Source organism: Perca flavescens, chromosome 3, assembly GCF_004354835.1.
Source record: "Perca flavescens isolate YP-PL-M2 chromosome 3, PFLA_1.0, whole genome shotgun sequence".
Classification (NCBI taxonomy): domain Eukaryota; kingdom Metazoa; phylum Chordata; class Actinopteri; order Perciformes; family Percidae; genus Perca; species Perca flavescens.
In genome coordinates this window covers 12,373,156-12,474,972 of record NC_041333.1, presented here as the reverse complement: position 1 = coordinate 12,474,972, position 101,817 = coordinate 12,373,156, and the positions used below count along the sequence as shown (strand labels likewise).

General features: G+C 40.4%; 2 protein-coding genes across 3 annotated transcripts in view; one reads left to right on the top strand and one right to left on the bottom strand.

Annotated features, from left to right (window-relative positions):
• Positions 1-11,244, bottom strand: part of jam3a (junctional adhesion molecule 3a) — a 12,497-nt gene extending 1,253 nt beyond the window's left edge. Inside the window, exons 1-5 of the mRNA XM_028573842.1 lie at positions 11,077-11,244; positions 3,726-3,797; positions 3,529-3,642; positions 3,192-3,344; positions 1,276-1,478 (exon numbers count right to left, since the gene is read on the bottom strand). Of these exons, the coding sequence (XP_028429643.1) occupies positions 1,276-1,478; positions 3,192-3,344; positions 3,529-3,642; positions 3,726-3,797; positions 11,077-11,140 (606 nt within the window). The 5' untranslated portion in view covers positions 11,141-11,244. The remainder of the gene's footprint in view (positions 1-1,275; positions 1,479-3,191; positions 3,345-3,528; positions 3,643-3,725; positions 3,798-11,076) is intronic.
• A 13,201-nt stretch (positions 11,245-24,445) lies between these two features.
• igsf9ba (immunoglobulin superfamily, member 9Ba) lies at positions 24,446-96,894 on the top strand. Of its 2 annotated transcripts, none has more exons than XM_028573558.1 (20): positions 24,446-24,756; positions 47,630-47,827; positions 57,253-57,399; positions 65,658-65,809; positions 71,423-71,540; positions 74,311-74,452; positions 77,156-77,301; positions 79,329-79,471; positions 80,546-80,686; positions 80,791-80,910; positions 81,036-81,186; positions 82,946-83,069; positions 83,769-83,944; positions 87,000-87,226; positions 87,642-87,726; positions 87,858-88,019; positions 88,539-88,584; positions 90,241-91,863; positions 95,367-95,497; positions 95,600-96,894. In XM_028573558.1, the coding sequence occupies exons 1-20, from the start codon at positions 24,693-24,695 to the stop codon at positions 95,800-95,802; spliced, it is 4,299 nt and encodes a 1,432-aa protein (XP_028429359.1). In that variant the 5' UTR covers positions 24,446-24,692; the 3' UTR covers positions 95,803-96,894. The 2 variants fall into 2 exon arrangements, with proteins under 2 accessions (XP_028429359.1, XP_028429360.1); XM_028573559.1 differs by lacking the exon at positions 95,600-96,894 and adding an exon at positions 92,709-92,751 and having other exon boundaries at positions 95,367-95,428.
• Positions 96,895-101,817: the final 4,923 nt, after the last annotated feature.

Sequence of the window (101,817 nt, the reverse complement as noted above, 5' to 3'; positions counted from 1 at the left end):
AATGCAACATCATCCCTCTTTCGTATGCCAGTTTTAGGTTAATCTTCCTCGCTGGCTATCTTTACACGCATAGATTAATCCTGCTATTAGTCATACGATGGTTATGGTTTTATTAAGATTAAGCTGTTCACATTTACATTACATAAGCTGTAATTGAGTATCATTGATGCTAAAGCAGCCTGGTCTCACAGAATTCCGTGAAATGATCACAAACTGTTAACAGCGCATTACGTGGTGGTGGCACGGAATGTGTGAAAATTCTGCGTGGCCACCACGGAAAGCAGTGCCAATGTAAAGTCAATGAGAAGATGACATAGCATTAGGAGCCGTGTTCATTTTCACGGAATTCTTTGAGATCAGGTTGTGCTAAAGAGTCCCATGCACAAACGGAACAGCCAACATTTGACTAAAGCAGTTTCTAATACAGGAATAAGTTGGTTTCTAATAATATATGGTAGTAATAGTAACTAGTGGTGGGTGGATCGACACAAATATCCATAATATCGATACCACCGTTGGTATTGATATGATCAATACCAGTGTAATGAGATTGATACTTTAGTTTTAGTTTCTCTCCAGTGTGCACCGCTGCGGTTCCATCAAAGAGACGACCTGGCTGTCTGTGTCTTGGTAAGAGCCGCGGCTTTTAAGTGCTGCTCCTGTCACAGCGCTGAGCAGGCACACTTTGCTCCTCCTCCCCCCTCTTGTGATTTGATGGTGTACCGTCACGTGACTCAGCGGCGCCAGGCAAACAATCAAGCAAGCAAGCAAGCAACCAGCCAGGCCCGGCAGAGGCCAGCAGCACACACACACAAGCAGGACAGAGACGGAGCGGAAGAATGGCAGAGAGGAAGAGGAGCGCTGTGTGGCTATATTTTCAGGCCAAAAATGAAACAACAACAAGCTGTATAATTTGTAAAAAGGCTGTAAGGTACAGTGTTAACACAACAAATTTATACAAGCATATGATAATTCTGTCCTGGGTTTTAACTTATTTATAATCCAAAGGAAAAATCACAAAACCACTTAAAGGTCATGAGAATTCATTCAGATTTAGCAGTTTGGTGATGCATACACCTTAATTATTAAAAAGTATCGGTATCTGCAATACTGGCCCTGTATTTACTTGGTATCGGATCAATACCAAATTTTGCAGTATCGCACACTACTAATAGTAACTATTGTTTTTGTTGTTGCCATGCTTTTAGTGAAAGTTTGTGCAGATGCTGAAATGTAAAATAAACAAGTACTAAATAGCTATCCCATCTTTCTTACCAGGCCTCCAGTGTCAGGGTTGATGATGTAGGAAGAGTTGGCGGACTTCGGGCTGTTTTTGGGCTCCTGAGGAAGCTCCTCGTTGTTGTGGTACCAGCGGTACTGAGAAGCAGGGAAGCCTTCGTTCTCCAGACATCGCAGCTCGGTTGATGTTCCAACGGTGACCGCATCTGGCACACGGCAGCGTGGTACAACAGGTTTCACTGCACACAGACACAGACACACATCAATCTACTGCAACTACCGCCTGTTCTTGTTATGATTGATTTTTTAAAAATTGATTTATTTGATTGATCACTTAATAATCATTACAGGTTAGCAGAACTTGATGTAATGACTGAGGGATGAGGAATAGCCTGACTTTTTTGGAAATACACGTATTTGTGTTTGCTTAGCTTTAGCAAAGCACTTTTCAAAACAAAGGGTGTCACAATAAAAGCATTAAACATCACACAAATGATAAAGCAACAAAATGGAATTTACAAAACAGAAAGAACCTTAATTAACAAAAAGGCAACATATGCATTAAAGAAACAAGGAAATATAAGTAGGTCTTGTGAAGTAAAAATTCTAATTGAATGATCTAATAGTGAGAGGTAAACTATTAAAACTTTTAGGAGCTATGGCAGCAAATACTCGGATTCCCTTCATGTTATGTAGAGCTCTGGGAAAATCCAATAGACACTGGTTAGCCGACTTTAAGTTACTGACTATGGACACAACAATACAGAAATACAATCAAGTTATACTCAGGACCTTCATCACGCAGAGTCTGATAAAGGGGGGGGGGGGGTTGAATTTAGTCTGGTCAACATCACAGTGACAACATGACTCGAGGAAGTCACTGCACCAGGCCCAGAAATATGGCCGATTTTTGACCCTTTTCATCTCAGTCCCCCTAAAATTATATTACTAAAAAAACTTAAACTTTTGTGCTTCAAGTTACAGTTTGCGAAGTTGTCTGTTAGTGACAATTACAGGTTCAAAGGGCTTGAAACAGGTTTGATATCCTGTGTTTGTCACCGATGCTATGCTCCTGTAACCCAGTCAAGGAAAGGGTTAACAGAAACGTAACTTTGGCCAATCGGAGGTGGTTGTGCCAGACTCCCACCTTTTGAGTCTCTATCTGATCTGTCAGAGGGAGAGCAGGAGTGCGGTTGTGAAGTTTAACGTTGGTAGTCCCCAGAGAAGAAGTTGGTCATTTCATGGCCCAGATTAGGATCCACATTGAAACTTAAGCAACTACAATTGATAATGTTAGAACTTTGTGTCAAATTGGTCATTATTACTGTGACTTATAAAGTGTCAGGTTTAGTTCCATGATAGTGTTAATAGTGTCAAAAAGACATTAGCTGATGTTATTGTTCAGTAGCTAACACTGGATTAACACTTTTGCAAGGCACTGTATCCGTGTCACATTCTCATTAGGGGCTGAGCCCCCCTAAAGGTCTGATCCTAGAATCGCCCCTGCCCAGAAATAGTCTGGCCCATAACTCCTTGTAAAATAGCAAATTTATGGCACGTATAAAACAAACAAAATATATAAGTTAATTAGTGAGCTTTACAGGTGCTGGTAGGCAGATGTTGCCGTTGGACAGAGTCAGGCTAGCTGTTATCACCTGCTTTCATCCTTTATGCTAAACTATGCTAATCCGCTGCTGGCTATAGCTTCAAATTGAAGCGACAGGAATAATGTTGGTGTTGATTTTGTTACTCTAAGTCTTGGCAAGAAAGCAAATAATCTGTCAAAGTATTTGTTTAATATAAATATACAATTAATTTATAATCCTTAATATAAAAACCGAATTGCACTATGATTTTCTCTTTATCTGTTAACCCAAAAGAATGTAAAATGTAGCTGTGCTATGAGTCTTCAATCATAGGCCAGTCACTGATGTGGTATGTGCTCACCGTACCTCTTACTGCGAGGCTAATAAGTATCTCATCAAAGTCCCTTTGATCGTCGATGGCGGCCACCTCGCAGCGGTACTCTGCCGTGTCGGCCCGAGTGGTGTTAAGGATCAGGATGTTGGCTGGCTCTCTGAGCTGAGCTCTCTGCTCCAGGTCCCCTTTTATGAGAGGTGGGGAAAAAAACACTTTACAATTGCTCATTCACATACTGGCACAGAAAAACAGAATTCAATGCCAAGTTCTTTCAAGGTACCATTCATTCAGCTAAGCTTTCAGTCCTGAGACATTACTTTGAAATGCTGCGGTCTGCGGGTTAATGGAGTTTTAAAAAAAACGGTTTACCTGCTATCCTGTTTTGAAAGTACACATAACTGGGGACACCGTTCTTAATCTTTTTCCACTCAATCCTCGGGTTGTTTGTTGAGATGGACTCTATTAAACAGGTCAGCTCGATGGCTGTGGGGGTGGAAACAGAGTGCATCATGAAAAGAAAAGCTACTTTAGCTAAATAGGGTTAGAGTGATTTTTCAGCAACTCACGCTCAAATTCATTTGCCCACACAACTTTGTCCGTGGTTCGGAGGATTACCCCAAGTGATGATGGGATGTGACCTGCGTGAGGAAAAAAAAAAGAAGGAAGACACTAAAAGCTGAGTAACCCTGATGGCACACAGAAGCATTTTCATTAGCAGACTTTATTAACTGGGCATGTTGCCTAACAAACAGTGGATTAGAGTGATAAATATAGAACCTCTCAGAGAGCCCTGGGATAAACATGTCTTATTAATCACTTCATATTTCTGTTTAAGAAGATTAATACCTGGGTCTAAAAATTCATTTCACATGCATTTTTAATGAGCACAGCATAGACCTTGGGCATAAACTGACTTGTGAGAATAAATATACTGACAGTAATTGATTTGGGTCCTTTATAGTGGTTAATTGGATAATCATTTGGCTGGTGATGAAACATCGAATGAGAGAGAGATGTTTTAAAAGCTAAATTGCTGGAAAAAAATAAATAAAAAAATGTTTTTATTGTTTGGGCTTTACTCCTGTGCCCTGCATTTGAAATGAAACCCCGACAGAAGTTAAAGCGCTGACTTCCAGCTTTTCGGCTTTTTGTTTGACACACCCTGGGGAGCAAGTGTGGGAAGACTTTTAAACAAAGTCCCACCAGTTTTAGGACAATGCAGCAGGACAAAAAAAATCATAAGCATACAGACAGCCAGTTTAACTGAGTATTGTTTCAATGACCAAAGACTAATAAGACCAAAGGCAAAAAAAGCTCCAGAAACGAGTCCCATCTCAAGATGATTAAACCAGGGATTTCCTAATTATCTAGAACAAATGTATGTGGGTTTATGTGGGTTTTTGTATTTTAGTTCAGCATAACTCGATAGGCTGCACGTACACAACACCACATACTCTTGTACTGACGACAAGTAGAAAGGAAAACAGCCAAAGAAAGTAAAAATAAATAATGCTTTTAGACACAGAGTGGATGGGCTTGTCTGATTTCCATCAAAAACAAATCTGACGTCAGAATATTAGCATCTGCACCGCTAGTTCACTAGATCTCACAAGTGTCTGGGTGACAATGTGCCTCTGAGGTATAGCTGGAATTGGACAGTGACATGTTGATCATTAGAGCAGAACATTGTAAAACATTAAAAGATTTTTTTTTTCAGGTTAAGTGAAAGAGCTTCTTCGCCAAATTGTGACACTAATTTACACTGAGGTTTCCATGATAAATAATTTATCCAAATCCCAAAACAAAACAAATCGGAAGCGCAAAAATAACTTGACAGTGGAAATGTGCTTAAATTGTAAGCATATTTAATCAACCGTATCTTGTTTCCCCCCGGCACAAACAACACATGATGAGATGTACTTATTTTAAGTTCACTGCATGAGTTCACTCCTTTGAGCAATCAGTGTTATTTTGTAAATGTCAGATTTTAATGGCAAGGGGCATACATCACAAGTGCCAGCAGAATGTCAATTTAAGCCGAGTAACAGAGTACAGAGCGAGGGGTGTGAACCAAAAAATTAAGAAAATTTGAATTACAATTTCAAATGTACACATAATTGTTCACGTGTCTGATTTAAAACGCTGAGGATAAATAAGCATGTTTCACCTTCCACTGGTACCCTACACTCAAACTACTGTGTCTGTGCCACTTCCAAATGCAATAATTGCTGGGTACCCATATGACTAACGGCACCCATGCTGAGTAATGAAGGCATTATCGGGGCCAAATGAAGGCTGAAATTAGATAACAATATAATTATCTGAGCAGGCCTTGAATACTGCAAGACATCCCCCCACCCCCCTTGTTTGCCCGAGGCACTGTGCACTCTGACTAACTATCTATTCATTTAAAGCAGCCTCGTTTCCACACAAGTGACCCTGAGATGTACGGTTAGCTATAGCTAGCATATAGCCGACGCTCAGCCTGAAAGTGATGAAAACGTGGGTCCTGCCAAAGCATCCGGTCATGTAAACACAGCTGCCGACTCTGATGAGATGTGACTCCCAGGTCTCATCTTGCGTCTAAGTTGCTGACTTTCCCACCCTGTACATCAACAAGCTATTTTTAGCCCAGCTGTGACTGGACATCCCGGGAGACACAAGGCGAGCTCGTCCAACAAACGCTCCCTCGGCATATAGTGAGACAGAGCGAGGAGTTGTGGGCTGAATCTACAACAGAGGCAGAAGCTTTTCCTCACGCTGCAAGTTTACATGAACAAAAAAACGAGGGATAAAACAAAAACTACAGCGCTTTCAAATACTAGACATTTGATAGAAGATGCTACGAGGGGTCCACACTGCACAAGTAATCACATTACAAAAAAAAATAAACATCATTTCATGGATTGCAACATAGACGCGTGTAATGTGTTATTCTAAGTTTACAGGAAATTCGTTAATAATTAAGTTTATCTAAAGTCCATTTGCTTTCATAAAGCTGTAACACTGATAAAAGCTCCTTGGGGGCGAACATTTTTGCATGTCACCCTCCCCCTTCTCTCTTTGGCCAGAAATGTCCCAAAAAAACAAACTAGAAAAATGTTCCATACGGTTTTCTGTCCTCATTAGTCACACTTAATCATAACTGATACTGAGAAGTCGGATGGTGCATGCAAACTAGAGTAACCCCAAAAAAATTGCAATTGCACAAAAAGGCACAGTGTTGACATATCTTTAAAAAAAAAAAAAAAAAAAAAAAAGTAGGCCGTGGGAAAGTATAACCAGAGTCAATTAACATGACAATATGTAGCTGATTACTAATACGAGTTTAGAATAAAAGCATTCAAACAACAATGGCCGGTCCCCTGGTGACACAATGTAGGCTGAAGAGAATGATTTTGAATTACAAAAATAATCTCTGCGCTTGCTGGAAAGCAAACACAGGCTCATTTTTAATCCCTGTGTATTTGTAATGCATAGACAGAGCAGGTCTATAGTCTGTTCTGAGAGAAATGTGTTCCTAAATGGCTGCATTCTGCAATCCTCTTATGCACTAAATATGAAAACAACTACCCATCCCCATTCCTGAAACAAAACAAAAAATAGCTCAACCAGTGCATCTATAAAAAGCCTTTTTCTCAGACATTCCAGTGCAGTCGCTGCAAATATGCTGAAGGCAGAGTTAGCTGCAAGCAACATGGAGAGGTGTATATGGACCAAGGACCACTGGGATTCACAGCATACTGGAGTGACATAACAACTAATCACTCCAGAAGATTATTCTAAGAGAGTCATGTTGTCATACGTACTTGAGGGAAATGTAAAAAAGGTACACAGGAATTGTGTTCTAAAGCCATTGGCGACACAAATGACACTGGTGAAGAACAAGTCCCTCCCAGAGTGAATTAACCATAGGAATTAACTTTGAGATATCTAGATTTTGTAAGATACCAAATATGTCTGACTTTCGGGGAAATGTGCCATACAGGACGTGGAGTCTAAATGGACTGTTCTTATATAGCGCTTTTCTAGTCTCGACGACTACTCAAAGCGCTTTAACATTGTACAGGAACCATTCACCATTCACACACATTCATACACTGTGGCCGAGGCTGCCGTACAAGGTGCCACCTGCTCATCAGATAATCAGTCACACACATTTACACTCCGATGCGCAGCATCGGGGGCAACTCGGGGTTCAGTGTCTTGCCCAAGGACACTTCGACAAACCACCAACCTTCCGATTGGCAGGCAACCGCTCTACCACTGAGCGACAGCCGCCCCCAGAGTCTAGGGTTTGATCCTTTCACTAAGGGCTCCTGCACACTGCCTGCGTGGCGTTAGCGTGTCAGCTGCGTGGCGTGTCCGTTTTTATTTCGGCTCCCATGTTAACAGGTTAGAGCTTGCACACTGCCTGCGTGACACGCACGTCTCACATGCACGCTAGAAATAGGACCAACGCCTATTTTTCACGCGACACGCAAGCGTGTTGGAAGTGTTTCCAGGCAAAATAGAATAGGAAAAGATGTTTATATGTCATTTAGACACAAATACATTTAATAAATGACATTTTGATGTTTGAAAGTCTCTAGGTTTTGACATAAACTGCCGACATTGTCTTTGCTGTAATCAAATCAGTATATATTTATGTTTAACATGGTATTTCATTTTATCAATGGGAAACATACATGTCTACAGACAAGGCTAGCAGCGTTTCTGGTGTGCAAAGACATAGAAAACACCCCGCAGCCGCCACGCAGCTGACACGCAACAGAAACGCCACGCTCACGCCACGCTCACGCCACGCTCACGCCACGCTCACGCCACGCTCACGCCACGCAGCCAGTGTGCAGGAGGTCTAAGTGTAAGCAAGAGCTGCAACAATTAGTCGACTCAGCTAGGATTTTGATAACCGATTAATTATTTCAGTCATTTTAAAATCAAAAATAACAACAATTCTCTGATTCTAGCTTCTCAAATTTAAGATTTTTTTTTCTGTTTTTCTCATATGATTGTAACTGAATATTATTGGATTTGGACTGTTGCTCTGTGGGGAATTGTAATGTTTGTTTGTTTTTTCTCCCTATTTTCTGACATTTTATAGAAGGGACGATTCATCTATCAATTAAAAAAAAAAGTTAGTTGCAGCGTAATGTAAACATTATATATAACTTAAATTAGAAGCAGGAACAAGCTAATGAAGTATACTGTCAGTGTGGAATAACATGCTTTATTCAACCTTAAACGTACAATATGTAACTTTCTGCCGCTAGGGGTCTCTCAACCAAAACAATGGACGGTAAAACTGGACTTTTGATGACGTTGGGAAGTTGCGTGGAATTATGGGAGTTTTTAGTGTTAAACACCTTCGCTGCCGGTTAGAATCGTTAGAATGCTTCAGTTCACGGACGAGTTTACACGTTCAAGTTTATTCACGTTACGTTTAGTAACGTTTATTCATGTTATTGTAATAAAATAGCTGCAGTTTCCCCAACATAATTACGTTTTTCTTGATTAGATTTTTATTTGTAGCTGACCAGTTAGCTAGTGAGCCAGCAAGCTAACAGTAGCCAGCAGCTAAAACACAAAATATTTCACATATCAATGTCACCTTTTGGATGGTTTCAACACCGGGGCGGACGGTTTGTTGTAACGCTAGCTAGCTACTAAACGAGGCTGAGAGACTGGTGTGGGTGGGGATTCTCGGGGAAATCTCCGCTATAGCGAGCCAGGACGTTCGATGCCTGTTGTGCAGCAGCAGAACATCTCCCGGAATTATCTCCCCTTCACTTTTCAGTAATCTTAACTTTTCGTTCTGGTGCTTAACCCACCTTTTGTCGGGTTAATTTAGCTAACCGTAAAGACAGCTAAACACGAAGGGGGGCGAAATTCGGCAGGGAGGAGATTTTCGGCATATACACCGGTAGCGCCACGGAGATGTAGCTACCGCTATGGATGTTGCCGCTGTTGTGACTCGGTGCTGGGTCTGATATAGTCTGTTTCCCGACGTTTAATTAAACTGCCGTTAGCGTCGTAAGCGCCAGGCACTGGAGATAAGTTCTGGCCGGGGGGTTGCTGTAATGAAAGTAGCTGGCTGATAGCTGATTGGGGGCTAACGGTAACTAGCTAGCTATATGTCCCGGGGCTGTTGTCAGCTGTCATCCCGAATGAGTCTCTGCGCCGGGGGAGTGAGGCAGACAGACCGAGGTGTGCTACTTTGGCTAAATTAGCATTAGATTAATCGTCTATCTACAGCTAACGTTAACATTACTAGAAAAGTATCACAAAATGATGCTGAATGGCAAAAAAAGCAGTATTACGGTTACAAGCATTTTTTTTCTGCGACATTGTATGATTTATAATTACTCCTGAACGTATCATCTTGGTGCCAGTGTTCTGACGGAAGTTAGAGCAACTAGAGGGTATATGACGCCACTGACGGGCGACTAAAGGAAATGTGCCGTGTCTGAAAATAAAATAACCGATTTCTCTGGGTTTTGACATTTGGTGGAAACATTTGGGATCGTGTAAGAACACAACTCATAAAAATATATAACATAGGTATGGTCATTTTTAGACATTTTAAAGCAGAAATGTTACATATTGTACCTTTAAACCTACCTACAGTAAAGGGACAGTCTGAGGAACTGCGTGTTAAGGGATTAAGATCCTATTCAGACAAAAACATTCATTTTGTCTTACTTTAAAGTTGTATAATGCATGCATTAAACAGCATTACAACTGAATAATATGCATAATTTAAACCTAAAGGCAGTCTAAAACATCAGGGCAGAATTCCAGACTTTTAACATGGATCTAAAAACTCAAATCATTTCTGCTTCTCAAGCTTTGCGTTGTCAGTCGCTTAGTCATTTGATTCACACTTGCAGAGGAGCTGGGTCAAAAGTTCAACACTTAGGCTACTAATGCAATCTGCCATTTTGGTAATCACCCACTCCGCTGCCACTGTCAATTGTCACCCAGCAGCAGGATGACCTCACACCAAGTGCACACACCAGGGGTGGATGGATACAACATATATCACCCAGCATCAGATACATACATTGATCAGCTCCAACGCTCCAGCTGTTGTTGTTGTTGGGCAGGGATGATGATGAGGCACATCATCTCCAACACCCCCATGTCTGACTCTTTTCATTTTCAGCACACTAATAACACCACACTCATCCATCATCAATCAGCAGCACATGATCACTAAAGGTCGATACACACACCATTGGATGGGATTCAAGCTGATTCACACTGGATTTAGCTACGGCAACTAGTATGAACTCACATAGCTAAATGTACGCGTCTGTTGATATGCTGCATGCACAATAAACACAGGACAATAGAATAGATGCATTTTATGCATGAAATACTCTTTCTTGCGGGCCCTTTAATTCCGGGTAATTTTACCCTTTAATATCACAGGACTGACACCTTATGGTATGTGGTTGCCTTTTTCTTCTACCCAAAGTAACGTTTAGCGTTTTTTTTGTTTGTTTTTTATTCTGGAAATTTCCTTAAGAATAAACACACGAACTAGCTAATTTCGAGGCTTGGTTAGGTGTTTCTACAATAAAAACAACACTATGCTTGTTGTTGTGAACGGCTCTGGTTAAGCAAACGGTAACATTAACATAAACGTAAAGGTTGCTACGTCTTTTTTTTCCAGGTTTGACTCAACAGCAACGTAACGGGAAAATATCTCAACGAAAAATAAAACCGTAAAAAAAAAATACGATAATGCTTCCTCGACAATACACAACCTGTTTATGTCAAGCTAACGTATGTGTTCTAACGTTAGCATTGACAGCTCCGTTGTAGCTGTGATTTAACGGTAATGTTAGCAGCACCTCGTTAAGCGCAGCGACGTTTTTCTAATAGCGTTGTGGGGAAGGAAGAATAACTTACCTAAGCTGGTGTACAGAACAAAACAAACGATGAGTTGTGGAATCGCCATCTTGCAGCGTCTCATATATCGGTTACAGGAGCACACGCACTCAGCACCTCTGAGAGGTTAGGTATGAGGATGGAGCAGGACAGACTGGTGGATGTTGCCAGCGACGAGTTTCCATAGCTACAAGCTCTATGGGGGGATGGAACCCTAAACGCTGTCTGACAGGCGACAGGCGGCGCCAGATATGTTACTCCTCCTCCAAAACCAGTGGTGGAGGAAGTATTCAGATCGTACTGACCATAGACATAATGGTACTGACACCCTGTGGTGGCGAGTAGTAGGGGATAGTGAGAAATGCTGTCACAGTTACCAAATCCTGAAGAGACATCTTCTCAATGCCTTGTTTTGTCAAACCAGCCGTTCAGACCTCAAAAGCATTGAACATAAAATGATTATCAAAATAGTTGCCAATTAACGTCCTGTCAGTCAATTAATTGACTTGTAATTTTATATCAGTTTTGTGTGCAAAAAGGTAAACTAACTAGTAGCCTAACTAAAACTGACAAATAAATCTAGTGCAATAAAAAGTACAATATGATATCTCTGAAATGTGGTGAGTAGTTCATGAAGTGGCATGAGTGTTATAGCCTATTGTCTATGGTTATAGCCTACTATATCAGTAGCAAAATGCTGCCTATAAGACAATATTGAGGGCTTAATCAGCATTTGGAATCACTACAAGGGCATCAGGGCAGATGATGGACGGTTCACAGACAGGAAATGCCTGGACATCACAGAGCCAGCGGGCATTGCTCTCTAAACACCAGTTTATCCTTTCGGACATTATTCCTAGAATACATTCACTGAAACAAATATTAGCAAAAACACTGATTAAATGAAATGAAAAGATAAGCAGAATATTTCACAGCACCTGAAATTTGCATTACAATAGCAGAATCCTCTGTTAGTACTGTATGGCTATACTACTGACCCTTCTTAGATTTAACGAATTTATTTTATCCTCAAGTTGTATCTATTTTTATTATTAGATATAGCAATTGCTTGGAGTCTTGCAAATAAACAGCAGGTGGCAGTGTAAAACCAGACATTAATGCAACTGTCTATACTGTACAGCAGACACATCCGAATAACTGCACCATCTTATTTTAATGTTTAGGCAATAATAATAATAATATATGTAGTTGATGTTGTGATTCTTCAGATAACCTTTTATGGTATGAGGATAGTTTATGTGCAAGTTCTATTCTTAGTCACATAAACCACATGCTGAATTTAAAACCTGTCTTGCAGTAAACTAAAGTGTGTGCCCTTTAAATACAACCCTGATCCACCCACTAAAAAAGACAAAGAGGGCAAAATAAAATAAATGAATTTACTGCCTTATTTAAATCCTCCTGTACCACCAAACCATCCTGCTCTTCCCCCACTGTTGCAGTGTTGGTAAGATATGTTGCTAAGCAATTATTCCTCCGTTGCAAGGCCCCATCTGGCTGCTCTTTGTTGCATCTTATAGAAAACTGTACATTTTCCATGATGCAGCAACACAAGTAATAATCTGGTGTTTTTTTTCCCCCCTCTGAGAAAAAGATTCAAGGGCCTTGTTTTTACTGTAATTTGAATGTAAGGGCATTTACATCACACCTGGGGAAAATCTGTAGATGAAATAATGATGCTCAACTCGTTTTGTACTTCAGTCAATTGAGGTGAATCCAACTCTGAGCCAAAGAAATGACACCATCACTGTAACACAGCAAGTCATATTACAGGTGTTGCTCATAGACGCCTTCATTTCCTGCTGTGTGTTGTTGCTTGTGCACTGTGAATGTATATCTTTCACAATATAAAGAATGCAGCAATGTTGGTTTTCGGATTTAATTTCCACTCGTCTATCCGGTCTCCAACCCATGAGCCCTGTTCCTGTAAGCTTGACAGACAGGCCTGACACCAGTCATGCTATTTAAATGTGCACTGTGTTGAAATAAGCACAGGATATGAAAGCGTATCAGCCTGCATTATTATGCTAAATCTGCAGCGAAATGAAACAGCACATTTTCTTTTAGGCCCACATAAAAGAAGATTATAACACTGCAGGTGCTGCAGTGTTATAATAAATGAAAGAAGTTTGTGTTCCATATTCTTTCCAATGAGCGGTGTTGACATGTACAGTATATTAAACATAATACAGAGATTGCCACTGTGTTACAGTAACAGTAAAACAACTGTTGTTGGAGTTTTCTTTGAGTGCAGAATGTGGACAAAGGCTTTGTTATTTTTGTATAAAATTTGATATTCAGCATTTTAATTTTCATGTATATACATCTGCATGCAGTTCAGTTTTACATACCAATGCATTGTCACTCAATTCTATTTTCGTTAAAGACTTTTATGTAAATGTCATGACGGCTCCCTCAGCTGTGTTTATTTTTGCCTGTTCTGCCTCTGTGTCCCTCTTTCCATGCATCTCGATAAAGCTTTATTGCCATTCTCCGTGGAGCCGTCCGCCAGATGCTGTCTGACTTTCCTCATTCTGGTCACCTGACTCCCACATCCTTCTGCTCACCTGTGTCTCATTTCCCAAATCACCCCGCAGTACATACACCAGCCCCTTTTCCCCAGACAACTGCCAAATTGTCATTATTGCTTTGTGCCTTTGCTTTCCAGCCTCTGATACCTGGAACTGGAACCTGTCTAGTCTGCACCTGCCTGCAGGTTTCCCTGACTAATTCCTGCTATCCTCTGGACTCTACAACCTCTGTTTGGACTTGCCAGTAAGCTTATCTATGTTGACCTTTACTATAAATCCCTGAACTGTTCCTGACTGCCTGATTGTCTGCATTTGGGTCTTGTATTCCTTGCTGCCTCGCACCCACCCGCCTGGCAGTAAAAGCTTCCATATCTATGTCCTTCAAATTTTGTTAAAGTTCAAAGTTCAAATGGCAGGCCTCTCACGCTTTAGTCCACACTTCAGTTGTATTTTCCATCTGCAGCGTCTTACGCTATAGCAGAATACAGAGCAAGCGGTCTACTGTAGATAACTTTGGTAAATTAGTTTTTATTATTGGGAAGTTCTGCAATGCACCCACAATAACTAGTTGTTGTTTATCTCAATTCAAACATTAGGGGAGATGGTAAAGAACATGCAGGGTAAACTGGCATTGCAGATTTAGCCTATAATGATACAGTGGCACACTGAACTCAGCTGCATCATCATAAACCAATTCAGGCACCAAACATACAGCCAAATGCTAACTCTTATTGATTTTCTTTCAGATATTTTGATTGATAATATGTGATCCAGGGCAAAACAATAAATTTGGCTCATATTGGTGCATTAAGATAAATGATACATGGGTGGCATTGATAGTGGCTCTCCAGGTCTGAAGTGATTCAAAGAAATGCTAACGTGTTCTATATATGGCTGTATATTGGTCATAACTGTCACACTTTTCTTGATGGATATTCTTTTCTCTAAGTAACCTTCTGTGAGTGTCAGAAACCTGCTCTTTGAAGGTTCCCACATAGCTCCCAACCCCCTTCCTGCAGCTATTATTACTGTGCATGTAAAGCGAGACATTTCCTGTCCTGCCAATATTTCTGCTACTTATTGTTCTTTTCCTCACTAATTCTGTAATGCAATTCACTTTTTAAGCTGGACTCTGCATTTCAACCTAAAACTGTGGAGATTCCTCGGGATGTGTGCATGCTATTTTTGGTCTCTGCCCTTTTAGAGTTTTATTTTACATATTAAGGGTTGCAGCTCACACACATTCGGCTATAGCTCGCATGAAAAATCTGCAGCCACAAAGTGTCTCCTCAGAGCAAGAGTGGGAGGCAGCTTGAGGTTCAGGTAGGGAGGCGGCTCAAATTTTCAGATGGGAAAGGCTAACGAACAAAGCAGGAGAGGACAAAATTTCACCTCATGCAGGCTGAGTGAGGGAGGAAAGACTAACTTATAAAAGTTTTTCAGCAGGGCTCACAACGTCTTTTGAATTTACAGCACGACTCATTTTGCTTTGACAATTATCACAGAGAGAGAGGTATTCCGCCAAAAGAAATTAAATATGGTTCATAGTATTCCATGTAACTTGAATTTTACCTTTTGTCTAAGGTACAGTTTGCAAATACATCACGTTTGTCATCTTATTAGGTCAGAAGTCATCAAACATATAAACCTAATGAGATTTTACTCGCCTAATGTAGTTTATAATACATACATACTGACATTTATTTCTGCCTGTCATCATTTTCCAAAGCTTGCGTATTTGATATTTTCATAAATTTATACCAAAGTATGTACAAATATATTGTAACAGGGCTAATAACTATTAACCGTATTTATTAAACACTAATCTTTGACATTTTGAAACAACTTTTCACTCCACTACATTTATTTCACAGCTATAGTTACTTTGCAGGGTTATATTCTACATAAAGAAAACCTATTATCACTTTATGAAATATGATTGATTAGTACAGGTTAAACTGCCCAACAGTGTATATTATCTAAAACAAAGACTACCTAGACCAACATAAAAAATGCTTCTTACAGGTTTATCCATGACCGGGGCGGCTTTGCACCATAATAAATATTTTTACTTAAGTGCATTTTGCTGATAATACTTTTGCATTTTTATTATTGGAATGCAGGACTTTTAATTTCAGCTGAGTATTTTTACATTATGGTATTGTTAATTTAAGTATAGGACCATATATACTTCTTCCACCACTTTTAAATGAATTATTCTACAGAGATTATTGCCTTTTGGTTGGCACATTCCTTGCAGGGGTTTCAAAGAAAAAACAGATCCTGCAGTAACCTCCATTTTAAATGCTGTTATATCCCTTTTTAAATGAATAGATCGAGCTTTAGCAAGAGCCAAGCTCTCAGACTCTTATGCCTGATAATTATTTGCTGAAACGGTTTCTTCCACTCTTTATTTACTTGTAATTGGCCGTCAGTATGCAACTTTACTCTGTTTTGCTTCATGCTCAGTATGAAGCAGTGCTGGTGTCAATATCTCAGAACACAAGAGCTAAATTATGTAACATGTCGTGACCAGCACTCAGTGGTGGAAGAAGTATTCCAATTACTTCCCAGATAGCAGGGGAACATTGATTCAGTGTTGGTCTGCTATCTAGGTTTCTAATACCACAGTATAAAAATACTCCATTACAAGTACGCCTACAAGTCCTGCATTCAAAATGTCACTTCAGTAAAAGAAGAGAAGTATTAGCAACAGCATGACGCTACTGCAAGGATCAAAACAAAATAACTCCTGTCACTGTTATATTACTGGATCATAAGCAGTGCTCTAATGTTGTAACCTAATTTATTCTAAAACGTACTATAGCTGTAAAAGAAATGTAGTGGAGCAGAAGTAAAGTAGCGTAAACTGAAAACAGCCTACTCGAGAGAAGTACCTCTTAAGTACAGTACTTAAGTAAATAACTCTATGTCTGCCTTCCAAAGTAATCCTGATGAATACAAAAGTTTGAAAACTTTAGCATTTTGAGCTGCTGTGTCTGTTTTCAGCTCATGTACTGTAGATGGACCTGACAGCGATCAATCAATCACGTGGGGTTATATGAACTTAATAGACTCCAAGGGCGTAACTTTGGGTCCAACATTGGGGGGGTTGAGATCTCCACCTTTGAGCAAAATTGAAATATTGAGCATATCTAACACTTCTACACAATTTCCTGCAATCTGGGGAATTTTTCTGCATCAATTTATAGTGCAAATGTCTTTATTTATGTAATGGAAATTATAATAGGTTTCTAAGGGAGGGGGGCGGGGGGAGGGGGTAAATTACACATATGATAGACTCACCCTGAAATCCACCAAAGAGTGACCAATCGCATGTGGTAGAGCCATCACATTTGCCCACTACCCCGCGTGTTCTCCATGTACGCTGTACCTTGATTGAATTATGAGTGAGCTGTTGCCTTCCCTTTGGTAAGATAGGGACAGATATTAAGCGTAAGCATACTGTAGGTATGATAATGTGCAGTGAATCTGTATTGTCATATGTTTGTGGATTCGGTAAGGACGCTAATACAGCTCCTCACCTTTTCTCTTCATCAATGTAATCACTGAGTACAAAGGAGAAGCAGTCTAACCGCCATAACTACAGTAATATGAATCATTTGGGAAGAGAACGTACTGATCAGCTGGCTGGCAGGCTAAATCAGTTTGTGTTGCCAAGCACTGCAGAAAGTTTCTCTATTGGTTGTAATGGGGTTAACTCTGAAAGTTTTCACAAGTCGAAAAACAATAACTGACTATATATATATATATGCCCTCTCTGTCTTTCTTTCACTCACACACTCACACACTCACACACACACACACACACACACACACACACACACACACACACACACACACACACAGATTCTCCCCTTGGCCACAGTAATTGAACTTTTGTTCTTGCTAAAGAGATGCTGCGAACAGAGTTTCACCCACAGTGAATTTCATTACATTCAGAGAGGCTAAATGGAGCTGTGATGCTATACAGCACATATCAAGAGTCAGAAAGTAGCATGCACTGCATCTACAGCTCAATTAGCACTGTGGTATTAATAGCGTTCACAAGTGAGCTGAAAGACGGCATGATGCACAGGAGAGAACAATGTTTAGAGACTTGATGATTTCAGTGTGAGTTTAAGGGTGAGCAGGCGGCTTTAAATTAAGATTTTTTGCTTCGTTTTAACACTGTAACTGCAATACTGCTTGGAATATCAAATATCTTGGTGTGTTATAATTAGAATAACCAATAAGGAGCTCTTTTGTAAGTAATGTACACCTGTGGAGAGTGATGTAAAACCATGGCAACCATACATGTAACCTCTTGCTAAATTGGGTTCAACAACATGATTTAATGTGTTGTACGGGGACACTTAAAGCTAAGTGTCGTGGCACAGACATTAAATAACTTAACATTTAATTATTTCACTTTCTGAGGTGAAACGGCGTCCAGATTTTGCTGCAGTTCAGTACACTAAAGAAGACAAAGGGTGGCGCTTCACGATTCCCATATTTTCCCCACAGTTCCACCATTTAGGTGGGCTGTTCACAGACTCCGCTGATGACCACTGAACATGACAAGTGATTCTCATTGGAGGGTCAGGGCAGAGAATGAAAGTGACTTTGAGGCCCCGAGTGCTCTTGCCAACGCAACATATGTGTCATTCAAATCTGCTGCTTCATAGACTAATAGAGCTAAAAAGAAACAGTGAAAGCAGCAAAGTTGACGCGTTTTAGTCCTGGTATTTGAATTCAAATCATCACCATTTTCATAATAACATGACACTGTCTCTATCAGCAAATTCACAAATACAATATGCTGCCAAAATGTGACTAAAACAGTAAATTAGGTTTAACAAAAAATAGTAATTCACTGCAGAACTTTATCTTGAATCTGTGTAAAGTGTAATACTGTAATTCTAATAAAAGATTAATTAAATGAAACTTGATTATGCATTAGATATTGCATATACTTACTATCTACATCATCTTGCTTGGATCAAGTTAGGCCGTCGATTGCTTTGTAAATGTGATGTGTCAGAGCTGGTTAACGTCAGTGCCAACAAGATAGGGGGGGGGGGAATAAATCAACATTTGTTTTTGTTATCAGAGGCACCCATATACAGTATAAGAACAGTGGACCAGTGTGACAACAGGGCAGCATGGTGGCCCAATGGTTAGCACTATGGCCTCACAGCAAGAAGGTTCTGGGTTTGAATCCAGGTCGTTCTGGGCCTTTCTGTGTGGTTCAGTGGAGTTTGCGTGTTCTCCCCATGTTTGCGTGGGTTTCCTCTAGGTGCTCCGGTTTCCCCCACCATCAAAAACATGTACTAGGTTCTCCAGTCAGTGCCCATGATCAAGGCTCAGATCTGGAGTTGGTCCCTGGGTACTGCTCCCTTGAGGGATGGGTTAAATGCAGAGAATGAATGTGACAATAAAGTACCTTTAATATATGGGTGGATATCAGAGTTCAAGGATTCTTAAAACATTTAATGATTACGAAGAAACAGAACCACAAACCCACTTGTTGTTGCCGTCCTAAACTACAGTATAACATGAGGGTTTGTGGTTCAGCAGGACACCAGGGAAACCTCTCAAGGTCTGCTGAATCTCTGCACTCCACTTCAAAAGCAGCTGATATCATGAGACTGTGGTTACATTATTACAAAACGCTACAAGAGATTAAGCTACTTCCAAAATTAGTCTTTTAGCCTTAGTCCTTCCTCAAAGCCGAGAGATTGTAATCAGCCAAATTTAGATACTGATATATCTATAATTATTGTCCATTTTTATTATGTACTATAGACCTTCCATTTGTGTCCTGAATAAAGTCGTCATTATTATTATCAATTTCTGCTGACAGCAGAGCCTCACACATAATGTATTTTCAACTGTATCAAAAACCTCCAGATATTTACTATCAAACTGGGATTTTAGCTTACGTAATGAGGGCTACAATTAACCATAAGATTTATTATCATTGACTTATTTTCTTTAATCATTGTTTTGTCTATAAAATGTCAGAAAACCATGAAAAATGTCCTTACTGCATCTTACAAATTCAGTCCAAAACTTCAAGATATTCAGTGTACTATTAAATATGATAAAGACAAGCAGCAAATCTTTTCATCTGAGATGCTGAGACCAGCAAATGTTTGTCATTTTTGCTTGAAAAATTACTGAAACTGTTTCTTGATTATCAAAAAAAGTTGCCAATTGACTTCCTGTCAAATGAAAATGAAATCAATGCATCATTACAGCTCTAACAATGACTAAAAAATAAATATATCCAAAACTACAGCAGCGTATCTGCAAATATAATAAAAGTATTTCCAGTTGATTACAATTAAAGACTCATTTGATTCATTATACTTTATTGCTGAAATGTTTATGTGCACACTGAAGGTGATTGTTCTAATATTGATTTTTGACATTATTTTACATACATAAAAAAGAAAATCTTTTTATCATAATTAATAGACTAGACTAGAGTTTTTTTTAAGGTGAAAAAGAATGTTCTTACATTACTCTTAAACACAAATAAATTAAACAAATGAAAAGTGAGGCTGGTCTTTTGTGCTGCTGACCACTACTGGACAAAAGCATGAATAATACTTGGAGAGTGAGAGTGAGAGTTTATAAAACCCCATAAACAGACATGCAGCAGAACATCTGTTCTGGTTAGTCAGCTGCAGGCTGACTGACTGCTGCTGCATGGGGCCCTCAATGTACACATCCATATATCTCTGTCACTAAAGCATCTGTGGAAGCTTTTGGGTCTATGCTTAGTCACACCACCAGTGTACAGGTTTACAGAACATGGCAATAAAGTTTTTGGTTAAACATTATGGATTGTGAATGCCATAATAATTGTATAATTGTAAAATATTTTCTTCTTCTTCTTCTTTAGTGGATGTAAAGTAAGGCCTTCACCAATGTGGACACGAAAAGGTTGCCTGCTCGCAGTAGTGACAGACTGAGAAGATCCCACCGATAGTGGAGATAGTGAGAGGGTAGGAACGCCAGATGTCAGGCAAATTCCACTGAGCCTGACTAATCAAAGGTAAGCCAATAAAGTGAATCTCTTATTTCTTCAGTTTCAGATCCATGGAGATTCTTACAGCGCATCCCTGTAGTAAATACCCCTTTTCTGATCATTGAAAGGATGCAATCATGCACAAACATCACCATGAAACCCATTAAAAGAGGAATCCGATGACTCAAGCATGTAACAAGGGTTATGACAATGAAAATAATCCTGAAGTTGTTTTTCTGGGCAGTGCCACTGGTCCCTAAAGCATTCAAAATTTAAAAAACATTCATGTTCCCCTGCTGCCCTTTGGTAACACAAGTCTCACTTAACAGAGCTGAAAAAACAATAGTTGCGTAAGAGATTATCTTAACTGCTCTTATCTTTTCTCTGCTCTGGCTCGTAGGAAATCAAATTCTATCGTGGAGAAAATGAAGAAAAACAATCTCTCCTCCGGCTTTATGAAGCAAATGCCATTATGTCATGTGTGTTGTGTCACTGTGGAAAGTTTAATACTTATCAAGGCTCATGCTGAAGAAGGTATAGGCCAGGGGTCAGTACCTTCACTATCAAAAGAGCCATTTTTGGGCAAAAAAATATATAAAATATGTCTGGAGCCACAAAACATATTTGAGCCTTTTTATTGAAGGTAAAACAGCCTATAAAGTCTTAATTAGCCTATTAACAATACTATTAGGTGTAAATGAGCATTCATTAAAATGTTTTTTTGTCAGAATGTAGTGAGGACCCAAGTGCAAATGAGAGGCAGGACACTAAAAAAAAAAAACATCTCAGGAGATTTGGCTGGAACAATTATTTTATGTATTCACTATTCACTCTCCATAAAGGGTTTTCCACGCCTTACTATGTTCTGAGCTGCCACAAAACTAGCACTGGAGTTTGGAGATTTGATCCAATTCTTAAAAGTACATTTGTACACTCTGTTTTTCGCAGACGTTCCGAAATTGCTCTCTTTCTATCATCCCAGCCGTATACTTTTCAGCAAATGCAGTGTGCTTGTTTTGAAAATGTCTTTTTAATAGGCTATTACTTATTTTTTTCTGTGCTAATTTCTAGCCGCAGATCAAGCATACCTGTAAGCCAGCAGCGTTGGCGGTGAAACAACCAAATCTGCCCACGCACTATTTAATTTTCTTTTTTACTTTTAGACTAAGAATTCCTAGCTAGCCTAGCTAGGAAAACTCAAGACTAGCCACCGCTATTAAGGTTCAGCAAAATTGAGAGGATAAGGCCATACGTTGGCTATGACGCAGATTTTGGTAGATTGAAATGTTAACATTTTATTCAGTGAAGACTACACATTTTTACATAGGGAGAGAATGTATGAACCACTTAAGGCCTACAACAATGATTATTCATTTCCATATACATGTACGTTTTTGTCAATGCCACAGGGATCCACTGGAGAGCCGCAGGTCGCAGACCCCTGGTGTAGGCCTAGTATGTTCTGGTGTTGTGTCAGCACTTCTGTAACTTTAGGTGAGGGTTGGAGGGGGCTGTATAATGTGACCTTGTTTTGCCATGCAGGAGTCACAGCACACTCTTGCACACCTCTCCTGACAGTAATTGTGAGAATCAGACGGATGCTCCACCTTTAAATCCTCTCTGTGGAGTTTTAAATGCGAAACCCTCCATTTCTCCTGATTAGTCACACAGCTGTATGAATAAACAAGGACCGCCCTACCACACAGCTATTTAGGATCCATAACTTATGACTTATAGCTTCAGTTGAAGATGCCATTGAGTAAAGTTTCCCCTCCAGCAGTAGTCAAGCTGGTTTCTGGTGTTAGAGGAGGTTATTTCTCTTCAACTTCCAACATTGGATCTTCCACCTAAACCTGCTTTCAGTGAAACATGTGCAGTACTGTGTCTGTGGCATGGTGTGCCCCCCAGCTGTGAGGGAGGAGCTCAGAGAGCATCACTCAGACGCTACCTCATCCAAATCTGATCATTACTCCATTCTGTATAAAGCTGGTGTTGTTTTGTCCTTCCAAACCTTTATGGCATGGAACCCTATATAGAGAAGCAATGTTTACATGCGACCCCTTTTCACAGGTTCAATACAACTATAAGTTGCGAAAGACAAATGTTCCCTTCTCAGACTCATTCATTTGAACAGAAACTATCCAGAATTTCACAATAAAAGCCAGAAAGAAACATATACTGTATGCGTAACAGAAATATTTTTATTTTGTTGTTGCTTTTCTTATTTCCTAGCTTGGTAATCATCTGGCAACCCCTCAGGTTGATCCTGACGTCTCCTCTGGGGATTCTGACCTGGTTAGGAACCACAGAAATAGTAACACAAAATAATGTGAAAATCTGAATAAATACGTAAAGAAAAATAACAAATGCTTTCATGCAGCGCACAAGAGAGTAGTCTGATGACTAAGAAAATGATGTGACTCACATGATACAGCTTTCACAGCCACCAGATCACAACCCAACACCTTAGAGAGCAACAAAAACCAATGAGCGAATATCTTTTGGAAGACTAGCGTTACCCCCGTTAGAGTTTTAGAGACTTAGGGAGGACACTGTTCTGGCAGCTCCAACACCTTACTAAGACAACTAATGATGTTTATTTATTTCATATGTCACTGTATTTAACATGCCTATGCCTGATGGGATGCTTTCATATGAGAACACAAGTTTCAATTTAAGGTCTTACTACATATTGTAGTGTAAGACTAAAGGCATTAAGATCAGAGTCAAAACGGGTTATAAAATAGTGATAAAAATGTTCCAATGTGTTGTGAAAATATTACTCGGCAGGATTTTACTGCAGGACCAAAGAGGTCTGCAGACAAAATGGAGAATGTCTTTTTAGTCACCTTTTTTTTTTTTTTTTTTTGGATTTTCTTTCATTTCAGACAGGAATATGACAGTCTCACAAAAAGGGAGGGGGGGAGAGACAGACAGAGATGCAGAGACAAAACTGTGACAAATTCTGCTGAAAGACCACGATTTGCATGACTAGTCTTCACCGAATTCTTCTCAAACGACAGATCACATATCTTCCAGTAACACACAGCAGCCGGTGTCAGTGTTATTTAGGTGAGATCAGAGCGGATGTCGGGCAGCCAGATGCGCACAGGCGTTATGATCCCTCTAGTGCTCATGCATGTAGAAAACAGAGGGAGTGAAAAGGAGGCAGCCTTATCAGTGGTAACCATGTGTGCGCAGTGGGCAGCGTGGTGGAGCTGCATCCTCGCGCTCGCGGCCATCGAGGAAAAACCAGGCGAACGGTAATCTGTCGCCACACCCATCACATAAAGCCAGACACGGCGCGGTAGCTGGAAAAAAAAAAAAAAAAAGAGAGCGTTTTAATATCGTTGACAGGGACATGACAACAGCCGAGGGCTATGGGTGAGCGACAGATGAGTCACACACCTCCACTAGCTTCCCCTCCGTTTCATTGCACATACAGTGAACCCGCACCATAAATAGCGGGAGGGTGCCATTATTGATGTGGCAAATAAAAAATAAATTAAAAAAAAAAGAAGGAAAATGCTGCTCGGGTAAATGGATGATGGGCAGTGATGGTGCACGTGGGGCCAGTTTAGGAGAGGTATTTAAAGATGTGGACGCGTCTCTCTGTCAATGCGCATGATACTGCGGTTCCACTACTATGGCACGCTCCAACTCACCTTGAATCGGCGCACGGCCGCTCTCCTGTCATTCGGGTGCGGGGCGTACGGAGAACCAATACACGCCCCAAAGCCTCAATCAGCAGCCAATCCAATGACAGAAGAGGCGGACCTGTGGCTGCGTTCTCACACTTGGTTTCACTATGCGCTCGTAAAACGGCTCCGTCTACTACGAACGCGGCGGTGCAGGTGCTCTGTCTCTTCGGGAGAGGATGCGGATGGAAGGACGGGGGAGGGAAGGGATGAAGGGAAACGCCACGAGGAAAGAAAATAGGATATGAAAAGGGGCTTTTGCTAAGAGACCGTGAGGTGCAAGGTCGAATATGAGAGTTCGGTTGAACGGGGCACTTTGCGTGGTAAAAGCTGGTCGGCAATAGTACTATGATTTGGTATGTGGCCACTCTGATAGCAAGTGTATTCAGCACCAGAGGAACGGCCGCTCAAGGTGAGTTGAAGTGCAATATATCTTGTGCCGCACATATGATTTCTGCTGTCTCCGTGCACGCTTCATTGGTGCTGCTTTTTTGAAATCGCATGGGATTTTTTTTTTGTACGTTAGGTCATATGAACTGTGGAGCTAATTCATCCTAACAAATGGCTGCATATCACATATGTCACGTGAAAGTTCAGCCCTGGTTAAATCGTATCAGGGCAAACAATAATTGTCTTGAAATGGCCTGGCTCATATATGCATGATATGTGATCCACATTGCCAGTGATATAGGCTACAAAAGGTCCAGAATGATTGGCCATGACAAAGATGGGTAGATTGATATGGATGTGTGGGTTTAAAGGCCTGTATTGTGATATGCACGAGGCTCATTTGTGTGATAAAACAAAGATGAGCACATTGGAAATAACGTCCCCGCTGCTAAGGACTGAAATGTGTGCATTGTAACCTATCATAGCAAGCAGTCCCATTTGAGTTCTCCAGAGAGGGGTGTGACCGTCTAAGCCCTCAAGATGGAAAAGTAACTAAATAATGCATTACGTGTCAGATAGAATGCACTCTTGGATTGATAGAGCCCATTGGTGCATGCATGTGATTCACATGCTGAATTTCCCACTGCACATGGATACGGTCACACAGTGCTGTGTGTGATGCACCAAGCACATACAAGGCCCGTCTAGTGATGATTCAAGTGGCTCATTATACTAATCATTCCTAGAGCAACACACTGCACAATATCCCTTGTGTTCTTATTTTTCTGAGCACTCTGTATTGACCCATGTACTTACTTAACCTTGCTTTTCCACTGGTGTCCAGATGAGGGAGACATGTGCCAAGCTGTCGCCTGGTAACTGATCCCAATGACCCCCACATACCCAGTCAAAACTGGTCTGCTCTCAGGTCTGGCTCCTCCTGTGATGACAGCCAGGTTCAAGTCGAGCACAATGTGAAAACGTCCTCTCATTAAACATTTGTTTAAGGAGCAGAGAACATCTCATGGGGTGTGATTGTTTCGAGCAGAAATTCTCCATTTTATGAAGACGTACTGTAGATGTAGCTTAATAATATCGACTCAAAGGTGTTGTCTGGTATCGGCACTGCACTCAAGGTGATTTACTTTTGAAAAGGCTTACAGTACAGGCTGCACCAGAGAGTCACAATTCACAACATAGTCTAACAGTAATTATAAATGAGAGCTGGTCTACTTCTTTTATTACTGCGTCCCAGAATTTAGTGTCTGAACCCAGACTGGTGCGACACTGAAATTCATGTTAACACCAACTGTGACTTATTTTTCATCCCCATTTCATCAACACACCAACCTGTCATCAGAGTTGAAGGCTTTTTGACAATAATTATGCAGCTTTAATGTCATAAATGCTAAGTTACATACTTTTTGCAGCATAATCTAATGACAGGCTGCTGTTCGAAGAACGTGTAAAGTACGCTTGAAAAGAAGGCAGAGTTTGTTTAAACGGTAAAATAAAACTTTCACCGCAGTGCCTTTGCATCATTGAGCTTTTTTTTTTTAAAAGGAGTAGCTCGATATTTTGGAGAATAGCTTATTCGTGTTCTGCTGGGAGTTAGATGAGGAGATCGATACCACTCTCATGTCAACAAGCTGCTTAGCTTAGCATGAAGACTGGAAACACTGGGAAAGAGCTAGCCTGGCTCTCTCTGAATGTACAAAAATCCACCTCACAGCACATCTCTGCTCACTAATAACATGTTTGTTTAATTCATACAAAATCAGGTGTGAAAACAAAAAATTTTGGTTTACATGCTGGACTATTTCTTAGCTGGCAGCAGTGACTTCCTGGAGTCATGTTGTCACTGTGCAACATATCCTCATAAAACTGTTTGTATGATATCTTACAAAAAGTTGCACATATGCACAATTGTTTTTTTGTGCGCTATTCTACGAATGTCCAGCAACACAAGCGATCAGTGCGCCTGCACGAGCCCCCGCAGTGCAGAACCTGGCAACAAAACTACTTAGGTTTAGGAAGAGATGGTGGTTTTGATTAAACTGGCTAATCTTCTTATACATGGGCCTTGAACAGCGGCCTCCTGAGTGAAAGTCCTGGGTGTTTAGTCTGTCCACCCACCCCCACCTCCTCCCTCAGCGGACTTTGTTGTTCTTTATACTACGTCACCTGACCTCCTTCTGGCTCACCATTACGCGGGTTATGTAGTACAAATTAAATAGTGTATTTATTTTCATATAAGTATGAATAGCAACTGAGAACAGGCAATCAGCAGGACTCCGGGAAGTCACTCTTCTCGGCCAATAAATTGTAGTTTTTTTAACGTTCACGTGTACGGATTAAACAAGCAAAATATAACGCGTTTCTTACTTTTGGACAGAGCCAGGCTAGCTGTTTCCCCCTGTTTCCACTCTTTGTGCTAAGCTAAGCTCACCAGCTGCTGTCTGTAACCTTTCTGTACAAATGTGAGAGTGGTATCAATTTTGTCATCTAACTTTCAGCAAGAAAGTGAACGAGCATACTATGCAAGTACTAATACTAATATGCTAGTGATATGCATGTGTGCTATGTTGGCACCTACCAGTATGATCCCATGCTGTTGGACTGGATGCTATACTACAAAATGGTGGTCTAAACCTGACCCTAATACTACCAATTAAAAAACGATATTAAAGGAAGTTTGATGGGTTTTTACATTGTCAGACTTGGAGGTAAGAGCAGTGCTAGCATGTTTTAATTAGTTTTCACAGCATTATGCATGAGAGATGGTAGTGGTCAGATTTCAAGGTACCAATGAACATAAATCAAAACAGATGGCCAACAGATAACTTGCTCCAAAACAGTTGAGCTGAGGCCTGGCTCCTTTCTCTGGACTGGTATTGGTGTTAGGAATGAACAAAGGGCCAGTGAGTCTGCAGCAAGACATGTTTTATTTTCCCTGGAGAGAATTACATTTAAAAAATGCTGACATTTCCTGAAACAACGGATAGCAATTTTGTTGGTGTGTTTAATTTGAATGGACTTAGAAACTGTTGAAAAATATCATGATGTGATATTTCTCTTATGTATATATCACACAGCCCTGCTTAAACAGTAAAACTACATACTGACACACAGGATACAAGACCAGCAGGATGTTGCGGGATGCAGTGAAACATTGGAAGAAGGAGGCTCTGAATGGTTAGACTAGAAGGGATTATCTTGCAGACTTTACTGGAAGTCAGTTTTCATTTCAACGTGTGAGATTTGTTGGTGGCACAACATGATATGATGCAGGTTGTGTTTTTTTTCATACAACGGCATGGTGGCCATAAAGGTGCCGTCATCTAGCAGGCACACTATTATCATTGTAGAGATTGAAATCCATCAGAGAAGTAACATTTTTCTCTGTTTCATGTCATTGTATTAAATAGATTTGTATCCGACAAAAAAAAGCTAATTTTAAACGTCAGTTTTGGCTTTGGTTCTCTAATCTGTGATGTGCATTTTACTGCATTAGCCATGAAGGAAATTGCTAGTGAATATCATAGTTGCATACCTACAGCCCTATACTGAGTTGTGTTTGTAGAGAGGCTGTCTGACAAGAAGAGTCCCAGATGCATGAAATGTTTTCATCTTTAAGGAAACTGGAAGCCTAAATGGGTCAAGTTTAGCTGGGATTATTCGTGGCTGACAGGATGGTGTTGAAAGTGGAAGGTGAAGTCAGCAAACAGAATCCTGACACAAAAAAGTGTCAAGATTTTTAGAGACAGAGGGCCAGATGTACTAACGCTTTTGCGCCCACTAAAGGCATATTTGTTTCGCAACGTGAGCGTAAAAGCATGGCGAGGTATGCACAAACAGACCGCCTGTCGCGAGGAACTGAAAATGGCAAATTGCTCTTTTCCGTGTCATGCATATGCATTCATGGGAGGGTCAAGGGGAAAGTGGGAGTTTCCCATAAAGAGATGGGAGGGGGAAGGGGAAAGTGCGCCTAATTATGTATTCCGCGGTATGTTCAAAAAACATCCGTGAAAGCGCACCTCTATTTTCCCTATCAGGTTGTCTCATTGGCCCTCATTAATGAAACGTGCGTACGACCTATAACAGGTGTAGGACGGGCGTACGCCGATTCCTACGCAAAGCTCGGCATTTATCAATTTGAACGTGAGCGTAGGCTGCGATAAAATCTCACGTCTGGTCTGAACTCGTGTACGCAAGTGTTCGAGTCAGTGTGGACTTGGGGTGCAGCATATAATCAGTTAAACAGGAGAAGGAGAAGTCATCAGTTGATCACTTATCAGCAATGGCAGATCTGGCTCTTTTAGAAGACCTCTATGCGCCAGTACAATGCGCACGTGCCACGGATTGTTTAAGGGCAGATGGCTCGCATCAGTGGGGGGGGGGACCCTATACACGGCAGAAAAAGTCTGCAACATTGTTTTAGCCTGTGGGGTTCTGCACAACATCTCGTAGGAAAACTGGGTGCCATAAATGTAGCGATGGAGCCAGATGACCTGATGCCCAGAGAGCAGTGTCCAGAACAGCCCCAACTATGGGCTATACCAAAGAGACAGGATATTATTCCTCGCTTTTAAAAGGTAGCCTTTAGTGTTATGTTTGGCAATGATATTCAATACAGGAAACATGACGATGCACAACATTTTTATTTATTCTTCAGTTTTCATTTCTCTGTCGTGAACGATTTATTTCTGCCATTGACCGAGTTATTTCGGCTTGTTTTCACAGCCCCTCTGCTGTCAGGAGACAGGGTCGTGGTGGTGGTCCAGCACGGGGGGGGTGGAGGACACGCACTCTCCATCAGCTGTTGTCTCGTTCTGACTCATGAAAAAAAACACGAGTAAAATAAAAGACACTGCATAAACTCCGCTACCGTGTGTTTATTTAAATATAGGTACACCATGTAGGCCTAAGAGATTGCAATAAGCCTGTATATTACTATTAGGACTATAGAAAATGCGTCAAGGATGTATAAATTAAATAGGCTAAACTTCAGCTGGAGTCCGATTTACTACGGCAACACTGTTGACCGCTTCAGTGATCTCTTTCCATTCCGCATTCTTTCTACAGCCTTTATAACAGTTTTCAGGCTGCCAAAAAGTACACACGTTAGTGCAAATGAACCAGAGATATCAGGGTTTCAATCGCCACCTCTGAAAAGTGCCGCTTCTCAGCCGGATTACGTCTCGCCATGTCGTAAATTGTAGGGGCGCGGCCTCAAAACCGAGAATATATTGGGGCGTGATATTTAAATGCCGATCGTTTCCAGCTGCTGCATTTATCAATGTACGACCATTTTTACGCTCTGATTGGTGTGATACGAACGTTTCATGAATCCCACGTGAAGCCTGTCGTAAGAGGATTTCTGCGCTCATATCTGCGCTGGTTTCGACGTTAGGTTGATAAATGAGGGCCATTGGAACTACAACTTGCGTTGGGTAGCGTGAGTTGTAGTTCCAATGAGACAAGCTGTAGGGCTAAAAGTTACATAGTGTTGCTTTTAAAAGCAGGTGCAAACCAGGATGCGGGTTTCCTCGCATATGCCTCCTGGTGAAATGGCAGCAGTAAGCTGAAAAGATTTTTGCCACAAGGATCACACTTTTTCAGTTGAGTGAACATGAAATCATTAAGCGTTACAGATTAAGCAGCCATGCAATATTACAGTTACTGGAAGAAATCAAAGATGACATTGACATCCGACTCAGTGTTCACGTTGCTAAACTCCTCGTTACGTTACAAATCTTGGCATCGGGAACATTTCAAACAGACATAGCATCAGCATTGGGAATATCGCAGTCTGCACTCAGCTGTATCATAGCACAAGTACTTAACGCTTTGCTACAGCGCAATTTACGGTATAGTGGGCAGAGAAAGGCGCTGATTACCCGATGAACTGCAGGTTTGGTAAATACGACGTAAGCTGAAGTATCACAGCGTGCTGTTTCTGCGGGTTGGCCATGGTGCTGATAACGCTGCGTTCGCAAATGTACGTACATCTGGCCCAGAATGTCATCTGTGTTGACTGTATCCCTCATCCACAAATTTGCCTGAAGCAAGGGTCAAGCAGGGGGTTTTCATGTGAAAAGTAAGTAATACTCAGAGGTTTACACGATGATTGGCCTGAATTTGAATTTGTGCTACACCATGTCTACACACTTGCGTTTTGGCAGCACTTAGAGCTCAACACACAATCACTATAGTTGCACGCGTTAAATGGAAGAAAATAGTCAAAGCGTAAAAATGTGTGTAGACAGCTGCATTTGTTTTTAAATTGAAGGATCATTTTTCGTCTGAAAAGAACGTGACTGAGGGCTGCACAATATGAGGAAAATATGTAATTTTTTTTTTTACTGATATTGCGATTGCAATATGATTCGCGATATTGGATGGAATCATCATTTTTTTATCATTATTCTCATTTTCATTGAAAAATACATTTAAAAAAAAAAAGTGTTTTTTATAGTGTGATTTTTGCGAAGATCTATACCAAACAAAGAGGTTTTCTTTAGTCTGTAGGACATGATTTGTAAGCTGGGACGTCTCTGCAGCACCACGATACTTAATTCAGAATGGTTTGACACATTGTTTGCCTTTAACAAACATTGCGCCCCCCCTACGATTTGGATATTGCGGTAGTCCACATTGCGATTTCGATAACATTGCTCTTAATTGTGCAGCCGTAGCTAAATCGCAGACACACCTTTTGGAGCTTTTTGTTGATTAGATGCTGGTGTATTCTATGCAAAAATGCAGATTAGCAACTAAAGGTATCATCATATTTCCCTGTGATTGCTACAGGGTGCACAGAGCTGTTTGGCCATAGTCAGACAGACAACAGGACTGCATAATAAAAGGCAGTCCCAGGTGCTGCATTTGTCAATCAAATACAGACAGGAACACATTCCTGAAAGGTTACTTTGTAACGTAAGACATTTTCAAGGCTTGAAAGACCCTTTCTCATAGTATTTGAAGGGTTTTAGCGTCTGATAAGCTTTCAAACTCATGGATCTTATGTCGTCCTCTTACTTTTCTAAAGACAGAGCTGTTTTCAGTGCAAAAGTGTGGTAAACAGCCTTGTTCCCTGCACCCAATAAGCTCGCCTGCACCTTGTCAGTAATCTCTGAATATCTCACTTCTTATTGTTGGAGGGTGTTGGAAGTCTTGGGCATTTGCAGTGAGCTGTTTATTAGCCTGTGGATTAGCTGTTTAATTAACTAATGGAAATTGAAAATAAGTTACAACAGGTGTGGAGATGGCGCAGTGGATATGACATGTGCCTTTGGTGTGGGAGATGTGGGTTCAATTCCCACTATGATACATCAACCAATGTGTCCCTGAGCAAGACTTTAACCTATAGTTGCTCCAGAGGTGTGCAACCTCTGACATATATAGCAATTTTAAGTCACTTTGGATAAAAGCGTCAGCTAAATGAAATGTAATTCAAAAAGTGAGTATTGGTTATATTAAAAAATAATAATTGAACAAGTTAAATTCAATTGTACATAAGGAAATATAAACCTAATTACAAAAAACTTTTAACTAGATGTTTACGTACTGTGGGACTCTTTTTTTTTTTTTCAACAAGTTAACCACATTAGTCAGTGATTTACACAGAATAGCTCAGGTTTGAACAATCAGTCACTGTAAATGGATGGTCAAAGAAGCTTTCTTGTGCCAAGTGGCCATTGGGGAGGCAGCATATGGTCAGGGAGACTCAAGGTTAGTTCAACAAAGTCAACGATGACTTGGCAACCAATCAAGGTGATGCAGGAGGGACACTGATGGCAATGTAGAAGTAATTAAATGTCATTGGCAAATGTCGGGGAGTAGTATATATGAAGGACTATTTTCAGCCTGAGTCATTGATGGCAGACTGACTTTCCTCTCAGGTCCTGTGCTGGGACTTGGTGTGTTTTAAGCGTTTGTTGAACTGGCTTTTGGCCAGATTGTATTCATCTGTAATTCCCTTCTCGTGAGTCCGCTCCTTGATGTTTCACAGCAGCTCCCTCGTGAACCGTGGCTTAGCACTCTTGTTCTCGTCACTGGGTTTTCTTCTGAAACCACGTTTCTTCAAAGTCCGAGATCTATAGAAGTAGACAGCATTTGCGAAGGCGTCAAAACTGCCACTCACATATCTTAGGGCCTCCCAGTAGCACCGATGCAGTTTCTGAAAGCCCTCCTACTGTCTCTGGAGTCCAGCTTCAGATAGACTGGGCTGTCTTCACTTTTTGTCTGGATGTTAGAGCTGTCTGGGACATTGTGTGAGGCTGCTTTCCGTGAGATGGTTGAGGACATGTTTTGACAGCAGTGATTTAAGTTGTCTAATATCTAAAGTTTTTTAAGTGATATCCACCTCAGTGCAATTTAGTGTTAGTTTTATGTTGTGACTGCTCTTCTGCATTTTTTCAAAATCATAATGCGAATCTTAGGCCCTGACGGTACTGCAGTATTTACAGTCTGGTTGGTGATATACACTAAATGATACAGTGACAAAAGGTTGCAGAGGTTGGGTGAGTTCTATTTGAAAACAATAATTCTGCCAATGAATGCAGGAAAAAATAAAACTTAAAGAATGCAGTTTGTATTCATTTAATTTCTGGCTTTAGGTGGTTATGGATTTGACATGTTGCAATTTTTTTATTTATTTTTTTCCAGATATTGTAGTGTACTGTAAATTAGATGCCACATTTATAGGCAAACACCAGCAAGTTGTAAACTGCTGAGTGCCTGTAGTACACATCGCTAGTAGTGAAGGAAGCATTTAGATCCTTTACTTAAAGTTACTTTCTGATTAAATTCAGCTCTGTGTCATGGCAGTGTGGGCAGTGTGTTTAGATGAACGGTGTTTGCCAGTGCATGTCATCCGCCGAGATGCGCCAGATGACGCGAAACCGCGTGATCTCTGCAGACCTCCACTGCTCCGCTCCTCAGTGCACTGGCGTCACAGAGCAAACCCAAATACCATTTATCTAAACACACTGCCGTGCCCACGCAAAGATTACAAAGAGTTGGTTGAAAATCAGCAAATTATCCCTTTTAAGTAAAAGTAGTAATACCACAATTTAAAAATACTCCACTAGGCTACACTAAAAATAAAAGTCCAGCATTGTAAATATTGCTTAAGTAAAAATATTAGCAGCAAAATGTACTTAAAGTATCAAAAGCAAAAAGTTCTCATAATGCGAAATGGCCGTGACATTATATATATTTAACTGTTTTACTGTTTCAGTTGGTCGAGGTGGAGCTAATTTGAACTATTTTATGTAGTTAAAATTTCATGAAATTTCATGTATAGAAATTGTCATGTTTTATAAAACGGATTGTAGATGAAGTATTTAATCTGAAATGCACCAGCAATCATAGGTGTCACATAAAATTGTAAGTAAAGTACAATATTCGTTTCTAAACTGTAGTGGAGTGACAGCATTTTTGCTTTGACCCTAGTCTCGCTTTGCCAGACCTTCCTTCAGACGTAAGAAGGCTTACGTCTGGGCAGAGATAAGTAGTGTGTTTATTAATGAGCAAAGGGTTTGCTACCACTTGTTGCCATTAAGGTGATCTGATTTAATCATGTACTGGTCCATATGTGATTATTAATCTGTTCTGTGAATGTATAACTGATCACTATACTGTTTGATTTTTGTTGTGTTAAGTAGCTTGGTAAACCGTAATTGCTACCTGCTTAATCACTCCTTTCACGGAGTTTTAATTACTGTCTGCGATAGAATCGCAAAATCAGCTGTTAGCCACTGGAGTGGTTATAATGACCAAAGTTTCCCTCAGTAAGTCAAAAGTCTCAATCTGTCCTAACTACATGTGTGGTCCAGACCTGAGTAGCTGAGGGGGGCGGGTCATTAGCGATAACTAAGATTAGAGTGTCTCTTTTCTTTACTCTTCTTCTCTTTCTTCTTTTACTAACACACACACACACAACACAGGCTAGCCGCGTAGCTCCCGAGCTAACGCTGTAGTTTAGCCACGTGGAATCGGCTTACGTTCGTACAGAGCTAACACAGGAACTAGCTACCATACCGGCTAAGTGTGCGCGTTGCCTAGCAACCCCCCGGCTTCTTCGGCCCTTCTCCGTGCACCCCTCACCACTACCGCCCTCTTGAGGTTAAATAGTTTTGTGCAGCTCACAGGAGTAGCCATTTTTGGAGTTGTTTTTGTGTTAGAACTACATTTCGACACCGCCCCTCCTTTTTCACTCACTCTCTCTCACACACACACTCACACACACACACAGACAAAGACGTGTCCATGCTGCTTTGTTTTTGCTTTGTTTTGGTTGTGATATTTTAAAAGATATATAAGTTTATTATCGAAGGATTATTGATTAGCTACTGATAATTGTGACGTTAATAAATCTTATTATACTTAATTAGCAGTTGCTTGTGATTATTTGTGTACTTGTTGTAATAATTGCTGGTCATTCAGGTCCGTGCTTGGATTCACCCCTTCCTTTATTTCCTTTTTAAAGGATTACCACAGAAATGAGACTGTTCCACAGTTTCATTATTGGTCCCTGACTTGCAGGGTGGTGCCCCGTTTTGATTGTTTGTCGATTTGATAAAGTTATTAATAACCATATTCATAACTTTATTAATATTGATAAAACATCTTTGATAATTTGCCAATGATCAAATCTGTACCCTACGAGAATCCAACACCTGGAAATGGAAGGTCGTGGATATAGACTACATTACATTACGTTAGATGAGAAAATCTGCGGCGATATCATGTCTGTACTGTACGCTGAATATGTATCTTAGCTTACCGACGGTAACAAAGGATATATTGATTTTTAGCAGCATAGTGACGTTATCACCTATCCAGTTGTTTTAAGCATAAGTATGTGTATTAAACATATTTGCTTGACTGATGCTTTAACATGCCTGCCAAGCTGTTCTGAAATGATGTCCTCCTGATTTGGTCCAACTTGTACATCATTTTCCAACAGACACACGGCACAACTTCATCTCTCATATTCCTATTTTTCACTGCTGTACTTTTTTGGTCACAATCATAAGAGTAAAGCTTAGTAATGAGCTTAGGAAAGGGCCTGTGCTCAAGCTGTGGATGGCAGACTCTCAGTACTGGGCATGTGCCAGCTCTTTCTGGTGGTGCCCCCTCCCCTTCTCCTCCTCCCTCTGCCAGCCCAGTCCCAGCGGAGTCTCCTTGCAAACAAAGCCTGCAGCATTCTGGGAAAGACAGTTTTTTTCAAATCATGTGGTTCTGGTTGGATGGACTGCTTTCCAAGCCGCTACATCATCATCTCTCTGAAAGCATGCTGCTTATGAGAATATAAGTAAAATATGACATTGTGTCGATGTTACACTTAGTGCAGGTCCAGTTATATCATCTGTACAGTAAAGTCTATCTGTCTTATCATGCAGCTAAAAAATAAATATATATAGATCTGCGATTCATCAGGCAGTCAACCGATAAATGAACTTAATGACTAAAGAGGGAATTCCAATGATTTAAACTGAGAGAAAATTAAAACAATAGTCAATGATTCAGCATAATGCAATTCAGGTGATGGAGTGCAATTTATTGAGGTCATGATACAGACTCTGAAGTTTTCTTTTAAAGTTTAGTACACTACAGTTCTTTTGCATTCATGGCATGTCTGGGACAGACAGATTTTTACTTGTATTTTAATATTTTTCCCCCACTGAATGAATGAAAGTCTGGTTGGTATAAGTAACTCAACGTATCTCACATAATTACACCTTTATCCTGTTACTAATTCAACATTTGTACTAGGTGACATACTGGTAGAAAAAAAGTCCAACATTTCACCCTTCCAGTTTTAAAAATCTCCAAAATATTGTAAATAAAATTATAATTTCCCTTCCAATTGTCCCTTCCAATTTGGTACAAATTCTCCACATCACATACGCTTTCCACAGAGTGTATTCTTACCTAGTAAGGGAAGATAAACTACTTAATTTATCTTGCACTTCCATAAGGTCTCATAAGCAAATGTGGGACGCATAAAATGAAAAAATTACAGCGGGACCGTTGGTTTGAATGATTCAAATTACCTATATTTCCATTTCCTGATGTGTGTCTTGTCAGCAAATAATGACTGTTGTCTCTCACAAGCAAAGGTGGAAGTAGTGTAATGTTGTAATACTGCCTTCAGGAGGAGGTGGGGTAGATAGTTTTTTCGTACAAACTGCAGTTCACGTGCATTACGTGCACATTAGTTTATTTTAAACATAAACGTGATCTTTTCCAAATGGTTACCAAGTAGTTTTAGCTAAACCTTAGCATAGGCTACAAGAACATGCTCATGATTATGTATATGAACATGTATATCGTAATGAAATAATGACTTTGTAGCGTCTAATTCTCCTTTTATTGATTACCAAAATATCATTTGTTTGAGTATTATTTCAGTTTTTATCATTAGTCACATTATTTCTAGAAGTTTTTTTTTTTTTCAAAAATGTTTTGAAAAATGTTGCTTAGAAGTAGCAAAAACATTGCCCGAAAGACAAAAAAGAAGTGATGCTAACAGTGCTAATGAGTTAAGATAAAATGTCCTAAGTATGAAATACACTAAATAATACACTTTTTTAATCTAATTTGTAAGTTAAATTTAACATAATCAGTAGTGCCATCCAGAAATGCCTTATGTTGCAAAAAAAATACATATATTGCAGTATTCACAATGTTGTTTTGTCTTTCTTAAAATACCATTACGCTCGCTAGACTGATTCCATCTACAATCAAGTAAACATTTAAAAGGAATGATTCACTCCTGAATAAGTCATGTCTTTCCTCTATTTTGGAGGAAACGCATGCATGCATCTGCCCAAGAAGCACTTATTTCTAGAGTTAAGTGTTGAATCCACCACAGAGCACAATTATGTGGCTCTGAACTGCAGCTCGAGTGTTTGTGTGAGAGTCACCGAAAGAGGAAGTGAGCGCGAGAGAGGGGGAGTGAGCGAATGGGAATTATATGGAAGTGGATACGTTGATCGGAAGATATGTGGAGCTGTGGATGTCTGAGTAGCTCACGTACAATATAGGAAGTCAGTGTTGCTTTCAATCTTTCACTCACACTGTTACATGATTTATTGATGCTGAATAAACTCATAACCAGCTGTAATTAGATACAAAAGCATTAATAAGCGCTGCTAGCAGCCTCTTTGTGTAATTAATTTGAAACACCTTTTATAACTCATTTAAAAATGACTGAATCATGACTGGACCGAGGAGTTTTTGTGACTTACAGCTGCTGCCAACGACGCCCCATAATGTGCACCTCTGGCAGCGCAGTGCCCAGCAATGTTGGTTCGACCTTTTGTGTCTTTGGCAAGCCAAGCCCATTTTACACATCTCTCCTCGCTGTGTGTTCGAGCAGGTGTCAGCACATCCATTGCATCCCTGACTGAGCATTGCTTGTTTGAAAGGGACTTTGCCATTAAAGAGAGCTAAATAATGAAGAGACCAAATCCATCTTGGATTGTCCCCGTATAAAAGTAAAAGTAGAGACACTGAGGTATCTGTCTTGTCTGCTAAAAACAACCTTTTGGACTGGAAAATCCCCTTTGTTCTACAGAGTGTGAAGTAAAATGTGTCAAAAATAAATTTCATTTTAAATGGAAGTCAATAGTTATGTTTGGAGATAGTGTCTTCTGCTAGATTTGTACTGTATGTACGGTGGTAGAAGTACTCAGATCCTTCACTTATTCATTTGAAAATAACAATACTACAGTGTAGAAATACTCTGTTATGCATTTAAAATTGTACTTAAGTAAAAGTACAAAAGTAGTAGGATCAAATATATATTTAAAGTACTCAAAGTAAAAGTACTCATTATACACAATGTCCAATTTCAGAAAAAAATATATAATTATTGGATCATAATCATAATTAGGAATGCATTGTTATTTTGCTCCACTTGTGTATGTTATCACTTTAATGTTGCAGCTGGTAAAGGTGGAGCTAATCTTAATTACTTTCTACTGTATACAGCTGGGTAGCTTGTGAATTGTCCCCAGAGCATCAGTTAAGTCTGATCTTAACCTGTAGTTATAAATCATAACATTTATGTGTTGATTACATTTTGATTCAATCTGTAAAGTAACTGAAGTTAGCAAATAAATGTAGTGTAGCAAAAAGTACAACATTTCCCTCTGAATTTTAGTAGAGTTGAAGTATAAAGTAACATTGGAAATAGTCAAGTTAAATCCAAGTAGCTCAAAATTGAACTTAGAACTTGAGTAAGTGTACTAAGTAACTTCCCACCACTGTATGTAAGAGACAAGGAGAGGGAACTGGGGAAAAAAATGGTGATGGCATGGACCTGAGCATGATGTTCAGTCTGAAAAGCTGGACAACCAGTAAACCCAAATCTTCTTGCTGGAGTAAAATTTGTGATGTTCACCAGCAACCAAAATAACTGTGAGGAAGTTAATAAAAGCAGAATGTGAGAGAGAAAAGATCTTCCAAAGCTGCATGATATGAGTGCAACAATAACACCTTCTATAATCCCACAGAGTGTTTTTTTAGGAGTGTGGACTCCCCCGAGGGTGTGGGTGCAGGTCCAGAGCACATCAGCTATAATTGTGTGACTAGCAGGCCAAACCCAGCTGACCTCTGCCTGAGCCTTAGGCCGCGTTCAGACAGCCTGCGTCAGCGGTCCAAGAGAAAAGGAAGGAATCCATTCATTTTGAATGGGGGTAGTGCCTTTAAGCTATGGCGGGGTTTGCCGCCGGGGGGGGGGGACACGCAAAAAAACGCAGCGGACCTGCAGCGAAATGTTAAGACTGACTCAGCTGTTGGAGAAACACAACCCCACGTCAGGCCAATCATGTGACCGTAAATCAGACTTGTCAGTGTGTTATGAGGTATTTGAGGCGAGTCACGTACAGTACATCACTGCCTTTATCGCTGCCACAGGAAAGTTTTACACTATGAGGGTAAAAAATGTTTCCTCGCTATGTATTGCTCGTCTCTTTTCTTTCTCTCTCTCTCCTGTGAAATAAAGCTGCCTTCAAGTGTGGTTGGAAACATCGAGATCTATAAACAATCTGACGGAAAACAGTAATTGTGACATATAAAGTGCACTTGTGCTTTGTTCGGGGGTTTAAGAACACAACAGGACGTCACGCAAATGGGCTGTTTCATTGACACCCCCCTCCCACCCCCCACCCCCCCCGCCGCATAACCCTGCGACAAATCGCCGTATCATCTGTTTTGGTCTGAATGTATTGTTAGTAGCCCCGCGGTGCCATGGATGATGCCCTGAGGTTGTCACACACGTGCCCTGAACGACCACTAATATTATTTTATTGAATTTCTTTTGTCTGTTTTTTAACATGTTAGGAGGCTAAAACATACAAAATATAATCACAAATTGGGATGTTTTATTATGGATGAAGATAAGACTTTATTGATTACTTGGTGAAATTCACAAGCTACACGGTAGAATACTTCACCTAACAGCTGCAGTATTAAAGCTACAATAACTTTAATAAAAAAATAACTTTTTGTCATATTTGCTTAAGCTGTCAGTCTCCTTTAAGTACTACATGAATAAGATCATCTGCGGAAAAAGCGTTCCCCTGCCTCCTCCTGGTGGTCCCAATGGCAAAAGGAAAACAACCAATCAGAGCCAAGGAGTCGCTAACGCAGTGCTCGTAAACTGCAGTCAAACCGCAACACTAGGCAGTGCTGATCAAATAGGAATCACAGTTCTTTTACTGCATTGCCAATTTCTCGCCTCAAATGTTTTCAGAAAGACATTTTAGTATACTGTTTAGATGTAAACTGAGAGTTTCCTCCTGCTGGTCGGCCAGTGGGCGGTTTTTGATTTTGGCTCGACTTGGTCACAAATGTCTCATTTCGTGGGTAAGCGATGGGCTTACAGACGATTAAATTCAATAATATTGTACATTTAAAGGTATGGAGTACCGATACCCTGCCCAACTGTGGTATACAATATCTGAGTACTTCTTCCACCACTGATGATCCTATAGAATATGATGCATTGCTGTAGATTAAACTACCCAGCAGTATGTAAAGTAGTTAAAAATTAGCACAACCATAAAGAACTACAGCAGTATAATTCAATGCATAAAAGCAGTATGGCAGCAGTAATATTAATCTAGTAACATCATATTTAATAGTAAAACACTGACTGGGACCAGTTTCCTGCATAATGAGTGCTTTTACTTTTACTGTAAGTAGATTTTGAATGGTTTGAATGCAGAACCTTTACTTGTAGTGGAGTATTTTAACTGTGTGGCATTGATACTTTTACTTAAGTAAAGGATCTGAAAACCTATTCCACTCAGTTGTGGTTCTAGACCTTTTCAAATGGAGGGGCCAGACTGGGACCACATGCAATTTTAAGGGTATCAAATATATTAAGCACAAGTGTTACATACCACCAGCCATCCATAGGCTTGGTTATACAAAAGAATTTGTAAGAACGCAATTTTATTTATTACTGCACATGAATAATATACACGCACACACGCACGCTCACACACACACTCACACACTCAGGCCATTCTTTGATGTGACCTTCAGCATATGCAGGCCGGCATTCAATTACCGCCATGTCAGTGGCCCATCCAGCCCAGTGGCTGCACGTCCTTGAGAGTCTCTCTCCAGCCTCCGTCCAGTCTATATATTCCATTACACCCTCCACATCGGGAGCTCTGTCTGGTATAAAGCAGCGCCCACATCCTCATCCCTGTGAAGGCACACACACACACACACACACACACACACACGGCTTGATGTATCCTTTACAAAATCTCTAACTGCAGTGAGAAATGGTTTTCCTCGCTTGTACGCTGAATCAAATTTGAGCCCGAGGTAAATATTAGATTTTAGTTTTTACTGGGTGACATGTTGTGCTAGTGTAACAAAACAACAACAAAAAACACCCTGGACCAGAAAATCCAAGCATTGCTCATCTAAAATTTTTGTCTATTTTTTTTTTTTTTTTTTTTTTATTTTCCCACAATATTGTTCAGTGTGTTATTGGACAGCATTACTGTCAAAACATTTCACTCTGCTCTGCCTGATTATTGCCCAAAATTGCCTTGAGAGTCTGTTTACGGTACGAATCTGTGATCATTACTGAAAGTACAGTGTGGTGCGAGAGCCATTTTCAGCCACTGCCACTTGAAAAACGCTCCAGTTAAAATCTCTTGCAGATTTAACCCTGCGTGCCCCTTCGCTGTTCTGCTGCGGTGATTCATGTACTGGTCTGCACAGCTGTTGATTGACCTCGAACAGATGTCTCTTATTGGTTTATGATGTTGTTACATCACATTGTGTGTATCAGTAAACATTTGTCTTTGGCTGCTTCCCTAATGTCCTTGCCACATTTGTGCTTTCCTCATATGTGTTATTTATCTCATAAGGCAACCTCTTGGATAAGTGTTCTATAAATAAAGATTATTATGATTATTGACTATGTGACAAAGCTACAAGTTACAAAAAGCAATGCTCTCAGAGCTCTAGAGCTGAAACGATTGGATTAATCGATTAAACGATTAACAGAATAATAATCAATCAATTAATCACATCATTGATTAATCACCAATTAATTTTTCAAGCAAAACCACCAAATACTTTTAATAATTCCATTTTTTTCCTTTGTTCTTATCTCAGTGTTTCCCAACCTGGGTGTCCAGACATAAATTAAATCTAACTAATGCACTGATTTTGAAATTAATCTTAAATTTAAATTATCTTTTTGATAGAAACAAGACTTTATCAATCTTTTAATAGAACTGAATTCACAAAGGCTAATCCACTTTGCATGTTTTGTGACTTTTGCTTTTGACTGGATTAATAGAGATTATCTTCAAATTTATGGAAGCGGGGGTGGATGGTAGATTTTATAAAGCAATCCGGACTGTGTATAGTTGCCCAGTTGCTTGTGTGGAGATCAATGATATGTTTACTGACTGGTGGGATAAAACAAGGGGGTATCTTCTCTCCTACTACTCTTTTTTTACAATATTTGTAAATGATTTAGCTCCAAAGATTAAGGAAGCTAATTCATGCATATGCTATACGCAGATGATATCATTTTACTGGTTGAGTCTGAGTCTGACCTACAGAATATATTAAATGTGGTTAGTTTGTGGTGTCAAAGCAAAACACATATAATGCATTTCAGAAAGAAAGGTATGGTAAGAAGTACACAAAAAAAATTTATTTTGGCTCAGTCACTTAAAATAATTTTAGTGCATAGTTTACTCTGTAAATACTTGGGTTTTTCTCTTGGTGCATTTATGACATATGAGGTTGGAATTGGGTCCCTCAGTACAATAGTAATGTGAAATAATCTGTCTCATCAAAATAGCAGAGGATAGAATAAATAAGAAGGTGTTTAAGTGAAGTAAATCTCCCATTTCAAAAGAGGTTAACTCAAAATGTAAGGGAGGGGGATAGCTTGTATGTCTAAAGGAATGCTTTGTGTTTGTAGTGTTAGCTTTTTCAAGTTTGAAGAAATATTGTTTAAAAATATCTTGCCAAAGCCAAAATTAAGGACATACACACATCACAAAATTTTTTTGGCCCTGAATCTGTAATGTTATAACTTGTTTAACTAGATACCAACGATCTTTACAGTAGTTGCACTGTTGTGGGCTGCTATTCTTCCTCAGACCATTAACATTGGTCGATTGAAAATTACACAGGAAGAGAAGCGATTGTGTGAGCTGTGTGGTTTTGGTGAAGTGTAAAGTGAGTCCTATTTTCTTTTGTAGTGTACAAATTATGATGATTTAAGAGAGTTAATTTTCCATGAAATGGCTGGATCAAACCCTCAAATATTCTGGTGCACCGATGAGCAATAATCGGAATGGCTGTTTAATTTTAATGTGGTTAAGTTTGTCTCAAAAGCCTGGAATAGAGGGCGAGGTGGATTATTTAATTAGTATTTATTTAGATTTCTATATAGTATATGTTTGGTCTGAAGATTTTATTGTGAGAGATGCTTATTAAGTTGCTCCTTTATTTTTGGACTGTCTCTGTTGTTTTGGAAATGTATTCGCAGCACTCTGGTCCTGGCTTGTATTAAATGATGGTGTCTTGTTAGCCCATGAGGCCTTGGCATAGTTATATACAAGACACAATAATAAAAAATAAAAAACCATATTCACAAGAAGGCTCAATGGAATAGGTTTGAATAAAAAAAGCTAAGTTATGTTACACTAATTGAGAATTTGTGAAATATCTGATTTCAATTCAAATCATACAATCTGAGAAATTTAGAAGCAAAAAGCTCGGAGGCACAGACTTATATGACAATAAATTTAATATCTTTGGGTTTTGGACTGTTGTTTGGAAACAAGATGCAAGATATGTAAAGACATCACCTTCGGCTTCAGGAAATTGTAACAAGCATTTTTTAACCAACTATTACACCATTAATAGAGAAAATAATCCCTTAATAATCAAACTTGCTGTTTAACCTGTAATACAATGAGGAATGTATCTTTCTTTTGTACATGAACTGCCTGCCGTATAGAGGATTTATCTGACAGCTGACTGAATTGTTAGCCTTCATGATCATAGCAGTAAATCCACTATGTGCCGAGCATAGATACATAAAACATATTGGTCTCTTGGATTTATGAGCTTATGAGTTTGATTTATGCATCTTACTCAACAGATTTTTACCTCTGTGTATTTGGAGGGCTTCAGCTTCTGTTGACATTTACAATGCGAAAGCAATCAGGAATTGCCATCATCTCTTAACTCTATTGATCCCTCTATATCTACAGTACGGTTTATTTGGAAGATCTTAAGCATGGACACTTGTATCACATTTATGCGTTGTTGAGAGCATAAATATTTCCCCCTGAATAAGCCCCCATAAACCCGACTGGGTCACCGTGTCTCCATTAAGGAAATGAAAAAGGCAAAAGCGGTGACCAAACCTCTGCTGATTGTCCCCTCATGAGGATCCCATAAAGAAATTGGAGAATTATTAGCACCTCTAATATATTATCTCAAGTCTTTTAAAGTATGTTCTCTGTCCAAGACTTGCTCCCGCTACCACCAGGATCCAAAAAATACTGCCAGCCAGAAACCCGAGCCTCTAAACTAGTGCTACCTGAACCGCCTGCAGAGAAAACAAAAGATTTCAGCAGCAAGCACAGTGCCACATAGTTTGAGCCGGTGCTTCATGTCAAGTGACTCTACTTACTCAAACCAAACAATGTATCCAGTGTATTTCATTATGTAAAGACAAGAGACCCATAAAGTCTCTACTTTAATTTGTTATCCAACACCTGCTGGTCAGGTGCACACGTGTGTTTCCTCAAAATCTACATCAGTTGTCTCGGCCTGTGTTGAACTACTGCTTTAAGGCAACCACGTTGGGATTCACTGATTTAAAATTTAAAAGTAGTGAACTTGTCTTAAGAGCATTTATCAAGAAAATTCAGAGCACATGCCTCTTCACAAGCCCTGTATGTGGTGTTGAAAGTGGTTATTATAATCGTTTTTAAAGGCGTTATAAATGAGGCTGCAGTGGAGCATGCTCAGGTGTAAATTTCAGGCTTTGCAAGCCTGAAAGGATTAGTTTAGCAGATTTCTGATTTTGTTTTGCTTATAGCTGGATGGGACAGGTTTCCTCAGAAGTGCATTAAAAGGCTGCAGAGCAGAGTGTCATGCCCACAGAAGCTCTCTGCAACAATCAACTCGTCTACTCTCAGCTATTTTTATGCATGTTGACACGCTACACTGTGCTTCATCAAACACTGACCCTCAGTTTAATCTTAATGACAAATGCTGCTTAACTACCGGCATGATTTAGATGCTCCAAATTAGTACATGAAGTTGTGTGCTTTCTTTGTTGCACAGCTTGTCTGTGGCTTGTAGCTGTCCATCAGCTACCCTATGAGATGTCTTACTTGTAACACTTGCATCGTATTTGTTGGGTATTAATTCTGTTTTAGGGTTAGCATTCAGGCTCGTGCAGCTTTTTTGTATTCTCGTGCTGGTCTTTCAGAGATCTAAATGGTCATGTGGGGTATATTGAGTCATGCACATGCATTTCATTTGGTTTGTGTCACTCATTAGAGCTCAGGGTAATGGCCTTATATTTGTGCCTCATTCTAACGCTACCAGCGCTCCAGAGTTTGTGAGAGGGCACATGGGGAAAGTGCGTGAGAGGGGTTATTATTGCATGGTAATATAGATAATAGCAAACATACAAATACAATTATTGAGCACGGAATAGATTTTAGTTTTTGTATAAATTCTCTTCAAAATGTAATGTATGTGCTTGCGAAATATATTCCTCTGTGCTCAAAATATACAATTGCTCGCTCAGGAATGAGGCACAAATATAACGCCATACAGGGTAGCTTAGAATAGCTGTTAGCAGGTGATAGCAGGCACAGTTGCAAAGCAGATTCCAGGACTGATGCCCGCAACTGACTGGCACACCACATCTCCACTTTAAAAAAGTGCAATTTGATTAAATCTGCTCTGTTTCAGTCCAGAATCTGTGCTGGCTGAAACGAATAAAGTGGATTAACTCTATCACAGGATAATGCAGATTAAACCGGTAGACACAATCACTAAGTGATGCATATGGCCTGTAGGGGTGGAGTTAAAGCTTTATTTTTCAGACAGAAGAACTGAGTGGAAATATTTGGGTTTTAATTGCAGTGTGCGCAGCTGATCATGTAACATTTTAAATTCATACAGTGACGGCAGTGGAGCAGAGAACATAACTACATACAGTAACACCAGCGCTGTTTGAGCCCATAATACCTCCAGGTCCCAACGTATTAGCTCTTCTTGTAAAAAATAAATAAATAAATAAAAAAGTCCTGCTCGTGCAAATGATGCTGCTAATGAAAGCGTTAAGTTATTCAGCTGGTGTTTCTCTGGAGTGATACGTCAGCATGTCTCTTGATCCCTGAAGCGATTTTCCCCCCTGGGTGAGGGCGGGTAGTCATGCTTGCTCTGACGGTGGAGATACAGCCGGTTCAATGAAAGCGGGGGTGGCAGCTGGAGAAAATCCATTCCCAGAGTGAGCGTTCTGCTGAGGCAGGTAGGCCGACCTTTCAGTCATCTGATAGGTCAACGCTCGGCAGCGTGCCTGGACAGTCGTGGCTAAACGCCAGGCCTGGTGGTGCTCATAGTAAAGCTTATCTGAGCAGCAGCCAGCTATGATCAATGGAACCCCTTGGCAGCTCATTTATAGTACAGTATGGCACAGCCACAAAACACTCACCAGCAGACGCAGGTGACAGATGACGATAGGGTTTACCCGTGTGCATGGTGATCATTCAGAACCTCAATGTAGGCCAGGAGTGTTCAATGTATCTGAAGCTAAATGTAGTTTCAATCCATTGTGCAGTAGTTTAGTCAAGGGCTGCAACTAACGGTTATTGATTCACCTGTTGATTAATTGATTAGTTGTTTGGTCTTTAAAATGTCAGAACATGAAAACATGAAAACTGTTGATCACGGTTTCTCAAAGCCCAAGATGACGTCCGGATGTCTTGTTTTATCCACAACTCAAAAGATATTCAGTTTACTGTCATAGAGCAATGAAGAAACCAGAAAATATTCACATTTAAGAAGCTGGAATCTGAGAATTTTGAATTTCTTTTCTTAAGAAATTACTGAAACGGATTTGTCAATTAATCTTTGCAGCCCTAGCTTAGTCGATATTCTTTAATTGCCTCTTAATTATTGCTTGCAAATTAGTCTTGGATGACTTGGGTGCAATGTCATTTTTCTGCTTCGTCTGCAGGAATTCTGTGCAGAAGAATATACCTGCACCTTGTTCTTTTGTATGTCAGACTCCAGCCCAGAGGAGATGAAATTCCTTGTTAGTGGTAACCGCTGCTGCTTCTTCTTCTCAGGTGCCCACGGAGTGAGAGAGGAGCCCCGGTTTGTGACGGCGCGCGCCGGAGAGAGCGTGATCCTGGGGTGTGACGTGTCCCCTCCCCTGGACGGCCAGCAGCCCCCCTATGTGGTGGAGTGGTTCAAGTTTGGAGTGCCTATACCCTTCTTCATCAACTTCCGCTTCTACCCTCCTCATGTGGATCCAGAGTACACTGGTAAGATGTCTGTCTGTCTATGTCAAAGTAATCCAGCCGTGAAAGTATAAGAAGATTTTATGACCTTTTTTTTTTTATCTTTAACAGCTTTTAGTTTCTGAATTTTGAATTAATGAGCGTTTGGATGCATTTTGGGATGAATCAGGATCAATATCTTTTTAGATTCCAAGCACAATAAATCCACAGGACTTTGTCTTGTTGACACTGCAGCAGATACAAAGTTGACAACAAGAGTTTTACAGTGCACTGCACTGCACTCATAGAAAGGATATTGTGGCATTTTAAACTACATTTTTCCACATGTGAAAGAGTTAGAGTTAGAGTCACACGTGAAACAGAGTTAATGTTAAAAAACAACAACTCTATGGATATAAAGGAATTGCTTGACATTTTGGGGGATACACTTTTTCCCAAAATGTTGCTTTTTTTGCCAAGAGTAAGATGTGAATTTTGATATCACTCTCATGTCTGCGCGGTAAGTGTTGTACACTGGTGAACATGTTATCGACCAAACAAGTTACATGAACACATTATTTACTAAAGTTGGATGGGATCTGTATTGTTTGCCAGGCAAATGTAACCTGACCAATATTTCCACTACAGCAGAGTATTAAGCGTGTCTCCAAACATGGTAAATCTACCTATTGTAATGATATATCACTTCACAAACATTACAGATTTTAGCTATAGAGCTCAACAGCGGGTTCCGGAAGTAAAAATACAATGTAATTGCTCCATTGACAAATTGGAGTATAAGCCATAAAATGGTAACCGTCGATGGTAGACTTAAAACCAGCATGCCGACGTGACTAAGCGTTTCTATATGCTCATATAGACGCCAAAAATCATGGGGCACCAACCTTGTTTTGAGATAAACGTCTTTTATTCACGATGTCTTGGATAAGTACTTCATTACCCACAATCCTGAACAATCCCACAATCCCAGAGTGATGCCTCTGATTGGTGGAACTCATGCTGGCGAGGAGGGGGCGCTGCCTGCACGATCCGTCACATGGATTTACGACACTGCACGAATCACGATCTGTTCCACGCTTCTGCCGTCAACCTCCGCCGGGAAGCTAACGTTAGTTTAGCTAACAGCTAATTCGGCTAACCGCTAGCTGACAGCTTGATTCAGTCTAAAATAATTTAACTCAAACTAAACGCTGGGTAAAGCAGGCTAAAGCTGATGTAACAGCCGTTATATATTTTAACGGTTCTTTTCAGGTTTTATTTTGAGGGTCTTTTAAAGTTATTACATGCTGTCTCAGCTAGCGGTTAGCCGAATTAGCTGTTAGCTAAACTAACGTAGCTTCCTTTATTAAGTGGTGCACGGTGGTTTATGGGATTTCTTCGCTCTGAAATGACTATATGTACACAGTCTTGTACCTTTGACTTTTTTTCGTTTTTTCACTCGAAATGGTACGTTGTATGCTTATGAGTAACGTACCATCTGGTTAGCCTAAGGCATGGTCTAAAACCCTTTATGTATGGATTTTTCCAGACGTCAATGGGAGAAATGAAATTTACTTTTGGAACCCAAGGTCTCTCAGAGGAGGGGCGGGACTGTTGAGCTCTATAAACTCGAATCATTCTGGAAACATTTCTATGATTATACAGCATATAGATTTCTTTACACTGCCGCAAACCTAATTATAACTTCTGGCTGAGAGCAGAGCCATTTCTGACAACCAGTTCAATATATTGCAGTGCAAATGTGCTGTGTACATGTACCTCCCAATCCTATTTCATTGAGAAGATTGACCTGAAATTTCAGCGTGATCCATCAGTCGTTTTTCCCTCAGTATAGTTCTTTAGCTGTTTGGGCTTTTAAGTATAGGACATGGTGCAGCACACTGAGGCCTTTAAGTACTAAGAGAAAGACTTGGCTGCCTTTGTAAAGCATTCTGGTTCTTGAACTGCACTTCTTTCTGTTCTAACATGGCGTTCGGGGCTGTGCAGGGGCATCTGCTGCCTCTGAGTGAATAGAGGGAAATAACTGTGTCTCAGCAATTTACGACTGCATTGTACATACATTCTTTCCTACACACTCCAGTGACATTGCAGCACAGAGCATATAGTGTAGAGTCGATACAGTATATTAAAAAACCCTACATGTTAGTTAGTATAATGCAATACAATTCAACAGCACCATAAACTGCAGCCTCCAAATGATCATAAAATTGAAATAACGCCTCTCTAAACATTATTACCTTCATGAACGGAAAAAAAACCCGCTGAGTGTATTATGTCCTTTTACGTTGTTGCAGGAGCATCATGTTTCTGGCCACCCTGTGAATTAAAGTCCAATACTTACTCTGCTTAGCTCGGTTTTTGGTCTCCAAAAGCTAAGTAAAATATCGGACTCGTTAGCTGCTAAATGCTATACACTATGTTCACCAGCTAGTTGCTAACTCTGCCTGCCTGTCTGCCGTTTGGTGCTTACAGTGAGTTTTATTTGCTGAAAACTGCTGCCTGTTGTGGCCAAAAGTATACTGTATGCTCTCAACCTTAAAATTCCCCTCTCCTGGCTTAGACAATATGTTTGCCACTGCCTTCACACAGACTTGCAGCAGGAAATTGGTTTTTCTGATGTTGCTTCAGCATCTGTGACAAGATGGCGAGCTGTCAAAATGGGGTCAGAATTATCCCTTCGTGTTCCCACCTCTTTACCAAGTACAAAACCCCTGCCTGACCTGGTAATATGCTGCGAAATAAAGGCAAAGCTCGGCTTGTCGAAAAGCTGGAGGATTCAATTCCCGTGTCACTGTCTTAAATAGGGACATAACAGGGTTTTCAGGGTTTGTTTTCAGTGAAAGTGGTGTGAATAATAATAAATTCATTGAAATTACTCCCTGTGGGCTTTTCAAGCAGGGTCACCACTGCAAATACAACTAATGGCGGTGACTCACTGTCCCCTCCTTTTTTTTGTTCTGTAGTGGCTACTGTAGATACTGCAGCTGCTGGAGCGTTTCATTGCTGACTTTAACCTCCTGACCGGCAGCAGGGTATGAACGACCAGCGCTTTCCAAACAGCATCACACTCCGCTGTGCCCGCTCGGGCTCTAGTGGGCCTCTGCCATGTGGCGTCAAGTCCACTGCTGACAAATTACCATGGAACAGATGCAACATGAATATGGCCGGTCTCATTACATAGATTAAAGTTTGTTCTGGGGATTGCATGTGCATGGCGACAGTGTGATAATGACAGTGGCCTGTAGTTGATGAGATGCTCTTTGGGTCTGTGTAGTCTCAGAGCTCATTTGGGCTATTCCCATGAATTGTTATCACTTAGTATGAATGAAATTGGTGAATAGACTCAATGTGATGTTATTCCGTCACACAGCTGCTACCAAAAAAAGAGTAGATTATCCATGAATGCTGCACTTACAGTATGGACAAATCCAAACTATGTTCACCATGCAGATTTTAGTGACTCCATCTATGGGTCAATCATTTTGTCTGGGTCAGTGATCATTACCTTTTTTCACTTTAGACACCAACAGTATATTCATTATAATATGTAAATTGAGATTCCTTATTAGAACTGTGTATTTTCCGTCTAATTTACTGCAAAACGAGAACTTGTAGGCTACAAATCTCCTTGCAGACTAAAATCTATCTTTTAAAGTGTTTCCTGCAGCTATATGGAAATTAGAAAATTTAAAAACATCTATTTTTGTGCCCACTCAAGCAACGACGCAATCAATAATTCAGATGTGCAGCTTGTGAAATTTTAGTGTCCCGCTTTGGGACAAGCTGTTGGAAAACGAAACCATATCTCGGATGCACAAGGATAATATGGATATGTACAGTATATGTAAACCTTATTGCCCTCTTAGGAGCTCAACTTTTCCTACATGTACACAGTAGGCTACAGGATAATGATGCAAAATGCTATGTTTTATCTTACCGTTAAATAACGACAGTTAATAATAAGGATTTATAAGCATCCAAATACTTAGCTTACTGCTCACTATAGAGTACAGTACTGACTGAGTGTGTAATAAGTGAACCAGGGAGTGGTTTCTGACACTTAAACACATATAACATATGGATAGGATATAACAAGTCAAGGCTTTTTATGGTGGCAAACTCCATTATCACAAGGGAAAAATTTGAAAAATAGGAATTCAGTACATTTTTGTGCGTAACAGTTTTCATTTTTTTTTCTTAAACAAAATACAAAACATACAATTTACAACATGAACACATCGCCTCCCTACCTGAACCCCCCAATTGCATCACCACACCACATATGCAGTAGGCCTCGGTTGTCTGCATAGGTACACTTACTTAGACGAAAAAGATAAAATAATACCCATAATATCCAAGACAATACAATAAAATAATATCAAAATAGACAACAAACTGTAAACTAAATAGACATTATGTATGTGTGATAAAACAATAAGCACATAGTATAGATGCATCTCCACAGCACATGGCTTCATAGGAGCCCTTCAGAAAGTTTAAAGGGGTGATAGAATGCAAAACCGATTTTACCTTGTCATAGTTGAATAATGACAGTTTAGTGGGTAACTAGGACATACATAGAACCTCAAAATCCCATTGACACCTCTTTCCTCTGCGAATCTCACAATTTGAAACTGCCTCTGAAAACGGGCAAATCTCAACAAGCCGCCTAGTTGACATCAACTAGAAGCTAGAAGCAGACGTCGGCTAGAAGCAGTTGTACTAGTGTCAGTTCCGTACTCGGTGTAGCTGTGTATTTTTACCGTCGGCCCGAGTTCGTTTTGTCACAGTCGGGCCACAATGAGAATTATGGAACTCAGCCGCCTGAAAAAAAGGTTTTGGCGGTTAAATTCTAGGACTCTGCCGGAGATTTGCAGTCTGCAGAAGATTTCATTTTCGGGAGGAACATTTTCAGCGGCAGAAAAGGCAAGTAATTAAATTTAATGTTCATTACAGTTGTATTACATTTAGAAGCTGTTGTAAATGTCAAGAAGAATTGTATTTTAATATCTTTATAACAATTAGATTGTTTGTGATGATAGGCTATCAGAAAACATTCTGATATGTTATCACAAATAGGCTAGATGAGTGCGATCTCATTGTGTAAATTTAATTAATTATCTTGTTTTATTATTGTAACTGCTCCAGTGCACTATAGCTAATCCAATGATTTGGAGTTATTTTGAGTGTTAGCTCATTCAACGCCAGCGTCGATTCATCTTTTGAATGAATGGGCTATATCAGGCCTAGCATTCTGTGACCCATTGAATTACATAGCCAATTCTGTTACATAGCCTATATATATATATATATATATATATATATATATATATATATATAAATATATATATTTCAACTAAGGGCGATAGATAGATATTAATATAATATTAAGATAATATAATATTAAGAAAAGTTTGCTTACTCAAAGTGTTTTGGTTTGGCATTAATGGATGTGTGTGTGTGTGTCATTTCTTCCTCCAGAGTCAACATTGGAACCAGCAACAAACATGTCGTAGTTTCTGGACCACATCTGGCCCGGGGACCAAGCCGAGTCTCAGCCAGATCTGTCTTACAGTGTCTGGGCCAGAACTGGGCCACATAACACTGTCACTTTACAGTGTCTGGGCCAAATAAAACACTGTCACTTTACAGTGTCTGGGCCAGAACTGGGACAAAATAAAACAATACAAGTCACTTTACAATGTCTGGGCCAGAATTGGGCCACATAAACAAAACAAATCATTTTACAGGGTGTGGGCCTCATCTGGGCCGGAGGGACTGTTTTTGTGTCTATTTTCCATGTGTGGACCAGTTTTGGGCCGGGGACCCAGCCAGAACTGGGCCAGAATTGTAGCAAAGATGTGGCCCTGTGGTGGGCCAGACAAATTTTGTTATGTGGGTTGTCTCTGTCTCTTGTAGCTAATGTGACTGTGGGGTGAGAGCGCGGTCAGAGAGCTTGTTACGCCAGCAATCTCTTACCACAGGTTCCAGTTAATCTTATAATGTGTGTAATTATAATGTGTTGAGTTATTTAAACAAACGATTGGGGAAATAAACGCCTCTTGTCCGCGAGTCTCATTGATAGAGCCTGCAGCTGGATGGAGTTCTATCAATGAGAGCTAGCTAGCCTCCTCTTAGAATTCCTCTGAAATTCACAAAAATTCATTAACTTGAAATCAGACACCGTTGTTAGCTTTATAAGACGTTTAGGTAGATGTTGTATACGTGGCGTGACGAAATTCAAACTGTAAATATACTCGAATTACGCCGAAAATGAAGCTAACTGTACGTGATTTGTAGCTACACATAGCTAGGATTGAAGGGACAGTCGCAGCTAACGAAACCCCTAATCTTCACAAATATTCATTAACTTGAAATCGGACACTGTTGTTAGCTTTATAAGACATTTAGGTAGATGTTGTATAAGTGGCGTGACGAAATTCAAACTGTAAATATACTCGAATTACGCCGAAAATGAAGCTAACTATACGTAACTTGTAGCTACACATAGCTAGGATTGAAGGGACATAGCCATCAATTTTTGTAAAACGGCCCATATTTGAGCTTTATATAGTTGATTTCTCGCTTAAAAAAGTCTCAGAAGTGAATTTAATAACAAAATAGCCCAACAAACAATGTATAACTTTGCAGTGTCTGAAATATGAGACCTGCTGTCGAGTCTCCCATGTGTTTCTATGTAGTTTGCTCAAACCAATCAGCACGCAGCTCATTCTAAATATTCATGAGCATACCATATTTGGAAGAAAAGCTCTTGTTCCAAATAGAGCCATATTCACAGGGTAGTTAAGGGCCTAATAAAATAGCATTCGGGCAATTTTCAGCCCAACCAATGTTACGTACCCCATTAGGAGACCTTAAGGAACAGTATAAAATACCCTATATAATCATTCTATCACCCCTTTAAAGGTCCAATGTGTGGAAATTTCTCCCATCTAGCGTTGAGATCATATATCGCAATCAACTCGCGCCACGCAGTTCAAAGTACGCATTACAGCTACGGTATTCTTCACGCTTCAAAAAGCCGGTCTCTTGCTCTTTTCAATATACTTTTTCTTTTTCTGGGCGAAGAAGAAGACTCCTGTTCCTGAAATTTGGATTTTGAATACGTGTGGTTCTCCATGTTTCCTTCTTCAAACTTGCCGGGGCCGGAAAGCTACAATACCCATTAGCAGCATTAGCAGCACCTGTGAGTTTATCAGGTGACAGCGAAAATGTGAAAGGCGGAGCAGTATGTCCTGTATGTCCCTTACCGGCTAACGTATTTCAAGATGGCGCATGAATATGGAGCGTCTACCCCAGTTCATGCAAATATAAATGTAAAATTTCAAGCCAAAAGGAATACTTGGAATTGATGGTGGTGGTAAATATATTAATGAAAAACCACAAGTTTGTGAACAGGCAACATAGATTTTGATAATGAACAACTAAACACGTTACACACTGGACCTTTTAAGTACCTTCGACTACAGTACATTTTGAAATGTTGTTCATTTTAGATGTTCATAGTTAACTGTATTAATGATAGTGATAATTTACTCCCAAGGTTAAACGTTAACTTTGCCCAACTATATATTTTCCCTTTTTTAATCGTATCTCTAAGTTTTTAAGTGTGCCACACTGTGTCTCCTAACTTTGTCACTTTGGATCTTTAGTGTTTGCTCTTCAAAGCTTTCCTATTTGACATAGCCTGCGATGTGATCTGAACAAGGTGTTTGCTCATCTGTTTTCACAGTAGACAGAAGCCTGTTCTCTGTGTAAGTGGTGTATGCCCAGGGGGGGCCGGTCCTGACGTGGATACAGTGCTGTTAACTCTGTTTAAAGCAGCACCCTCTCACTCTTTGACAAATGGGAACTGAGGTTGATCCCTACCCTTCACGCCACCACCCACCCCACTCAGCACTTCAATGCCCAGGCAAAAAAATAGACTTGACTTTTTAAAGACAAGCTACCTTTTTTTCTGCAAGACTGCAGCTTGTCTCTCCTGCTCTTTGCTGCATCGATTTTCTGCTAAAAAACAAACAAAAAAACGTCTGTTTTCTACCCCAACTATGGCAACAATCCCAGGGTTGGGGTATCAATCCATCTATTCCATTTATATACAGTGCTGGTATAGCAATTCAGCCCGCCCTTCAATATATTTGCCTGACAGTTTGAAAAACCAGGAAACAGTGCTTATAGAACATCTACACAACAAAGTTAGAAAAAAAAATGCTCCATCTCCGAACACTCGTCAGACAGCAGAAGCGAATGTTTTAGTCTGTTGGGCTGTCAGAGGCAGCCATGTGAGCAGCGGGCTGGAGGCTTGAAGACAGACAGCTTAGCAGCTGAAGATTTCACCAGGCCTGGTTTCCTGAACTTCTCTCATCCCTTGTGATTTCCTCCTTTTAGAATTCCAATTTATCCTCAGCCTTGAAGAAAAAAAGCGGCGGGGATGAGGAAGTTTTATAAGACATAGATGATTCCTTTGATGTGGGAGGCTGGTCTTTTCCCACAGTGACACCAAATACTTTATTTTAATTCAGCTGAAGGTATTGCTCCTAGGTAGTTTCATGCATAAATCCCAGTACTGGAAGGTAGCTGGTTTGTTTTCAAGCCACATTTATGCTTAAATATTGTGATGTTTAATCGGCAAACACTTTGAGGAATATGCTTATTTGTTTTCTTGCCTAGAGTTAGATGATATCACTCACGTCCGTCCTCTGTACAAACATGAGAGTAGTATCGATCGTTTTCTTCTATCTCTTGGCAAATGGCTAAATCATTTCAGAAGATTTCAGTCTGCATGCTCTTCAGCATGATCCGTTTTGTGTTTCCTCCAACGGTGCAAAGACTTGCAAGTCAGGCTGATTGAAGGCTCTAAATTGCCCCGTAGGTATGAAGGTGCAGTCATTGTTAGAGATTGTCTGTCTCTATTAACTCTGTGAGAGACTGGTGTTTTCCTGCCTCCCATTCATTGCTTGGAAAGCCTCCAGACTGCTGTACTCAATGAGTAAGAATAAGAATGAATTTGTTTGTCACACCCGACTTGGACTTTGTGCATCAAAACAGGCTCGTGCATGTGTTTATTTTAATAACTAGTAGTTCAAAGTCTGACTTTATGAGTCATATACGGTTGCACTTAATCCTAATAGCATACAGTACTCAGTGGCAGAATGTATTTTATTTGTCTTTTTAATCTCTTTAAAACACATTAGTTTACACCATGGCTTGGAGGCTACATTTGATGCAAACCCAGTGCATCATAAATTTGTTTCACGCTGCGAGCAGAAAAAAGGCTGAAGTGAAGGGCCTAACCTCCAGCTGCTATGATAGATATCTGTGGTGAACAGCAAAGCTAGGTGTTTTGAAAAACAGAAAAAGACAAATGTATATACAGTGTATATATATATATATATATATCTTTTTTTTTAATCCCCTTCTGTCTCCAGGTAGAGCCTCTCTGCACGGGAAGGCCTCCCTACAGATTGACCCAGTGCGCTCCGAGGACCAGGGCTGGTACGAGTGCAGGGTCCTGATGCTGGAGCAACAGTACGACACCTTCCACAACGGCAGCTGGGTGCACCTCACAGTCAATGGTGAGTTACCTGCCAATGGCGCCTATTGTCTGACTGGGAACATATGTGTTTGTGAGTGTGAAGGGAAACAAACTGCGTCATACAGTTAAGCTCTGTATGAAAAAAAAAACTAGTATTTCATAGAGGACCTTTTGTCCTTGATCGTCTCAAGGTAAAAAATACAAACGCAGGTAATAATAGTCTGTCAACACACCTGATGATAAGCATATCATTATTTAGCCATTACATTGATTATAAGGAGGAACAATAGTCCAATATGCATACATACTATATGTTTGGTAGATAGTGTAAATGTTTACTTGTTGTAATGTAATTTAAAGTTCTTTTTCCATGTGGAGTTGGCAGTCATTTTTAGTTTTGATTAAAATGCTGCTAAAATATCTCATTTTCACTGACTTTGCTGGTATCAGGTATAATCATAGACATCTGTATATACAGTCTGTTTTTAACACATAGTTCTGCATCCAGTTACTTTTAGTTTTAGTAGTTATAAGCTTGATTTTACTTTATTTCTTTAAAGTTTTATGTCAAACGACTAAGGATGAAACGATTAGTTGATTAATTGATTATTCGAATGAGAGGAAACTATTTTGAGGATTGACTAATCATTTCCGGAATCTTTTCAAAGCTAAAATGTCAGACATTCAGCAGCTTCTCATATGCGAGAATTTGCTGAAATATGAAGAAAAAATAATATGTATGTGGTAATTATTGTCTCATATAAACTGAAAGGAGATATTTTAAGGGGCATTCTGATTGGTTTCTGTGTGCAAACTGCAAAAAAATGGATTTTTACTACAGTGACATGCACTCTAATGCACTACTTTTGTCTTTGGTTTTTTACTTCAAAAATAAAGAAACCAATCATACATTGCAGCCCTTCAGTCACTCTGGATCTTGACTCACTGGTCCAGTTATCGGCTGGTGACAGTTTATGGTTTTCTATATTCTTTTACCAGACACATTTGAAGGAGTAGTTATTAGACACTGTTTCAGATCATTCCGGCAGCTTCTTTTCAAAAGGCCCTGGTGTGAAAAAGAGATGAGAGGCTGGTTAGAAGAGAATTGATTGCGGCCTGTTTAAGGCGGTTCCGGCAGGGATCGTCTGCGATAGTCTGAGAGCTATCAAACTGATGACCAGGCGGAAAAAAAATCTGCACCTTAGCATTTCCCAGGAATGCCCCAGTGGCTCAGAGAATCCTGTGTGAAGTGTGTCTTCACATTGTTGCAGAGCGGCAGAGACAACGACTCCTTTGTGTTGAATTTTTTTAAGCCCTATATCTGTTTCACGTGAGGAATGCTTTTTAGACAGATATTATATTAAGCTGCTTCATATATTTTGCAGTACGTGTAACTGAGTAAATGCATGATGCAGCAAAGATGCAATGAAGTTAATGCAGTAAATTCATGTAGTATGTCTCATTTTGTAGTATTCCTTGCATTTCTTCGTTGGCTCTTCTGCAGCCGGTTAATATGAGTCGGTGAATATTTGCCAATCAGAATGGTTCAGGCCAAAATTGGTGATTTTCTTGTGTTAAAGCTTCACAGGTCTCTAACTTCAGAGAGCTGTAATCCTCTGTGTTGTTAGAGAGAGACTTTGCGAGCAAACTGTCAAACTAATTCACACGTATATTTTTAGTGCTGTGTGAAACTCGTGCATTTTCGATTTGATCATGCATATGTTTTACAATGGATGCAGTTTTCGTATTTGAATAATGATTACAACGCGCTGTATGCAAAATACTGTGTAAAGAACCATTTATAAAGTCCATTGCACAGCATAATCACTTTGGAATGAAAAATGCTGATGTGTATAAATGGTTATTATCAATGCAGAACATAATGTTTTCTTCAGTGTGTGTTTGTGTGTTAGAACAGCACACACATGGAAAATTGCTTCCCGCACTGTGTTCTGTGTGCAGCGCATTACATCAACCTCGACATGAGAGCGTCTCATTGTATGTGTTTGTATGCTGCTCAATGAGATCTCTGTCTGCTGGTTGAAGTTGTAGCTGAAGAGTGAATAGGTCGTGCTCTGCCATCACCTGCATACTCTCTTGATGTTTGGAGTTTGGGAACGTCTGTCTGTCTGTGTGTGTGTGTGTGTCTGTGTGTCTGTGTGTCTGTGTGTGTGTGTCAATGTCTTGTTGTGTAGGCATACTGAATCTCTGTAGCTTTCCTCATCAGTATTCACTTTTAACTTCAACTGCTGCCTCCCTCCCTCCCTCTTCTGCTGCTCTCCAGTCCTGTCAGGCCTTTCAACAGAAACTGAGCTCTTCAGGTTCTAGCAGAACTAATAATATCTCTGAATGTCATATTATATTTGGCATATTAAGTGATATCATTTTACATGACCTCATGTATGTACTGGGTCTGGCTATAAAGATGCAGTCATCTTGCTCTGCCTACTTGGTGTTGATGTGTTTAACTGGTACAAATAATGATTTGTTCTTGGACTCATAATTTATTTAAAACTCAGACATTCATGGAAATACCAAAAGCAGCAGTTGTTCCAGAGTCAAGATATCCAAAAAGGGAATTCATATGAAGACTTTATGCTACTGTTGTCATCTAAATCGGTGTCTTTGAGGGAAGCAGGTGCCATTTTCGTCTGGCCCCCACACAGACACTAAGGGCACCCATTTCCTTTGGCTGTTGGTATTTGCATACACTCCTCCTTTGAGTTCCTGTTTGCTGGCCTTTACTTCCTGCCAAGCGGACAGGGAATTCGTGCCCACTCAGTGGCAGGTGTCAGATGGCAAGGCCTTGTGCCCGAAAAAGACACTAAGTCCACTCTCTCTCTGCCCTCCCTCCTTTTCCTCCTCTCCTCTCTCTAGTCTTGTCTCTCTTGTCCTTCGCTTCTCTTTCAAGCATCAGCCAGCTTTTCAGGAATGGAAAATACACCATTGCACCAGCGTTCATGATTTTAATTGACACACTGAAAAGGTAAAAAACATAGACCCTGTCACTGTGTCACTGGGTTAGTGATGGGCTGGCATTTAGGACCCATTTGGTTGACCCAACTGGGACCCAAATGCCAGCTCATTTGTCCACCAGCTCCATATATCCCTCATGTCTCTCTGTCCTTGTCAGTCACTAATGGGGCCCATTGTGGCTTCAAATGGAGCCCATCTGAATTATCCTCAGGCCCATGCAGATTTTTTTTCCCCACTTAAATCTGAATTGACATTAAATTTACCAATGAAATAACAAACTCACAAACACTAGCAAACGAAACAAAAATAAATGTGCTTGGGGATTTCCTTCACATTTTACAACCTTGGAGAATAATGTTTCCGTTAACTATTGTTCTAGTCCAGTGTCGTCATTTTGAGTCTTGCGCAGAGTCAATTTTTTCCCGTTTTCTGTTAGGGCTGGGCGATATATCGATATTAATATCGATATCGTGATATGAGACTAGATATCGTCTTAGATTTTGGATATCGTAATATCGTGATATGACATAAGTGTCTTTTCCTGGTTTTAAAGACTGCATTACAGTGAAGTGATGTACTTTTCTGAACTTACCAGACTGTTCTAGCTGTTCTATTATTAATGATTATTTATCTAAAATCTAAGTGTGAAGATATTTTGCGAGAGCACCAACTGTCAACTCTAGAATATATCGCCGCAATATCGATATTGAGGTATTTGGTCAAGAATATCGTGATATCTGGTTTTCTCTATATCGCCCAGCCCTGTATTAGAAAATATGGGATGTAGAAATAAGCGCTGAAAATGTGTAGAAGAAAAATTTAACAATTTAAAACGTTGGAAAAAAAAAAACTAAAACAAACTGAAAAAAAAAGCGAAAAAAGGTTGACGGGAAGACAACACAAGGGTTAATCAGAATTTATGTTTACATTTTATTGTTATTTGAACATTTGAGCATTGAACCAGGTGAAGAAACCTTTTTATTATTTATTCATTTGATTTGGCAACTGTTCACTGAAATAGCCAGTTTCTATGAAACTACATGTGACCTGTCATATTTGGCTTTGACTTTGACTGAGCATTTGCTCTCACTTTGCGGAAAAAATATCGGGATATATATCGTATATCGATATTCAGCCAAGATATATCGGGATATGATTTTCGGTCCATATCGCCCAGCCCTATTTTCTGTCCAGTTGTGCTTCTTGTAGTCTCAGTTTGTGTGTCAGTATTTCCATTAAAAAGATTTCTTCCACAATTGTTAGCCATTGTTTTAAAGATGCAGATTTAAATAATAAGTGAACTTTTTTTACGTTCATCCCGAAATTACTCACATGGGCCCGAATGTCAGCCCAAAAGGGACCCATTAATAATCTTAAAACAGTGTCTACAATCCATCCCATATGATTGGTCAGCATCCAATGTGTAATCTTTCATGTCTGGTTGGCCAAGTCACAGCCAGGATTTATGGTTCTATGATCACCTAATGTGACAGTGACCATCTCAAAACACAAAAATATTGTGTAGTCTGATCCTGCCAAAAGAGAAAGGTAGGATGTGAGTGTGGCAGTAAGAGCCTCTCACTTTCTCCTCTTAATTACAAAATATTATCATCCGGATTCTGTGGAGTACCTTGAGTATGCTGACATTAGAAAAGGGATGAAAGTCTCCTTGAGGGCTTCTTTCTTCTCTCTGCAACAGTTTACGCTGAAACACACGTTACACGTTAGAGACTCATGATGTGAAATCAATGAGAAATGTGTACTCTATCTATCTGTATTCTCTAAGGAGCAGAGACAAGAAAAGAAAGACCAAGCAAGGGAATGATGCTGACGCACAAGTTAGTGAGGAAATAAAAGAAAATGTACTGTAAGCCTTCAAAGAAGAGGATCTTCAAGCATCTTTTAATGTATATAATTGATGAAGAGCTGCAGTAAGTAGGGCGAGAATGTGATACTTTTTTTGTAGATCATCTCCCTGGTTTCCCTACCACGGTGACACTTCCTCTGTGACGAGCTGTACCTGATGGTGTGAAAACAACTCCCAGGTTGACCAATGTACCTGCTGTTGTCACCGCCATGTGTGCCAACTATTTCCTGTCAACTGATGCTCAATCCCTTGAGAACAATCGCTGTAGATAGGTGGGCCAACACATTTTTTGTCTCAGTGCAAGTAATCAGGTTGTTTTTTTGTCTTTGGTTGGCTCACTTTTACTCACAACATGCTAACCGGCAACATAGGATTCCATTCACTACGCTAAGCTATTTAGAAATGATGGCTGGGTTCGGGCCGGGTTCGGGCCGGGCTCAGACGGCCACATCAGCGCGGTAGCCTAAGGCATTGGACATTTAAAATTGAAAACAGCTTATTATGTAATGGGCCTGTTTCACTTGATGCAAAGGTTCATTTTTGTGATTAAAATAAATTTAAAATATTAACCTAACATCCGTCTTCCTGTGTGCAGAATTGCAGAAATGTGTTTATAGCTTTAATTGACAACGAAACACGTGCATATCAGGCAGACTGCATGCCACAGTGCATTGAGCGCTCCGAGCGCAACGATGGAAGATGTTAAAAAGAAGTTGGCCTCATCTTAAATCCACCAAAAATTAAGGAAGTATTTCCACATAGTTGTCAAGGCCGATAGTGATGAACCTGTTGGTTATGTTTAATGTAGGGGTTACGGAGTTATCATGAAATATGATAGCAAGAGGACCGGGAATTCCGCCATGCAGCGACGTGCGCTTGTTGCCCCGTGTGCGCGCTCACTGTGCTGATGCGCTCATCTGTTGACATTTCTGAGTGCCTTACAGTTGCTTAATAAAAGCGGGCTTTCCACACAAACAAACGTAGCCTACATGTGTCATTAGTATGAGAAAAAAATGAGATTTTAACGGTGTCGGGCCAGGCCGGGCTCGGACATAAATCTCTTGATGCCTGTCGGGCTCGAGCCAGGTTCGGTCACGGTTCTGTCGGACGCGGGCCGGGCTCGGACAGAAAACTTTGGCCCGATCCCACCCCTATTACCCACATTAAAATCAATTGTGCGGAAGCAGGTGCGGTCATTACTGGGGCCTCAAACCATCCGAGACCTTGAGAGGGAAAATCTCTTCTTGCTAACAACTAATAGACATCTCAAATGTGACAAGGAGCCCCAAACTAGACACATTTTATAAACTCATAATATATATTTTAATGTAAAATCCAATGTGACATTATGACTTTGCGTAAACATACACGCCACATTACGCATTTTGAGCTGTGTATGTCTACTGTATACAGCACGTTGCGTTTTGAGCTATCCGCGTTTATGTCTACGCCATATTGACAATGAGGACATACGTCATGGTAGCTTGCTGTCACGTGACGATTTGGGAGGTGTCTGAGCCCGCCCACCAAACAATAACGGGGTTGGGGTTAGGAAAAGAAGAAAGCGACGGTTGGGTTTAAGAAATGTGACACGCGGGACACGATCCCCGGTCTCCTGGGTAAAAGTCCTGTGTTGTTTGTCCCATCCCCCACCCCAACCAACCTCCGTACGCGGATTTTCGGGCTTTCATACTACTCGCTATTGCGTAAATTGACACGCAATCACAAGGTAACGTAAGTCAAAGGAGGCGAAACGGCGATGATAAACACGCTAAAAAGCGTTTATGCGTCTTGATAACACACCAGTATGGAGTACGAATTGGCGTGTCATACATATGCCACTTCTTGAGAAGTCTCCTGTCTGTAAAATCTTAAACTGCCAAATAACTTAAGTATGGGCAGTTAAATAATAAGTCAAATCTACCAATGAGAACAAATAAAGTATCTTCAGATAAAAGCAGAAACTCATAGTGAAGCAGGTTGCCTGTTGATAAATGTAATGATGCATCATGATCCGTTTAATGGAGCCGTTGACCTGTCAGCTACACGAGCAAGCGATACATAAATCAATCATGCATTTTATCTCCATTAATCCACTGTATCATCTAATGTAATGAGTGTTAGCGAGCGAGACATGGACAGGCAGATGTCTAAACATGCTAATTGGCCGATTTGTTAACTCCATGCCAGGTGCTTGTGTGCAGTCTGAAGCATGGGAGGACTCCCAGCGGTAAGCGGTGACCCATTTGTATAGCAGAGCTCTTTTTTTCTCTTTAACTAAACACTGTGCCACTATTTATAACCAAAATATTATGTTGAAACACTGAAAGCAGCTGGCGGTGGAAACTCCAGTTTATTGGCCTGCAGTAAGTGGTGAAGAGCTCCCTTGTGGCTGTTAGTGAAGCTCAGAAACATCAGGTGGAAATGCAGTGATGCCGCTAAGTGGTTTCTGTAGGTTTTCAAGAATAAATGGCAACATGGAAGGAACTGGTCCCTGTTCATGTCTAGCTGCATGGATGTGATAAGAGAGCTGAATACTGCCACATTGTCCCACTGGCCAACAACAGTACTACAACAGCAAAAATCCCCTGTGGCCCAAAAAAGCATTTTCCTGTTGGACCATCATTGTAAAAAGTACGAAAAAAATGTAACGGGACACCTCGAACGACAAACAAGGTCAACTATTGCTGTTTGTATTTTTAAATCATGGAGGCTTCGTTCTTAAAACTTAAACTTTGCTGAAGCTTCCAGGGCTGAGAAAATGTTTTTATGTGCAGTTCTTATGATACATCCATCGTCAGAACAGTCTACAAGTCCTTTGTTAAAACGCAATTATTAAGTAAGAAACAAGGCTAAATCATATATGTATCAATTATTTCACCCATTATAGCAGCAGCAGCAGATAGAGAAGAGCTGGTAAAACCATTTCAAAAATCACACAAAAAACAAAAAAGATCAAAAGTCTACAGCCATGCTTACGGCTCTTTGATGCTAACATGTTCACAATGGCAATGCTAACAGGCTGATGTTTAGCAGGTATAATATTTACCATGTTCATCATGTTAGTTTAGCGTCTCAGCATGCTGAAGCTAATGGGAAAGTCATTAGTTTCGCAGGTATTAAGTTATAAACCAAAGTATTGGGCATTCAAGTTCTGACCTGATAATGCTGCTAAATGAAAAGTTGAGGAATCACCAAATTCATTAGGAGCCATTCTCTGGGGACCATGCATGTCTGTCCAAAGTTTTTTTTGACAATCATTCAAATAGACCAAAACTGCCACCCATAAAGCTGCTAGCGTGGCTAAAAATCTATGTAAAGCTACGTATGAAAACAAACATCTCAGACTGAAGACAACATCAGGCAGGACATTTGAATGCAGTTTCATGATTATTGTTGTACTTAATAATTGTATGACTTTTGTAATGATTCCTGTTTTTTTACTTTCTCCACAGCCCCACCTTCATTTACAGCGACGCCGCCACAGTATGTGGAGGCGAAGGAAGGGGGAAGCACCGTGCTTAGCTGCTCTGCCCAGGGAAATCCAAAACCAATGATCAGCTGGCTGAGGGAGGGGGAGGAGCTTGCATCCAACACAAAATATTCGGTAAGAATGATGATGAACAAAGGACATAATTCTGATTTATGATTATGTACAAATATAGAAGCAGGGCATGTGCACAGATGGTGTCATTCGCTGAGTCCATCTGTATTGGAAGTATGTTATGCGAGTATGTCTGACTCGCTAATATCAGCTTGTGTTGTTGTGCTGAAAGAAATTTATGATGCTCTAGCTTTTGAAATTTGTGGTGCTGAGACAACAAACATTGAAACATGCAGTTAGTTAACAAGTAAGAAGACATTTTTTTATAAGACATTATTTTATACCATTTTTTATAGATTCCTATGTTTTTAGTTGACAGCAAGTTAATAGTTGCAGACCTTTGATGACAGTCAATGCAAACTGTCAGTCAGGCTCTCCCTGCTTCTCTGTAAAACTAAACCTTGAAACACTTTAACAAAGTTAAGACTGGCACCGCGCCTCACATTTCCAAGAACCGCTTTGTTGTCTGGTGATGCATGATTTGTATTCATTTATGACCTCCCAAAATTAAACAGTGTGATGTCATGACAAGCTATTTCTGGCACAGCCTCGGTTTGCTTTAATAGCAGTGAAATGTCTCAAGCTACATAAACCATCAACAATAAAACATCAGGTGGTAGATCGTGGCATTAGTCGCATAGAATAAAAGACTTTTTATGGATGACTCCGAAGCACCAAGAGCTTCAGCAGACGATGTTGCATCGCAACCATAGGATGTTTTACATCTTGAATAAAAGGTGCAAATGTCATGTTTTCTTACTTGGAAAAGCTCTGGCTCTCTTGCGCTCACTATACAACCACAAGTACTCTCTCCACCTGCATGTGTAGCTGGATGCAACAAGTTCACACCGGTACTCCGGCAATAGGATAGCCTGGTTGACACCAGACTGGGTCTGGGAAAGGTTCATTGACAGTTCATTTCCAAAGGGACGTCACCAACGGACGACGCTCAAATGCCTCTGGGCACATTGGACAGTCCAACCAATCAGACCAATGGGATACGCTGCGCTTTGGTAGCTGTCATGTTAAATGTAAACAAAAAGCTGCTTGCCATTGTGTAAAGCCCGCCTCAATGGTTGTGATTGGTGTAAAGCCCGCCTCAGCAGTTGTGATTGGTGCCTTGATTTTGGGCACATTGGAAATGGGTTTTAATGGGCTCTTCGCCAGACTGACTTGCAGAGCAAATCTCAAATTTGCCAGAGGTTTGTCAGGGTTTACCCAGGCTAGCGATAGGATGCTTCCTTTCTACATTTCTGCATTGGCCTCACACTCGCATATGTCACTGATATTGCAGTCTGCTGCCTTCAACTCTTTACAGCTGCCTCTGTGATACAGGAAGTGACAGGAGCATACTGGAGTATCTGTTAAGGGCCTTTTCTGCACTTCTTGTTCATTTCCCCCCTTTTCCCTCCCTTCAGTCGCCTCTTTTTAATACCATCCCCTCTAAATGATTAGACAACATTCTGATGCATTATTAATCTCCTTCTCCTGCATCAATATTACATTAGTCCTAATATGAATGTTACACTAAAAATGAAAATTGCTAGTGAGAGCCCAATGCCATACTCTACTGGCTTCACCGTTATATACTGAGAAAATGTAAAAAGAAAAACCTTTAGCAGCTGTTGTCATCCATTTGGCTGCTCAGAGTGTATGCTCGAGCAAAGCTCAGACTTGGGAAGCTCCTTCCTGTAGTGAGAAGAGAGTATGTGTGTGTGTGCGTTTGTTTGTATGCGTGTGTGAGGGTAAATTTGCTCACCCACATGATCAGATCCATGGAGACGTCATGGAGAAAGGCAGGAATGTGACAGAAAAGGTTTACTTTATTGCTTTTTTTTTTTTTTTGCACGCAGACAAACAAAAGAACCATAAAACAAAGACACTAAACAAAACAGTTGTGCAGGAGATGATAGAAACCTTGGTGGAATTATAAGGGTCTTCCCCAAAGTGCACTCAAATGACAAACAAGCAGGAACACAGCAGCATCCTCCTGTTGTTTCAGAAGCCAATAACTCTCTGGATGCATCAGTGAAGTGTGACACAAATTAAGATTCTGCATTCTTCATCTCATGCCTCACCTTATCTACTGCTTCTTCTTTCCTCTGTCCCCATTTCCCCCCTCATCTCCTCCTCTTCCTCCTCCTCCTCCTCCTCCTTCTCTTCCTTTTCTTTAATCTTCTCTCCCTCACCTTGGATTGAGTACAGCTGAAAGTATTCAATCCATATCATCAGGTCCTGTTAAGTGTACTGTCTGTGGAACTGCCTGTACTGTAGGAGTGTAATGGTTTGATTTTTATAGATTCTGTGCAACATAAAATCCCAGGAATAAAAAAAAAGAAAGAAGTATAACTGTGTGTTTAGACAGAAGGTGAGATGAATTTGAAAGGAGGTGTGATTACATACAAAGTTAATTAAAAAGTGCCATTATACGCAAAACTTTCCCAGGGCTTTGTAACCGGACACGAAAATGCGACTTGAACGCAAAATTTGCACGGCTCAATCTGCTTCATAAACATAAAGAGATTAAAGGGAAAAGGAGAGAGAATGGAAGGAAAGAGCGGAGTTGAAACAAAACACACACACACACACACACGGTTGGTGCGTATTTTGCTGGCTAGCTCACACGTCGGTACAGTTGAAACATTGGATGTTTGGGGTGGATCAACACAGGCTGTACAAACTGTAAGGTCAAATTTGCTCAAATGATGTGACAGTGAAGACCTACCGAGCCTAAACTTAGGGCAAAATACGCCTGCCGGCTATGCAGTATTTTGCCAAAAAACTTGCAGTAAGTCTGCGTAGTGAGGAAACACAGGACTTTCAACCAGGAAATTGCAGTTCCTGTCCCGTGTGAAACCAAAAGTCAACGTTGACTTATTTACATAACAGAAGTAACTTCAACCCGGTCTCGCGCCAGGTCGTGAAATAGTCACGTTATTTGGATTTATTGATACGTTTACAGGTCACGATTTTGACGTTCATTTTGTGTACACGTCACGAATTTTGAACGTGTACAGGTCACGATTTTCGAACCTGCTCTTGGTGGATGCAACAACGGGGAAAGGAGGCGCCACATGCCGGCCACAACAACAGGACTGACCGCCACATGTGGGATGCAATCCCATCCCCAGGCTCAGGGACACACAACAACGGGGAAACAAAGCGCCACAACAAGGGGACGGTTGTGGTTAGGAAAAGAAGGACGGGGAAAGGAACCGTCACACGCGGGACACAGCGACAACAACGGGAGGGTTGTGTTTAGGAAGAAATAACGAGGAAAGGAACTGCAACCCGCAGGACACAATCCCCGGTGTCCTCCTGCGCAGACTTTCGTCTTATCAATATACTACTCGCTACCGTCATCGTTCTGTGATCACGAAATATGCTTCCCATTGAAATACATTGCTTTAAAATTCGTAATCACCACACGGAAAAAATGACATTATCGTGTCCGGTCCACGACTCAGTAGATTCAATAACGTGACCATATCACGAACTGCCATGAGACCGGACTGAGTAACTTAGATCTGTAACTTATGTAACTTAAAAAAGTTACTCATTTTAACCCAAACCATGATCTTTTCCTAAACCTATCCAAGTAGTTTTGTGGCCTGAACCTAAACTGTTTCCATGGGATGTCATTTTAAGATATTAGGTCGTGGTCATTTCATGTATTTCTGTGAGATCAGGTTGAGAATTACTGATACAAACAAATACAAAGTATAACTTAGCACGTCACTTAAATTGTTGGTGCTGTTTACACAATGTTTTTTTGAATGGGTAAGCTACTTGTTAGCTTGCAAGCGACGCAGTTTGTTCGCTTCTAGTGGGTCTTCACCGTGAGGCGAACATTTGCTTTGCTTTCTGCCTGAACACACTGAACTTTTACATTTCACCTACGCAGCTCTACATTTATGAAATCCTATAAAAGAGTCGATGGTAATAAAACACATTTAGGCATGAGAGCAGCTCAGTTAAAGTTACTTGGTATGTGAAGGAACAGAAAACATGCCTTTCAACCAGACAGCTAGTCACTGCAAACATGTAATTAAGATAAAGACAATTGAAATCAATTTGAATCGCTTCCAAAAAAAAATTGAATCAATACAAACTTCTTTCCAAGCCTCAAATCGATGCTTCACAACACATCAGTGTTTAGTTTACACTTTACTCCCAGCTCTCAGCACGCCACACGTGTGGTATGTTACAGAGGAGTGATGCACAAAGTGTTATCTTGTGATGATGATGACACAGTTTGCCAACAGACTGACTGAAGTTAATGCTGCTTGTGTCTAGCAGCATCTCCCGGCTATAAAACATTTGAAAGACAGATGAATAGGAATAATTCTGCAGGCGTAGCAGATTCCCCCTCAGCTGCATGAATGGACAGACTACAGCTGTGTGTGACTTGAATGGACAGAGTTCTCTCCAACCTGTTGCATAATTTATGAGGGCTTTTCTATTAGGTTTGGTTCATGCGTTTCTTCACCACTTATTGGTTCTCATCAGTGGCTGCACACGGAGACGCGCAGCAACATGGAGTTAGACGTTTCCAAGGTTACAACATGCAGCAATCAGACCTGGAGTTAATTAAAGCATGGCACATTCATGACTTTTAAGTGTTTGATGTGTTTTCTTTAGAGACTCGCCACAAACTTACTGTCAGAGCAGTATATAACATTAGAGCTGAATCAATTTGTTAATTAGACAATTAGTCAATCAATAGAAAATGTATAATAACGCAACTATTTTGATACATGTTTAATCATTTAAGTCATTTTTTTCAAGCCAAAATGTGACAATGTGCTGCTTTTCCTTTTTTAGATTACATTAAATGTGGTAATGTTGGTTAGACAAAGCAGTTGGAAGACGTCGCTTTGGTTTCTGGGACATCGATCACTATTTTCTGACATAGTGATAGCAATCATGAGGTGCAGACCTACTGTATAAAATGTAATTAGTTAAAAGCAGCTTCACCTGAACCAATAACAGCAGTACATTAATGCATCAGTAAGAATAATCTAGTGTTATACAGTACTGTATATTTGTGAAACTCTCAAAGGGGCTAGTTTTCTGCACTAAGTACTTTTACTTTTGATACGTTAGGTACATTTAGCTAATTCTTATGAAGTTTTTCTACATTACGTTTTATATGCAGGACTTTTACTTGTAATGGAGTATTTTCAAACAATGTGGCATTAGTACTTTTACTTAAGTAAAGGATCTGAGTTATGGCTGCAACTAACGGTCCTTTTGATTATCAATGAATCTGCCAGTTGATTTCTCAACTAATGGATCATTTGTTTATAGCCTATAAAATGTCAGAAAATAGTGCAAAAAGCCTATTGCAATTTCCAAGGTAACATAATTGCCTATTATCGTATGTCCAATCAACAGTAACAAACTCAAAGGTATTCAACTTATTATCATAGACCGCTAAGAAAACTAGCAAATATTCACATTTGAGAAGCAGGAATCAGTGAAGTTTGAACATTTTTGCGTAGAAAACAACTTCCTCCACCACTGTCATTGACAATCTGAAACATGACTTGCCGCACCTCCAGTTTCACTTTATCCCGTTGGACCTTTATCCGTTTTTCCTGCATGTAAACACAGGTACACGATGGCAGTCTAACCATCCTTGCCATCACTCGAGATGACAGAGGGGCGTACACATGCCGAGCCTACAGTGACCAGGGAGAGGTGCTCCACACTACCCGTCTGCTGGTTCAAGGTACTAAGACATAATAAGACATTATTAGTGTGTTGACAAATATATTTGCACACATCCCCAGATTTTGAAATGAGAAAAAACTTTATACTTGAATGCCTTTACTGCAGCAGCATTTAAAAGCAAAGCCATGCAACTCTCTGCTGTACTGATGTATGTAACATGCCTTCTGAGTCTGTATCAGTCAGTCAATAGCTGGGGCTTGTGTGCGTGCTCTTGTGCACAGCCATGTGTGTACAACACACTCACTGTCTGTGAGAGCGTCACTGTCTGTCTCCGGTCCATTAACTAGGCTCTCTGCTAGACACAGATCAGATAGATGGTTGTGATACCAGCCTCTAGTACTCTCTCTCTCTTTCTCCTGATACAGCATGGAGTGAACAGTGTGTATTTGACAAGCAACTGAGCATCTTGCTTTTATGGTCGAGTTAGCGTTAGGTCTATTTTAATGCTTGACTTCTGTAGGTGCAAACAGAGCAGATGAACTACTCTCCTCTTTGTTCCCGGTATAGTAAATGCATGTGCACACTCACTGCAAACACTCATTGTCTTGTGACCCAGTGGATAGTGTAACCAGTGGTGCATGTGTTGCAACTGCATTAAGTCTGCAGGCCTCCAGTGCAGCTGTTAATACTACAGTATCAGTCCTTTCAACCACAACACACAGCAGAAGTTCAATTGTGGACTTCCATGGGAGAGGCCTCCATTCTATCCAAACCTGACAATACTACCTGTACATCCCCCTTCTGCATAGAGGAACACTTGACAATGTAATGCAGACCATACCGTATAAGAGCCCTGCGATTAAAACTGAACATGGTCTGTGGAGATATGACCAAACCTATTGTGATAAATCATATGATAGATTTGTAAACTCACTAATTCACTATGTCTTGGTCTATTGGCCCATTGTAGGCAATTTTGTAAATCAATGAGAAGGAAACCTTTATTGTACAATTTTTTTAGAAAGAAATTATGATTTTTTTGTTTTGAGTTGTAACATTATGAGAGAAAAAGAAACATTGTGAGAATAAAGTCACTGTATTTTAGGAAAAAGGTTTCGTAGTGAACCAAATGACATATTATGTTTGGATTGGGATGTTTGCATTAGGTGGGTTTGATAGTCTATCTATACTGTACAACTACTAAAAAAATTTACTTTTTTTCTCCTTTTCAACTTTATACATAAAATATTTTAACTTTATCTCATAATATTTTGAAAAAAAAAATATTTTTTGTATACATTATTCATTTCAGCTCTAGATTCTTTTGCAATTTTATTTTTTCTTCCAATATGGACGGACATTTCAAATTGTTAAAACAGTGGTTCAGTTTTTCAAATGTATAACAGAAATCAGTTCTTGCTCCATCTTTGGAAACAAGGTGAAAGTATCAGTTTTTTTGCTAGGAGTTTTGCCATCATCAAAGCTGATTGTATATGCGTATGGGGGGGGCGGGTAGTTTGTTTATATAGATTGGAAAACAGGTTAAATATATAAATGTAACAACAATGTCAATGAAATTGACACACAGAGGGATACAATTTGCAAAATAATACTTTTGAATATATTGGAACCCAGAAAAGTAGATTTAGATTAGATTTTACACTTACTTGATTTGATTTCACAATGTTGTAAGATGTTCCTGTTGTTATGTCCACCCCTATTTAAGGAGTTCTTACCTGCCATGTGTCATACAATAACCTTGTTAAGCAGAATAATGCCAGTAGGGTGTGGTAAATGTTACACCAGTGGCTGTGAATGCACACAAACAGTGTTACATTTCACCTCATAGAACCTTTTTTCAGTGTATAAAACACAGTTACATGTAGATATAAATAAAATGTTTGTACAGGATTTGAGTTGGTTAAATATTTGGCATGAAAAGCGTCATGGAATAAAATGCGGGGTATGATTAAGACTCAGAGCAATAAGAAGCAGATATCTGAGGAGTCATGATTCTCACTCCTGTGATCTGTTTTTAATTGTTATGTGAGACTCCCGCACAGGGCTGTCAGCGATCCCACCTGATGCATTAAAGCTGTGCACGCTGAGAGGAAAATAACCACGAGGCTTGTATCTGGGCCCACTCATAAAAGACAGCTTACCTTTCATGGCTTCTGCTGTTTTATTGAGAGTTAAGAGCAAGAGCACCTCGGGGGATGAAAAGGTTACAATGTGAAGCATGCATAAGCTCCAGAACTGACTACTATTAAGGTTACGGTAGATGCCTGCTCACTGTATTTTACATCAGACTGTGGTGATATATTGTAAATAATACATATGTGTGCTCTCTCTCTCACTGTGTTCCTGAAAAAATGTCCACAATCCCAATGTGGAAGCAGAGTATAGGCCTGCATATGGTTCAAGAGGATTTTTTTTAGGTTTAAATAATAATTTGTATTGGTTTTATCTAACATTTGCAAGAGCATAATTTAAGTTGTGATATCTTGTTGAAACATTTGTTGTATTCAGCTCTTTTAAACATTGCTCATAAAAACAAATGTGTAAATAAGACTGTACATTTCAAACATTTGTTCAGGAACCTTAAAGCAGCAATAACATATTTTTATAATGGCACTGAATATTGGATTTTCATTCTTCAGGTGGCCAGAAACACGACTCTGAATAAATGCTAATGTTGCTCCGTAACTTCTGAATGTGTAAATAAGCAACTGTTTAAATCTTATTCCTCAAAAATCAGTTATTGCAGCTTTAGAGGGTTAAAACAGTAGACTGCAACACAAACTAAAACTTGTTTCTGCTTCTCTTAGGGCCTCCATACATCGTCTCTCCACCAGAAAACGTCACTGTAAACATATCCCAGAATGCACTCTTCACCTGCCAAGCGGAGGCGTATCCTGGCAACCTGACCTACACCTGGTTCTGGGAAGAGGATAATGTCTACTTCAAGAAGTAAAGTTATGATCAAGTTCACTTCTGTACTGTGGCTGCAGGGAATCATCTTAGTTAAGCACTTGGCTGAGGTTAAGACTTAAAGGTGCTCTAAGTGATGTGACGCGTTTTTTAGGCTACAACATTTTTTGTCACATACAGCAAACATCTCCTCACTATCCACTAGCTGCCTGTCCCCTGAACACACTTTAAAAAACGCTGTCTCTGTAGACAGCACAAACAGCAACAAAAACAAGCTGCGCCAAGCTGCACAACGAACCATAACAAACAGTGTTCCAGCCAATAACAGACAAGAAGGAGCAGGTTGAGTCATGAATATGCATTGTGAAAGTAGCCTACGTGCTAACGCTGCTGCAGTGATGGCTCAACGAGCTCCTTCTTGTCGGTTATTGGCTGGAACACCGTTTGTTATGGTTCGTGGGGCAGCTTGGCGCAGTTTGTTTGTGGAGCCTGGGCTGTCTACAGAGACCGTGTTTTTTTACAGTGTGTTCAGGGGACAGGCAGCTAGCGGATAGTGAGGAGAGGTTTGCTGTATGTGACAAAAAATGATGTAGCCTAACATCACTTAGAGCACCTTTAAAAGGCTTCTTGTGTAGGTGCATTTAAGGCCGGCTGCGTGGCGTGAGCGTGTCAGCTGCGTGGCATGTCCGTTTATATTTTGGCTCCCATGTTAACAGGTTAGAGCTTCACCGAAAACGCGTGCATGCTAGAAATAGAACCGACACCTATTTTTCACGCGACACGCACACGTGTTGGAAGCGTTTCCATTAAAAATAGAATAGGAAAAAAATTTTTTTTGACACAAATACATATTAGTAAATGACAAGATGATGTTTGAAAGTCTCTAGGTTTTGATATAAATGCAGATATATAAATGTAATTAAAAAAAAAAAATTATTTTCTAATATTGCACCTGTCAATACAGAATGAAATATTCTGTAGCCTATTTTGCTGACAATACTGCCGACGTTGTCTTTGCTGTAATCAAATCAGTATATATGTATGTTTAACATGGTATTTCATTTTATCAATGGATGAAACATACATGTGTCCAGACAAGGCTAGCAGCAGCAACAGCGCCGTGTCAGACACGTTTCTGGTGTGCGAAGACGTAGAAAACGTCACGCAGCCGCCACGCAGCCGCCACGCAGCTGACACGCAACAGAAACGCCACATAGCCAGTGTGTAGCCGGCCTAAATCACCACCACACAGGCTGCATTTATCCCAACGTTTTTCTGTTGTGAGTGACATTGTGTGTCTCTGTGCTGCATTTTGAGGGTGAGTGTGTGTGTGTGTGTGTGTGTGTGTGTGTGTGTGTGTGTGTGTGTGTGTGTGTGTGTGTGTGTGTGTGTGTGTGCGCACACGCGGTGTCCTATCCTGCTGCGGCCACGGAGGCAGTAAGAGCGGGCCTGGCGGGGGTCTGTCTGGACAGTGCCAGGCGAGTTAGTGCTCTCTGATGACAATATTACGTGACTCAGGCCTTGTGTCATCATATGCCTCTCATGCAGTGATGCTCTGAAGCGTAGCCAGGACCTCCGCAGGCTCCCCAGAGCAGGTCTTTAGAGCCTGAGAGGGTTTTACAGCGAACAAGTGACAGACAGAACAAGTGGGAAGGAAGATGAAGCGAACAGGAGTTTGACTGGCAGCGAAAACAAGTGTCTAAAGGACTTCCACAGAAAAAGTGCACAAAAGTGTCCGATTTCATTTTAAACAGCTTTAATGGCGTCAATCTAGATATTTTTGTTTTTGTTTTTGCAGGTTAGCTAAGATCAGAAAGTTAATAAGGTATAACTATGGGAGTAATAGTTATATGTACGAGTTGTATTACACATATACTGTATATTATGTATATATATTATACATAGCTCACACATCATGGCTGTCTCTGTGCTACTCTAACATGTTAATTTCCCCACACTGTCAAAATAAAGTCTCATAATATCTTATGTTATAAAAAATTTTAAAAAAGCCCTTTTTTCATATCCTACATAACTAGAAATACACTAAAGGCATGAGGTTTAGATGAAATGATTGTGTCTTATGTCATAACTAATGGCTTCATTAATAGTCAATAGATCATTAACTACTACTTTACAGATCAGTTAGATGCAATTAAAAGGAACGACTGTTGGGCTGCCTGCCAAGTTTTAACATATGTATTTGGTAATAAGTCCAATCAATCAGTAATAGTCCAATCAGTTAAAGGTATTTTTCACAACCTGGTGACCCAAATATAGTTCTTTGTAATGGCGTATAACTGATATGTAAAGCTTTAGGAAAGTATTTACTAACCATTAAAAAAGCCATTATAAACAAAAGAGGTTTGTATTAAAAACTAGTACCATTTTATTAGACATATTCAGTTTGAGCTTCAATTCTGGTGCATGATAAAAGAAAGCAGCTCCATTTAAAAAAAAAAAAAAAAAAGTAATATGTGCTCCATCATTACTGTGTTTAATTTTAAATGGTGCCAAGGGGGGAAACATGAAGGCTGTACCATTTTGCGATTATGGCAATTAGTAGATTTATTTGAATCTCTTGCTCTGTACTCTGTGTTCTTCCTCTCAGAGCTGGCTGCTGTTTGACTCTCTGCTGCTCTCTTATGGCACCTTGACGTAACTCAAAAAAAAATACATGTGTGCCTTTTCCTGTTGGTGTGTTTCAGTAACACGGTGTGTGACAAAACGTGTGTCTTCTTGCAGTGACCTCAAGCTCCGAGTGCGCATTCTCATCGACGGCACCCTTATCATCTTCCGGGTCAAGCCGGAGGATGCTGGGAAATACACCTGCAGTCCGAGCAACAGCCTCGGTATCTCACCCTCGGCATCGGCCTACCTGACTGTTCAGTGTGAGTGTTACCGTGGCAACAAAGTGGATGGGGGAGGGGCGGGGAGACGGTACAGTGAGCCGTGTGAAAAGGAAAAGGGGACAGCAGCAGCAGTATGGAGGCTGCTGTATTATTTGGCAGCGCTGCTCTACCCCTGTAATGCAAAGTGACAGAGAGCCACGCAGTTTGCTTTGATGGAGCCTCTTTGACCATTTTCACATTCTGTGTGGGTTTTAATGATATGATTATTATCTATCCCGACTCCAGCCTCATTCCTGTGCACAACGATGGGGACGGGCTAGTCCTCAGACTCCATTTTTCCTCGTCTCTTTTGCATCTGGCTCCCCTAAACATGAACAAGTGACCGTCCTGTTCATCAGTTCAGACAGATGAGAGTGAGAAACGTCACTCCTGGCCATCTGATCGTCAAGCCCTTGTGTGTTGAGCTAATTTGCTCCCAAGTTGCCGCCGGCCATTGATTACTGTGCTATAGTATGAGAGAGAGCCGGGGGATTCATCACTGGCCTCAAATACAGCAGACCATATCTGTCCTGGATGCTTCACGCAAAAAACTGTGCCTGTATTTATTACGCATCTCAGAATCACTCTCAAGGAATTATGCTGAAAGTTAACCAAAGACTAAAAACAGGAGCAGTTGAGAGTAATGTATTACTTCAATTACTATTAGCAGGGAGAAGGACTGCTCCGAGGAGAGAGTGTGACGACGCAGTTGTTCGAAAGTCAGACCGGTTTCAAATATTAAACAATGGCACAGAAGCAAAAAGCAAAGAAAATAGCACCACTTTTTTTTTTTATGTTTTATGGTTTTGTCAAATAACTTTGGTAACTTTCCTTTCCTTTCTTGGTAAGATTATAAATGCAAAAATATGACAAAATTTAGTAAAACTCACAATAACAGCAATAATATTTACAAATATGCCATTTAAACTGTAGGTAAACATTGGCAAACCTGATTTAAAGAATAAATGTTGTTTTTATGTGCGTTAAAATAATAGTATGTATTTTGACTCAGCTATGTGAAATTTTAAGTCTTGTCCATTCCTTTTACAGCCCATAATAGTGCAGCACTGCATTTTGCACAGCGATGATGTTTAAAACTCTCTAGCTGGCTGTGGCCTAATCTTCTCTTTCACTAATTCCCCTTTCAACTACACTGGTTTTATTTTCCCTACAAGCAAGGACAATTCTGTATTTCTATAATGTCACCCAGTCTTGGGAAATGCACTGTAACAATATGGACGCACATACAGTCTAAAGTATTAAAGCCCTGCTATTTTAATTTTTTAAATGAATAAAAATAATTAGCTAGATATAAAATCCTACTTATAATTGTACCTGTTGTAGATATCCTTGATTATGCAGATGACATAGTTCGGTATCACCAAGTTTTATTAATGACCATTGAAATTGTCGGTTGTGACCGATCATCAGATGTATTTTCCACATTCCAAAAAAAGTGTAATGTGATGAGAATCGGTGTCTGGGGGGAGATAATGTGTTCTTCTCTGCATCTTGCACAAAGACAGTCTCAAAAGAAATATCAGGCCTATAATTATTTGAATGAGCTCATTGTCATCAAGCGTTCCCAAAACATCTCTCCTCTGACATAATAGATGAACACAATCTCCTCTTTACTCCAACCCTATTAGGACACACAGGGGCATCGGACTGGGGCAGAAAAGGGGACTGAATACCCAGGGGCCTCATGTGAGGAGGGCCCAAAAAGATGCTAGAATGAATAGCTCTGGCTGGGGCCTATAGAAAATGCCTTTCTACAGGGCCCAGAATTTTGTGCTACGCCCCTGAGGACACATCTGGAGCACTCCTACATTTGTGGCTAAACTAGGAGTTATTTCCAAAGTTAGTTAAGTTAAGTTATGTTAAGTTCTGAGACGCTTGATAAATACAGGCCCTGGTCTTTTCTATCACGTAATACATCTCGTCCATTTCTTCACGCCTTAGATTACATCAAACTAAATTGATTATCTATCCACGATCCCTAACACTGATCTATCCTTTATGTTCAGACCCTGCCCGAGTGATCAACATGCCCCCAGTCATTTACGTCCCACGGAAACTGCCAGGCATCATCCGCTGCCCGGTGGACGCCAACCCACCTGTGACATCGGTGAAGTGGGAGAAAGACGGCTATCCTCTCAGAGTGGAGAAGGTTAGTCTGCCTCAGGGCTTTGCTTAGTCTCCGCTATGTGTTACAGTAGGCCTGCATTTTACTCTCACACACTTTGACATTTAAGTTGGTGTTGGTGAGGAGGTTCAAAAGATGCTGGCAAGATTTTTTTTTCTAAAAGGCCCCCCTCACAAAACATTTGCGTCACGTTTCATTAGAGTAACTGTTTGCATCCCAAAGACGTAGAATTATCCAATATTTCATGCAGAAAAAGTAAATATTAGAGAAAAGTCCCCAAAAAATAAATACAAAGTATTAATAGTAGTTTTGCTTGTTCTTCTTTCCTCTCTCATTAATTAACTCACCACCCCTCAGATTTATTTTCTGGACCCTTTGGAGGGACCAGACCCCTAGGTTGGGAACCACTGGACTAAACAACCAAAGTGCATATAAAGTAGTAAAACTAGCTCCACCTCAGCTGTAACAGGAAAATGCTGCTGACACATCATGCATCAGTGTTAATCTAATAATGTTGTATATAATCATATATCAGTCACAGGGGCCATTTTTTTAATCTGTGGAACACATATTTTTCCGTTTTAGTACTTTAAGCACATTTTGATAATAATACTTCTTCTTTTACTCAGCGTGCAACGGAGGATTCTTTACATTATTGTATTGGTACTTTTACTGAAGAAAATGATTTGTGTATTGCTTCCACCGCTTTCCTTTGCTGTCACGTTTTATGTTACAGCACACTGATAATTGAAACTGTCCCGTGCTGTCCCATTCAGATAAAATGTTGTCCACTGATCTTTGAAAATATAGTACCTTACAGAAATTAATACCCAAAATACAAACACTACTGATATGGTTTTCAGCATTATCCCGTCGGTGTAAAAGAATTCAGTCATTTTCCAAACCACACCACAAAGTGCCACGTCGATAAAGTATCTCTCTGCTCAAAGCTCTCTATCTGTCGCTCTATTTATCTACAATCTAATCTAGTCTCACAATAAGTTGCGCTCCTGTTGAAGGCTGGCCTGCATTACATATGCATTCACCTCAAGAAAAGCTCATGGAATCAAACATTTCAGATGCCCCCTTGTCTTGTAGTACCCCGGTTGGAGCCTGATGCCAGATGGAAGTATCCGAGTTGCGGAGGCCACAGAAGACTCCCTGGGCACCTACACCTGTGTGCCTTACAACGCCCTGGGTACCATGGGCATGTCCCCCCCTGCCACTTTGGTGCTAAAGGTACATCTCTGCTCATGTTTGGTCCTGTCTGCTCCATGTTTTAGCATACACTGATGGCCCCAGAAGTCTGCATGATAGGTGTGGTGTCTGTGTGTTTTCCCCAGGATCCCCCTTACTTTAATGTGAGGCCTGGGGGGGAGTACCGTCAGGAGGCCGGGAGAGAGCTAGTTATCCCCTGTGCTGCTTCTGGAGACCCTGATATACCAAGCATCACCTGGAGAAAGGTGCAGTAGACAGATGCATCATAACAAATCTCTTAGTTAATCATTTTCTGCACTTCTTTTTATGTGCTGAGATGTTTGTTTCCTCTTCTTAACCAATGTCACCGGAATTTCCGTGTCCATTTAAGGTGGGGAAGACAAGCAAGAGTAAGCACAACATCCTACCCAGTGGCAGCTTACAGTTTCTGTCCCTCAGCAAGGAGGACCATGGAGAATGGGAGTGTGTAGCCACAAATGTGGTCACAAGCATCACTGCCAGCACGCGTATCCTAGTCATCGGTACAACACAATCTGCACAATGCTCTCAGCTCACCAAAGCTTACTCAATTCCCTCATACAACTGACCTTTCCTTGTTATTTTAAGTTCATTTTGATCCCATTTTGCTGTGTGTGGTTTGTGTGATTTGCATTCTAATCCCTCAAACACCTTGCCTCTGTCCAATTTCCCCCTGGGCATCATTAAAATTTCATTAGATCGTATCCGTAATAGCTTTATACAGTTAATTTAAAAGCCCAAATCTGTAACCACAGTGTGGTATCAACCCCTCTGCTAAAACACCGTCACTATAGCCTTTGTCTGCTGTGTCAGTGGACCAAGGACATATTTTCACTCTTCAGATAAATTGACTGAAGTGTTGGCAAAGGCAAGCAGAGTTATGAAGTTTAAACCGGGCTGTCAAGGTCCCGATAAACACTGATTGCATTGTTATTCACTCAGAAATTTCTTTGTGTGTATATAAACGTTTTGGTACAAGAAGCCCTCAAATCGCATATTGTAGAAAGTCTCATTTTATACCTATAATGCAAATTGTAGAGTTGTGATTGTTGTGGTGCCTTTAACTAGCCTTTATAACTGTAGTGTTCTCTGATCCTATTTGATGCTAGAGTTGTGACTTTACAGCAGTAATAGCAGCCATTTTGAGTAGATGCATGCCTTGCACAAAGTTGTAAAACTGCCTTTTTGACACGTGATTATTATGGCAAATGAATGATTTAAAACATACACAAGCATAGCAATGAGAGGCACAAAAGTCTTCTTTTTGGGGATATTTCGTTCTTTTCACTCATTGTACAAGTTCATTACGGAAACATTTATTAAATTTGTTCCTTATTTTTTAAGATTCTTGTCCAGGCTTTTACAGGAAAAATTCACTGAAAATCTATCGGTTGATGATCAAATATTCAACCTCTGTAGGCCAGAAAGATGTATGTACATTTTCAGATGATTGCAAAATTAGGGCCAATTTACTAAAATAGTTTCTTATTGAAGGACTTGTAAATGTGTGTGTCAGTTTGAAGAAATAGTTTGACATTTGGGAAAATATGCTTATTTTGCCTAGATTTAGATGAGACGATTGACCACCACTCTCATATATATGAGAATGGTGTGAATCTTTTCATCTAACCTGGACAAGAAAGTAAAGTCTGACAAGAAAGTCTGTGTTTATGTACGATCTGCTGGTCTGTGACATGTGAGCAGGTCACTCAGTGTGCCCCAGTAGCCCATTGCCCCAGTGCCTATGGAGTGGTTCACAGCTGGCAGCGCCCAGTCAGCCGCCGTGTGACCAGCAGACAGCTGTGCTCCTCAGACCAAGCTCAGGTCTCTCTTACTGTATATGCCAGTGAGAAGTGGCTTCGGGCCACATGCCACAGCTGTTGCGTGGGTGGGATGAGCAGAGCTGCAGACAGCACTGCTGCTCTTGAACCTGACCTTACACTCGCCGGTCACCACCTCAGCCAGCATCACGTTATTACAGCGAGAGAGGCCAGGCGCATGATGCAGCACAGCATTTTGGGGGGGATGAAAACAGCAACAAAATGATCCTCATTTGGTCTGTGCTGCATTACATGACTTGAACTCAACCAGTAGGCTTAAATACTGTAATGAGAATACAATGTTTGTGTATGCATGTTACGAGGATATCTATATTTGTGTTACTGCAAGTGATAATAAATGATAAATGTAAGCAGTTACAGATGGGATGAGTAAATTAATACTTTTCAAAACGCATTCCCTCTCTCTGTCTCGGCCTCTCAGGCACCAGCCCGCACGCTCCTGGCAATATCCATGTATTACCCTCAACAACCTCTGCTAATGTGTCCTGGGAACCAGGATACGATGGCGGCTTCGAACAGACGTTCTCTGTGTGGTACGGTCCAGTGTGAGTGCTCGTATTTAACTTCAAATCAATGGCAGCGGTCTGCAGACGTGGAAACGCTACCTGGAGGTTAAGGGCCGAGTCTCCAGCCGCCTTCACTGACGAGGATAAAATATGTCAGGAGTTCAGTCCGAAGCTGAATAGTTTTGACGGCATATTTCTCGGCTTATTCAGTAAATGTGCACATGCATAATACATGGTGTATATTGGGAGAGTAGCATGAAGTCCGCGCACCTGATAGTACTCAGAACAGAGTATTTATTTTAAAGTACTTGTACTTTACTTCTATTTTCTTTTACTTTATACTTCACTACAATTAAGAGGCAAATATTGCACTCCTTCCTTTAGTTACTAGTTACTTTGCATGTTAAGATTAATAATACAAAGTGTAATCACTAATTAAGTATGATGTATTATTACAAGTTAAAATAAAACTTAATTTGATTAAACATTTTAAAACATGAATACAAAGAAGAGGAAAAAAAGAAGTTATTAAATGAAGTGCTTTAAGACAATTTCTTCTCTGAAACGGAGAAAGTCTTTTTGGTGCTTGACCCTTACATTAGCTGCATCTTTTCAGCACCCTGCTACTGTCCAACACTGCATTGAGACTAATTTACAGTTAAGACATTACTCACCATCATTCAGGGATATACAACAATGTATAATTTCTCTGTTTTTCTCTCTCATTTCTGTTTTCAGGTCAAAGAAAACAGACTTCGGTCCTCACGACTGGCATTCGATGCCAGTTTCTGGTGCTCAGACCTGGTTGGTGGTGCCAGGGCTGGAGCCTGGGACAGAGTACCAGTTCAGTGTGTTGGCACAAAACAAACTGGGCACAGGCCCATTCAGCGAAGTTGTGACAGTCAACACTGCAGGTGGGTTCTTAATCAAAGGTTTCTCCATGCATGGTCTGCTGCTTTTTCACTTCAGAATCAACCCACTGAGTTGCACTGAGACACTATTAATATTTCTTTTAGAATATCCTCAGACCCCTATCATCACATACTGCCCTCTAGTGATGTTCATATTAATGTGTACGGATAAATATCATGTAATCTACATTTCAGTTTGGTACATTTAGAAATTCTCCTAAAATAGATGCCTAGAATTTCTAATTAGAACATTGATTAAAAAAAATAACGCGGTCAAGCTCAGAGCTCCTTGTATTAAAGATGCAGATATTACTATTATCAATCATCTCTATGAAGGAAACTTCACATGATTTTAAGAAGGATTAGTACATGAACAACACAGCAGAAGTTTACACATGCAATTTGTTGTCGCTGTTTTGTTTTGTTACGCTACTATTATTATGGAAAGCACGGTAACCATTTTCATCATAGTTACATTTTTTATTTAAATGTGACTTTTGTGACAAAAACAAAAATGCAAAGGAGGATGACGTAGAGAGAAGATAGTAGATTGATTTAGGTGTCTATAAATGCCAGTCCGAACCTGAATTTGAATGTAGTTATGTAATATTATTTTTCACTTTATCATACACATCAAAGGAAACGGTACAGTTGCACACTGCTTTGAATCCATCCACCTCCATGATGCACATCATGGTGATTAAAACTGTCCATAAGTCAAGGATGTTATGTCTCTGTTAAGCCCATTGTGCTCTCCTGTCAGTATTAAAAAAGAGAAACCCCCCCCCCCCAAATATTAAACATCAAAGCCATTAAATCATTTTCTTGATGCTTTAATTAAACAAGATGGTATCAGCCATGTGCCTGAGATTTTTAGTCTTCATAAGATAAAAGTGGATGCACACGGAGTCAGGAAACTGTTACAATATGCTGAACTTTACAAACAGTGAACCCAGCACAGCAAAGATCTAAGATGGGCTGATGTTCTTTAAATAGTTGCCATGTTTCAATGTGCTGAGTGATGCAACACATAATTGTCACTGCAAACATTTTGAATTATTATAGCAAGAAAGGCAGAGGTGTAACTAATGACAGTAATGATGACACTGTTCCATTTAAGTGTGCCAATAAGCCTGCATGCACAATACCAGATTCATTATTAATGTCATTAGTTCCACCTGTTTGACAAGTCAAAATGTTTGCAGTGAGAAAGATGTATTAGTGAATTCTTAGTCAGTAAATGTAGCTCTTTTTTTTTAAACTCATGTTTTAAAGTGTATTTTTGATGTAAAGAAAAAAGCAGATTTTATTTTATTTTTTACATCTTGTGTGTGTTGTAATTCTGCCAATATCCAGTCTTCATGTGCCACCGCCTGAACTGAATCTGAATTAAGGGTGTATGGTATTTAAAATCAATGTCTCAGCAAAAAAAAAAAAAAAAAGGCATGAAGGGAGAAAAGTGCATTGCTGGATTTTATACCATGCACTGGAAAGGACAAAGAAGTGAAGGTGTTGAATAATGGCATACACAGATCAAAGTCCTGTGTGTGTGTGTGTGTGTGTGTGTGTGTGTGTGTGTGTGTGTGTGTGTGTGTGTGTGTGTGTGTGTGTGTGTGCATTGAGTCAGACTCTAAGAAAGTAACATCTATAATCAAACAAATGTTATGTAGTCTAATTCTTGTAAGTCAGGTTTTATCACAGGGAATTGATACTTTAAGTGACTTATTTACCAATCAAACCCTCAAACTGTGAAGAACTCAATTATACATACTGTAACACCATGAGTTTTTTTTCTCAAAGACTTGATGCCAGTAACTTCCTCACAATACTGGCTTTGTTCTATACAGTGCAAACCCGGATTCTGCTATGTCTGGCCAACAATGTGTTGGAAAGCTTACCTTCATTCAACAAAGGCTAAATGAGGCTTGTAAAGTTCTGACCTAGTTCACACACTCAGATAGCAACCAATATATGATTGGCACTCGACAATAAGATTATGGGTTTATTTTTCCTGTACATATAGTGCCTTATTCTGTCATATAATATTGTTTTCATGTTTTTTTTAAAGTATGTACAATAAGGAGGATATATTTTGGTTACATCACAAGACCTCTTTGAGACCTAGCTTCAGGTCCAAATCATGCATCATTAATGTAACACTGTTTTAATACAGTATATCCTGTTCTTTTCTCTCCAAAAAAGCACACGTACTGTATTGTTTTTGTGTTGTTCTGATTTGCCGTGTTAACATATCACCAATAGGATGGTTTGAGTGTCCGTCACTCATGATATGAGTTTGCATTTTGCTTAGAATTTTTGATTTGATAATATTAGACATTGTCTCTTTGGGTAAAATTGTACAACAGATGACTGTATTTCTGTGTGCATGCCTATGAGTAGTGTACCTATTTTTAGAAAGATTTAGTGTTTTTTATTCGTGAGTTATTAGAACTGTGTCAGGTCTCTTTTGTTTTCTCTAAAAGAAAATAGTCAAAGGTCACCACACATGAAGCAATTTTAGTCTGTGTTTAGCCAGTGGGATTGTGGAGGGAGAGATACTTCAGAGAAATCTCTCGCAGTATTCAGTCTGAGGTCCGGTGGAGTACTTGTGAGGTTATATATTCAGGGAGCTTAACCACTCTCTCGAGGTATACAGCATATTTCAAGCATTTATATGATACAGAAGAGCAACCATATCTTTTTTGTTACGCTACGCCTTGTTTGTAAAAGTGCTAGTGCTAGTGCTAATTAGCAAATGTCAGCATGCTAAAATGCTACTAACTAAGATGGTGATCATGGTGAAGATTACATCTGCTTAGCATCAATATGTCAGTGTTGTCATTGGGAGCATGTAAGCATCATGTGGTTAGCATGCTGAAGTTAGCGTTTAGCGCAAAGCCCTGCCGTGCAGCCTCACAGAGCTGCTAGCATGGCTGTGGACTCTTCGTCTTGTTAGCCACACTTTTGTTGTCGGAGTATTTCACTGCAAAGGATCATTCAGGATTCTAGATTAGTTTCCTTTGTGTTAACTTTTATGTGCAACATTTCTGGTCCACAGGCTCTCCTCTGGGTACCCCAGAACCACTGGTGCTTCTTACTCCACCACGGTGCCTCACAGCCAATCGCACGCAGCACGGTGTCCTCCTCACGTGGCTCCCCCCAGCCAACCACTCCTCACCCATCGACCGCTATATCATGGAGTTCCGCCTCGGGGAGAGGTGGGAGGTTCTGGATGACCTGATCCCATCCACTGAGACTGAGCTCATAGCCAGAGACCTCGTTCAGGTCAGTTACATACAAACTCTGTGTATATATATATATATATATATATATATATATATATATATACTCTGTGTGTATATATATATATATATATTGTCATTTGTATATATATTAATATATTGTCATTTTGTCATTATAAAGACATTATCATCAGGAATTAACCTTCATTTAACCTTTTTGCATTTCAGTGCATTTTAATAACCATGTTATATATAAATTAAAAACAAAGTTAGTTTATAGAACTTAAATAAAAACTAATACAAAATATATCTATATATATAGATAGATAGATAGATAGATAGATAGATAGATAGATAGATTTTTAAAACCCAGTTACAAAATGCTTTTTGAACACGATTTAGTAAGCTATACACCAAAATCCGTGTCGGAGACGGTGTCTGTTGTGTCTCTCTCACAGGAGTCCTGGTATGAGTTTCGAGTGATGGCTGTCATGGATGACCTAATCAGTGAGAGCAGCAACGTGGTGGGAGTGTCCAGCACAGGTCAGTTTCTTTACAAAGAAGCGTTACAACGTACCTTGTACGCATGGACATGCTTTGCCCTTGTGAGGAATAGATTTGTGAGTTTTTGTGTTAGTAACCTCTCCCTTTCACCCACTTGCCTGCCCCTTCAGATCCCTTCCCCCCTGCAGAGTTACCTGAAGAGGGGCTGGCGCGGCCGGTGGTGGCGGGTGTTGTGGCAACTATCTGTTTTCTGGCAGCGGCAGTACTGTTCAGCACTCTAGCAGCTTGCTTTGTCAATAAGCAACACCGTCGCAAACTCAAACGTAAACCAGGTCGGTCTCCCTCTCTACTTAATTACTTACTACTTAATTATTATAACATGCAATAAATATAGTAGGACATGTCTGACCATGGATGGATTACTGAATGGGCCTAACAGGCACATTGGGCCCCGGGCTGAATGTTAATATTTCTTGTTAGAAAGTCAATAAAATTATTACAAAAAGACACAAAACAATAACAAATAAAAACACAGATGTGTGGCCGGGTTGGTTCAGTGGGTAGAGCAGTCGCACATATACAGAGACGCAGAGGTCCAAATCCGACCTGTGACAATTTCCTGCATGTCTTCCCCCCTCTCTCTCCCCCTTCTCACCTAGCTGTCCTGTCAAATTAAAAGCTGCGTTGCTTGTGGTTGTTTTGTGTCATTTCAGTCTAGGTGCCTTGCTCCTATGTAGGATGTATTTTACGTGTCCCAGGGGTCCATTGTAGCATAATCCGTACGTGTCTGACTTCTACTTGTGGTGTTAAACAGAGGGATATGCTAAATGTAAATGTTTTTGTCCACTCAGATCCTCCCTTGTCGGTGACACACTTCAGGAAAAGCATTGAGTCACCGTAAGTAAAGCTAAACACCAGAGCCCCTGCAGTCTGCCGGACGTGGCTACTACTGTGCATATTCTAATGCACCTTTTACTAAATTTCTCCCACCATGCATGCTGTCACAAGGCATACATTTTAGGGATAAATATCAGTCAAAATTGCAAAACAGTTCAGTTTATTTTGAAGTAACTGGAAATAAAAGGTATTTTTAGAGACTTGTTAGTGGAGCTGATGATTACACATGGCAGGCTTTCTCCTGTGCATTTGGACAAGAGGTAATATGAGAAAGAGATGGTATATTTGATTTCAATGTCCGAAAATGAATACGCTTTGACTATATGTTCAGGCTCCTTTTAAGGGTGTGGAAGAACATGTACAGTAGCAACCTCTAGGTGATCATGGGCAGAATAAAGAAAGTTCAAAGCAGCCGAGTCAGCAATTTAAGCACATTACCCAGAGTGCCAAAGCTGCAGTATGTGTATTGATTTTTGATCCATCTGTATTCTTTAATCTCAATCGCTGTCTGCTTTCTGCATGATTCTGGGTGTTTAATGATGCTATTTTTTGTTTAGCTGCACATTTAATGTACAGTATCCGCTATGTGTGTGTATTTGTCTGTCTGTAAATCTTGTGTACATGTATGACTACATTTCAATCCCTAAAGAAGCTCATTTGTGACAATAATTTGTGTAAATCCCATTCCAGAATAACTGTTTGTTTGCCTGAGACTTTAGGTAAACCGTCAGTTGTAGATACCTTTTGTTTATTTTTTTATGAAATGGTCCAGGCAGATCAGGGAGTTCACACTTAGTCCTTCCTGCAAGTGGCATAGTCAAAGATGAACCAGGCCCATGTCGTTTGTCTCCCATCGCAGGCCTCCTCTCACCCCCTTGCCAGGGGTAGAGCCCTGCTGGGACGAGCCTGCCAGGAGCAGTTTCTTGCCCCCGCCCGCCAGCCCCCTGTGAGTGCCTGCCTGCACCAAAATACAGAGTGTGCTGCACTGCACTGGCTTGGCTGCATGGTTAATGCATTGCATAGAAATGATCAACTGACAATGACTATTTCTTGTAGTGAAGCCTACCGCTGGCCTATTTGCATGTACAGACTTTCACGCACCATACAGGGATTAAATTGCATTAGCTCAGCTGCATGTACAGTTCAGTACTGTGTATATGCACTCTTTATAATGTATGTCTACCTGATGCATTCACTGACCCAGTAAGTGTCGACTATGCTGCTCCTGGTGTGGGCAAATGAGGCCTGGTTAGATGTCATCTGCTTTCCTCACATCACCATTTGGTGCAGCATATGGAAATTGGTCTCACGTCTGCTCAAGAAGATGTAGATTCAATAGATCTGTGATACGGTTGTCATGGTTGCGTCGTTGGTTCTCTTCTCATCCCGTCATTCTGGCTTGGTTCATTAGCTGCTGTCCGCCGCCGTAAACTGGTCATTATCATAATGCCGTTCATTATGGCTGTCTTGATAGACTACTTTGGCTTTGTAGTGTGTCATCTGTTTAGCTTAAGAATGAAACCACAATCATGCCTATTCATTTACACCATCAGAGATTTTTCTTTTGTTTAAAAAAGCTTTACGCACTTTCCCTTTGCGCTTTAATCGGGTATACGTTAAACTAAGACAGTGCCTTGTGTCTGCATTTCTTATCAGGTTATCATCTGGGAAGATAAGTCCAGAGAGCTCTCCTCCGTCTCGGCCCCGCTCTCTTTCTTCAGAGGGTTCCCACGGCCCAGGCCTGTACGTCAGGAAGCTGCCCAGCCCTCAAAGAGAACGGGACAAAGAGCTCTCCTTCTACAAGAAAACCAAGCGTGCCATAGCCAGCAAGAAATACAGTGTGTCCAAGTATGAGGCAGAGGTCACCACGCCTATCGAGCTGATAAGCCGCGGCCCCGATGGCCGCTTCGTCATGGAGAGCCCACCGCCCCGGCGCATCCACGGCTTCCCCTTCGCAGAGGAGTCTGACATGTACCCTGAGTTCCGGCAGTCCGATGAGGAGAATGATTTTGACCCCGGGCCTCTGCCGCCCATCATGCCCACGCTGCGGCCCCAGCTCTCCCCAACGTCCTCCAGCCTGGAGTCAACGCAGCCCCCCACCTACAGCCCCCGCCTACACAGGGCCATGGAAGGTATGAGTTTTGCAGAGGGCAGTGCACTTCACGCCTCAGGGCAGGCCCCGGCCTCCCGCTACAGGGGCTTTCCCCAGGGCCCATTTTATGGGTATCTAGGCAGCCGCATTGATTCAGGGATTCCGCCACCATTCTACATGCCTGACATCAGCCCGCGTAGCTCTGCTCTGTCCTCCCCCCCAGGCACTGCCGAGGGGCCCTTTGGTTACCCCTCCATCCCCGAGGAGAGTGGAGAGATGGAGCACCATCAGTACACTGCCTCTGGCCATTCTCTGTCTCACACACACAGCCCTCCTCCTCGCTCTCCTGAAAGCTGGCAGCCTCATGAGTTACCCTTCCTCGGCCTAGAGGGTCCACGGTTCATATACCCACCTCACCATCCCTCACACCATCCCCAGGACCTCCCTGATCCACCCCCATACCCTCCTCACTCTCTTCCCCCCAGTCGCCTGCACCTCCAGTCCCTAAAGGATCCAACAAGCCCTGGACTCCTGCAGCTGGAGGTCCCTGTGGCTCCCCCAGGCAGAGACAGGCCCATGGGGCCTCCGGTTAGGCGTTTAGCTATGCAACAGGCCCAGAGTCTCGGCCAGCTCAGACACACGTCCCACGGTGTGGGTGTACCAGTGTTGCCTTACCCTGACCCGGCAGCCCGTGCAGGGAGCCCAAGCACAGCCCCCAGTAGTAGCCCTCAGTCCTGGCTCAGCCCGAGGGCGGGGCGCCGGGCAGACCCCAGCCTACCCCCGCTAGTACTCCAGCCCTCCCGCCTCTCTCCGCTCTCCCAAAGCCCCCTTAGCACCCAGCCGGGTTCCCCAGATATTCTAGTGCGACCCCCTCCACGCCCCAGCATCCTCCGCACCTCTCGGTCTCTGGAGATGCCTGAAATCACCCTGCAGCCCTCGGCCACTGTCAGTTTCTCCCGGAGGTCCTCCCTGTCCGCCTCTCCCCCTCAGAGCCAAGGCGCCAGGCAACCCAGCCCCAGTTACCACGCCCACATGTCCTATGCCTCCACTGCAACCAGTTACCCCTCCCAGTCCCCCTCTCCCCCTCTGGAGGGCAGGGATGTTTTCGGGCAGAGGCCATCCCAGAGAAGGACAGAGGAGGAGATGCTGCCCTCAGAGCCCTCTCAGCTCCAGATATCAGCCTCAGGGTAGGTGATCCATTCCAGTAGAGAATAGTCACATATTTAATTAAAGGGGAGACTTGTCTCCTCGTCTGCTCTCAATTCCAAATTTCCTCGCTATTTATCCACAGTTTTACTTTGATGTTTCCATTTAGGTATAATTAAGATGCATATTGTACTTTAATATGCAGAAGGCATGTATTTGCATTTAGCACACACTGTACCAGTTCATAAAATGACGATATACCTAAGTTGATGGCATGTGAAAGCTCAATTTGAGTTTAAGATAATGTATTATTGTCTTTATCATTTGATAGCTCATATTTAATCTCGTAAAATATTCATCACATCTCGTCAAAGTAATGACTGCAAGAACATTAAGATGAAATACTGAGCTACAAGCTTTAGAAACCCTCAAGTTTACTGTTTTTAAAACTGTGAGATTATATTCTGTCCCCCATTTTGAACATTGAAACGTATTTTTCACAGCTGGATATAAATTGAATTTGATCCGTTCAATTATTGGAAAAAAGTATGAAAGGAAAACCCCCATAATCTGACAGATCAGTTCCCCTGTACACAGATTGCCAGTCAGATATTACACAGGAGGTTTTATGCATTTACCCCTGCATAAAAACATAGCTGAGACTCATATACTTTTACACCCCACAGTTATTGCTTTAGCGCACACATTCCTGCGCCCCCTCACACCCACCTCACACCCCCTAGAAGCTACAACCATACATTAGCTAAAGCCATGAAGCAGAGACTTGCTCCTGCACCATCACTGGCCTATAAGGGAAGGTAGCTTATAAGGCTGCTGCTTTATAGAGGGTAAGGGTCTTACGTGATTTGTTTTTGATTGATCTCAGCTATCTGGGCAGCGTTGTGACCCGGTCCCCCACGCCGCAATAGGTAAGGGTCGGACCCATGTCTGAGAGGGGAGGGGTCAGCAGGGGGAGGGCTCTAATCACTCTCTCCTTTAAAGGGGAATCGCTTTGGGTTGTGCCTCTGTGCTGGATTCAAGTGAAGTACAACTAATGGTAATAATGACTGCAGGACACATTTGTCAATACACTTCCCAGGCCCAGAAAGCCTGCTGTGGCGTAGGCCGCAGTAATTGGGCTTGTGAGCAAGCACGAGGACCGGTTTTGGACCGTGGAGAAGCATTTTTGTCTTTGGATTGTCTTTTGAACACAGACATGTTTCCCCTGCACCAAAAAAAAAAGAAAAAGAAAAAGTAAAAGCCTTGAATCAATAGAGGACGCACATGAATGATAGACTGGAGTATTCCCCTTTAAAGTTTTGTTCCATGTGCAAAATGCCATGCATGCATTCTCTAAACTTCTCTCTACGACCAAACAAATAACAACAATTCTCAAACTAAATTCTTTGTCACATTTGTTGTCCTAAGTGCTTTCGTTTTTCTGTCATGTGACTGTTTTTTAATGGCCATTTCCTCTTCCTGCCATGTGACTTGTTCTTTAACGGCCATTTCCTCTTCCTGCCATCTCCTCCCGTCAGCATGGTGAAGCCTCTGTACGCAGTGTTCATGTTTATGAAAGTGTGCCGTACAGTGTTCATGTCTATGGAAATGTACTATCTTTAACACGCTGTGGCCCCTGCACACAGTTTTATGTGATAATGGAAATGTTCTCTTATCTGTCCAGGACTGTTTCTCAGATGTGTTTCCCCCCCTCTCTGCTAATGACTCTCAATCTCTCTCTCCACAGTGACAAATGATGGACACGCATCTCTAAAGCTTTGTGTTCCTATGCCTTTTGAAACAATTCCATGTTTGGCACAACAACCTGACTTAATGAAACTTTAAGTCAGGTTTTGACGCTGTTTGTATTCAGACATTGAACAGCGAGACTCATGAACCTGAACTTCAATGTTAAAGGGACAGTTCACCCCCCAAAATCAAAAATACATATTTCCCCTCTTACCTGGGAGTGCTATTTTTGGCCTGCATTTAAATGGACTGCATTTATATAGCGTTATACATTTATATTTATCCATCTAGATTGTTTCGGTGTGAGCTGCCCAGGGTTCAATTCCGTTTTATTTATAGTGTCGAATCGTAACACCTAACACCTAAAGTTATCTTTACAGATAGAGTAGGTCTAGACCACACTAGGATACTTGTATAATTGACAAAGACCTATGAATTCTTTATGCCCGCTTTAAACGGGCATAAAACCTCAGGCTGAACCAGGCTCTTGGTGGGCGGCCATCTGACGCTGCTGATTGGGACACAGAGACACTGATACAGATATGCAGAAATAAGCAGAAATATGATTAGAAGATATCAGCTGTATAGATGTATGTCTTGGCGCTTTGAGCACCACAAGCTGAGTGCCATCTAGTTCCATTATATTCAAGAGAAGGCAGACACCTCAACGGCCGATATCTCTCAACACTGGGCAACTCGCACCAAAACAATCTAGACTGATACATAACACTACAGGTAGGAGGGAAAATATGTATTTTGGATTTTCGGGTGAACTGTGCCTTTAAGAGTTTTTGAGGTTAATTCAATTTAATTGTATTGCATCTTTCTATGAGAGATGGACAACAAAACCAGAGTATTCGGTATGAGGTAAAACTGCATACTATGACAGTAAAGCTACTTTGCCGTATCTTGATGTGATTATACATTGATTCTTTTTCATTAAACTTAGCATGTATCACTCATGAAATGAAAATAGTTCTTCATGCCGTTTATTTACACACCTGCACACATACTTCATATTGACACACTCCGCAAACTCTCAGAGAAACGCTCACGCATTTACTGTATACTAAAAAAAAAAAGCGCCATTGGAAGATATTCAAAAGAGAATCAACAATAAGACTTCATTGTTACAGGAACAGTAATTTAACAGTTTCAGAAATTATTTTCATTTTATGAGTTTTATACAACAAAGGGACCAATATTGCCCACATTTCTGAAGCAGTGACTACTTAAAGACCCAAACCTGAGTGAGCGCTGTGATTGCAATTCTTCAAACCTGAAATATATTTCTTTCCATTTCAAGCACTGTTGCTAAGACTACAAAATGCCCCTGATTTGAAATTACAATCATTGGACCTAAAGTTGGAGTACGTTCGTATCACTACCACTGTACCCTTCAAAAATAATGTGTAGTCTGCATTACCATAACCACTATAAATCCTGGACTGGGTCTTTAATGTAATGATTGTTTTAGAAGAAACTTAATAGCCAATAAATTCACCAAATCCACCTTATGTCAACTATTTTTTCTTTTTATCTCACTTTCTCTTTTCTTTCCCCTCGTTCTTTCTTTAAGTATAACTTTTATCATCCATCACTGCAGATAGAAAGGGGAAAGTCATCATCTTAGTGAAAGGGCTCTCAGTAGAAGTACAAGAGCTCATCAAATCATACGATACTGCAAATAGCAACGCAAAGTGCCATTCTGTCTTTTCACATCTGAGATGGGACCAAACACAGCCGTTGGGTTAATGCAGAACAACGTATGCTGTGCTGTCTCTCTTCTCCTCAGGGAACCTCTAGGTGCGTCTAGTGATCCTGCCGGGTCTGAGAGCTTACCAGCACTGCTACACCACTGTATTAGTAAAGCCAAGAGAGTGGCTGCCAACAACAATAACAACGCAACCTCCGGAAGGAGAACAGGTTTGTCTGGCGGTTAGAGAAATAACTCATATTTAAAAAAAAAAAAAAAAAAAAAAAGATGTGGGTGGTGTGTTACTGTGCTTCTCTCTTCCTCCCTTTCAGGTGTGTGTCCCTCTCAGACCCAGCAGCAATCTCAGACACCCCAAGAGGGAGAGGATCTCCACAGAAAGAGGAAAAGGCAAAACAAGAAAAACCCCTATCTCTATTTGACCTCCTTCCTGCACCGCAGGCAGTCTGAGGAGGACCAGACAGGCATACTGGCCAGTGCAGACTCCGAGGGCCCAAATTATGGGACTCTACGCTGACCCGTGTGCCCAGCAAGCCATCGGACTCGACTAGACTGACCTCCCCTGAAAAAAAAAAATGAAAAAACCACCTCAGCCCTCTCTGCTCCACCCGAGTCTCTAGCTAATACATTTCTTATAATCTCTAAAAGTTCATCTGTGTTCAAGGAGCGGGAAACATCCAGCTGAATGCTCCAGGGGTCGGACATCTTACCTGTATGTGAAGACAAGAACAATGACTTTCACTTGAAAATGCTCTGAAAATATATAATGTATATAAATAGTAAAAACAAGGGAATTAAGCTTCTTCCTACAGTAATAAAAATGTGTTGGTTGAGTATGTGACAACACGTTAAAGATTTTTCACTCACTGGTCATTGAGGGGTCCATATCTTTAGGTTTTTCAGTGATACAGTGTACTGTGAAGCCTGGTGCGTCCTCGGACATGGACATGAGTCTACCTTTCCTACAATACAAATAGTGTCAGTATTTAAACACAGGGTTCTTACCACAAAATATACCTCAGAGTAAACGCAAAGTTGCTGTAATTCTTGTGGTATACTGTACGTACTTGACCTTTTCTTACATATGAAACGTATGGATAAAAAGGTTTATATCACACTCCGCACTCATTCAAACGGATAATATGGCCTAACTTGATCTAATTTAGAAGCTTTTTAGTATCAGTAATAGCTGGCATCTCATGTTTATTTTTCATTTATGATCCAATGCCAACCATTAGAGGACTGTCTTAACTGTAGTGCTTGATGACTCAGTGTGTTTACACTTCTCATCATGGCACCAAATTAAGATTAAGATCATAGCCTTCATGAGAACTCTCAAAATAATTTGGGACAACAGAGGTTGGAGTTGTAGGGTCAGAAGAACAGGGTGATGAATTGTGAAGTGTACTGTACTATGTATTTCATTCTTTAGGATCATTTGTGAAACGCGGCACATCTCGAGGTGCCTTTTATTTGCCTTTTCTCTCTTGTTTATTCTAACATAAACTGCCTTTTCCTTCGCCTTCCCATATTTGTCTCTTCGGGGGCGGAGTGAGGGACTCTAATACTATGTGTGTTTTTACTTTCTCTGCCAAGGACACATGAGAGAAAATGCAACAGAGGATGCATAGCTCTTGTTTTATTTTTTTTATTTTTTTTTTTACATTTATATTTTAAATGGGTACCTGCTTCAACTGTGTATATCCAAGTAATAGGACAGCACCAGAATACCCATATCAAAGAAGAATAAAAAAAAAAAATACAGAAGTTTAGATTCAAAAAAAGGCAAATTTATCCCAAAAATATACCTTCGTTGGAAAAGTACAGAAGCTGTACTGTGCAGGAGTTTTCATGCGGAAAGAACGAACCAGTAGAGTAGGGATGTTAATGTTTAACAACAGCTGTTAGAGGAGAATGTGGTCGCTTCATAAAGCTGTTAACAAGCAATGGGAAATATTCAAATGATGGCCACCCTGACTGTTTATCTTTAACAACTGTATATTACTCGCTAGCTACTTCTCTGTGGGTATGATCTTTTTTTTTGTTGACACTAACCGATAATGAATGTATGTTTTGCTGTACAGGAAATGAATGTCCCGATGTCACAGTACATTGAATGAACCATGACGTTGTTTATTGTGCAGCTGCGATTGGTGAGATCACCAGTTGGCACATTAAGTCCAAGCTGTTTAACTTCTCTGTGGTATTCCTGTATGCGATAATACTGTAACTAACGGGGCCCCACGCAGGTTCTGAGCCAAGCTCCCTTTCTTCTGATGGCTACAAAAACAATAACCGATTTCCTTTTTACTGCTAATGCTCGTTCAATCGCTCAAAGACATATCAGATATATTTCCATCTGCTACAAACAAATCACAGGTTTTCCGGCAAATTTCCACTTGAATGAATCGACTCAATGTCTGCTTATTGAAATCTCTTTTGACAAGTGAGAGAGTGATGATTGCCTGAAAGTGAGCGTCAAAGTGCATATTCTACTTTAACAAATTGGTTTTAATGTAAGATACGAGTTAAAAAAAGCAAAATCTATATTTGTTATGTACTGTACATGGTATGTATTGTATTTGTAAAGATGAATCAAACCATGTTTTACAGGAAGACGTTCTTGTATGAGGGTGTATAAAAAGACGGGAAGGGTCCCAAGGAAAAAGAAATTAGATTATATATCAAAGTATTTGCTTACAGTACGGCTTTAAGTGGATAATGTTTCTAAAACATTTTAAGGTGCCTCATTTGTCATGCTTTAGCAGACATTATTTTATCTGAGAAGAAAAGAAACCTTAATGTTAGTACCGTACGATGTATTATTGCCATAGCCCGCTGGCTGCACAAGTTAAGTAGTATTTTCTCTGATGTATAGTACGTGAATGCCCATTGGAAAAAGCTTTAGAAGCAGAAGTGTGTTGCCCTCTATAATAATATTCCTGGAACAAAATAATACTGTATTTTGCCCGTTCATGAGTACACATGTAGATTCACTTCAGATCTTTTTGCCTTCAGGTGTCCAAAGCAAATAAACTGAAGGAAACGTTTTTTTCTAAGAGTCACAGACACGCTATAGTCATGTACATTACGTATGTGCTGTGGAGGAAATTGTGTTTACATTAGTTTGATAAAGAAACGTGTGTTAGGGCATAGTTGCTTTGAACATTACAACTTGGTGCTATGTTTAACATTGTGGTGCTGTAGAATAGAGGTCTAAAGATTTTTATTTTTTTTTCTTCCGTTTCCACAAGCAACTCTTTGGGCCCTGTGTGTTTGAGCAACTAAACTAGCTCCGGTAGACACTATAGGTCCTTATCATAACAGTATCATGGTGTGATGACAGTAATAGACAGTACTGGGGGAATAGTAGTATAACCTCAAATAATAGACTTGTGACATTCAAATGAACTCAAGATAACCTGTTTTCTATAGTGTGTTTGCAATGTCTGTCTGTGCTTCCAAGGTACCCTCTCTAAAGTATATTTGTGATGATATTGAGAATAGTAACCCAGCCTAAAAAGGAGAAACATAACCTGATTTTAGATTAGGACATAACCACAGGACACGTGGGAGGGAATCTGAGAGCATGGTCAGGTCATGAGGTCCTCTTTTCTACACACTAGGTCTACCATCTTTGGTTAACAGCACTGTTTTTCAAGCACACTACTGCAGGGGCGTCACCGCCGTCTCACAACATCGTCTTCACATCTTTTCGACCGTAGAATTCCTAGTAGTACTGTACCACGAGTAGTCATCAGACCACATTTGTATTTATAGCTGATTCTCCTGTTAGAAAGGTATTGGGAAAGCTCATACATCCTCTCCGTGCGTTTAAGCGAATGGATGTCGTCTTCCGGGCTATTTTCTGCATATTCAACAGACACATGTACAGCATTTAAGAGGGCTGCTTTGGACGTACTGTTAGCTCACTTTGATTTTTTATTGTATTTTGTTCAATTTTTTCTGCTTACAGCTTTTAGTGCATCACTAGGTGCTGGTAGGATGATACTTAGAACCGATTTGATTTTTTTTTATGGTATTAATCTTGCATGTAGAGACAACACAAAAACCCCCGCCTATTTAGCAATCATTCATGGACATCAGAGCTGGTTGTTATTGGACGGAAAAATAGAAATATGTAGTATTTTCTATATTCTCTGTTTTTTCATGTGTACCAGCACTGAAAAACTAGAATGTATTATTATCGTAGGCTACAATAAGCACTACATCGTTGACTGTTTTAGCTAATGCTCATATTCAAGCAAACCAAGTAGTGCTTAAAATGGAAGAAAATTTACTACATTTCATTTTCATCCACTGAACTCTGTGCTGTACATCACATGTTTACATTCTGTATTATATGTTGTTTATTGTTTTGTACATAATTTGTCTCAGCATTGTATTCAACAATGTTCATATGTAAATACTTCAAAACAAACTTTTTTTTTTTTTTTTTTTTTTTTTACTTTTCTCTGTTTTAAAATGATAACCTGATGTTTCTCTTTTCTTTTTTTAATTTATTTTTTAGACTTGTCATTCTGTTCTGTCACTACATCAGGTATTACGCTTTACTTAACTTTTTGTGAGCAATTAACTCATACTGTATGGTGCTGTACCAAAGCCTTATGTATAATATTTGTATTACTTTCTCTCTCGTTTGCCACTGCTGTCCAGTGAATTCTGTATCGTCTGAGATCATGTCTTACTCACTCTTCATGTTTAACTGCCATGGATCTCGTTTCTTTATTGAGTGAACAGAAACCTGACGGAACTATGATGTAAAACACTCTGGCCTTTAACCAACTGGCCTGGATATACAGTATAGAGACAGTCGCCATCGAAAGCCTTGGTAGGGAAAAGCGCACAGGCTCACTCCTGGTGGCTCATCATGACGTAGACATGGGCCTAGCACATGATCTATGCTCTGTATATGGCATGTCTATGAGAATATGAAAGCAGTGTTGTATTCATGTCACCATATCATTTCAAATGCTTAGTCCCATACGAAATTTTCCTCTCAAATTTTTGTATTTTGATATAATAAAAAATCCAAAAGAGGATTTTTTTTTTCTTGTGGGTTTTGTTTCATGGAGCTCCTCTGATCCCATCTGTGAAGAAGGTGTAGTTCATATGCTGAACACAGGGTGTAGGTATTGGACAGAGAGTGGGGAAGGTATTGTGGGGAAAGGAGCAGCTTAATCAGGTCAAGGTTTTTTTTTTTATTCTAGGACACACTACATAGTGTAGCATCAGAGTTAAAGTGCCAGGTTTCATGTTACATTTTTCCCCAAAAGTCGCAATTTATGACTTAAATGTAGTCTTGAATATGACAATTTCAACTTAATTTAGAACAAAGATTGTTCAAGTCAGATCGAAGACTGTGTTTTAATACGTGCATCTTGTTCGATGATTATTATTTTGACCCCAGCTTTGCCGCCTCCACCCAAATGTCAAGGAATGAATTGTGTGAGCCAGAACAAGGAAAACAAATAACTTGAAAGAGGATGTGATCTGTCAGAATGACCTTTGTGCTTTTGTTCAAATTCCTCCTGGCAGGCTGGGAAACAAACAAATGAGCAGCCATCTGCATACACCTGAGGAGTGCAGCTAATCCGCTGGTTAAGCATGCAAAATTTTAGAGGCCTAGTTTCATAAAAGCTGCATTACCCGCGGATTACTTATCAAACGTAAAGTTTAATTGTTTCGGATTTTTCACCAGCTGTGATATTACGTACGTCAAACAAGTTATTCCTATAAGCTTGGGCTGCAACTCACACTTGTTCTCATAATCAAATAGCCTAGTGCGTCCTCCTTTTAATTAATAAGTTGATTGGCTGGTCTGCAAGATGTCACAAAACAGTAAAAAAATGCCATATTTAAAAAAAATACAATTATTAGCTTTCTCTCAGCTAGATGAGAAGATTGATTCACTCTCTGCTTTCCCCGTGTTTCCAATATTTATGCTAAACTAAGCTAACTATGCCCTGCCTGCTTCATATTTCAACAAACAGACATACAGTGAGTGTATGTTCCCAAAATGCAGTGGTGGAAGAAGTACTCACAAAGTAAAGGCACAGTAAATATCACAGTAGAAATACTCTATTACAAAAGTCCTGCAGCTGGTAAAGTTGGTAAAAGTGAGGTTAATTTTAATTATTTATAATAATTATAATATTCTATATAGGCTACTGCTGCTATTTGTTGATAACATTTTTGTATTAATAATCTGAATCTGTAACATAACAAGTAACTATAATGTAGCCTGATCTGATAAGTGGAGTGGCGTAATAAGCTACACTGTTTCCCTCAGAGATGTAGTTGAGTAGAAAAGTATAAAGTAACATACAATTGGAATTACTCAAGTAAAGTACAAGTACCTCAAACTTGTACTTGTAGTGGAACTACAATATACTTGAGTAAATGTACGTAATTACTTTCCACCACAGCCAAAATGTTGAACTATTTCTTTAAGAAGCTGCAGCCAATGATGTTTGGCATTTGCTTGATAAATTACATAAAAGACTAATTG

Bases quoted from the DNA above. Each gene is read 5' to 3' on its own strand.
- igsf9ba (XM_028573558.1), top strand. From the start codon at position 24,693: ATGATTTGGTATGTGGCCACTCTGATAGCAAGTGTATTCAGCACCAGA. The intron at 77,302-79,328 runs GTGAGTGTTACC...CTTTATGTTCAG, and splicing joins GGCCTACCTGACTGTTCAGT to ACCCTGCCCGAGTGATCAAC. The intron at 83,945-86,999 runs GTGGGTTCTTAA...TCTGGTCCACAG, and splicing joins TGTGACAGTCAACACTGCAG to GCTCTCCTCTGGGTACCCCA.